General features: G+C 38.1%; 1 protein-coding gene across 1 annotated transcript; it reads right to left on the bottom strand.

Moving 5' to 3' along the window:
- Positions 1–60,609: 60,609 nt before the first annotated feature.
- Positions 60,610–116,417, bottom strand: LURAP1L (leucine rich adaptor protein 1 like). The gene is made up of 2 exons (XM_027549253.1): positions 115,416–116,417; positions 60,610–62,472 (listed from the first exon to the last, which is right to left on the bottom strand). Exons 1-2 carry the CDS (start codon positions 115,719–115,721, stop codon positions 62,098–62,100), a joined length of 681 nt encoding a protein of 226 aa, XP_027405054.1. The 5' UTR covers positions 115,722–116,417; the 3' UTR covers positions 60,610–62,097.
- Between the last annotated feature and the right edge of the window lie 27,762 nt (positions 116,418–144,179).

The raw sequence follows: 144,179 nt of genomic DNA on the forward strand, positions 1-144,179 counted from the left end.
GCTACAGTCCAGGGGGTTGCAAAGAAACAGACATGACTGAGCGACTAATACTTTCACACTTTTGTTATGTTCAGCCTATAATCAAGTAACTTGAGTTTTCTGAGTTTTGGTGTCCTCCTTTGTAAAATGGAGATAATGTCAAGTCACTCCTGAAACTGTTGTTAGGAAAGTCCCTGGCAGAGAAATTTTCCTTTTTTTTATCCTCCTCCCTAAACAAATGTCTAGAAGGATATAGGTCAAAACCTTAATAAATAGGTAACTCTGAAGGTAGTCAAAGTGTGTTTATTGTATATGGTTTTATGTTTCTTTCTGTATATTCTAATTTTCCTACAGTAACTATAAATTATATGTATTATTAGAAATCTTGAAGTTTTTCTGTGTTTTTTTTATTCTTCTTTGATTTGAAAATCCTTTCTGGCCTTATCCAAACCATATACTGATTCCCCACAATTATTTTACACATATTTCTAAAATGTGTAAAAGTTGTTCAATCCCATTCTAATACCAGTTAAAGAGATTTTTTTTTTGTTTTTGTTTTATGATTAAGAGATAAACTCACCTTAACAGTAAAGGACTTGTGGCTCTTTGTTTTGTGTAAAAGGACTCATTTTCATCACTGATGAGGACCATTGACATATTTATTTTTAGCAGCAAGTATATTGCCAAGATGCCTCTATGTCAGCATTTCACTGAGTGATCATATCAGAGAATGTTGAAACAGGTCACATTGAAAAGAATATTGATTTTAGCCCCAGAACTTAGAGCATATTGAAAGTGAACAACAACTGACTGCCACAAGATAACCACTGATATTTCCTTTTGTCTCCCTGACGCTGCTTACTATGTGTATACATATTTTTGTAATTTATAAAACCCTTGTAAGCTGCTTGTTCCATAAAGTTAGTTTTCTTCTGGGCATAGTATTTGTCCAGGTGGTTTTAGCCATCTTATGATCCTACTTTTCCCCCTGAAGTGTCTGGGTTTTTCAAGTTGTTAAAGCTTTTCTTATCCCATTGCTCCTTGCTGTGAACAACTAAGGTACTCAGGCCCCATTTTAGAAGTGAAAAAACATAATTTCACAATAATTCCCAATGAAAAGAAGTAGGAATCAAATCTAGTTTTTTTCATTTCCACTCATGCCAAGCCTAGTGTCCCTCTTTACTAGTGTCCTGACTGCCTCCCAGACCATTCACCATTTTACTACTACTGTGCCAATAATGATCACCCTCACCAGACCAGTGTGACTGACCCAATCATGGAGGCCATGCCCAAATCCTACCCATTCACATACCTAGTCCTTATACTGTGCATTCTAGTAAAGATTCTACTGTGTCTCTTACCCGAAGATGCTGTGAGATGGGTGGTGGCTTTGTTGTTTAGTTGCTCAGTTGTGTCTTACTCTTTGTGACCCCATGGACTGCAGCACACCAGGCTTCCTTGTCCTTCACCATCTCCCAGAGCTTGCTCAAACTCATGTCCATTGAGTCGGTGATACCATCCAACCATCTCATCCTCTGTCATCCCCTTCTTTTCCTGCCTTCAATCTTTCCCAGCATCAGGGTCTTTTCTAATGAGTCAGCTCTTCATATCAGGTGGCTGAGATATTGGAACTTGAGCTTCAGCATTAGTCCTTCCAATGAGTATTCAGGATTGATTCCCTTTAGAATTGACTGGTTTGATTCCTTGCAGTCCAAGGGACTCTCAAGAGTCTTTGCCAACACCACAGGTCCAAAGTATCAATCTTATTCTTATCAATCTTAATCTTATTCTTAATCTTAATCTTATTCAATATCCAGGTTTGATGTAAAAACAGTCACCATACTTAACCTCATTTATACATCATTTTCTGTCTTTGAGGTTCAAATTATACTTGCTTCAGCTGTCAAGAGAGCTGGCGTTATAGGGAAACATCAATGCTGCTGCTGCTGCTGCTGCTGCTGCTGCTGCTGCTGCTGCTAAGTCGCTTCAGTCGTGTCCAACTCTGTGCGACCCCATGGACTGCAGCCTACCCGGCTTCTCTGTCCATGGGATTCTCCAGGCAAGAATGCTGGAGTAAGTTGCCATTTCCTTCTCCAATGCATGAAAGTGGAAAGTGAAAGTGAAGTCACTCAGTCGTGTCTGACTCTTAGCGACCCCATGGACTGAAGCCTACCAGGCTCCTCCATCCATGGGATTTTCCAGGCAACAGTACTGGAGTGGGGTGCCATTGCCTTCTCCCAGGGAAACATCATTACTCCTGCCTAAACTCAACTTGTTATTAGTCTGAATGTAACAGAGGTGGTGAAACTTCCAGAACTGAGAGAACCTCCAGTCTGTGAAAGATCTAGAAGTTTCTCAGATCTCTAGTCTCTATCATGCCAGAAAGGAACCTTGCAAAGAAGGATACAAAGACTGACTTCCTAACTTTTCCTGCTCTTCCTTTTTGCCATTTTGATGCCTGATGAATAGAATGCTTTGGAATTCTGAAAATATTCCCACAATCACATTTTTGTCCATTTCACTTAATTCCAAATAAAATAGAGTGTTTGTATAATAGTTGTCTAGGGTAACTTTTGGGGGCTTCTCTGGTGGCTCGGATGGTAAAGAATCTGCTTGCTATGCAGGAGACTCAGGTTCCATCCCTGGGTTGGGAAGATCCCCTGAAAAAGGGACTGGCTACCCATTCCAGTGTTCTTCCATGGAGAATTCCACGAACAGAGGAGCCTAGTCCATGAGATCAAGAGTCATACATGACTGAGTGACCAACATTCACTTTTTTTTTCCAGGGTAACTTATTTGCAAACAGTTTTATTTTCCATAATTACATTTCTTTAATTTCTACATTATTTCTTTTGGAAACTGGAGTTATACACTTTTTTTTAACATGAAATATATATCTGAAATATATAATGGTATTATTATCAACATACCATTATTGCATCAGATGACAGTAACAGTTTACATTTATTAGACACAAATTTAGCTTCCAGGCCTTTTATCTACAAATTCTAATCCACACAATACCATTTCTTATTTATATTACCCACCACTAAAAAATGAGGAAAGTTTTTTAAAATGTATCAGATGTAAATATTCATTATGGTAAAGGACTTTTACATACAATATTTCATTTGCTTTCACAATGTAGACCACAGTCCATTGGCTAGAAGGTAACCAATGACCCACATAACTGTGGAGGGAGAAAATTACAATCTAGCTGTGTGCCATGCAGAAAAGGAAAATTGATTTATGGATCACATGTCATTGTGACTGCAGCAGTGTTGTACTCTGTGCTAAAGAAATAATTTCAATATATGAGAAGACAGAAAAAGACAGCAATATCTCCCCTTGCCACTTATTTTTTAAAATTAACCTACAAAATTATCATACCAGAATAACTACTGAGAATATTAAGAAAAATTCAAGTCAAATTCACTAATGAACATAAATGCAAAATACCTAACTGAAATGTATATATCATCTTAATATAGGATCCTCAAAGCCTTTCATGTCCTATAATTCAACATTCTTTCAAACACAAACATGATATTCAGTAGTAAGTAAACAACATTCTTCCCTTTAAAATCTGAAAAGGACAAAGATATTTTCTATTACTATTTCTATTCAATATTACACTGGAGGTCTGTGCCAGTTGTATAAGGCAAGATAAATAAAAGGTGTAAAAATCTGAACAGAAGAAACAAAGCTGTCATTTATTGCAGATAATACATAGAATATACAAAAGAATAAAAATCCCCAAAGAGTAAATGGTTAGGAATGAGTATAGTAAGAGTGTAGATAGAAAATTAATGTACAATAATCTGTTGCATTTCAAAAATAGTAGCAAAAAGAGTTAAAATGAGTCTTTTTTAACAAGTGTATCATTTATATTAACATCAAAACCTAACATAACTAGAAATAAATCCAACAACATTGGTCCAAAATCTTTATGGAATGACTTGTAGAACTCTATGGAAATACATTTTTCAAAAAGCAAATACACAGATATATTCATGGCACAGAGGGCTCAATACTGTGTGTCACTTTTTGCTTAATTCGTCCGCAGAGCTAATGCTTTTAAATTTTTTAATTTTTTAATGGAATTTTTCAAAGTAAATGAAAAATTTATATGAAAATGCAAAGGGCCCAAACCATCAAGATACGCTTGAAAAGCAAGCTGGGCACACTTTCCCTATCAGACATGAAGACTTAAAAAGCTCTATTGATGAGAGGAGTGTCTACTGGTGCAGGGATGTAAAAATTGTCAAATGAGTAGAACACTGAATATAGTAAAAATTACATGCAAAAAAGGCATCTTACTGAGAAAGACCTGGACTTTTCAGTATATGAATGTGGAACAATTGATTATACATAGAGGGAAAAATTAAATTGGATCATTACTTTATAAAAAATCCATTCCAGGTGACTCTTAGTTATAAATGTGAACAGCAAGCTTATAAAGATTCTAAAATTCATGTGAAGAATACTTTTATATCCTCAGAATTTCTTAAAACAGACTATAAATTACAAGATTGAAGGCAGAAGCAGAAGGGGATGACAGAGGATGAGAAGGTTGGATGGCATCACCAACTCAATGGACCTGAGTTTGAGCAAGCTCCAGGAAATGGTGAAGGACAAGGGAAGCCTGGCTTGCTGCAGTCCACGGGGTCACAGAGTCAGACATGACTGAGCGACTGAACAACAGCATAAACTATAAATTATAAAAAAGATTAGTACATTTAGTTACATTGGATTTAAGTTCTTTTCGCCAAGAGATACCACATATGGAAATGAAAAATAGAAGTTGTAATTGTTATAACCACGTATAATTGGCTGAGTGAATTACTACAACATTAAAAAAAAAAAAAAAACCTCATACAAAAGGATAATAAACAAACAGCCTTAGAGAAAACTAAGCTAAAGATGTAGTCAGAAAAGCACTCATGGACTTTAAGATAACCTGACAAAAGACGCTCAATTCTGTTAGTATCCGAGGACATGCAAATTAAAACCACTATAGCATACAACTCTTGACCATAAAGCTAGCAACATTTAAATGTATAACAACTGGATCAGATAAAGCATAGCCTTCTGGTTTAGACTAAGGATTTGAGACTTTATTTTGTTAGTAAGAGGATCCTTTGAAGAGCTGAAAATAAAGATGTGATCAGATTAAAGTTCTGGAAAAATTCCTGTCCTGTATGGAGCCTGGAAAAAAATTGTTGACCGTATCAAATATTGGTGAGACTGTGGAACAAGGGGAAATCTCATCCCCTGTGGAGCAGAGAGTCAATTGATAAGACTGATTTGGAAAATAGTTTGACATTTTCCTGCATATTTGAAGATATGCATTTATTCTCATCCTGAATTCCACTCTTGATCCATACTTTAGAGAAATCCTTTTTCATATTTACCTGGAAACTTATACAAAATAATTTAGAGCAACTTTAAATGAAAACAACACAAATGTTCATCTAATATAGATTGGATAAGTAAATCATGATATGTGCACACATGCTCCTCTTGTCCATGGAATTCTTCAAGCAAGAATACTGGAGTGGGTAGCCATTCCATCTCCTGGGGATCTTCCCAACCCAGGGATCAAACATGGGTCTCCTGCATTGTATGCAGATTCTTTACCATCTAAGCCACCAAAGAAGCTTTTATCATATTTTGCTACAAGGAAAATGAACATACTGCAGCTATGCACAACAACATAGAAAAATTATATCAACACAATATTGAGTGAAAGAAATGGATATGGAATTTATGCAATGTGATTCTATTTTAACAAAGTCCCAGTTGGGCCAAGCTAAATAATGTATTGTTTAAATCTGCATGCATAGAAGGAAGGAAAGAAATTAGTTATCACATAGATGGTTATGATTACATCTGTGGGAAGGAAAGGAAATGCATTTGGGAGGGGTACACAGGAAGCTGCTAAGACATTACTAGCAGTATTCTGTTACTTAACTTGGATGATGGCTCTACGGGTGATTGCTTTATTTTTATTCTTCAAAGTATATATCATTGTCTATACTTCATTGTGCATGATATATTTCACAAGAAAAAAAAGGAAGCTTTGTAGGTCTATTTTTGATGGACTGTGTGTGTGAGAATGTTGCTCAGTCGTCTTCAACTCTTAATGACTCCATGGACTATACAGTACATGGAATCCTGTAGGCCAGAATACTGGAGTGGGTAGCCTATCCCTTTTCCAGGGGATCTTCCCAATCCAGGGATCGAACCCAGGTCTTCCACATTCCAGGTAGATTCTTTACCAGCTAAACCACAAGGGAAGCCCTTTGATGGATTATGCCAATGATTTTTTATCTTTCCTGTCTGAACCGCCCCCCGCCATAAAAATATCTCTTATTTAGATCTAGTTTTATTCTCAGTGAAAATTTAAAAATAGGTTTCTTTTGTTGGAATTCATAAGAATGTATCCCACAAAGATCTAATAGCTTAACATTTATCTGCATGTAAAAGAATTATAACATTTAAAATAATGTCTTCTACATCCTGGAAGTGATTAATTTATCTGGAATTTATATTTGATTTGATATTTATAATTTTTTATTGAGTATCATATAGCAAACAATAGTAAAGCAAACCAAAGCTTCTTACATCTGTATAGAAAATTATTTTGTGCAAGGTAATGATATGGTAACAACAAATATTTACGGAGGAAGTAGTTTGTCCATATATGATACTGTTTAATACTCACAGCACAGTAGGAGGGATATACAATTAGTATCCTTATGTTTTAATGTGGAAATACAACGTCAACATTTGTTGGAAATCAAGACAAAGAAATTAAGTGACTTCCCAGGTAAGAAAAGGACAAATACTGTATAATATAATTTACATGAAGAAACTAAAAAAGGCAAACTCAGAGAAGCAGAGAACAAAATAGTGTTTACCAAGGGCTGGTGAGTTGAGGAGGAGTAGTGAGAATGACAGAGAAGGCAATGACACCCGACTCCAGTATTCTTGCCTGGAAAATCCCATGGATGGAGGAGCCTGGTGGGCTGCAGTCCATGGGGTCGCTAAGAGTCAGACACGACTGAGTGACTTCACTTTCACTTTTCACTTTCATGCATTGAAGACAACAGCACCCCACTCCAGTACTCTTGCCTGGAGAATCCCAGGGATGGGGGAGCCTGGTGGGCTGCCGTCTATGGGGTCGCACAGAGTTGGACACGACTGAAGTGACTTAGCAGCAGCAGCAGCAGTGAGAATGAGCTGAAGCTCCAATACTTTGGCCATCTGATGCAAAGAACTGACTCACTGGAAAAGACCCTGATGCTAGGAAAGATTGAAGGCAGGAGGAGAAAGAGACGACAGAGGATGGGATGGTTGGATGGCATCACTGACTCGGTGGACATGAGTTTGAGCAAGCTCTTGGAGTTGATGATGGACAGGGAAGCCTGGTATGCTGCAGTCCATGGGTTCACAAAGAGTCAGACACAACTGAACTGAACTGAAGTGAGAATGAGTGATGTTGGTCAAAGGGTGCAATCCACTTATAAGATTAACAAATTTGAGGGTCTAATGTGTAGCAATGATAGCTAATAATACTGTATCTTATACTTGAAAGTTGCTGAGAGTAGATCTTAAATGACCTCAGAACAAAAAAGAAATGGTAAATATGTGATTGGATGCAAGTGGTAGCTAAGGCTTTAATGATAATCATTTTGTACTTTGTAAGTGTAGCAAGTCAACACATTTGTGCATCTTAAACTTACACAATGTTATGTGCAATAAAACTACCGGGGGGCGGGATAGGGAGTAGAAATTAAGTAAATTTCCTAAATCAGTTGACAACCCAAGTATTTGGAGGTGATATCTAACTCTTAAGCTGTCCTAAACCAGAGCCCATCCTTTTTATTACTACAGGGGCTGCAAACCATTATCTGGGGGCAAAGACTTGTGGTTCGGTTTTTTTCTGTTTCTTTTTTGTCTGGCACAGGGTTAATCATTTTTTAAGAAATGAAATGCTTTTGTGAGAATACTTGCTCATCCCCAAACTTATAGAGCCCACCCTCCTCTTACCTTGGTGATCATATTTCAGTGACACACATCCCCGCCCCCAAACTCCTGCAAATGTTTCTATTTTTGACCAGTTTTCTCCCAACAGCGGAACTTTGTAAGTACTCAGGGAATTAGGTAAAGAAAGCTGCATTTCACAAGTGAGGAAACCAATTCTCAGTGATAATGTGATGGACCAGAGTCAAACAATTAAACAAGTATTTTTTGAAATTGCTTTATTTCTCCATGTAATATACAGGAGGAGGAGGAGTGAGAAGGAGGGATGTTGGGTGTGGGGGGAAAATTAAATAAAATAAATTTCTCAGTCAGAAAATGAAATCTGACACACCCTCCAATGAGAATTAAATTTGTCGGATTTCTTTCTCTGCCTCAGAAAAAAAAAAAAAAAATAAGTGAACTGCTGTCACAGGCATCCTGGCTTTGCTTTCATCTTACTGGACCTTTTGCCTTCTCTGGAAAAAGAAACTTAACACCATTCCACAAGAAAGGATTTTTCCTTCCTAGATTTCCTGATGTGAAATCCATTCCCCTAATGTTTTCCATCGTCTTAAGAGTACGATATGTCTAAATAACATTTGTTCTCCCGCCTCCCAGAAACACAGAAAAAGGAACGGTGACTTTTGTCTTAGTTCATTGAAAATTATGGCTTTATTACTATCAGCTTTTTACCTCAGATAATGAAAATAATATTCCTCTGTCTGTGAAAAACAAGTTATTTTCTGTGTACCTTCAAGATAGAGTGTGGGAGGAGGGATTGAGTGGGAAGGAAAGAGGATTTGGGGGAGAAAAGTAATGGAAAAGAGCAAATTACTGGCATTTCCGAGGATCAAAAAGAGCCTAACATAATTTTAGTTGAAATATCGAGTCATTCTCTGTTTCTCCAACCTGTAGGTCATGATTTCAGCTTTTAAGCTTTATGTAAGACATACAGATATCCAGCGCTGGCACAAAGCTTTGCCTAGCTGCACAAGCATAAAGCGTCTCTGTGCTTAGAACTCTAAGTAGCGCAGCCCTCGGTCAGCATGATCAAAGACCTGCTCTCTATCAGCCTGAGAAAATGCAGGAAAAATTACTGATAGGTCATTTTCCCAGGGGATACATTTGAAAACACTTGGCAAACTTACAAAGAAACTAGCAATAGTGTATGAAGGCAAACACACTATGCAGGTGCCATTGAGTATTTTAATATTAACAGCATCTCTGAGAGAAGATAGCTGAATGACTCCAACTGATTTATCTGCAGTTGATTGCTATGAACCAGGTACTGGATTTCAGTTTGAGCCAGTGACTTAGAATTGTTAATACAGATTTACAGGCTGGTGAAACCAGATATTTCCTTTAAGGGAATGACATTCTCATGCAATTTGATTAACACAACCACCAGAAGTTCATCACAATATGGTAACAATTTTAATAATGGCAACCCGCCAACTTTAGCAGTTGTGGAAGGATTTGGCATCACTGAATTTTCCCAAAGAAACTTTAAACAGAAATGAGCCAAGATCTTTTGAAAAGTGTGTCAAGTCACCATCATCAATAAAGAAGAAAGGAATTTATTAATCTGAGTCACTAGAGTCTTTACTAACATGAATTCATGGTGAGCTGGTTTATGAATGCAAGCTTTATAGGGCACTGTGTTGGGAATACAGATAGATGCCCTGAGCTTTCCTTCCCTTCTCCAAAAATGCACCACTATTCTAAAGTTGATGGATGGCCCCCTTGGTCTCATTGTGATATTTTTATTACATGAGATACAGTGTATTAAACTGTAAGTTTTCAAAATACCCACGAATGTTCTCATTTTGGAATTTGACTTTTTCCTCCCACTCAAACCATATATCTATGCTAGTAAGGATATTTAATGGCTAGTTGTATACTGTTCACTGTATGATTTTTCCATGTTCTTGGAAACAAATTACTTCATGATATTTACTATTGCTGTCAGTACCACACTGAACATTCTTATACTTAACATCGTCTACAAGTGTCAGCATTAATCTCTTCCTCTTGTATATGCACTAAGTCGTGTCCGACTCTTGCGACCCCGTGGACTGTAGCCCGCCAGGCTCCTCTGTCTATGGGATTCTCCAGGCAAGAGTACTGGAGTGGGGTGCCATTTCCTTCTCCAGGGATATGCACAATAGATACAGCCAAACTGTTCTCCAAAGGGTCTATACCAAGTTTTACTTCCACCAGGATAAGAGATACCATTTCTTCACATCGTCTCCAACACCTGGAGTTCCTAGGCTTTTTATAAAGTTTCATAAAAGAGAAGAGGAGGACATTTTCTTTCATTATTTTTTTTATTAATACTTGTGTCCCCCTTCACTACCGGTGAAGTTGAACATCATTTCAGAAGTTTATTGCCCATCTTGATTTCCTCTTCTGTCACATGGCTGTTCACATCCTGTGACCATTTTTCTTATCTATTGCTTGTCTTCTTCAACATGATTAGTCAGAGTTCTGGTTGTGATTCTTTGTCTGTGTATTTAGGTAAATCTTGACCCACCCTGTTGTTTGACTTTTGACTTTGGTTACGGGTCTTTTGAAGTTTGAAATGTGATTTTATTGAGTACATCAGTCTTTAAATTTATGATCACTGTTTTTTGGTTCTTATGGAAGAAATTTCCAAATGCCATTTTTCATATATTATGTTTCCATTTGTATTTGTCTGTCACTCTGCCCACAAATAAAGACAAGTTTTATTTCTGTTCAACTTTTAAAACTCTTCTTTCTTTTTAGTTTTATTGTTTTAATTTAAATTTTAAGGAGAGAGTGGGATGATTTGAGAGAATAGCATTGAACTGTATACTTTTATTTTTTAACTTTTCTATTTAAGGTCTATAAATGATAAAGTAGGAGAGTTCCTATTTTGATTCTGACTTCAGCAGGATATGGTGCATTATGTTAATGGATTTTTAAAAATACTTAAAAATATCATTTTACTTATGTGGTAGTATGTACTTATTCATGATACATTTTTGTGGTTTGTAATAGCACTTATTTAAAAGGTAAATGTGAAATTCAAAAGCTATGAGGACTACTTCCTGAATACCTAAATTTTATTAACCAAATCTCTTACCTCAATATCCCATTTGCTTTCATCATATGATATATCCCAGTTTGCAGTTATTTTGCTTTGCTTGTTTGTCTTGGGTCTGTTTTGTTCTTAGGCTGTTAGCTCCCTGAGGACAGTTTAGCACTTCTAACTTACTCATCTTTGTCTGATTGCCCAGTGAAAACCCAGTGTACAATACAAAGCTCGTGCTTAGTAAACCTGCTTGAGGAGTGAGCACTCTAGGTTAGTCTGTGCTGTGGGACCCATAAACACACAAACGCATGTGCACACACACACACACACACGATGGCAGGCTGCCTTCTCCTTCAATTTTACCACAATCTCTGCAGCCTGTTTTCCTTATCCTGCTGACTTCATTCCCCCAAAGCGATGTCAGTATTCTTCCGTCTGCACGGACTTTACACTATACCAAAAGTCTGAATTAGGCTTTAGTTTCTATATTTTCAGGATACATATTTTTGTCAAGCCACAAAATCTGTACCAGGAATATTCTGAAATCAGGTGCAGTGCGGAGTGATCACAGAGAGGAGACACTTTCGACTTCAGACACAAACTGGCTGGGTCATTTCAGGCAATTTGCTACATGCTTCTCTCACTGGGTACTATCTTCGCTGTGCTGTGGGAATTATAATACCTATCTCATCAGATATTGCCAGCTATGTGCTGATTAAGTGATAAATTCATAGCCAATATTATTCAGAGCTTACTCTGTGCCTGGAATTATTATTAGGACTTTGTCTGTATGGACTCATTTAACCAATGAAATCATGTGAATGTGCTGCCTGCCTGGCTCAGTGTTTGGCACAAAATAAATGATAAATAAAAATGGATTTTTAAAAAATCTCTTAATGGGGAATTAGGCTGGAGCGGAAACTTAATCATAGAGAGGAAACTAGTAGACAGGAAGCTAATGTGTATCAGACACATTAAAAGTAGAATTACAATAGTTTAAATATGAATGACATAGGTGTTGCTTTTCAAGAGCTCCTGGTCTATCTGGTAGTACATGTAGTGGGCTTCATCAAATAAATGATGACAAGATTGTAATTTTTATATAGAGTCTACTGGTATTTATGACTTTTTTTTTACATGTGAGAGGCAAAGAATACTAATTTACAAAATAAATATTTTAAATTACACTATGTTCACTTAGAGACAGCAAGATTAGATGGTTAAAACAGGATATTCTCTTTTAGGTGATTATAAAGTATAAAAGTGCAAACAATAATTTAAGTAAGTTTCCAATTTTCTTTTCCTTTTGGTTGCAAGGACTGGAGTCACTCAGAAAATTGACTCTGTGGGTGGGGCAGCCCTAGAGTGGAGACAATGGAATCACAGAAAAGAAAGGGGGAGGGAGTCCTGAGTTCCTCACCACAGTGAGTCTTTGTTAATTAAGCCTTACATTCCTATCCAAGTCAAACAGTTCCACAGAGTGACTTAAGAATTAGTCAATAAAAGCTCTCTGTCTTGGTCAGTGGTCAGGCTTGCTTAGACTGAAAGAAAATAAAAGAGAAGCATTTCTCCTCAAGCCTTAATTGCTCATAAGCAATGCATGATCGTTTACTCAAAGGCCTGTGGAATTACTAGGGCTGAGCTGGTATCTATAAAGGATGATCCATTGCTTAGAACTGCATTACGTAAGTATAGGCAATACAGCTTTTTTAAACAGTGGATGGACTTCCTTAGTGTATGGCTTGTGAAAAGTGCTTGTCTCTGAGGATTGTGATCCTAAATAGGAGTGATTCAAGCTGTTTCAGACCTCGATGGTTAATAAGTAGTGTCTTTTTCCCACTTTATAGTGATAGCTATCTGATGGCTCAGGTGGTAAAGAATTCACCTGCAAATGCAAGAGATGCAGGTTTGATCCCTTCGAGAAGATTTTCTGGAGAAGGGAACGGCCGCTTACTCCAGTATTCTTGCCTGGAGAATCCCATGACAAGAAGAGCCTGACAGGCTACTGTCCATGGGTTCACAAAGAGTCGGACACGACTGAGTGACTAACATTTTCCCCACTGTATCCTGAATCTATTTCCACATCTATTTTTTATTGACTACAATCAACTTACTCTTTGAAGGGTTAATTTTATCTTGATCCTGTTGGCTTAGAGCTTTTCAAAGTTTAGTGCTATCCTAGAACATATCGTTTGTTTTTGTTTCTTCCTTTCATTCATTCAGCCTGTATTTGTTGAGCATCTGCTGCGTGTCTCTCACAGCCCTCGGGAGTCAGGTACAGTTCTGCGGCTTTTAGGCCTCACATGAGTGGCTTGCCAGGTCGTGCAGCGGTGAGGAATTCACTACCAATGCAGGAGACATGGGTTTGATCCCTGGCTCAGGAAGATCCCTGGAGTAGGAAATGGCAACCCACTCCAGTATTCTTGTCTGCCAAAATTCCATGCATAGAGGAGCCTGGCAGGCTATATTCGAGGAGGTCACGAATAGACATGACTGAGCATTATGCATGTAATTACTACAGTAGCTCTGTGCCTGAAATACTTCCATAATTCCTTCACCCCAGACCTGGCCGACTTCTACATATGCAGAACTCAATTTAAATATTACTTCTTCAGGAAGACTCTCAAATTCCCTTTCTCATCCTAGATTAAGCCTCCAGTATACACATTTTTATAACTCATGTTTTCTTCAAAGCACTGATTACAATGTTAAGGTTATATAAGTTATATAAAGAGGCTACAAAGTTATATAAGGAGGCTCACTAAGCTACAAGCTCTCTTAGGACAAGATTCATGTCCTTTCTGATGTACCATGAGATTCCAGTGTCTCAAAGAGTGCCTGTGATAGACAAAATGCTATCATATGTTTCTACCTGTTAGGAAACTTTCTGTGAGGTAGATTGACTTCAGTTTGGATTTTTGACCCTTTAATGTATCAGCATTATGGTATAACGGCACTTCAATTTCTTGTATACCCGGCCCTCCTCTCTAGACTTCTAAGTCACTGATCCCAATGTCCCACAAATGCCCCAGTCTCATCCTTTGAAGGACAAACCCCTGAACACTCCCCTACCCTGCCATCAACCTTTACACATGCATGTGTACTTGTTCAGCTTCATTGTTTACATTCTTCCTCTTATCATATTTGTACATTTCTTTAGCTCTTTCTCTATGCTTGCAGGTCTAGAGAAATTAAGAGGATGCCCAGATAAGCTTCTTTGAGCACTTAATGACAATAAAACAGCATCAAATATCTTACATGACCCAGTTTCTCCCCATCCCATTCAACCCGACATTGTGCCATTTTCACCAAGTACCTGCCCTGGAAAGCCTGTTTTGCCTTTGAGTTCTTTTCTTTTAACTAGAGTTAAAATAATTTCTATGTTTCTTTATTTCCATTTCAACTTTTCTTCCTTTATACCTCTGCCTCGGAGCCAGCTATATAACTTGCACAAAGGAAAAATTAAGAATTTCAAAATCCGGGAAAAAGGGCATTCAACTACACTGGGAATCTTAATACAGGGCCTTGTGCCCTTGCAAGAAGCTGGCCTAGTCCCTCTCTAGTTTCACCCCCTCCTTTTCCTCAGTCTCATTCTCTCTACCCTCTATTTTCTTCTCTCTGACAGGCACCATCACATGTCTTTTCTTTCCCCAAGAATATTTCCTCCTCCTGGATCGGCCAGATTGGAATCAGTCATTGGAAATTATAAGTGAAACATGACGTCCTGTGGTCCTATCAGATTTTGTGGGCAAAATCAACATTAATGTCACTGAATGCTTGTTATTTTATTTTAAAACTGTATTCTTTGAATGAACTTCCAAGTTATAATGACTTGCCTAACCCCATTTACAGGGTCTAGCTTTATTTTTTAAATAAATCACTGCAGACACTTCTTCCAGGATGGCTACTGTACATTTCTGTTCTCACTTTAAAAATTGGGCAGAGAGGGTGACAGGTACCAGGAAGTCACTTAGGGCGCACCCTCTTCTCTGGTATCTAGTTTCCTTGTTTTGCTCCCTGGCCATCAACTCAAATTGTGCTTTTTGATCCTGACCCCCACATAACACAGTTGGCTTACATGACATCTCACTGTCATGCGTTCTGCAACCAGCACCCACCCCCCAAGAAGTCCATGCACCCAGGGGTCTGGTCTGCTTGGCCTTGGCCCCAGTCCTACATTCTGTGACAACACACAGCCCCTGTTCAATCTCTGCGCTCTATCCTTCTGTACTTCTCATGGTTGAGCACCATCTCTGCTTTGCAATAAACTGAGCTTGTTCATGGTTTTACAGGAAATCCATTCCCGCCCAGCATTCTGGGCTCTAGAGCCATGGCTGGTAGGTAGGGCACGTCATACTCCCTGTCTTTACCCATCCTCCTTCTCATTCATTCTCTTCTTATCTCTGCCCCCTAACATTCCGTATATCCCTCCTCTTTCCTGTAATCAAGAAGAGCATTCCTCCTCTTCTCATGCCAAATAAGAATTGTTTTACTCACCTACTAGCCCCTTGCGCTTTTGTATTCTATCCTCAATCTTCATAAATTTGTCTAAATACAGTCCACTTTCTAAGATAGATTTCTTTTACACATGTTAATATAATCATATGTTTTATCTAGCCATACCTATATTATCTTGTTACTGGAGTTAGCTACTCCTGTATTCCATAACTTGAGAGACCAGGAAGTCTAGACTTTTTTCAAATTTCAAATATTTCCCCCCAGACTTCATTAGCGTTCTCTACTTACACTTTCAGATGCTGTCTAGTTTTTAATTGGAAAATATATTTCTCACGGGACACCTCTGTTAGGCATTGATGGTAGGTTTTCCATGTTGTTGTTTAGTTGCTCCGTCGTGTCTGACTCTTTGGCAACCCCATGAACTGTAGCCTGCCAGGCTCCTCTGTCCATGGGATTTCCCAGGCAAGAATACTGGAGTGGATTGCCATTTTCTTTTCCAAGATTTTCTATAACAGATATGTATCAGAAGAGACCCCAGCCCCCAAATAAGACAGTGATAAACTATTCAGGACTGAAGTGCTTATCTTCCCTTGATCCTTCATTAGCTTCTGACATTTTCCTTGGCATTTGTTTGATTTTGAGTTGCATACTTCTTTCCCATGAAGTATGGTTTACTTTATATCTGTCTTATACCATGACCATGCCCTTAGACGCTTTCTATTACAGAAACCTGCTGATAGTTTGTCCCATAGAACATTTTTTTTTCTGCTTTTGAAGATAACGTATGTTCAATGTATTAAACTTGGAGGCTATAAAATATAAAATAAATAGGCATTTCTAGTCTTGCTGCCAAGAAATAGCAACTGTTAACACTATTTAATATATATTCTTAATATTTTTTCTAGATATTACTTTGTACAAAACAAGTCACTCAGATATATAATTTTGTATTCTATCTTTGTTCATATAACTTTATATCATGATGATTTTTTTTTCATGTGTCTTAACCTAGTTTTCAAGAAATCAGAACCTGGGGCTTTATTTTAGAGTATAATGTAGGGATCAGAACAGGGGAGGGCAAATGAAGTAGAGAAGGATGGGGAAAAGCTAGTATAAAGATGTAATAGTGACTTCCCTGGTGGTCTAATCGTTAAGAATCTGCCTTCCAATGCAGGGGACACAAGTTCAACCCCTGGTCAGAGAACTAAGATCCCACATGCCAAGGGTAACTAAACCTACAGGCTGCAACTAGAAATGCCTGCAGGCTGCAACAAAGACCCAACACAGCCAAAAAAGAAAAAAATGTGATATCAAATTGACTGATAAATGCACCATTTACATGGCCTTGGCGTCCATTCCCACTGTTTCTTAGGGCCACCTGGTGTGGGTCTCAATGTGGCAGCAACCTACAATCTATTTTCCCATTGTGTCATCTCACCTGTGAACCAGGCTCAAGTTCATTTCTTCTCCACTGACTGCAAAAGAAAATCCCCATGTGGCCTTTGATGTGAGTTGGAGCCAAGATATCAGAACAATAGGGGTGACTGACATGAAGTCTGATTACCTGCTACTCTGGTGGAACTCCTGACACCCACTCCCCAAAGTATAATCAAGTGGAACTGCTACCCTGCATTATGGCTCATTTCTGATAACATGAAGTTCAAAATAGGCTGTTCCTAAACCAATTAGTCACTTCCTAAACCACAGTTACTCAGTCTCTTTGAGGGCTTGGGTACCCTGGAAACTGTTTATCAAACAGAGAGTAATTTTTGTCCATGAAGGCATAGTTTTGCTCCATAATACTAGGGGTTTGTGATGTGCATTTTCTGTTGAGATTTTCTAGGGATTCCACAGAGCACCCTATTCCACTATGGACACCTCTGACACCACTATTGAAATAACTGGCCAGAGGGTCCAGGTGACACAGGAGCATACACCTCTGCCTGTATGTATGTCAGATTCCTCTCTTATTCTAAGTGCTAGTCAAGGGTTTCCAAATATAGGGGCTTGAGCAAAGGTATCTTATGTGCTTGTTCCAAAATTCTGAGTGCAAGTGTTTGGCCTCTTTTTTCTTGATGTAAGGTGCAGCTGGAACCACATCCTTTGCCTTAATGGCTCCAGGCCACCAGGTCCAGACAGTGTTAGTCACTCGGTCATGTCTGACTTTTTGTGACCCTATGGCCTGTAGCCCACCAGGCTCCTCTGTCTATGGAATTCTCCAGGCAAGAATCCTTGAGTGGGTAGCCATTCCCTTCTTCAGGAGATCTTCCTGACCCAGGGATCAAACACGGTTCTCCTGTATTACAGGCAGATTCTTTACCATCTTAGCCACCAGGGGAGCCATTAGGTCCAGAAGAACTTCACTAATGTGGCAACAGTGAAGATTTGTGGATCTTGTTTCTACCTCTCTGACATACATGTGTCTTACTAGGGCATTTAGCAAACTTGCTGCTTCTTACTCACAGGATCATATTAGTAGGATATCATCAAATTATTGGACCAGTTTGTTCACTCAGATGTCAAGATGATCAAAGACTCTATAGACTATAATAGGGAGAAAGAGGATAACAGATCTCTGCAGAAAGATATTGAAAGTATACTGCTATCCCCACCATATGAAGCCAAAATGCTTGCTGCCATCTAACAACTTGATATTCCAACTCCAAAATGCTGGCCTAAAAGTCTTCTTTCTAGGATATTCTAAGTCTTACTTGGTTTCTTCAGAAAGCAGATCTTGAGGCAAAGCCTTATGTACTTTTACCTTATTAGAAAGTGCAGCTCCAGGAAATAGGACTAAGGAGAAAAGAAGTGAAACAGGTAGAACCAATATGAAGTTTTCATCTCAGTCCTGTGGAAACATTTTCCAAGAGAGCTTATGAGCTACAGCATGAGTTGTTAGTCATGGGGGAGAAAAGGTAAACAAATTTATGTACTAGCTACTCTCTTCCAGGTCCATAGTCTGCCCATAATCTGCCCCATAGCATGCGAACTCCCTCACATGAGTGTGGGTGTGAGCAGGCTTCCTGGTAAGCCACACCTCATGGTCAACAGGAAAACCTTGCAATAAAAGGCAAGAGGCCCTATATTAGACATGAACCAAATTGTGTTAACTTGAGCTAGTGGGAATCACTTAGAACTTAGGCCAAGTTGATTGCTGCAGCAGAGTTAGAGATTTAATAAAAGGCAAGGCTAATGGGTGAATAGAATCTGGACTATGGCATGAGTAATGTGATACATCATGCTATTGAAGATGCTTTAAAGCTAGTATTTCCATAGATATACAATATACTTCATTTCATTGTTCCACTAATGTGCCCTGATCTGTTGTAATATTCCCTAATTGTTAGATTATTTCCCTTCAATTATTACTATATTCCCAGTAATTTTTTATATGAAAATAGGTATTCATATAGAACATTTTTTTTAATTATTTACAGGCTTTAAACAAAAAATACATAATTCCACACACTGACACTGACTTGGTAGCATGGAAACACTTCAGCCCAAAGTGAAGTAAATTTGTCTGTGATGAATTTATATATAATAAATTCTCATGACATGATTCCAAAATATATGTATGAACTGATATGGAATGATTATAAACATAGGGTAAATTTAAACACTGGTATTACTTTACATGATTTCAATTTAAGGTCAATAACTGGAGAGTTGTATTTTCTTAAAAATCTGAGATAAAATATTCTTTAAGAAGCTACCATGTACCTATGTACAATTGAAGATCAAGTGTTAAAAATCCACTCTTGATGAACACATTAAGCAAAGGATACAACCTCCATCACACATCTGTTCCAAAAACAGCATGTTTCCAAAAGTATACATTTCTTTACAAATAAACATTGCAACATTAATAAATATAGAGAAACCAACAGAATGAGTTCCAAAATATAATCACAGTAATAAAGCTTAGTTTTGAATGACTTAGATCAATAATTGATTCATATTTAACCCAAGCTTGGGGCTTTGGCATTAGGTACCCTTATAAGTGTAATATTTTCTGGTAATTTTGATTTGTGGCTGAAGTAGAAATACCAAAACTGAATTCAAGCTGGACTTTCTCAGTGACATCACTGTGTGATAGAGAAATGGAGGTGCTTCCTCTTTTTCCATTTGATGCCTTTGAAGTCAGTTTTTTTCCTTCCATATTTGTCGAGCCCTTAGTATGTGCCAAGTGCTGAGCTAGACGTTGGAGATACAAAAATAAATAAGACATAACCCTCTGTCACAAAGAATCCTGATCCAGTGCAGAAACAGGGTTACAACGAACGTAGTTGTCTAAGAACCGTTTCTCAACATTTCCCATCTACATAATAATTTGCATATGAGGGAATATAACATATTATTTGCAATTGAAATGGCTGGATAGTCCATAACAGGGATTCTATTAATAGTTCTAAAAAAAAAAAAAAAACCAAAAACAGGTCAGGTAGGAAGATTATATGGCTTTTGTGGCAGAATGTTTTTCAGAGTTAGGGAACATTGGATCCAATATGATCTCCCAGCAGTAATAACACCACATGGAAAGATAAAATGTTATTGTTCAAACCTCTCATTTCACTGAGAGTTAGTTCTCTATGCCAGGATGGAGCTGAGTCAGGTCTCTTCTCTGTGGTCCTGGAGTGAGCTTGTTGGGGTGTGGGGGAAGGAAATTAGCTTCTTCATGGTGAGTATTTAAATATTTCAATGTTGTCCTTAGTGTGAATTTGAAAATCCTGTGAGCTGAAAAATCAGAATCTTACACCTCAGTGGTTACAGTGACATAGTTTGAGAATGAAGGACATGGGTAAATTATAATCTGAATTAGGCAGGTCTCCTAACTTAAGTCTGCACATATTAAACATATTAACTGCCAACACACATATTAAACACTGTTCCTTTTGTGGGCACCTTGATACTGTCTCATGCAACGTAAGTTTTGGTTATAATAATCAAAGAAACATATGAGCTCTCTTCAGTGGCTACTTTTCAAAAAGGAGTCATACTCTCTATTCCAAAATCCTGACAGGGATCTCCTAGGAATTACTGGAGTCTGTGTATTTAGAAAATCACACTGCTCCTTTATTGCACTTCCTTCCCTAAAGTGATTAAAACCATAAAATCTTATAAAATGGGACAGAGTAAAGGGAGAAGCAGCCAAATTGATATTGGTTGTGGGACTTCTCAAAGCAATAAGGCGAGGTTCTCATTGTTTTTCCTCTCTCAATTTCTCCCTCTCTTTCTTTTTCCCTTTCCCCTTATTCTCTCTCTTTAAAGTATTATAGTACTATGACCTTTTTTCCCATTAGTAAAATTTCAGTTCTTTCAGTTTTGTCCAATTGCCATCCACTCCCCATCTGTTACATGATGTTATAAGAAAGAAAATTCTCTGCTGAAAAACATATTGTAATTTTGGAATCATAGCAAAGATGACAACTTTCTTAAATTTATCCTATTGCTCATGACATAAATGTAATCCCATCAAATATATTTGTTTTGCTAAATATGCACCAGCATGTTTCAGCGGTACTTTCAAAACAGCTTTTTCAGTGGGAGTACTTGGCTGTACTGACTACACCACTTCATCTTTCTGCATCTTCTGCCATTGAGCTATAGATTTTCTAAAAGTCGGAACCAAAAGGCCAAGAGGATAATAGTCCTGCTTCCTATTTTCTGTCATGTAGGTCTTATCCATCTCTCTTCTACTAAGTAAATTTGTCTCTGGCTTTCTTTCTCTTAGTTTTGCCTAACTGCCCAAATACCTTCTCGTCTTTTGGACTCAAAAGACACCCTCTGACGTTTCCAATCAGATCATCTGAGACTGATGGGGTGTATGTTCTCTCTCTTGGTTGCTTTGTGAGAATGTTCTGCTGAAAAGCCTTGTGTTTCTCTCTAAGACAGTGGCACCTGTCCAGCACTCGGCCCAGTTTGTCAAGAGGGTCTGACTGAAGCCCTTCATTATCGTCTGTTGGTGAAATAATTTGCCTGAAGGGTAAATGGCTCCTTAATAAGAGGAATGAATAGTGCATTGTTTTTGCCTAATACTTGCAGAGCTTCTTCCTTGTAACTTCCATTCCTGGCCTTTGCTTTAGAGTGTCTACCTGCTTAGCAAGCTTCTGTGTGAGAATTTAGGCAGTGGCCTGAGTAGTGCATTGTGGATGCCAGAGTTACCTGAGGGAACTGAGTCACAGAGTAGATCAGAAAGACTTTTGTGTTTTCTCTAAAAGGAACTAGTTATTACAGAACACTTGTGTTTAGGTTCGTAGGCCTTTTCTCAGACCCTTAACCTCAATTCAAAGTGAGGCCAAAGGTGGTACTATTGGTGCAGACAGATATTTCAAGAAACAAAGGCTAGTTTTGGGTAGGACAGCTTAGAATAGACATATGTAAAGTATTTGACCTTGTTGACAAAACCATTTTATGTATCTATCTAAAGGTTGGATTTCCAGTAGCCACATCTGTTTTCGACTCCCTGTGATAAGGAATGTTTAACACCGTGGTGGGATTGAGGTAACCTCTTTCCCTGTCTTGAAAATTGAGAAGAGACCAAGAAACAATGAATGGATCCTGTGTATGTTGAGAAGTCTAACTTAACTCAGGAACATGGGACATTCATATTTTCCCATGTGTACTTCAAAGTAGGGAGAGCCAATTTTCATAGAGGAATGTACATAAGGGAAGTTGAGAGGATTCCACCAAAGTTCTTGATATCTTTTCTGTCCTGAGAGGACTGTCTGAATTCCTTCTTTTCCCCTCAGCTGGAGCTAGCTTGAGTAACTGCCAATTATTTGCAGTTAAGAGTCTTGAATAATAGTAATGCATAAGTAAATACAGGTAGATTGGTGGGCTGCCGTCTATGGGGTCACACAGAGTCGGACACGACTGAAATGACTTAGCAGCAACAGCAGCTTCTTTATACTCCCAGAAATCAAAATCGACAATTTTGCACAAAAAAAAACAACCAGATGGAAACATTGTATTTTAATAGTATGACACAGGTAAAAACAGAGTAATTGAGAGTTGACAGTTTCCTTGGATGGCACACTGGCTCATGCAACAGGCAAGGAAACAAACATAGAAACAAGACATGTCAAAAAACTCATTTCTAAGCAGGGCAAATCGATAGCAACTTCAATGGGAGTAACTTGGGATAAGTTGGATTGACACAAATATTTACGTAGAAGAAAACATAGTCATGCAGTGTTATTAGAATCATTATTTATGAAAACATGTGTCACTGCAAATCATCGTCTCTGGAGGGATAATTTATAACCAAAGTTATTTTAGTTGCTTTGTACCACCCTGTTTTATAATTGTTTTATTAGGAAGATATTAAATAAAAACAAAATCTCTGAAAACACAGCTCTTCATTTCTTTAAATAAAATATTATTCATTTGGCTAAAATATAAACATCCAAGACTTTAAAAGTGTACTCATGTTTGTTTGTTTTTACTATGGAGACTGCTCATTCTTAAGAGAAAGGAAAATGCTATGTATTGTCATCACAACTAATGAGGGAAGAAATTTATAGGACATGAGAAACTACTCTTGAATTTTTCTCACTTCTTGTCATAAAGTTACACTACCGTGGTATATTTCAAAGATTATTTTTGTTAAATGTCTGGACAAATAGGATTTAATTTCTTCTAAAAATGAAGATAGACTTTAAAAAATTAATCTATACTTGATAATTCCAACATATATTTATTCAGTTTTTCCATCCCTTCTAGAAATAGTGATTTTAATATTTTTAGCATAAAATAGCAAAGAAATAAAGCATTAATTCTTCACATATATAATAGTTGCTTTTCACTCCTATTATTTACTGAACAATGAATATCATTTCTATTTTTTAGGTTGAAAATGGAGATGCAAATCCACCATGGAACTTGTCCACATTTCTTATAGCCAGGCTTTTGGGGAGGATACTAAGCCCACATTACCTGCAGAGCAGCCTAGATAACAGAGCCTTTCAGAGAGATAGGCACACAGACCTTAGAAAGGCAAAGTATACTCAGCACCAGATTCCAGGGGCAGTAAATGTGTCCTGTTAGGCAGATGAAACAGAGGCAGGGAACCTGAATTGTGTAGTTTTAACCTAAAAGACTAGATCACTTTCTGGTTGTGTCTGGAACAGGAACTAAGCAACATATACAGGAACCCAAAGCAGAACTTGAGTGTCAGAGACCAAAATGAACAGGCACTGATGGACCTTGACTTCATGGAGTTGGAAGGGAGACACAGCAAACTGCTCTTGGTCCTGGAAAAGGAGGAAATTGCTGGTTGTTTTCAACCTTACTGGTTCTACATCCCAGTGATTCAGGGTGTTGGGATGATAACTGATTTTACAGATGGAGCACAGGGAAAGCAAAGGGATAATCTAGAGCTGTTAGGTGAGATATCAATACCTGAATCCTATCATTGTAACCAGTTTCTTAGTGTTGAGGGGTTTCTTCTGCTCATAATGTTCTAGCTTAATTCTCTTATTTCTCCTTCATACACTCATCAGTACAGCCAAACTTGTCTATTTCATACCCTACTTCTTTCCATTTGCCCATACAATTTCATATCTTTGGATATTCCTTTCATCTCATCTTTCCCTGTGTCAGTTCTATCTTCAAGTCCCAACTCAGGTTTTATTTTATGCTAATCCTCCAGAGTTGGAAAAAAATTAGTTGTTCATAATTCCTTTAAAATATTATTGTAAAATATATCACACCAGATATAAAAGTACAAAAACGATTAACTTTAAAGAATCATCTATGTAACCACTACCCAAGTGAAGAAACAAGACCCTTTTAACATCTCTTTAAAAGTCCTTTATATGATTCACCTCCATGGTGATGTCCTCTTTGTTCTTCTTTGGAGGTAATCTCTGTCTTGCCTTTGTACTAATCATGCCCTTTTGTTTAAAAAACTTATTTTATTTTACTTGAACTTATACTGCCTATGCACAGTGCTTTAAGTAATGTTTAACTTGATATAATTGCATCTTACTATGCATATTTTGTTCTTCTTTTGGTCAGCATTTATGTTTCATCTGTTTTTACTGCTTGTGGCTAAAGTTCAATTACATTTTTTATAGGATTCCCTTGTCTAAATATTATATAATTTATTTATTCTTTGTACTATTCATCAACATGTGGGCTGTTTCTAGTTTAGGGCTCTTATGAACATTCTTATGTAAGTATCCTGGTGCATGTGTTCTTAAATCATTTAAATTATTTAAATTTATGAATGAATATTTATCCTATATTTTAAAATATCATAAAAATTTCAGTTGTTATATAGTATTCTAGCTCCTGAGCACAATGTATAGAATTGTTACTCCGTTTTAGGCATCTTAGTATCTGTTATAGATAACACTCTAATGAATACTCTATGAATATTGCTGTTGTTCAGTCGCTCAGTCGTGTCCAGCTCTTTGCAACCCCGTGAACTGCAGCATACCTGGTCCCTGTCCTTCACTATCTCCTGGATTTTACTCAAATTCATGTCATTTGAGTCAGTGACACCATCCAACCATCTCATCCTCTGTCGCCTTCTTCTCCTCCTGCCCTCAGTCTTTCCCAGCATCAGGGTCTTTTCCAATGAATCAGGACTGTAGCCCACCAGGCTCCTCTGTCCCTAGAATTCTGTAGGCAAGGATACCGGACTGGGTACTCAATTCCCTTCTCTCAGAAATCTTCCTGACTCAGGGATTGAACCTGAGTCTCCTGAATTGCAGGCAGATTCTTTACCATCTGAATCATCAGGGAAGCCCACTCTGGGAATGTATTTTCTCCCTATATGAGGTTACTTCTATGGCAAACATCTGCTTATTGGAATTGTCAGGTCAAAGGGTATGATTTTTAAAGATTCTTGATTTAATAAAGACAAATGACTTGCCAAGGTTGTAACACACATTTATATTGACAGCTTGTTTTTGGTAAGGAATTGTTTTTGGAAGAGACCAAATATGCTAATTGGTTTTAGGATCAACTGATCTTCATATTGTAACCATCGAGCCATGTATTCTTTCTTACATAAGTTAGGAAAAAGGAAACCTGTTCTTCTTCTTGATTACTAGGAACTAGTTCTCTATCTCTGACTGAAAATTTGGCACACTGTCACCAATATTTTGTCACAGTCAACTTTTTGATGGCAGGTAAGAATATTAGACTGATTAGAAGTAGTAGCCATTTAATAACTCAATCAACTGGGTGAGGAAGAAGTACTCTAGAATAAGATGTGATAATTGTCTATTAAACAATTAAATATCCTTTACTTTGGTAACATCTCCAGACCATAATTTTTGCAAGAGATTGGTACACACACATAAACACACAAGGTGTACATAAAGAGAACAAATGCTTGAAAATTAATGTTAAGGTGGAGTCTTTTCTTGTCCATTTTACCATCTGATTACATCTTTCCCAAATCCATTTGCCAGTTGCTGCATGTTTGTGCTCAGTCATGTTGTCAGACTTTTTGTGACCCCATGGACTGTAGCCTGCTAGGCTCTTCTGTCCATAGAATTTTCTAGACAAGAATACTGAAGTGGGTTGCCATTTCCTATTCCTATTCTTATGCCTATTCCTATTCCAGGGATCTTCCTTACCCAAAGACTGAACCCGCATCTCTCAAGTCTTCTGCAGTTACATCATGAAACATTTGCCACTCTTCTCAGGTTGACTGTGATGGTATTTCCTCAGTGATAGGAACCAGTGGTCAGAAACATGGGAAAATACAAGATGATAAACTGAACTACCTGTTCTCCAAGCTTAAACGATTGCAAGTATCAGGAGTTTGTGTCATTGTGATATTTGTGGAAAGGAGCAATGAGACAATGATTATAAAATAAGGGCCATGTCCTCTGCTAATAAGACAAACTGGTTGAGTTCAGCAGTTCTGCCTTTAAGTGTTCTGTAGGATCCAAACAGGAAGAATCCATTTATCTTACATTTGTGCCTCACAGTAAAAACATGCCTTACTTTCTGTATCAATCTGTAACTCTTTTGGTTGTTATGGCAAAGAGACAGTAGTATAGATATATCAACAGTGTTTAGCAATTTTAGGTTTGATTCACCTTGTTAAAAACTGAAAATGTGGTTTTTGTATATTTTGACCATAACAGCATGCATATGACCTTCTTAAACTCATAAATTAATGTTAAAAACACAGGCTCCCCAGTTTTAGATTTAGTCTTCTTAAAAGGAATTCTTTCTTACAAATGAGACTCAGTATTAATCTGCAGGTCTTCATGTCTCAGGTAAATGGCATGGTTCTTTTTTGTGAAAAATATAGCTCCCTTATTGACATAGGGGCCTTCTGGAGTTCTTAAAGGTAAAGGGTTCATAAGGCTGCAGACAGGGTTTCTAGGTTGTTGTAAAATCAGGAGCCATTATCTTGACACTAATCTTATCCCAGTAGAAGCTATGAATTTGTTTCATTTTTTCCTCTCTTCTTCTGCAAGAAACACCTAGATTCTTTCTGACTTTTAATCGTTTTCTTCCAGAAATTAAAGCTTACCTAAGGACACAAATCAGAGGAATTGTAGGTGCAGCAAGTAAGGATATTACATAGATTTAAAGTCACTTGGTGGGTGAGAAACCTGTAAGAGTCACATGTTAAATATGGATTACCTCTTTGATTACTCAAGTAACTCTCTTTAATGTGTATCTGTGTGCTCAATTACTCAGTTGTGTCTGACTCTTTGTGACCCCATGGACTATAGCCCACTAGGCTCCTCTGTCCATGGGGTTCTCCAGGCAAGAATACTGGAGTGGGTTGCCATTTCCTACTCCAGGGGGTCTTCCTAATCCCAGGATTGAACCTGTGTCTCTTGCATCTCCTGCATTGGCAAGCTGATTCTTTACCACTGTGCTACCTGGGAAGACCCACTCTTTTTAATATTGCCCCTAACCTGTTAGCAGTGGTATTTTTGGCTAAAGATTGCATGAATCCTCTCTCTTCATTACATAAGCCAATCTGAAAATTATATGGACAATAAGATTCTAAAATTGTTTTACTGTTTTATTATAATTTCTCCATTTCAAATCTTTGATGCTTATGAACCCTCGCTAAGCTATAAGACTTTTCATAATCTTGTCCCAGTCAAACTCTGTAACCTTACTTTGCATCATTTGTACCTCATTATATTCAAAAGCAGAGGCATTACTTTGCCCACAGAAGTTCATCTAGTCAAGGCTATGGTTTTTCCTGTGGTCATGTATGGATGTGAGAGTTGGACTGTGAAGAAGGCTGAGCGCCGAAGAATTGATGCTTTTGAACTGTGGTATTGGAGAAAACTCCTGAGAGTCCCTTGGACTGCAAGGAGATCTAACCAGTTCATTCTGAAGGAGATCAGCCCTGGGATTTCTTTGGAAGGAATGATGCTAAAGCTGAAACTCCAGTACTTGGGCCACCTCATGCGAAGAGTTGACTCATTGGAAAAGACTCTGATGCTGGGAGGGATTGGGGGCAGGAGGAGAAGGGGACGACAGAGGATGAGATGGCTGGATGGCATCACGGACTTGATGGACGTGAGTCTGAGTGAACTCCGGGAGTTGGTGATGGACAGGGAGGCCTGGTGTGCTGCGATTCATGGGGTCGCAAAGAGTCGGACACAACTGAGCGACTGAACTGAACTGATGAGACCTAAACATATTGAATGCCTCTCATTTCACTAAAATTGACATTATCCTGCTTAATGTCATTCTTACAAGCCCTATCACCCATTCCTAATCAGACAAGAGTTAATTGCCTTATTCCCCATTTGTAATCATGTGACAATCATTTCAGGGATAGTTTCCCACCTAGATGGTATCCCTAATATCCTTAACCATATTATGTTACCATACAGTTCTTGTGTTTGCTGTTCATATAGCTGTTCATATGGTATTATTGTCACAATATACTTCTCTTCTATTCTTTTCTGCTGTTGCTCAAATATTATGTTAATTTTAAGAGTGTCTGGCATTTCAGAGCAGGTACTGAAAATTATTAAATAAGTAAGAAAGTAAATAAATAAAGTGAGCAGCCACAATAAAGTACATCTCTAACCTCATAATTCAAGATGTAGCTTTAGACAGTTTGAAAGTAAAGAACCAACACATTTGTTTTCCTGTTTTTAATTAAGTAAATGCTAAAATCCAATAGCTAAATAATATTAATTTGATTTGATCTATCTATATAACTATGCTGTAAACATGGGCTGATTCTTTCAAATGTTAAAATGAAAAAGAATAGTCTTGTTTAGGGAGAGTAAAATGAATCATATGTATACTCTTTGAGGGAAACACTAAATCTACTCCTTCCATTCCGGTGAATCAGATTAAGCATAATGTATTCAAGGCCAGAAGTCAGCCAATGAGCTTAAATTTTATTACCATTATGTCATAACATGCATAAAGGAGGTTTTTACATCTTTTTATGAAGGAACACAGGAGGAGACTGGAGTGCAGAATCCAAATTCTGTGATTATTTCCATACCTACACTTAAAACAGATATGAATACAAACATAGATGTTCTGGCATTCATATCATCAAAATACGGAGATATTGCTGTCTTGGAGGCAATTATACTCCTTTTCTTTGATTTAAACTTTCAGTGAAATTTGTTAATTGAAAGTGTTTTGGCAGGGGAATCAAGATGGTGAAGTCAAAAGACCCTGATCTCACTACCTCCCATGGGTACACTCAGGGATAGTTATCTATGAGAAAGACCTGAAAACTAACAGGAAATCTTTTCTGCAGCTAAAGATATAAAGAAGGAACCACAGGGCGATGGATAGGAGTGATGGAGATGTTCTACAGGCAGGATCCACACCTCCAATTTAGTGGCTCACAAACAGTGAGACTATCACAACCACAGAAGTCCTCCCTGAAGAGTGAGGGATCTGAAGCCCACAAGGAGCTCTCAAGCACAGGGCTCTGCACCAGGAAGACAAGCCCTCAGAGAGTCTGTCTGTGAAAATCAGAAGAGCTTACATTCAGGAGAGCCAGAGGGCTGTCAGAGACTCCACTCTGAAAGGATGCATGAAATCTCATCTTCTCTGAGTCCTGCAACTACAGATGTAGTAGTTGGAGAAATGCCTGAGTCAGAACCATTTGCTGATCTTGGAGAGTTCCTCAGAGAGGCAGGAGGTTGCTCGAACTCACCTGGGAAATGGAGTCACTGGCAGCAGTTATTTTTGAGATCTTGTTCTTTCACACTGGCACCAGTGCTGGGAAGCACCATTTCAGAATTCTTTGTCTAGCCTGTGGGTTCCAGGGGCTTGCCTTACCCTCCAGCAGGCTTGCAATAGACACAAAGGGCTGAGCCACACAGCCAGCCACATGGGTAAAATGCTCTGTCTACCAACAGGTCTGCAGCTGTCATGAACCACTAGCTGCAGAGCCAGCCTCTTGGGTAGACTGCCCTGCCCACCACTGGATCTACCCCAGGTGTGTACTGTCTGGAATTAAAACCAGCAATGCCAGGTTTCCTGCTCCGCCTACCAGCAAATCCGTAACAACCACACAAGTTAGGTCCTCCCAGGCTGCTGAGCCAGGGGCCTGCTCACCTATAGATACCTAGTTATTGGCTTTGCCACAATAGAAAGGCATGTACAACTCACTCTGGAGGTACCCCTGGAACATCTAGCTCTGATGGCCAGAGGGGAGCATGCTCATGGATCCTGTACCTAGTAGGATATTCCATAAAGCCACTTCTCCAAGATCAAAACACATAGTGGACCTGCTCAGTACATAGAAATAAAATGGGAAATTAGGCAAATTGAGAATACAGAGAAATATGTTCCAAACAAAGGAATAAGACAAAACACCAGAAAAAGAACTAAATGAAATAGAGATAAGCAGTCTGCCCTGTAAAGAGTTTGAGGTAAGGATGTTCACTGAACTTAAAAGTTGGATGAACACAGTAAGAATTTTAACAGAGTTAAAAAATATAATCAGAGCTGAAGGATACAATAATTATAAATGAAAATATACAGTAGAATGTATCAACAGAAGATGTTGTAGAAGAATGAATTAGTGATCTGGAAGACAGAGTAGTGGAATCACCCAAGATAACAGAAAAAATTTTAAAAACTGAGAGTAGGTTGAGACCTCTGGGACCATGTCAAGTGTACTAACATTGACTTTATAGGGGTCAAGAAAGAGAAAAATGGGCAGAAAACTTTTTTGAAGAAATAATAGCTTAATAATTTCCTAACCTGGGAAGGAAACAGACATCCAGATCAAGGAAACAGATATCCAGATCTAGGAAGCACAGAGAATCCCAAACAAGCTGAACCCAAAGAAGTCTACATCAAAACATCTACATCTACATTACACTGAGAAAGTTTTAAAAAAATCAATATTGAGATAATCTCTTAAACAGCAAGAGAAAAGCAACTAGTTAACATACAGAAGAATTTCCATAAGGCTATCAGCTGACTTTTCAGTGGAAATTTTTCATACCAGAGACAGTAGCACAATATATTCACAATGCTAAGAAAACTTGCCTTCCATGAAGCTCCGCAATGGAAACTCTGCAATTAGGGTGCTGGATTGCTAAATGTAAAAAGCTAGCTTATACTGTGAGGGCAGATTAGGCATACAGTAAACCTTCCTTTAAGACACATATTGTTGAGAATTGGCTTCATCTCTAAAGATGGCTAGCTTTAAGAAAGGCTATAACCCCAAATTTCTTATTAGCAAAACAGATAAATTCAGGGATAGTACTTCTGTTTTTCAGAATACTGACATTGCAGAATACACTTCCTCTGCATATAGTTACTTAAAAATCCATCTCTTTTTAACATCTGAACTATGAGTCAGTTTTATCTGCCTTGCTGCAGTAACCCACTAATGGGGAAGGTGAATCATATAAAATTCATAATATATGGATAATCATGCAGCTAGTAGGATGGATAATTGAAGAGGATATGCTGCTGCTTTAGATGATAATAATGAACTGGATACACAGATGCTGGATCTGTGTCAGTGAGGAGGATTTCCAGCTAGTGGTGCAGGCAATGTTAGAACAGTATTATATCTTGGATGACAGCACAGTGTTATTGTAATGGACAGAGAAGGCTTTCATGCTAAAGTGAACAGATCCCCCTTTCTGGCTCTGTTGCCTACTGGCTATATGACCTTGATTATATATTGATATAGTTTCCCTTGCCCCATAATTTCCTCACCCTAAAATGAGACAATGACATTTAAGTTGTAAACACATGCCACAAAATAAATAAAAAATATATCTCATGTGGTTTCTAATAGTAGTTAGTGTATACTAATGGTAGCATTTTAAAATTATTATTCATATTTTATTTATATACCATGGGAGTATAAAACGGATCCATATCATATAGAGAAAGTGTAGAAAAATGGGATAACAACAATGTGTGTTGTAACAAGTCTGTAGTTACTGACTATATGTCAACTAAATGTCCTCCGAATTTTATGTGTGTGTGATAGATGTATTTCATTCTGTGTATCTACAACCTATTTTTTTAAAAGCTGTGTTTCTTTTCAGAGATAAACCATTTGTAATTATTCATTCACTTACTTTTAATATTAATGCCAAATCTTATTTTAAGGAAAGGTTAGTGAGAAAAAAAAATTACAGCATTCAATTTTTTTTAATCCTTAGCCATTTGTGGAATGGCTGTTTTGTGGGAGAAATGTTTGCTGCCCACTGTTGCTATCAGATCATATCAGATCAGTCACTCAGTCATGTCTGACTCTTTGCGACCCCATGAATCTCAGCACGCCAGGCCTCCCTGTCCATCACCAACTCCCAGAGTTCACCCAGACTCACGTCCATTGAGTCAGTGATGCCATCCAGCCATCTCATCCTCTGTTGTCCCCTTCTCCTCCTTCTTCCCCCAATCCCTCCCAGCATCAGGGTCTTTTCCAATGAATCAACTCTTCGCATGAGGTGGCCAAAGTACTGGAGTTTCAGCTTTAGCATCATTCCTTCCAAAGAAATCCCAGGGCTGATCTCTTTCAGAATGGACTGGTTGGATCTCCTTGCAGTCCAAGGGACTCTCAAGAGTCTTCTCCAACACCACACTTCAAAAGCAGCAATTCTTCAGCACTCAGCCTTCTTCACAGTCCAACTCTCACATCCATACATGACCACAGGAAAAACCATAGCCTTGACTAGATGAACCTTTGTTGGCAAAGTAATGTCTCTGCTTTTGAATATGCTATCTAGGTTGGTCATAACTTTCCTTCCAAGGAGTAAGCGTCTTTTAATTTCATGGCTGCAGTCACCATCTGTAGTGATTTTGGAGCCCCCAAAAATAAAGTCTGACACTATTTCCACTGTTTCCCCATCTATGTCCCATGAAGTGGTGGGACTGGATGCCATGATCTTCGTTTTCTGAATGTTGAGCTTTAAGCCAACTTTTTCATTCTCCACTTTCACTTTCATCAAGAGGGTTTTGAGTTCCTCTTCACTTTCTGCCATAAGGGTGGTGTCATCTGCATATCTGAGGTTACTGATATTCCTCCTGGCAATCTTGATTCCAGCTTGTGTTTCTTCCAGTCCAGCGTTTCTCATGATGTACTCTGCATATAAGTTAAATAAACAGGGTGGCTGTTGCTATAGTAAATCCAAAACTAGCTTGAGAAATCCATACTTACATTATCTCAATAACATTTAGTTTTCTTTTTTAAAAAGAGCAACATTTCTTTCTAATAAATGGTATTTTATCTTCAAGTTCATTATTGACAGGTCCATTGTGTTAGGGTACATTTTTTTCTCTGTGCTGGCTTAAAATATAAACATGTATCATGAAGAACTAAACCTTTTTTACAAAAATTTGCACATTTCCTTGAATATAAATTTCATTCTGTTTTATTGAGGCATAATTGACATGCAACATTATATTAGTTTTAGTTATACAATATAATGGATCACAGCTTTGGGGTTGAGATACAATAGCTGTGTAATCAGGCCTTGCTTACAAATGATACCCCTTAGAAGGAGTGGAGAGAAAGGTAAATACTTGTATTTTTATTATTGTGATTTCTGCCACGTTTTTATAGCACTTACCATACTTTATTATTGTTCTTATGTGACTGTGAAGTATTCAACATCAAATTAAGCCTTTCCCTTCTTAGTTTAACCTCCAGCACAGCACCCGCCTCAGTTAGAGCACAGTTTGTTGAATGAATGGTCTCTTGAAAGATTAGATCTGTTTTCATAAAACTGTTTCTCATCTTCCCAGTTCTTTTGCTTTTCTTCTAAAAGTGTGAGTGTTGACCTGGAATAGATTAGTTGTATATTTTATGTTTTGTCAGAAATCTTAAAATAGGGTAATATTTTCTTTCATAAAATCACACAGAGATCAGCTTCCTACCGTTTCCTTTATTTGTATGTAAACATATTTTTTCTCTTTACAATTTTAAGAAACTCTAGTAAACTCTTGGGATTAAAAGGAGGTTCTCAGTTCTCTTGTGAGAATTTGACTGACTAAAATGGCTGTAAATTTGTAGGTTAAGGAGAAGAAAGAAAGTAATCTACACAGCTGAAAACAGACATTCAGTGCGGTTTTGGAGAAGGAAATGGCAACCCACTCCAGTGTTCTTGCCTGGAGAATCCCAGGGACGGGGGAGCCTGGTGGGCTGCCGTCTCTGGGGTCGCACAGAGTCAGACACGACTGAAACGACTTAGCAGCAGTAGCAGCAGCAGCGGTTTCAATGAAAGCCACTTTAACTCAGAGTTTAATTTTGAAATCAAGCAGAGCCACATGTGAGTACGTACAAATCAAAATGGTAACTGTGCCAGTCTAAGAAGTAAACAGCATTATTATTGCAAAATTATATTATACCAATTCAAACTATAAACTTGTTTTTAAACTAACCAAATAACAACAAAAGGCTTTCTGGAAAATTCCTTGTAAGCGGTATAATTTTATGTTATAATTCTCTATTATGTGTTTGGTCGGAGAAGGCAATGGCACCCCACTCCAGTACTCTTGCCTGGAAAATCCCATGGATGGAGGAGCCTGGTAGGCTGCAGTTCATGGGGTCGCTACGAGTCAGACACGACTGAGCGACTTCACTTTCACTTTTCACTTTCATACATTGGAGAAGGAAATGGCAACCCACTCCAGTGTTCTTGCCTGGAGAATCCCAAGGAATGGCAGAGCCTGGTGGGCTGCCGTCTATGGGGTCTCACAGAGTCGTACACGACTGAAGTGACTTAGCAGCAGCAGCATGTGTTTGGCACTAACTTAAATAATTCAATCATTCTTAGTGAGGACAGAAAAACAATTCTTAGTGATAATAGCTTTTGACTACTGTTTTAAAAATTTTTTCATGGCTAGAGATCAGATATTCTTTTGTGACCATTTTCACGGCATGAAATCAAAATATATAAACCTTACATTTCAATAATAACTTGGTTCTTAGAATTTTGGAATTATCAATGAATCTTGTTTTATAGAACATTAAATTTGAAGTAATTTCAAATGAATCATAAATGAACATCACAAGCACCAAACAATAGTAAATTATTGATAAAAGCTTTCCAGTCAAGCTACTTTCTGTAATTATATTCTTTTTACTCTATTTGCTGCAATTGTTTTTTTCTGAATCTGTTTATCTTTTTTCTAAATTTCAGAGCTGTAACTTTTAAATACACATTTTTTATCATTTTAATTCCTGATTTTTATCCCAATGTTTAAAATTTAAAATGTTTTCTTCTCTAGCCCTCTTATGGTAATTTTTAAAACTAACACTATAATGCACATGGGATTAATTTGGCTTATGTTGTAACTTGTAGCTCTAAAACAAATTTTTGTCTTCAAAGTCCTAACATTTTATCTCAGTGTTACTGATTAAATTAGCTGTTTTTCTATTATTTTCAGATGCTTCTTTTGTAAATATTAAATCTTTATGTACAATTTTTCTATTTCCTTCTGGAAGGTTTTTTTTTTTTTTTTGGTACCAGCAACACACTGTTTTAATTATTATAGGTCCAAAAAAGTTGATTGTCTGGTAGGAAATTTCTTCCTTGCTGAATATATTCTCTCATGTTTTTACCCATTCTTCCCTACTTGATTAGATATTATTCTTTTTTTTAACTTCTGCAGCTGTGTGTATCACCTGCTTATATAGTTCCATAAACACAAATAAACTAGAAAAAATTGCACATTTATAATATCTTTCCATTCTTTCAACTTTTATATTATCTTTCTGGAAAGTTCACCATTTCTTCAGTAGGGCAAATAATTTCTCATTAAAATTATTGTTAATTATTTTATATATTCTTATTGTCAATTATATCTCCTGGTACATTTCTCAAATGACTCTGGTATATAACAAAATCATATATTTTTGAAATTATTGGCTTATTCATTTAATTTATTTATGAATTAAAATTTTATTTGGTACTTTTGGCTTTGCTAATCACAATATTATATAACTTCCTCATTGTTTATTTCTTTGATGACTTTTATATCTGTTTTCACATTTTTTCTCAGTTTTATTGAAATATAACTGACATAAAACACTGTTTAACATGTATAGCTTGACATCCTAATGTCATGAAATGATTATCACAGTAAGTTAAGTGCATATCTATTATCTCATATAGATACAAAGTTAAGGAAATAAAAAAATTTTTTTTCATATAGTGAGAATTTGTAGGATTTACCATGTTTTAATAGCCTTCTGGAGAAGTAAATGGCAACCCACTCCAGTATTCTTCCCTGGAGAGTCTCATGGTCAGAGGAGCCTAGCGGGCTACTACAGTCTATGGGGTTGGAAAGAGTCAGACATGACTGAGCAGCCAACACTTAACATCCTTCATATATAACATACAGCAGTTTTAATTATATTTATCATATTGTATATTATATCCCTGGTACTTACTTATCATATAACTGAAAGTTTGTGACTTTTGACTTCCCTCATCTGATTCCCCCTCACCACCCCCACTGGCCCTGATACCACAAATTTGACCGACCTCTTTTTCTGTGAGTTTGATTTTGAAGTAGAATGACCTACAACACTATGTCAGTTCCTATTACAAAGCACTGTAAATTTTTATTTCTATACATTTCAAAATGTTACTGTGTGTCACCACACAAAGATATAATTACTGACTGTATTCTCCACACTGTACATTTCATAGACATGACTCATTTATTTTGCAACTTGAGTTTGTACCTCTTAATTTCCTACACCAATTTTTCCCCTCCCTCTACTCCCTTACCTTCTGGCAATCACCTATTTGATCTCTGTATCTAGAATGCTGTTTCTGTTTAGTTATGTTTGTTCATTTGTTTGTTTTTTTTTTTTTTTTTTAGATTCCATGTATAAGTAAAATCACACAGTATTTGTCTTTTTCTCACTTATCTCACTTATTTCATAATGCCCTCTAGGTCTGTCCATGTTGTCACAAATGGTAAGATTTCATTTTTTTAATGGCTAATTTTCCATGATATAAATATGTGACATCTTCTTTATCCATTCATTTATTGATTGATGAATAGCACTTGAGTTGCTTCCTTATTTTGGCTATAGTAAACAGTGCTGCAATGAACATAGGATGCACATATCTTTTCTAATTAATTTTTTGTTTACTTTGATTAAATACCCAGGATTTAGAATTGCTCACTATATGATAGTTCTGTTTTTATTTGAGGAAATTCCATATTATTTTCTGTAGTGACTGCACAAATTTACCTTTCCAAAAGTAGTGCAGGAGGGTGCCTTTTTCAACACATCCTTGTCAACAACTGTAATTTGTCATCTTTTTCATAAGTCATTCTGACAAATATGACATAATATCTCATTGTGATTTTAATTTGCATTTCCCTGATGCTTAGGGAATAAGTTGTGGAAAATTCTGAAAGAGATGGGAATACCAGACCACCTGATCTGCCTCTTGAGAAATTTGTATGCAGGTCAGGAAGAAACAGTTAGAACTGGACATGGAACAACAGACTGGTTCCAAATAGGAAAAGGAGTTCGTCAAGGCTGTATATTGTCACCCTGCTTATTTAACTTATATGCAGAGTACATCATGAGAAACGCTGGACTGGAAGAAACACAAACTGGAATCAAGATTGCCAGGAGAAATATCAATAACCTCAGATATGCAGATGACACCACCCTTATGGCAGAAAGTGAAGAGGAACTCAAAAGCCTCTTGATGAAAGTGAAAGTGGAGAGTGAAACAGTTGGCTTAAAGTTCAACATTCAGAAAATGAAGATCATGGCATCCGGTCCCATCACTTCATGGGAAATAGATGGGGAAACAGTGGAAACAGTGTCAGACTTTATTTTTCTGGGCTCCAAAATCACTACAGATGGTGACTGCAGCCATGAAATTAAAAGATGCTTACTCCTTGGAAGGAAAGTTATGACCAACCTAGATAGCATATTCAAAAGCAGAGACATTACTTTGCCAACAAAGGTTTGTCTAGTCAAGGCTATGGTTTTTCCTGTGGTCATGTATGGATGTGAGAGTTGGACTGTGAAGAAAGCTGAGCACCGAAGAATTGATGCTTTTGAACTGTGGTGTTGGAGAAGACTCTTGAGAGTCCCTTGGACTGCAAGGAGATCCAACCAGTCCATTCTGAAGGAGATCAGCCCTGGGATTTCTTTGGAGGGAATGATGCTAAAGCTGAAACTCCAGTACTTTGGCCACCTCATGCGAAGAGTTGATTCATTGGAAAAGACCCTGATGCTGGGAGGGATTGGGGGCAGGAGGAGAAGAGGACGACAGAGGATGAGATGGCTGGATGGCATCACTGACTCGATGGACGTGAGTCTGGGTGAACTCCGGGAGTTGGTGATGGACAGGGAAGCCTGGCGTGCTGTGGTTCATGGGGTCGCAAAGAGTCTGACATGACTGAGCGACTAATCTGATCTGATCTGATCTGATGCCTAGTAATGTTGAATGTTTTTTTATTTGTATGCCTACTGGCTATCTGCATGTCTCCTTTGGGAAAATTTCTCTTTGGATCCTCTTCCATTTTTAAATAGTGTTATTTTTTTATGTTGAGTTGTATACATTTTTTTGTGTATTTTGGATATAAACCCTTTATCAGATATATAGTTTGCAAAAACCTTATCTCATCAGGTGGTGACCACTTGATTTTGCTAATAGTTTTCTTTGCTGTGTGAAAAGCTTTTTAGTTTTATATAGTCCTATTTGTTTATTTTTGCTTTTGTTTCCCTTGCCTGGTGAAATATAGCCAAAATTTTTTACCAAGACAGATGTTAAAGGACTTACTTCCTATGTTTTCTTCAAGAAGTTTTATGGTTTCAGGTCTTAAATTTAAGCCTTTAATCCATTTTGAATGTATTTTAAATTTAAATTTAATATTGATAAAATTTCCCATTGTTTCTTTCTTTGATGTCTTTTATTTCTCATCTCATATTTTTTAGCCATCTATTAAATACAATGCCATCTATTAAAGACATTTAGAAAACTAAGATCATGGCATCTGGTCACATCACTTCATGGGAAATAGAGGGGGAAACAGAGGAAATGGTAACAGACTTTATGTTTTGGGGCTCCAAACTCACTGCAGATGGTGACTGTAGCCATGAAATTAAAAGACACTTACTCCTTGGAAAAAAAGTTATGACCAACCTAAACAGCATATTAAAAAGCAGACACATTACTTTGCCAACAAAGGTCCATCTAGTCAAGCTATGGTTTTTCCAGTAGTCATGTATCAATGTGCTGCTGCTGCTGCTAAGTCGCTTCAATTGTGTCCAACTCTGTGCGACCCCATAGATGGCAGCCCACCAGGCTGCCCCATCCCTGGGTGTGAGAATAGGACTATAAAGAAAGCTGAGTGCCAAAGAATTCAGGCTTTTGCACTGTGCTGTTGGAGAAGACTCTTGAGAATCCCTTGGATGGCAAGGAGATCCAACCAGTCCATCCTAAAGGAAATCAGTCCTGAATATTCATTGGAAGGACTCAAGTTGAAGCTGAAACTCCAGTACTTTGGCCACCTGATGCAAAGAACTGACTCATTGGAAAAGACCCTGATGCTGGAAAGGATTGAAGGCGGAGAAGAAAGGGACAACAGAGGATGAGAAGGTTGGATGGCATCACTGACTCAGTGGGCATGAATTTGAGTAAACTCCAGGAGATGAAGATGGACAGGGAGGCCTGGCATGCTGCAGTCCATGGGGTCGCAAAGAGTCGGACACAACTGAGTGACTGAACTGAAAGACAATTTAAATAATGGTAATATGTTGATGGTATGATTAATTTTTCTGCTGATTTTAATGACTGTGAAATTTTATTTGATAATGCTTACAAATAAACTCAACTAAGTTTCTTCTAGAACTATGTGTTGAATATATACTAAGAATGAATATTATGAAATATGTAACATTAAGGCAGTAAGGAGCTAAGGTTTAGGAGTCTACCATAGAATTACTTACACATATATATATATTCACATACACATATACTTACATCATATTATAGAAAATTCTTAAGTTCCAAAGCTCACAGTACAGTCAGCAAATACTGCAGGTTTGCAGTAAAGTTGACTGTACCTCAAGAAGATATTCAAATATAAATGGATTTGGGTAGATAGAGAACAGGCAGAAGGGAATTCTTGAGCATGGGGAAGGAAGAGCAAAGACATGGATACAGTATTCTCAAGGTATACTCAGAATAGTCAGACCTGTTCAAGGTGAGAGTAGTGGGCATGGCCTATCCATGGTTCATTTATCTCGCTTTAGCTTGTATCACTCATGAGCCACACTTTTGCTGTTCTTTAGAACTGCCCAGTATTTTGGATAGTGGGTGAGAGTTTACTCCTTTTCCCTGTTTGAACCCTAACCTCTTTCCCTGGTGTCCTTTGGCAAGATTAAACACTTTTGGCTTTGTATCTGGATTCACTGTCTAATATGGTGTTTTTGTGATTATCTCCCTGGTCCTTTGACTTTGGTTGTTGAGTATGATTTGTGGCTTTGCAACTGTGTATTTTGGCTTCAATACTGACTTTGATTATGAAGAAAATCTTCATTATTTGGTTTTTCCCTTAGATCTTTATAACAATTCTAGTCATTTTACTCCTCCCATTGGGAAGGAAGAGTACTCTTATTTTGCAGAGCTAACGTGGGCAGATAAAATTGCAGGTGTCAATACTAAGGTAAGGGAATTATTTTGCAACAGAAAGCTCTCAAAGGGAATATGTTACAGTATATAACTATAGAATAACTATGATTAAACGGAAGTTATACATAAAAATGTTTTATAGTTACTTCTTCAAAAAGAATTTAAGTATAATGTGACATACCATAGACTTTCATTCTTAGGAACACAAGCCTCTGCGAAAATATGGAAGTTATTTGCATTACTAAAAGAAAGAATGTATCACAGTATTTATTTAAAAGTGAATTGTTTAACTTAAAATTAAATAGTTCCCCATTACCAAATAACAGTGACCCCAGTAACTAGTAATTCAGATTTCCCTGAAGAACTCTTAAGATACAACCTTATGGTGAAAACTATATATTGTTTATTTTCTGTTCTTCATTCCTGAGCAAAATTTTGACATTGATATTTGAAGGCCTTCAAAGTCTGTGAGTTCATACATATTTCTCATCAAATGTAAGGATCTCAAATTAAAAAAAAAAAAAAAAACATTTCCTGGTGATATTTTCATTTATCCAAAAAGCATTTTAAAAAACTAAATTTGTCTAATTTTGCAAATTTATCAAGAGTCTCAGGGTTTTAACATTTCTTAATTAGTCATTGTAGAACACACTACATGAAATTTTAACCATTTTCATAGATCTGCCCGTCTTTTAGAATTCAGGCATTCTTGCATTGTGCCTGTTATTAATTCAAGAGCAAGCCTCTAATAGTCAATCTGATAACTTTTCATCCTAACTACTGTCAGATATTTAAGCCTTCAGTTCAGTTCAGTCGCTTAGTTGTGTCCGAATCTTTGAGACCCCTTGAATTGCAGCACACCAGGCCTCCCTGTCCATCCCCAACTCCCGGATTTCACTCAAACTCAGGTCCATCGAATCGGTGATGCCATCCAGCCATCTCATCCTCTGTCGTCCCCTTCTCCTCCTGCCCCCAATCCCTCTCAACATCAGAGTCTTTTCCAGTGAGTCAGTTCTTCACATGAGGTGGCCAAAGTATTGGAATTTCAGCTTTAGCATCACTCCTTCCAAAGAAATCCCAGGCCTGATCTCCTTTAGAATGGACTGGTTGGATCACCTTGCAGTCCAAGGGACTGCAACTTCTCCAACACCACAGTTCAAAAGCATCAATTCTTCTGCTCTCAGCTTTCTTCACAGTCCAACTCTCACATCCATACATGACCACAGGAAAAACCATAACCTTGACTAGACGGACTTTGTTGGCAAATAATGTCTCTGCTTTTGAATATGCTATCTAGGTTGGTCATAACTTTCCTTCCAAGGAGTAAGTGTCTTTTAATTTCATGGCTGCAATCACCATCTGCAGTGATTTTGAAGCCCAGAAAAATAAAGTCTGACACTGTTTCCACTTTTTCCCCATCTATCTCTCATGAAGTGGTGGGACCAGATGCCATGATCTTCGTTTTCTGAATGTTGAGCTTTAAGTCAACTTTTTCACTCTCCACTTTCACTTTCATCAGGAGGCTTTTGAGTTCATCTTCACTTTCTGCCATAAGGGTGGTATCATTTGCATATCTGAGGTTATTGAGATTTCTCCGGGCAATCTTGATTCCAGCTTGTGCTTCTTCCAGTTCAGCATTTCTCATGATGCACTCTGCATATAAGTTAAATAAGCAGGGTGACAATATGTAGCCTTGATGTACTCCTTTTCCTGTTTGAAACCAGTCTGTTGTTCCATGTCCAGTTCTAACTGTTGCTTCCTGACCTGCATATAGGTTTCTCAAGAGGCAGGTCAGGTGGTCTGGTATTCCCATCTCTTTCAGAATTTTCCACAGTTTATTGTGATCCACACAATCAAAGGCTTTTGCATAGTCATTTAAGCCTAGATCCACATTAAAGATCCAGATATTTAAGCTAGGGAAAATCCACAAGTATTTTAATGTTCCAAAGTTCTATAGGTAGTAAACATTTGGAAGAAGATACAGTTATGATAGGGTTTCAAAAAATAAATCACTGAATTCCTACTGAATTAAATGTACTCTGTGACAAGTGGTACTTGTGACTATAAGTGATATCACTGGCTATCATTTTGTCATTTATTGTTTTCCAACTGATTGATAGGACGAACCTAGTAGGAAAAGTGGGTCTGATACAGTTATATGTTAAATTTTGTTCATATTTACATTGGCTTTGTTTTTCATTCTATAATAAATCTACTAAAATAATAATGAGTTTTCTGTTACTGTATGTGTTTGGGAGCTAAAACAAAAACTTAAATATAGATATTCCTTTTCCATTTTTTTAAACATAGTTCCACATGAAATTTGAGACAGCAAATTAGCAGTGTTTCAGAAAATATTAATGTCTAAAGAATTCTCTATGTAGGTGATTGGTTTCCAAAAGGTTAATTTGAAAAAAACTAGAATCTGAATTCAGCATTTTCTTGTCATTCTGAAGACTTGACTATTGCTCTAAAGCACGTACTGTAAAAACAAAAGCTTGTTTGGCTTAAAAAAGACTTATTAGCAGTATTATCGTGACCCTGAGGGCAAAAGAAAAACAACTGTGTTCAGTTTGTCTAATTCAGTGCTGGCATTGAGTGTTAACAGTCCTAAAATGCAAGTTGTACTTTTAATGCCTTTTCTTGCAGGAGTTTTACAAGTGCCATAGGAAATAAGAATGTGAGAAGCTCAAAATATTCTGAATTCAGGAATGGTTTATATAAACAGCTCAAAGTCAGCAAAAGGGTTTCCAGAAACTCTTGTCAGATTTCTGCTTACAACTTATTGGACAAAGTTTTGTCCCACAACCATAGCTAGCTCCAGGACAGCTATTTAACTTCTGTTGGGAAGAGGGAGTTTATCAACACAGAATTTATTTGCAAATAATATTGGATCATACAGCAGTCTATGTATCTATACTATATGCCCCACAATGGGCCATCCTTAATTTCTTCCTTCTTCAATTTAAACAGATTCTTTTACTTAAGTAGTTATTATAATAGTAGTAACATAATTTATCAAGCATTTCTTGGTACTCAGTCATAGTTCAAGCACTTTCCAAACAATTCTGGGGAAGGCTGTATTAAGCCCATTTTACAGATGATAAAACTGAGGCACAAAGAAATAAAGTTAGTTATTTCAAAGCTAATATATCTAGTAATTGGTAGAAGGAAATACTTGGAAACCAGTGTCTTTATACTTTTGTCCCACCCCTTAATTGTAGGTTAATGACTATGCTATTTCATTTCTTCAATGTCTTTCTTTTCCCTTTTTGTATTATGTTATTAATATTTTAAGTAGAATTCATTACTTTTGTTTGTTTTGCCTAAAAAAAAAAAAAACTTAAGCCATTTATTCTTTGCAGCAAGAACATTTTCTAAAGATTGGATCTAAGATCCGATCATTTTCTAAATCATAATTCAGAAAGAATTGTCCACATTGTTTGTCATATGTTACAAGCTGCCCAAGAATGCTTCATTTAGCATATCTGCAAAATGATAGATTATTCTCCATGCCCTCTAACAGCCCTTCAAGATCCATCATCATATAATCTCTGATTTTTAAAAATATCAGATCTTTGAGGGTCCAGCAGAGTATGTGACCTCAGTTCATTTTTTATGAGGGACATAATTGTCAGATGGTTTGAGAGATGCATCCCTAGTAAGTTTGCAAAGAATCATCAATAAAAAAAGACAAAAATAATGCTTTGAGGTGAGGGCCAAGTGACAAGGAACTGGAATGCATCAGTTATAAAGGAGTAGGAGGTCTTCTGACTTCTCACATATATCCCTTTCCATAGGAGGGAAAAAAATGCAGAGTTAATAGCTAAAATGGTATTTGATTTATAGGTGGATTTGGCTGATGTAAAAATAATTATAAATCACTCTGAGAATAATCTAAAAACATCAAGAATGCAACATATCCCTATTGGTACATGATCCCTTATTAGTAAAGAATGAAATAATGCAGGCTCTGATAATTCTTTCTCCCACGTTGGACAAACAGGCAGGATATTAATGACCTGAAAGAATGCCAATGTGAGGCAATGTTTGAAATTTAACTAGCGCTCATAAATACAGGTAGATGTCATATGATCCTAGCACTGGCTCTGGTTTGGTTTGACCAGGCCTTCGATGAAGCATGCTATACAATAATCCAGAGTAATAGGTGAGAAGCTTTGAAAGAGTGTTGTTTAACATTTATGGGAATGCTCTACTAAACATTTAAACAATGGTAACTCTGGTTACATAGAAACAGTTTGAGATGTACCAGTCAACAAAATCCAAGCAGAAACTGTATCCTGTGCAAGGAATTAAAACCCTGTGCAAATCAATTCTAATTCCTTCTCTCTTCTTCCTTCATACCACTATTATATTTCCATACTTACTCAGAGATATCCTTCTTCTTTGCAAAACTAGATTTAAGTCTTCCAGACTTAAACAGATAATGGACTGTAATAAATGATAATGGATAAAGCATGATAATGAGCTGTAATAAAAATGTTAGCTATAAATATAACTGTATGCAGACAAGTCTTATTTTGGTACATCTCAGGCCAAGAAAAGATATTTTGAGTTAAGCATAATATTTTTTTTGCTATACTCTGCATGCTGTAAGTTTTGGAGTCTGTAATGCTTAAATTAGAATCTTCGATCTGACCATTATTATTTGAATCAACTTGAGTAATTTATTTAAAGATTTATTCGGGTTGAAAATAGCATGGGTTTGCTATTGTACCCATGGTCATTAGACAACTCTCAGCAGAAGAACATTCTCGATTCCATGAGATGCAGTTTCTGGTATTTAGTATCTGGTAGTAATCATGGAAATAGATATTCTCATTCTCTTTTATTTTTATTCTGATTCTGTTTAATAAATCCATCCCCTTGGAACCGGTAACAAATGGATGCTATATTAGCAAGAAGCCTATTGACAAACTCTGCTGCTGCTGCTGCTGCTGCTGCTAAGTCGTTTCAGTCGTGTCTGACTCTGTGCGACCCCAGAGACAGCAGCCCACCAGGCTCCCCCGTCCCTGGGATTCTCCAGGAAAGAACACTGGAGTGGGTTGCCATTTCCTTCTCCAAACTCTAAGCCACCAATTTATTAGCATTATCTTGAGTTTTATTGAAAAATTATCCAATTAAACACAATTTAAAGGTGGAAAGATTTATGCAGAAATAGTTGAATTATACTATGTCTCTCTCAGTAATGAGAAAACAAATAATAAATCAGCATCCCTAAGATATGCTTTTAATATTTACCAAGGACATATTTTACAGATTTTGCATTAAATCAGCAATACCACTTTCCATTTTAGACCATACTTCTTAGTCACCAACTATGAAAGTGAAAGTGGAGAGTGAAACAGTTGGCTTAAAGCTCAACATTCAGAAAACGAAGATCATGGCATCTGGTCCCACCACTTCATGGGAAATAGATGGGGAAACAGTGGAAACAGTGTCAGACTTTATTTTTCTGGGCTCCAAAATCACTGCAGGTGGTGACTGCAGCCATGAAATTAAAAGACGCTTACTCCTTGGAAGGAAAGTTATGACCAACCTAGACAGCATATTCAAAAGCAGAGACATTACTTTTCCAACAAAGGTTTGTCTAGTCAAGGCTATGGTTTTTCCTGTGGTCATGTATGAATGTGAGAGTTGGACTGTGAAGAAGGCTGAGCACCAAAGAATTGATGCTTTTGAACTGTGGTGTTGGAGAAGACTCTTGAGAGTCCCTTGGACTGCAAGGAGATCCAACCAATCCATTCTGAAAATCAGCCCTGGGATTTCTTTGGAAGGAATGATGCTAAAGCTGAAACTCCAGTACTTTGGCCACCTCGTGAGAAGAGTTGACTCATTGGAAAAGACTCTGATGCTGGGAGGGATTGGGGGCAGGAGGAGAAGGGGACGACAGAGGATGAGATGGCTGGATGGCATCACTGACTCGATGGACGGGTGAGTGAACTCCGGGAGTTGGTGATGGACAGGAAGGCCTGGCTTGCTGTGATTCATGGGGTCGCAAAGAGTCAGACACGACTGAGCGACTGATCTGATCTGATCATACTGTATTGTAACTGTCTTCATTCCTCTTTAGATTATAAGCTCTTATATAAGCAAGACAAATAACTTAAAATATTTTAGAAGCTTTTAAAATTTGGGGTCTGTGGTTCAGGTGGTATTTAAAATATGAAGAAATGGAGGCAATGTTATTGGCTACAAATGCATTTTACTGAAATAATAGTACTGTTGTATTATCCATTTTGACAGTATAGAAAATGTGTTTGAAGCTCAACAACTCTTCAAACAAATGGTCATCAAATGATAAACACAAGATGAAGGATATCTCTGAATATTTCATAAGAATCACTGAGGAAATAAGAAAATGAAAATTATATTGTTGAAATTAAAAACCTGGTTTTAAAAGGTGGCTTATCTCTTGATTAACCAGTGTGCTAGGAAGGAGACCATAGAGTACACAGCTGACTTGTTCATGTAATATGGTTCAAGTCACCCTCCTAAGTGTCCTAAGTGCTTCTTAGAAAGATATAACTTTAAGAACATTTTCCCAGAATGGAGGTTATTACTGGTATCACTTCACCTGTTAGGAGCCCAGGCATATTTATATTTGTCATGTTTATTCATGAAATTAGAAGGAATAGGAATTTGGTCCTAAATGAATTATCTTAAAACATGATTTGTGAAAATTGTGGGTACCTAGCTGCATCCTGGAGAAGGCAATGGCACCCCACTCCAGTACTCTTGCCTGGAGAATCCCATGGACGGAGGAACCTGGTAGGCTGCAGTCCATGGGGTCGCTAAGAGTCGGACAAGGCTGAGTGACTTCACTTTCACTTTTTACTTTTCATGCATTGGAGAAGGAAATGGCAACCCACTCCAGTGTTCTTGCCTGGAGAATCCCAGGGACGGGGGAGCCTCGTGGGCTGCCTTCTAGGGGTTCGCACAGAGTCGGACACGACTGAAGCGACTTAGCAGCAGCAGCAGCAGCTGCATCCTATTGTATCCTCTATTATAATACAGCCCAGAACTCTTTCTTGTTGAGTATCTATCATCTTCTTTTGTAATAATAATAAATTAAAAAAAAAAAAGCACAGAACTACACAGAGAAAGACACTTGGGTAGAGGTGCTATGTAAGGTAGTATTCATATCAGTCACTCAGTCGTGTCCGACTCTTTGCAAACTAGGTAACATAATCACAGGTTTTTAAAAATGGGGAGGTAGATATCTTTGGGGGCTCATTACACTTCATAACAAATTCTGCTCTCTGGACCTCACAGTGTATAACCATCTCACATGTAAATGCATTCACTCCATTTCAACATTCCCAAATGTCTCAACTCAACACAGCATCTCATCACCTCAAATGTCCCACATTTATTGAGCTAAATCATCTAAATCAGGTATGTGTGTGGCTTGGGTATAACCCATTCCCAAAACACAATTCTTCACTATATTCAAACCTGTGAAACTCAAGAAATAGATTATATGCTCCCAAAATACAGTGGTGGGGCATTTATAGAATAGCAGTGAATTTGATATCTCTATTGCTTTCAGTCCAAGCTAACAAAGGATTTGTTGGTATAAGATTATCAAGAATGTTATGAGTCTCCTGTGTATGTCACAGAAATTCATTCCATTAGATAAGAAGCCCTTCCACAGTCCTTTCTTGGAAAATTCCATCTCTATTTTTGGCTTTCGCTCACATAGTTCAGAGAATCCATTAGTCGGTCACATGTCTGATCTCTTCAAAGAGACATCACTGTGCTTGAATGAATACTCAGAACTTTGTATTTTTTTAAAGCATTAGAAAAAGGTTGTCCAGACACAATCTTGGTTTTCCCTCCAGAACATTCTTTCTCAACAGTGACTCTCCTAACAGTAGTGTCTTTTGCAATCTAGACAGCTAAGAACTATTTCATCAAGTCCTGACTTCCTTTTGACTCAACTCTTTCCTCTTCCTTATCTTTTTCCTCTTGCATTTTACTATAAGAAGCAGTAAGAAACCAAGCCATATCTTCAACATCTTCAACACTTTCCTGGGTTCAGAAAAAATATCCAAGTTCATCACTTAAAAGTTCTGCTTTCCATGTAACTGTAGGACATAGTTCTGCTAAACTTTCCGCCTCCGTATAACCAGAATTTTCTTTCTGCCAATTTCTGGTAATGTTTCCCATTTCCTTTTGAGCCTTTACCAACAATGCTTTTACATTCCTTTCAAGAGACAGCTTATGATAACTAAGTATTCTATAAGAAATACAGCTTTTCTCTACTTTTCTTCTCACTTCCAAGTCTTTACTAGCAGAGTCATTAAAATCCATATTTTTACCAACAGTCTTTTCAGAGCAATCTGGGCTTTTTCTATCATGCTCCTCAAAATTCATCCAGTATCTATCCAAAGCCACTTCCACATTTTTAGATACTTCTTTCATCAGCATCTCACTTTTTGTTACAAAAGTCTTAATAGTTTCCTATTGCTACTTTAACAAATTACTACAAACTTTGTGACTTTAGTGACTTAAAACAACACTAATTTATTGTTTTATAATTATGGAGGTCAGAAGACCAAAATACATCTTACTGGGCTAAAATCAAGATGTCAGTAGAGTTCTAGGTGGTATTTATTCCTTTGTCTTTTGAAGCTTCTGGAAGCTTTGTCTATGTGGATAATCCAGGGACATCTTCCCATCTCAAGATTCTTACCTTAGTCACATTTGTGAAGTTTCTTTTTTCCATGTAAGGCATTCACAGGTTCCAGGGATTAGGACATGACATCTTTGGGTGGTGGGAGTGAGTATTATTATTTGCCTCTTGGGGAATTTGTATGCAGGTCAGGAAGCAACAGTTAGAACTGGACATGGAACAACAGACTGGTTCCAAATAGGAAAAGGAGTATGTCAAGGCTGTATATTGTCACCCTGCTTATTTAACTTATATGCAGAGTACATCATGAGAAATGCTGGGCTGGAAGAAACACAAGCTGGAATCAAGATTGCAGGGAGAAATATCAATAACCTCAGATATGCAAATGACATCACCCTTATGCAGAAAGTGAAGAGGAACTCAAAAGCCTCTTGATGAAAGTGAAAGTGGAGAGTGAAAAAGTTGGCTTAAAGCTCAACATTCAGAAAACGAAAATCATGGCATCCGGTCCTATCACTTCATGGGAAATAGATGGGGAAACAGTGGAAACAATGTCAGGCTTTATTTTTCTGGGCTCCAAAATCACTACAGATGGTGACTGCAGCCATGAAATTAGAAGACGCTTACTCCTTGGAAGGAAAGTTATGACCAACCTAGACAGCATATTCAAAAGCAGAGACATTACTTTGCCAACAAAGGTTCATCTAGTCAAGGCTATGGTTTTTCCTGTGGTCATGTATGAATGTGAGAGTTGGACTGTAAAGAAGGCTGAGCGCTGAAGAATTGATGCTTTTGAACTGAGGCGTTGGAGAAGATTCCTGAGAGTCCCTTGGACTGCAAGGAGATCCAACCAGTCCATTCTGAAGGAGATCAGCCCTGCGATTTCTTTGGAAGGAATGATGCTGAAGCTGAAACTCCAGTACTTTGGCCACCTCATGTGAAGAGTTGACTCATTGGAAAAGACTCTGATGCTGGGAAGGATTGGGGGCAGGAAGAAAAGAGGACGCCAGAGGATGAGATGGCTGGATGGCATCACTGGCTCGATGGACACAAGTCTGGGTGAACTCCGGGAGTTGGTGATGGATAGGGAGGCCTGGCGTGCTGCAATTCATGGGGTCACAAAGATTCGGACACGACTGAGCGACTGAAATGAACTGAACTGAACTGAACCATGAAAACATACTACACAAGAGTTTCTTGAGATCAGGGTTTGTACCTTCCTTTTTCCATCACAAATCCCTAGAATAGTCATTGCCTGTTACCTAGGAGGCACTCAGGAAATTAATAATTGTTTCAGTAAAAATAAAAATGTATTTGGTATCTATTGTAAGACACAGATTTTCTAGCTGATGGGAGATACAGTGGTAGAGGAAACATAGTTTTTGTTTTCCTAGAACTTATATTCCTGTGTGAGAAAGCACAAAATATACACACAAAATAGGTATCAGATGATAATATGAAGAAAAATAAACCAAGGTAAGAACAAAATGATCTAGGTGTGCTTTGTAAGAAATCCCTTGCCATTTGATTGGAGATTGGAAAGAACTGTGTAATCAAGACTTATGAACATTTCAGAAAAAGGATATAAGAAGTGCAAAGATTCTAAGGTAGGAACTTGTGTAGATTTTGAAATTTTTAAAGAATTGTACAGATGTAAATAAGGCTTACAATGAGAGAGGGTGGAGAATGGTATAAGGTGAGTTCAGACACTAGAAAGGTGAAAGACTGCATAGGATTTTGTAGTTTATGGTAAAGAGTTGACTTATATGCATATATGAAGTATAAAAACACTACAGCATTGGAATTCAGTTCAGTCGCTCAGTCGTGTCCAACTCCTTATGACCCCATGAATTGCAGCACGCCAGGCCTCCCTCTCCATCACCAACTCCTGGAGTTTACTCAAACTCGTGTCCATTGAGTCAGTAATGCCATCCAACCATCTCATTTTCTGTCGTCCCCTTCTCCTCCCACCTTCAATCTTTCCCAGCATCAGGGTCTTTTCCAATGAGTCAGTTCTTCACATCAGGTGGCCAAAGTATTGGAGTTTCAGCTTTAGCATCAGTCCTTCCAATGAATATTCAGGACTGATTTCCTTTAGGATGGACTGGTTGGATCTCCATGCTGTCCAAGGGACTCTCAAGAGTCTTCTCCAACACCACAGTTCAAAAGAAAGGCTGGCAAAAATCCAGCTTGTTTCTTAATAGATTACTCTTGTTGCTGTGATGAAAATTAACTGTGGGGAGGTAAAGGTAGAAGCAATAAGACAAGACAGGGCTATTTAAATAATCCCAGGGATAAGTGACACTGACTTCATTAGAGTCATAACAGGGGTAAGGGACACAGATGTAAGGAACAAACATATGAACACCAGGGTGGGGAAGAAGGGGTGCAATAAATTGGGAGATTGGCATTGACATATTTACACTACTATGTATAAACTAGATAATCAATGAGAACCTACTCTATACCATAGAGAACTCTATTCAGTGGTCTGTGGTGACCTAAATGGGAAGGAAATCCATAAAAAGAAAGGGATTTGTAGTTGTTTAGATGCTAAGTCATGTCCAACTCTTTGTGACTCCATGGACTTTAGCCTGCCAGGCTCCTCAGTTCATATAATTTCTGAGGCAAGAATACTGAAGTGGATTGCCATTTTCTTATCCAAGGGATGTTTCTGACCCAGGGATAAAACCCATGTCTACTTCTTGGGAGGTCTTCACCACTGAGCAACCTGGAAATTCTACCTAAAATGAAGGGATGTATACATATAGCTGATTAACTTTGCTGTACAACAGAAACTAACACAACATTGTAAAATAACAGTACTCACTAAAAATTTTTAAAAGTCTATAGCTCGTTCTGGATATATTTCTAAGGTGGTTCTTTTATGATTTACATGACAGATTGCATGTGGTAGACGTGGTGTGAGAGAAAGAGAGCACTTTAAGAAATGACTTCAAGGATCTGGGCTGAGCATTTGGTAAATAGAGAAAGCATTTACTGAACTGGAGATTACAGAACAAGAGCACAATTTCAACGTTGGTTGTGTTTTGACTGAGATTTTTTATCAGAGATCAAGTAGAGATGCTGTGGTATCAGATGGATGTGGGAGACTGAAGTTCAGAAGGGAGACTCAGGCTAGAGATAGACTTGGAGGAATCTCAGCATGTAGATGACATTTAAAGCTATAAAACTGGATGAAATCCCCATGGGAACAATTTCAGAAAATGTTGCCAGAACTATGCCAAGAGACACTCTTGTGTGTGGAGGTCAGGAGGATGAAGAAAATCTAGCAACAGAGTATTCCAACAAGCGGGCAGCAGCAATGAGGGAATGCGTGAGATAGGGGTGTGCTGGATGTCAAACGAAGACAGTCTTCAAGAAAGGAGCGATCAAATTGGTCAGTTATTGCTGAGATGTCAATGATAGGAGAACCTCAAAATAACCATTCATTTTGGCATCACGGAAGCAATGGTGTTTTGATGGACTCAGGAAGAATACATATTGACGACATTAATGGTGGAGTCCCAAGTACCTTTACAATTCACTCAGCAACAAAGAATCATATTGCATTTCTTGTTGTTGTTTAGTTGCTAAGTCATGTCTGACTCTTTAGCAACCCCATTGACTGTAGCCCACCAGGCTTCTTGGTCCATGGAATTCTCTAGCCAAGAATACTGGAGTGGGTTGCCATTTCCTTCTTCAGGATATCCTCCTAACTCAGGCATCAAACCCAAGTCTCCTGCCTTGGCAGGCAGATTCTTTACCACTGAGCCATCAGGAAAGCCCACATTGCATTTCTAATGGTTGGTAAATACCTAGAACTAATTGATGCTGTGTATGCAGTTTGGGGCTGACATAGTATAAATACTGGAGTTTCTTTGAAATTAAGACTTCTAAGTTGATTATCTTGAGTTTCTTTATTTGCAGAACTCCAAATATGTACTAGCTTTAAATTGCCTAAATTCCTTACCTCCAATTGTATTCTTCCCAGTATAAGACAGACAAATCCATAAAATGTAGAGGCTACTGTAACTGAGGAAAATTCCATTTTTCTGGGAGAACACAACTCAATGCAGGCAGAATAGTTTGAAGGCACTTTAACTTTTTACCCCATTTCTTCATGGTGCTGACAGAGATCAAGTATCAAGTGTTCCAGCTCATACATTGGTTATGGGAATTATTTATTTGAAAATGCATCCATTCTCTTGAGACCAATGAATATGTCAATAATTAGTGTTTAGCTTCATATTCCCCTCTTCTTAGTAAAATCAACTATCAAAACATTGTTGGCTTATGTGTGACTCCATGTCTAAATCATAGACTGTATATTTGGTATCTTCTACAAAAAATAGGAATTACAGTGAAATACATAAAACAATGAAACTTATATAGCCAAAACACTTTCAAGTTTTCTGCCAGTGTTCATTATAGATTCCTTAAAATAAGATGCATAAATGAAAACTGTTTTACACATTTAATTCATATTGTATTCAGGCTTTTTCATTTCCTTTCTATAGAGATGAAATTTATAGAGGGCCTGGGATGGAGATAGCAGGAGAACATGATTGGAAAATGGAGCATGTGAAAGAAATTGGTCAGATTGAATTTACAATGTGAAACAGTGATCTGAGGACAGAACTCATCTTTCCTGTGCCTGGCTTATTCTAGACAAATCTCAGGTTTTGAAGAGGTTAGAATTTAGCCTTGATGCCTCTTATAGTTTTGCTGTCTCATTTCCCTCTTGTTGAACATGTTCTTGCAGTGCTGTAGACATATAGTTACAAATGTCATTACTCTGTGTTTGAAATTCATTAACTTAGTTCTATCTACTAGATCATAATGCATGATCTTGGATTTTAATCTGGTAAAAAACTCTGTGCTAAAAGTTGCTTGGTTTAATTCCACATTAAAACCAAACAAAATAGCCAACCCACCAGCCTTTACTAAAAGTTTAAAATGAAAGCAAGTAGAAAGGGGTAAAAAAATGGTGAATAGCTGGCACATGGCCAACTCCCTGCTTCACCTATAAACACAACACTGACTATGGACATGTGATTTCAGGAATGGACTCAAAAACCTCAGGATTTGAGCATGTATGTCCTACTAATTTAGAAGAAAAATGATAGGTCACTTTTTGTCACGGGTTAAGTTTGCTTTCTCATTTCCACTTTATTATTTAACTTCCATAGGTACCAAGTTTTTTTGTTTTTTGTTTTCTTTTTTTGAATGTTGAGTTTTTTTTTTCTAATTTTTTTAAAATTAATTTTATTTTATTTTTAAAATTTACATAATTGTATTAGTTTTGCCAAATATCAAAATGAATCCACCACAGGTATACATGTGTTCCCCATCCTGAACCCTCCTCCCTCCTCCCTCCCCATACCATCCCTCTGGGTCATCCCAGTGCACTAGCCCCAAGCATCCAGTATTGTGCATCAAACCTGGACTGGCATCTCATTTCATACATGATATTTTACATGTTTCAATGTCATTCTCCCAAATCTTCCCACCCTCTCCCTCTCCCACAGAGTCCATAAGACTGTTCTATACATCAGTGTCTCTTTTGCTGTCTCGTACACAGGGTTATTGTTACCGTCTTTCTAAATTCCATATATATGCGTTAGTATACTGTATTGGTGTTTTTCCTTCTGGCTTACTTCACTCTGTATAATAGGCTCCAGTTTCATCCACCTCATTAGAACTGATTCAAATGTCTTCTTTTTAATGGCTGAGTAATACTCCATTGTGTATATGTACCACAGCTTTCTTATCCATTCATCTGCTGATGGGCATCTAGGTTGCTTCCATGTCCTGGCTATTATAAACAGTGCTGCGATGAACATTGGGGTACATGTGTCTCTTTCCCTTCTGGTTTCCTCAGTGTGTATGCCCAGCAGTGGGATTGCTGGATCATAAGGCAGTTCTATTTCCAGTTTTTTAAGGAATCTCCACACTGTTCTCCATAGTGGCTGTACTAGTTTGCATTCCCACCAACAGTGTAAGAGAGTTCCCTTTTCTCCACACCCTCTCCAGCATTTATTATTTGTAGACTTTTGGATCGCAGCCATTCTGACTGGTGTGAAATGGTACCTCATAGTGGTTTTGATTTGCATTTCTCTGATAATGAGTGATGTTGAGCATCTTTTCATGTGTTTGTTAGCCATCTGTATGTCTTCTTTGGAGAAATGTCTATTTAGTTCTTTGGCCCATTTTTTGGTTGGATCATTTATTTTTCCGGAGTTGAGCTATAGGAGTTGCTTGTATATTTTTGAGATTAGTTGTTTGTCAGTTGCTTCATTTGCTGTTATTTTCTCCCATTCTGAAGGCTGTCTTTTCACCTTGCTAATAGTTTCCTTTGATGTGCAGAAGCTTTTAAGGTTAATTAGGTCCCATTTGTTTATTTTTGCTTTTATTTCCAATATTCTGGGAGGTGGGTCATAGAGGATCCTGCTGTGATGTATGTCAGAGAGTGTTTTGCCTATGTTCTCCTCTAGGAGTTTTATAGTTTCTGGTCTTACATTTAGATCTTTAATCCATTTTGAGTTTATTTTTGTGTATGGTGTTAGAAAGTGTTCTAGTTTCATTCTTTTACAAGTGGTTGACCAGATTTCCCAGCACCACTTGTTAAAGATTGTCTTTAATCCATTGTATATTCTTGCCTCCTTTGTCAAAGATAAGGTGTCCATATGTGCGTGGATTTATCTCTGGGCTTTCTATTTTGTTCCATTGATCTATATTTCTGTCTTTGTGCCAGTACCATACTGTCTTGATAACTGTGGCTTTGTAGTAGAGTCTGAAGTCAGGTGGGTTGATTCCTCCAGTTCCATTCTTCTTTCTCAGGATCGCTTTGGCTATTCGAGGTTTTTTGTATTTCCATACAAACTGTGAAATTATTTGTTCTAGCTCTGTGAAGAATACTGTTGGTAGCTTGATAGGGATTGCATTGAATCTATAAATTGCTTTGGGTAGTATACTCATTTTCACTATATTGATTCTTCCAATCCATGAACATGGTATATTTCTCCATCTATTAGTGTCCTCTTTGATTTCTTTCACCAGTGTTTTATAGTTTTCTATATATAGGTCTTTAGTTTCTTTAGGTAGATATATTCCCAAGTATTTTATTCTTTCTGTTGCAATGGTGAATGGAATTGTTTCCTTAATTTCTCTTTCTGTTTTCTCATTATTAATGTATAGGAATGCAAGGGATTTCTGTGTGTTGATTTTATATCCTGCAACTTTACTATAGTCATTGATTACTTCTAGTAATTTTCTGGTGGGGCCTTTAGGGTTTTCTATGTAGAGGATCATGTCATCTGCAAATAGTGAGAGTTTTACTTCTTCTTTTCCAATTTGGATTCCTTTTATTTATTTTTCTGCTCTGATTGCTGTGGCCAAAACTTCCAAAACTATGTTGAATAGTAATGGTGAAAGTGGGCAGCCTTGTCTTGTTCCTGACTTTAGAGGAAATGTTTTCAATTTTTCACCATTGAGGATAATGTTTGCTGTGGGTTTGTCATATATAGCTTTTATTATGTTGAGGTATGTTCCTTCTATTCCTGCTTTCTGGAGAGTTTTTATCATAAATGGGTGTTGAATTTTGTCAAAGGCTTTCTCTGCATCTATTGGGATAATCATATGGTTTTTATTTTTCAATTTGTTAATGTGGTGTATTACATTGATTGATTTGCGGATATTGAAGAATCCTTGTATCCCTGGGATAAAGCCCACTTGGTCATGGTGTATGATCTTTTTAATGTGTTGTTGGATTCTGATTGCTAGAATTTTGTTAAGGATTTTTGCATCTATGTTCATCAGTGATATTGGCCTGTAGTTTTCTTTTTGACTGCTTTCTCTCCCTTTGGACTCTCCTTTTTCTCCACCAGGTCGCTTGTGTCTCCTCCCTAACCCCTCTCTACCCAACTCTGTGAATTTCTGTGTGTTCCAGACGGTGGACAACACTTAGGGAACTGATTACTGGCTGGATCTGTCTCCCTCCTTTTCATTCCCCCCTTTTATCCTTCTGGCCACCTCTGTCTCCTTCCTCCTTCTTCTCTTCTCTGTATAACTCCGTGAACATGTCTGAGTGGTCCAGTTGTGGAGTGCACATAAGGAAGTGACTACTGCTACCCCACTCTCTCCACTATTGATTCCACCTCATCTCATTTGGGTCACCTCTAACTCCCTCCTCCCACTTCTCTTCTCCATGTAACGCTGTGAACCTCTCTAAGTGACCCTCACAGTAGAGAAACTTTTCATCTTTAACGTAGATGTTTTATCAATGGTGCTGTATAGAAGGAGAAGTTTTGAAACTACTGTAAAAATAAGACTGATAACTGGAAGCAGGAGGCTTAAGTCCAAACCCTGACTCCAGGGAACTCCTGACTCCAAGGAACATTAATTGACAGGAGCTCATCAAACGCCTCCATACCGACACTGAAACCAAGTACCACACAAGGGCCAACGAGTTCCAGGGCAAGACATACCAAGCAAATTCTCCATCAACAAAGGAACACAGCCCTGAGCTTCAAAATACAAGCTGCCCAAAGTCACCCCAATACCATAGACATCTCATAACTCATTACTAGACATTTCATTGCACTCCAGAGAGAAGAAATACAGCTCCACCCACCAGAACACCGACACAAGCTTCCCTAACCAGGAAACCTTGACAAGCCACCTGTACAAACCCACACACAGCGAGGAAAAGCCACAATAAAGAGAACTCCACAAACTGCCAGAATACAGAAAGGACACCCCAAACTCAGGAATTTAAACAAGATGAAGAGACAGAGGAATACCCAGCAGATAAAGGAACAGGATAAATGCCCACCAAGCCAAACAAAAGAGGAAGAGATAGGGAATCTACCTGATAAAGAATTCCGAATAATGACAGTGAAATTGATCCAAAATCTTGAAATTAAAATGGAATCACAGATAAATAGCCTGGAGACAAGGATTGAGAAGATGCAAGAAAGGTTTAATAAGGACCTAGAAGAAATAAAAAAGAGTCAATATATAATGAATAATGCAATAAATGAAATTAAAAACACTCTGGAGGCAACAAATAGTAGAATAACAGAGGCAGAAGATAGGATTAGTGAATTAGAAGATAGAATGGTAGAAATAAATGAATCAGAGAGGATAAAAGAAAAACGAATTAAAAGAAATGAGGACAATCTCAGAGACCTCCAGGACAGTATTAAACGCTACAACATTCGAATCATAGGGGTTCCAGAAGAAGACAAAAAGAAAGACCATGAGAAAATACTTGAGGAGATAATAGTTGAAAACTTCCCTAAAATGGGGAAGGAAATAATCACCCAAGTCCAAGAAACCCAGAGAGTCCCAAACAGGATAAACCCAAGGCGAAACACCCCAAGACACATATTAATCAAATTAACAAAGATCAAACACAAAGAACAAATATTAAAAGCAGCAAGGGAAAAACAACAAATAACACACAAGGGAATTCCCATAAGGATAACAGCTGATCTTTCAATAGAAACTCTTCAAGCCAGGAAGGAATGGCAAGACATACTTAAAATGATGAAAGAAAATAACCTACAGCCCAGATTATTGTACCCAGCAAGGATCTCATTCAAGTATGAAGGAGAAATCAAAAGCTTCTCAGACAAGCAAAAGCTGAGAGAATTCTGCACCACCAAACCAGCTCTCCAACAAATACTAAAGGATATTCTCTAGACAGGAAACACAAAAACGGTGTATAAACTCAAACCCAAAACAATAAAGTAAATGGCAACGGGATCATACTTATCAGTAATTACCTTAAACCTAAATGGGTTGAATGCCCCAACCAAAAGACAAAGACTGGCTGAATGGATACAAAAACAAGACCCCTACATATGTTGTCTACAGGAGACCCACCTCAAAACAGGGGACACATACAGACTGAAAGTGAAGGGCTGGAAAAAGATTTTCCATGCAAATAGGGACCAAAAGAAAGCAGGAGTAGCAATACTCACATCAGATAGAATAGACTTTAAAACAAAGGCTGTGAAAAGAGACAAAGAAGGTCACTACATAATGATCAAAGGATCAATCCAAGAAGAAGATATAACAATTATAAATATATATGCACCCAACACAGGAGCACCGCAGTATGTAAGGCAAATGCTAACAAGTATGAAAGGAGAAATTAACAATAACACAATAATAGTGGGAGACTTTAATACCCCACTCACACCTATGGATAGATCAACTAAACAGAAAATTAACAAGGAAACACAAACTTTAAATGATACAATAGACCAGTTAGACCTAATTGATATTTATAGGACATTTCATCCCAAAACAATGAATTTCACCTTTTTCTCAAGCGCACATGGAACCTTCTCCAGGATAGATCACATCCTGGGCCATAAAGCTAGCCTTGGTAAATTCAAAAAAATAGAAATCATTCCAAGCATCTTTTCTGACCACAATGCAGTAAGATTAGATCTCAATTACAGGAGAAAAACTATTAAAAATTCCAACATATGGAGGCTGAACAACACGCTGCTGAATAACCAACAAATCACAGAAGAAATCAAAAAAGAAATCAAAATTTGCATAGAAACGAATGAAAATGAAAACACAACAACCCCAAACCTGTGGGACACGGTAAAAGCAGTGCTAAGGGGAAAGTTCATAGCAATACAGGCACACCTCAAGAAACAAGAAAAAAGTCAAATAAATAACCTAACTCTACACCTAAAGCAACTAGAAAAGGAAGAAATGAAGAACCCCAGGGTTAGTAGAAGAAAAGAAATCTTAAAAATTAGAGCAGAAATAAATGCAAAAGAAACAAAAGAGACCATAGCAAAAATCAACAAAGCCAAAAGCTGGTTCTTTGAAAGGATAAATAAAATTGACAAACCATTAGCCAGACTAACCAAGAAACAAAGGGAGAAAAATCAAATCAGTAAAATTAGAAACGAAAATGGAGAGATCACAACAGACAACACAGAAATACAAAGGATCATAAGAGACTACTATCAACAATTATATGCCAATAAAATGGACAACGAGGAAGAAATGGACAAATTCTTAGAAAAGTACAACTTTCCAAAACTCGACCAGGAAGAAATAGAAAACCTTAACAGACCATCACAAGCACGGAAATTCAAACTGTAATCAAAAATCTTCCAGCACACAAAAGCCCAGGTCCAGATGGCTTCACAGCTGAATTCTACCAAAAATTTAGAGAAGAGCTAACACCTATCCTGCTCAAACTCTTCCAGAAAATTGCAGAGGAAGGTAAACTTCCAAACTCATTCTATGAGGCCACCATCACCCTAATACCTAAACCTGACAAAGATCCCACAAAAAAAGAAAACTACAGGTACCAAGTTTTATTACCAAGTTTTATTTTTAGAATTAGACAGACTTAAGTTTAAATTCCAATTTTGACAATTACTGGGAGATCTGACCCAGTTACCTGCCTTCTTTGTGTTTCATTTTCCTCAAACACAGAAGGGAGACAATCCTGACATCTTGAGATTGTTGTTGATCAGGATTTTATCTACGATTTATGAAAAAAGGACCAGTGTGAAATATAGACCCCGTAGATCTTAATTGGAAATTGAATAATATATAACTTGGAAATAATAAATTTGACTGTGTGTAATATGTATAATAACAAAGGAAATTTGGGGGAAATTATTTCTGGAGTATGGCCATTTTTCAGTTACGAGTAGAGTTTTTGGTTCACATTGTCAAGTGTTTAGTGCAGACACATGTATCATTACAGAGAACAGTTTGAAATGTATCATTACAGAGAACAGTTTGAAATCTCAATTAGATTTACTCACGAGGAATCATCAAGATAAAGGAAATGTAGAAGATTAATATCACATTGAAATTTTCACTACATGAATGATATTTCAGACATCATTCCATAAAACAAAGAAATTATTTATTCTTCTCAGAATGAAAGGATCTATTAGGTTTTGTAAGTAAATAGTGATACTACTTCCGACTTCATTCATCCATCATACATCCATTGTATGAATCTATGTTTTTATATATCCTATAATTGTAAAGTGCTTATAGTAAACATCAACAAAATCTCAGAATACAATAAATCTAGGACACCTTAACCTCTAATCACCTTTTTACTTAATTTCAATTATTCTTTGAAATTTGGGAGAATCATATATTTAATTACACAAATTTGTCTACAGCTTGAGTTAGAATCACTGGTGACAAAATGATCATCTACAGTATGAACACAAACTTGAATTGAATAGATTGCATAGAGTTGGGGCTTCCTAATGGTTGTCATGAGCAATGTGTGGTTAGCGGTATTATTGATTTCACACTAGGAACTTGTGGCCTCAAAATAATGCCTAGCTTAGTCCCAAGCATGTTGTCCAACCAATATAAAAACAGTAATAAACCACAGTGTTTTCTGGAAAACAAACCTTTGAATCATTTAAGAATACAGACAACAAAATCAGCTATTATGAGATTTTGGTTTATTGTAAAATTTAGCGAAGTTTATCTTGTAATCCCTGACCCCTTGCTCTGAAAACAAAAGCAAAGATATAATTATTGCTTATTCTTTTCCCCCTACTTTATTTGTGCCACTGTGAAAGAAGGGAGAAAAATCATCATAATAAATAGAGAGACTTAAGAGAGAAAGAGAAATCAGTCCAGACGAGAAATACTAGGAGCAACAGAAACACCATCAAGCCATTCAAAATAAGCTTCCTTTTAAAAGGTTGTCGTACTAAAAAAAAAAAAAAAAAAAATTCACACCAAAAATATAGCAGCGGAGAAGGAGGATAAATACAAGTTAATTGCACACCAATCCCATGCATAAAACTGGGGCATTAGCCAAAGCAGTAGTATTCAGAATCCAACTTGGGACGCTTGTACAGTGCGTGTGAGTCCCCTACGACTGAACTGTCACTGAACTGGTCCAAGTCTGAGGGGGTGTGATGGCCTGGGACGTCATCCGCCAAAGTGTCCAGGTAGCTCCCCACGGAGATGCCGTCGAGCCCGTCACTGCCATCGTGGAGGCTGTTGCAGCTGCCGTGTAAGGAGGTGCTCTGACTCTCCAGTAAGCTGCACAGGCTGCCACTCAGACTGCTGCCTCGGCTGGTGATGGTGGCTTTCTCTTCAATCATCCACTTGATGGACTCGATGCTCTCATTGATGAGGAGCAACTGGCGCATGAGCTTCCCGTCTGTGGCTCTGAGGTTAACCTGTGGAGGGCAGGGAGAGAGGAGAGACCTGCCAGTTAGTCTGTGTTCTTGAAAGACCCCAGAGTCATTTAAATTCTGTCTCCTGCAGTCCATCATTTTACATTCAGAGAATAAAATACAAATTTACTTGAGCGCAGGATCTTTTTGAAAACTGCTGACAAAGGCTAGGAGTCAAAGAACTCACTTCCTTCCAGCCTTAACAGGCTCTGAAAGGGACTATGAACTCTCACTGCATCTCTGACCTTCACCAAGCTGCCTGGAAATAGCCTATTGAATGACAGATTCTGTCAAGAGACTTGTGCTCTCTATGGCCAGATTGTTTGTTGTTGTTGTTTTAGTTGCTTGGTTGTGTCTGACTCTTTTGTGACCCCATGGACTGTAGTCCTCTATCCATGTGATTTCCCAGGCAAGAATACTGGAGTGGCTTGCCATTTCCTTCTCCAGGGGATCTTCCTGACCCAGGGATTGAACCTGTGTCTCCTGCATTGGCAGAATTCTTTACCACTGAGCCACCAGGGAAGCTCAGATTTAATAGTTTATCCTTGTTAATTGAGAATATGTGTGTGGATATTGAGAGAAGGGGGGATAGGAATCTGTAGAAATTAAGGAATCATCATCATCATTGTAGCAGCTCCTATTTTTGAGAGATTAGGTGACAAACACCATTAATAAAAGCTCAACACGCATTACATTGGGTTGGCCAAAAAGTTCATTCAGGTTTTTCGATGTTATAGAAATGACCAAGTGAACATTTGGTCAACTCAATAATAACCCTGTGCCTTAAGTATTATTATTTCTATCCTTCTTTTATAGTTGAAGAAACTGAAATCTGCAAATAAAAAATTAAGAGTACAGAAAATGTCTGTACCTTTTATGACTATACTGACAAATATGTAGTGCTGAAAAATGCTTTCATGTTTAACAGGAACCAAATTGTTTCAATATTCCCTGAATCCAAGAGGCTGATAAATGAGGCTGATCTACTTTACACAATGAAGTGTACAAGTATTTTCTGTATATTTCATTATTTCCTTCAGATGTGTCAAGAGCAGCTCCAATCAAAACTGGGATATGAGACTCTGGGACAGTTCCCTTAAATGACTTCTAGGTATGTAGTCTTTCTGATGGTTTTAAATTACTTCAGAGAAATCTGTCTTAGTTACAAAGCAGAATTTCTCTGTAGGCCCTACAGTTCAACAGGAATATCTGTTAACATGAAGATTGTTTCTGAAGGAAGTAGGGGGAGAGCGCTGCAAGATAGCCCTTGTTCTGGTTGGAATTGAAGAGATAAGGCTCCTACAGAGATTCCAGCGGACTGGACTGTGAGGCAAGGACAGATTTAGCCACCAGAGGTCCTAGTCACATTCATCAGGGTTTAAATGAAATTCCAATTTTTTTTCGCCTGAGGTCTTTTAACCCAGGAGACTGGGACTTGCTTATTCTCTCTTGAACACCCAGGATAATTCAGATTTATGGGTTTCTAGAATTATCCAAGGCACTCTGTTGTGAGTGACTCAAGTCAGAAGAGAGAAAGAAGCTTATATATGCATTTATATTGTAAATGTATTTCTAGGAAACAATCCATCTCTGAAGGAGAACTTTGGATTGAGTGAATGTGACAGACAGCTATTAAGAGAGATGAAATTTTTAGGATGACTTCAGAGATTTAAGATTGCAGGTAAATTCCATGTGTATATGTACAAAAATGCTTACGTATGTATGTATAAAATATGAAGTATAATTTAAAAACCGTTAATCTACCTAGGATATTAAATAAAGTGACTTAGGAGACTACCTTATCTTCTCTGAGAAATGTACCAAAAATTCTTAGGCAGTCAGCAAGGAAAATCAATTTTCTCTGAGACATCCATGAACAGAACTTAGTAAGTCTTGAGATGGTTTTCTATTTGTGGTGTTGTCTCAGTGACCTTACTTTAAGGTTGTGTGGGGGAAGGAGGTTTTGTGGCAATTTTTTATATTTGAATTTACCCCCACACCCTATGAGTCATCAAAATACTGTTCAAATTACAAGTAATACAACAAATATTTACAAATGACCAACAATTTGCCTAGAACATCCACAGAGGAGCCAGGAAAATCAATAGAAGTCAAAGTCTTGCAAAATTGTTCAGTTAAGCATCTGTAGCCGATAAAACATGCTGTGCCCATTGTAGGAACAGTGCAATGGAAGTGTGGCCATTTCCCAACAGCTCCCCAGATGAACCACAGCTGCATTTGTTCACATCCCCACCCTGTCCTGTCAGAATGTTCCTGTGCATGCCCAGATCTGGACATATTCCCTGTTACTCCCTTCACTTGAAATACTGTTTTCCCCTCCAAATCCTCCCCATTCTTGAAGTCCTAATTCTTCCATGAAGTATCTCTTCTGCTGGCCTGTTTACCCTCTACTGTGTAGTTTGTATCTGACAGTCTACCTTAATTTTGTACACTTTTGTTGCTACCTATTATTGTGTCTTTTAGCTGTTTCTTCAGCTAAGCTTTCAGTTCCTTAAAAAAGCTGTGTCTTATGTTTTGTCCATCTCTTATGGTCTGTTTTAAGGATGGACTGATTTTGCGGAGGGGAAATAGTCGTAATTTTAGGATCTGAGAAAGTTCAGCTCTTAAGACAATAATGCACATTCCCAGCAACTGTGTCACTGGAGGGTTAAAACATACTTATACTCTTTTCCCAGCAGTTTTTGTCTGAGCTACACAGTGGCTGCATCACATAAGAAGTGTTCAGTTTTGTTGAGCAATATGAATGAGAGGGGAGTAGACTCTGAAGTAACAAAAGCTTCCTTTGACCATGAAATGATTTATTTAAATAAAAAAATTCTTTTCTTCTGAAAGCAAACATTCACAGGCCATTGAACCACTGTAGGGGAAAATATGACGAAAGCAAGTCACTAAGAACGTGTTGGTCAGGCTGATAATGATTACACACTTAACTGCATCTAACCCTGTGTCCTCCAGGGAGAGAGTAAACAGCTTCCCACCGTGGGAGCGAGCCCTGGGCCATTCGGTTCACACGGCTCTCTGCCTGTTACCTGGCACTCCACCTAATAGTGCTTTCTCCTGGAATTAAGGTACAGTTATGTTACTCCTGGTGAACCTTCAAAGTAGGAACGATCCACCACCAGGACTAAATCACCATGTGGCTTCTGTCTCCAGCAGCTGCCCTGCCTTTCCTCACTGTTATGCACATCAGTCCTTAGGAAGTCTGCCCATCCATTCAGAAGACAGCAGTCTTGCCCAGTGGGCGGGAACCTGTGTGGTTTTCCCACTTGAGGTCTTACAAGATCCCAGGATGTTTCTCTGAGGACAGTGGTGGTTGGGAGGACTTCCTCATGGTCTGAGTTTAAGTGACCCCTCCTTGGAGAGCCCCTTGCTGATCAATCATAGTATCTAATTCCTGTGCTTAGTTGTACACAGCATTTCTACATTTTTATGTTCCCTTCATAATACTTATGACTAATGGAAATCATCCTACTTATTACTTGTTTACTTTTTATTTTCTGTCTCCCATATGAGCATGTAAGCCATCACAGAGGGCAGGGGACTTGGTCTGTCCTGTTCACCACTGTACCCAAGACCTCTAAGAGTGCTTAACGCATAGTGGATGTACAAGTCTTATTTGTCCAAGGCCTGAATGATTGCCATAAGATGAACCATCTGTCAAGAATGCCCCTCCCTGGAGTTTTGCTATAAGTCAGTAATACCATAGGGCTTCTCTAGTGGCTTAGATGGTTAAGAATCTGCCTGCAATATGCGAGACCCAGGTTCAATCCCTGGGTTGGGAAGATCCCCTGGAGAAGGGAATGGCAACCGACTCCAGGGTTCTTGCCTGAAGAACCGGCAAGAGTCGGACACAAATGACTGACTAACACTTGCTAGTGATACAGTGCTTGAGGGGAAAGAATAAGGTAGCAAGAAAGAGCTCTTCAGTATTAAAGCATTCCAAGCACGGAATCCCACTCCCACCAACTCACAGAGTTCAAACACTGAGTAACTAGGGCAAGGTTATTCCCAGCTTAAATGTACAGGTTACAAGAGAGTATCTCTGAAAGGAAGTGGACTTCACGACGTAAATCACACTCCAAGCATTATTCTGTGTGTTCGGAGGTGATAACTCGTACTAATACAACAACACTGTTCTGTAAACACTTGGTGAAAGAAATTAAACAAAGGGAACAAACAAATAGGATGCTACCAAAAAAAGATTTTTTTGTAAGGTTTGCATTAATTGATCCAAAGAGATGTCAATGTCCTTTCCTCTTTTCCTCTTCACTTGTCACCTCTGGCCCTTAGTATTGCAGTACAGCCCATCTTCGTACTTAATAAGCCTCTTGTGCCTCAAAATTGTAGCAAAATAGGTCTCTCAACTCTAGACAGAATGAAGACTGAAATTCATGTCAATTATGATCAATGAACTGGTCTATAGAAGAACTTAATGGGGGGTCTTGAAAAGCAAATATTCTTAATAATAAACTTTTCCAGATCTATGTTTTTGTCCAATCTATCATTTTACTACTACAAAAATACAAAGGTTATGAATTGTCTCACTGGAATCCAAGAAAGAGTATGGTCATGCTTTCACTTCATCACGAAGTTGCCAAATAAATTGACTTCTTTGGTGGTGGTGTGTAAGGAACCCAGGACAGAGCTCTGGCCTGTCATTGTCACAGTCTACCTTTGGGCAAGGTGACTTGGCATATACAATCTTCTTATACAAGAAGAAGAATCCTGGGGATTAATTTTGAGCTCTGGTGAACCCCTGGACTCAATAGACATAGTAAAGTAGTCTATGAACAAAGTCTAATTTCTGCCCAATATTGAAAATGTAATTCAGTAGAGAAATCCACACATCACTTTTCTCTGCTCTCTGTATTGAGGTTTCATTGAAATTGTTATAAGAAGATTCTGTAGATCAGATCATCTCAGGATTTCCCTTCATTCTAACATAGTCTCTGATTGTCATTCCTGTGGCCATTTGATTACTAAATTGTTTCTGCTATGAGAGAATCATTCAAGCTATACAGGAGACAGAGCAATTAATTTACTGCTCCATCTCTGGCAAATTACTTTGCTAGTAAAAGCTCATGGCTAGAGTTTGAGCTCTATGTGAATTTTAATCACCTTATCAGAAATTCTGTGGCGATAGTAATTTTAGCTCTTGCCATTTGGGTTTCACTAAAAGTAATATTTGTGTTCTGTGCCAAGATAAACATACATACCATATTTAATGGGTCTATATATTAACTGAAATGTGCACATGAGCTGCTGAATATATCTGCCAAATAGGGACATTGCTCATTCCTTCTTGTCATCCTGCAGGCTTGCATAGCACCAGTGTTCATATCTCGCACAAAGCTCCCCTGTACCATTCTTATCTTTTTATTTATGGGAATTGACTAATCAGATAAAAGCAGGCCATCTCCCAGTTATGCAACCTACTGTAAAATCCACAGTATCCACGACCCAAATCCCAAATGTCCAGCAAGCTGTTATAGGAAGACTATTTTGCAAGCAAGTTAGTGATCATGAATATGAAGGAAGGAGAATAAATTAGATTTACCTTTTAATGTGATGTCCTAATCCTAGTGTCTAAGGTGAAAAAAAAAATCAGCATTTTTTTTTTCAAATTTGTAATTGGCGGAAGGCCTTTTTTCTAGCTGTATTTATTTCTAAATATCTAAAAAAAAAAAATCAAAAGCATCTAATGTACTAAATTAAAGGGCTGTTGTAAAGATACTTAGAATATTATTTCTCTAATAGTTTATGCCAGTTTATCTGCATGTTCCCTTTGTATAACCTCCTCTTGTCTAAATGTACTCCCTCCTCAAATTTGCCACATCCTCTGAAGAATACAGATTTCTTGTCTACTCATCCTTAAAATTTCTAGCAGTTTTATTAATAGCTGTATTTCTAAAGCACTCCTGTTTTGTCCAGAGGACCCTTAAGGATGGCACCATCTTACTGCAGTCTGAGAAGACACAGTACAATACTTGCATCCAATGCTTTGGGTTTAGAATGCGTTAGGAGAAGAGCATGTAGCATTTGCAAGTCAGAGCTAGTCTGCCAAAGTTTTCCTCTGCTTTCGTAGCCAGTTCAAAATTTACAACAGAATTTGTTTTGAATTGGGCAACAGAGGATTCCATTTTTCTATCAGTCAGCTTTGTCTTCCTCCATTAGAATTGTTTTTATGTGGAAATGAACAATAACTAAAACAGTTCACTGTTTTCCCAAAACCTCATAGAGGGGTAATTTCCCCAAAGACTAAATTACATACATAAAAACACTATCATCAGCACAGCTGACCAATTGATATTGTTTTGATAAATTACATAGCTGCATCTGGTTTATTTGAAAGGGGCACATGTGACTCTCCTGAATCTTGAACATAAATTCCTGCCATCAGGCCTGCTCATGAGATCTGTATAGTGTCTGCTGGTGAGTCCTCTGATTACCAAAGGAAGACAGAGAACTCTACAGCCTTATTCGGTCAGGTTTTTTTTTTTTTTTTTTTTCGGTCAGGTTTTAGCTCCAGTTGATACTTAGATGCCTGTGATGAAAACTCCTTTACCATAACCTAATACAGTGAAAATTTCTTTCTTGAGAGATTTCAATATGTATATGCAAAGTATAATTCTGGCTAATGTATAAGACTATAAATCACCTGAGCTGAAATTCATTTGGAATGATGTCACTGAAACATGGACTCCCCATATTTGTAATAGAAGAGCTCCCACACAGAACACAGACCAGAAGAGTTTCTGCTAACCTATAATAAATGTTCTTTCTGCATGTTCATTTTTCTAATTTAGAATTTAAAGTGCGATTTTTACACGGAAGGCTCGGATTTGGTAATGTGCCCCCCCGTGATTTGTAGTGGCTGTGTCTCCAATGGGAGGGAAGCAGGAGGCGGGGTGCTGTGCTGGGAAATGTTGAACGGTTGGCTGCCTGGAAAGCTACACACACACAAACATGCACACATGCACATAATAGAAACTGTGCTGATACAAATAATACTAAAATATTTATATAAAATTATATATAATTTATATAGAATGTTTTATAAAATAAAATATACAGTACCTTTTATTGTCAATTTCATGTACTGTAACTGATTCTCAGAAACTCCTTTTGTTTATTTTTGTTGAATTATTATACAGACAGCAACTTCTAGTTTCAGTCCAACCATAATTGAACAAATAGAATTGATCCCAGTCCACTAACTCTTTTCTAAATAATTTTTCTTCCTTAAGTCTGATATGTGATCTGTTGTTTAACCATTTTCCACCCTAGTGCAAATTATATTCATTAAACTGAAATCTGTTTCAGCCTCAGCATGAATTAACATCTGAGCTTTATGGATTTGTCAGTGATGGGAGCAATTTGGCTAAGTTAGATATGTTTTTGACTGCATACAGAGTATTTCCCAGTAATTTTTTTGTGCTATGGATAATGTAATAGCTAAGGACATGACACAGTTTTAAGTCAAATCTGTAGTATCAACATTTTCCCCATTGGATCATTTTCCCCTTAAGATCTTGTCATAAGATAATCAACAAAGTTAAGTCAAGTTCTGATTTATGAAGTTTTACAGTTTCTATGCTGTAAATACTCCTACAATGGCCAGTGTCAAGCTGCCAACATGATGTCACTAAGCATACAGTCAGTATGGAATGGAATTTTATCTTTTCCCCTAAGTAGAATTTGAGGGAGATGTAAAATATTTATACCAAAGTTATTAGTGGTCTTTTATGGAAAGGTTTCAAATACTGAATACAGATTATTCTTTTAAGCATCATTGAGATATATAATCTATTTGGAAAGGGAATAATCAAGATACTTAGACCCACTTAGTATTTACATTTCTATATTATAATTTTTCATGGATTTATTTCTAAAATATGCTGTGCACTTCTCCATCTCTGTAAATAGAACAAAGTAGTAGAACCAGACAGAATCAAGTAGTAGTAAGAGGCCACCACCATGAACAGAGTATTTCTAGTTCAGAGTTATTCAACAATGCACTTAGGGGTTATTGAGGTAATCGCTTGTTAGTCCTTTGTTCATATGGTCCCTTCTTATAAAAGTGCTCAATTTTCTCTTTCAGTAACTACTAGATATTGATATTAGATCTGTTTGCCACAGTTCTTATGCCGTTTTTTCTTCCTGAGTCCCTCAATTTTTTCTAATCTGCTATCTGCAGCACAGCAGTACTTCAGTAATACTTCAGTAACTATAATTTTCCTATTTGTTGAGTATGAGAGAACTGAGTTGCAAGGAAAATTAACCTTTGCAATTCTTAGAAAGTGACTTTAAGCAGTGAGTAAAATTAGGTGAAGAAGCAGCCTCTGCAAAGCATAAAGCACGTAGGCCTTGCTCCCTGGAGCAGTGCTTCTTGACATACACATTACCTTGGAGTCTTGTTAAAATTCAGATTCTCTCCACTAATTCTGTGATCCTGCATTTCAAACAAGTTCTCAGCAGATGCCAGTAGAGATAGGCAGCCTCTAAGATGCCTCCAAATAAAACCCCCTCTTTCCTGATATCTACATCCCGGCCTGAGTGTAGACTGGACCTTTCGACTGGTTTCTTAGGAATACAATATGGCAAAAATGATGGGATGTCAGTTCTGAGAAAAGATTACAAAAAGACTGTTTTCTGTCGTGGGTACGTTCTTTTACTTGCTGAGAGGAGAGGAATCTGCCAGGCTGTGAGGTGTACTATTGTGAGATTTCCATGATAAGGAACTGATATCTCTGGACAATAGTTAGCAAGGGGCTAGGCACCGAAGAATTGATGCTTTTGAACTGTGGTGTTGGAGAAGACTCTTGAGAGTCCCTTGGACTGCAAGAAAATCCAACCAGTTCATTTTAAAGGAGATCAGCCCTGGGATTTCTTTGGAAGGAAGGATGCTAAAGCGGAAACTCCAGTACTTTGGCCACCTCATGCAAAGAGTTGATTCACTGGAAAAGGCTCTGATGCTGGGAGGGATTGGGGGCAGGAGGAGAAGGGGACAACAGAGGATGAGATGGCTGGATGGCATCACCGACTCGATGGATGTGAGTTTGAGTGAACTCGGGGAGTTGGTGATGGACAGGGAGGCCTGGCATGTTGTGATTCATGGGGTCGCAAAGAGTCGGACATGACTGAGTGACTGAACTGAACTGAACAGAGGCCTTCCCACTACTACTTCCTATGTGAGTGAGCATGAAGCAGTGAGGGGGCTGTGAAATGACTGTAGCTCCATCTGATGTGCTAATTGCAGACTTTGAAGAGACTCAAGCCAGAAACACTCAGTTTACCTGTGCCAGACTTCTGACTCACAGAAACTGAGATAACACATTTGTTGTTTGCCTTGCTAAATTTTGGAGTATTTGTTACACAGAATGGATAAACATACATCAATGCCATTGGTATATGGGCTACACCGTGAGTAGCAAGGACTTATATATCTTTTCTATTTGTGGATAATTTGGGGTAGTAGATGCTGGACCACCATGTCTGTGGAATGCTACTCTATTGGCATATTGTTTTATAGCTTGAGAAAAGTAAAAAATAGAGTAAATAGTGAAATATACATTGATGGAGACAAGAAATGTTAGAAGTCATGGTCTTCTTTGAGGGGCCATCTGCATCACCCACAGGACAAATGCATGGTTTATTATCCTGAGGCTAAATGACAAATGATATCTCTGATATTTAGTGACACAGATAATGCTTTAAATAGAGATCAATTATAAATAATACTCCTATAATTTGAGGGCCATAAACAGTAGGGTGTACAATGATAAGATAATAAACTTAGATGTTAACATTCAGATAGCTTAAGAACTTAGAATACACTAAGACTAGTGACATCTTTGAGTTTTCAATACTGACAAATTGACTAAATTTTAACCCTGCTTTTCAGAATTCATTTAATTTGAAGAATTCACTTTAATGTGTCCTCACTAGCGGAAAGGAAGGAGGAGATAAGGAAAACAACAAATGTGTTTATTGTCTCCCATGAACCAGACTTTGTGTTTCACATATTAACCGATTTTTTTTAGAAAGGGCTTCAGAAAATGCACTGGTCATAACAAACACCCTCTTCCAACAACACAAGAGAAGACTCTATACATGGACATCACCAGATGGTCAACACCAAAATCAGATTGATTATATTCTTTGCAGCCAAAGATGGAGAAACTCTATACAGTCAGCAAAAACAAGACCAGGAGCTGACTGTGGCTCAGATCATAAACTCCTTATTGCCAAATTCAGACTTAAATTGAAGAAAGTAGGGAAAACCACTAGACCATTCAGGTATGACCTAAATCAAATCCCTTATGATTATACAGTGGAAGTGAGAAATAGATTTAAGGGCCTAGACCTGATAGATAAGAGTGCCTGATGAACTATGGAATGAGGTTCGTGACATTGTACAGGACACAGGGATCAAAACCATCCCCATGGAAAAGAAATGCAAAACAGCAAAATGGCTGTCTGGGGAGGCCTTACAAATAGCTGTGAAAAGAAGAGAAGTGAAAAGCAAAGGAGAAAAGGAAAGATACAAACATCTGAATGCAGAGTTCCAAAGAATAGCAAGAAGAGATAAGAAAGCCTTCTTCAGCGATCGATGCAAAGAAATAGAGAAAAGCAACAGAATGGGAAAGACTAGGGATCTCTTCCAGAAAATCAGAGATACCAAAGGAACATTTCATGCAAAGATGGGCTCGATAAAGGACAGAAATGGTATGGACCTAACAGAAGCAGAAGATATTAAGAAGAGATAGCAAGAATACACAGAAGAACTGTACAAAAAAGATCTTCACGACCCAGATAATCACAATGGTGTGAGCACTGACCTAGAGCCAGACATCCTGGAATGTGAAGTCAAGTGGGCCTTAGAAAGCATCACTACGAACAAAGCTATTGGAGGTGATGGAATTCCAGTTGAGCTCTTCCAAATCCTAAAAGATGATGCTGTGAAAGTGCTGCACTCTATATGACAGCAAATTTGGAAAACTCAGCAGTGGCCACAGGACTGGAAAAGGTCAGTTTTCATTCCAATCCCAAAAAAAGGCAATGCCAAAGAATGCTCAAACTACCGCACAATTGCACTCATCTCACATGCTAGTAAAGTAATGCTCACAATTCTCCAAGCCAGGCTTCAGCAATATGTGAACCATGAACTTCCTGATGTTCAAGCTGGTTTTAGAAAAGGCAGAGGAACCAGAGATCAAATTGCCAACATCTGCTGGATCATGGAAAAAAGCAAGAGAGTTCCAGAAAAACATCTATTTCTGCTTTATTGACTATGCCAAAGCCTTTGACTGTGTGGATCACAATAAACTGTGGAAAATTCTCAAAGAGATGGGAATACCAGAACACCCGATCTGCCTCTTAAGAAATTTGTATGCAGGTCAGGAAGCAACAGTTAGAACTGGACATGGAACAACAGACTGGTTCCAAATAGGAAAAGGAGTTCGTCAAGGCTGTATATTGTCACCATGTTTATTTAACTTATATGCAGAGTACATCATGAGAGACGCTGGACTGGAAGAAACACAAGCTGGAATCAAGATTGCCGGGAGAAATATCAATAACCTCAGATATGCAGATGACACCACCCTTATGGCAGAAAGTGAAGAGGAACTCAAAAGCCTCTTGATGAAAGTGAAGTGGAGAGTAAAAAAGTTGGCTTAAAACTCAACATTCAGAAAACGAAGATCATGGCATCCGGTCCCATCACTTCATGGGAAATAGATGGGGAAACAGTGGAAACAGTGTCAGACTTTATTTTTCTGGGCTCCAAAATCACTACAGATGGTGACTGCAGCCATGAAATTAAAAGATGCTTACTCCTTGGAAGGAAAGTTATGACCAACCTAGACAGCATATTCAAAAGCAGAGACATTACTTTGCCAACAAAGGTTCATCTAGTCAAGGCTATGGTTTTTCCTGTGGTCATGTATGAATGTGAGAGTTGGACTGTGAAGAAGGCTGAGTGCCGAAGAATTGATGCTTTTGAACTGTGGTGTTGGAGAAGACTCTTGAGAGTCTCTTGGACTGCAAGGAGAGCCAACCAGTTCATTCTGAAGGAGATCAGCCCTGGGATTTTTTTGGAAAGAATGATACTAAAGCTGAAACTCTGTTACTTTGGCCACCTCATGCGAAGGGTTGACTCATTGGAAAAGACTCTGATGCTGGGAGGGATTGGGGGCAGGAGGAGAAGGGGACGACAGAGGATGAGATGGCTGGATGGCATCACTGACTCGATGGACGTGAGTCTGAGTGAACTCTGGGAGTTGGTGGTGGACAGGGAGGCCTGGTGTGCTGCGATTCATGGGGTCGCAAAGAGTCGGGCACGACTGAGCGACTGATCTGATCTGTAGAATGGTCCTTGTGCATAGGGAATATAACTGAGACACAAACCTTTTGTTAGAACCATTCATTTTTTAGCTAATGTTGATAATTTTATAATATTTGGAATGCTTCCTTTTATGATGAAGATTAGTTTTATTTTTCATATGATGCCTAAACACCAACTAAATATTGACATTTGGGAAAATGTGAGTGGGGCTCTCCAGATGACATGAGTTGCAGTGCAGCAGTGATCTCACTCTATAAAGTGTGGCCAGTGAGAAACAACTCACTGAAAATACACTGACTTTCTTATTTAGTTATTTTGTCTGATTAAAAAAATCTGTAGGAATATTAATAAACATATCTTCCATTTATTAGTTGCTTCCTATATATCATGTCTTAAATATTAACTTATATATTTAATGTCATTATCATAATAAATCTGTAAAGCTGATTATGATTCTCATTGTGGTTCCAGTCTGACATATAAAGAGGTTGAAAGTTATCACTGTTTCCCCAAAGAGAAAAAAATGGAATAAACTGAAGATCAACAACTCTTCTTACATCCACCAGAGACTTAAGGTCACAGGGTAAACTGCTGCCCCCAGGAGACAAAGAAGTGGATACAGAGAATCTTTGCTTACCAAGAACAGATGCCCAGAAGCAGAAGCCCCCCCGCTGGAGTTAGTAGGAAGACTTAAAACTAAAGTTGAAGAATTGCTGGAGATTCATTGTAGACTAGTTACTAGCATTGTAACTAGTTTTTAAGTTAAAAACTCCACGTTAAAAATTTCAGGGGAAGCCCCACAGTTTCATGAGTTTTACCTCCAGCAGCCCCACGAGGTTCCAACTTTCCTTGATGCTCTGTTAGGGGCAGGAGCAAAGTAAAGTATGCCCAAAGCTCTCTGTTCTCTTTCTCAAGGCCTGCTGTCAAGGAAAACTATTTACCAGAGCCTCACTGACTGGGGTTTTATCAAAGCCTAACCAACCTTTTTTGTTGTTGTTTAGTTGCTAAGTCATATCCAATTCTTTTGCGACTTCATGGACTGTAGCCTGCCAGGCTTCTCTGTCCATGGGATTTCCCAGGCAAGAACACAAGAGTGGCTTGCCATTTCCTTCTCCAGGGGATCTTCCTGACCCAGGGATCAAACCCTCACCTCCTGCATCTCCTGCATTGGCAGGTGAATTCTTTACTGAGTCACCAGAGAACCAACTAGGGGTAAAGAGAAATGCCCATCTCAGGCTCACAAAAAGACTGAGACCTGACCATGGACTCTAGACTGCCTCTCCTCCCTACACCGTACACCATATCAATAGGGCTCCTGAAAATAACAGGGACTGCAGCTGAACATCCCACAGGCCTCAGACTCTATTTAAGGAGTCTCTAGGAAAACCCAAAGGCAAAAAAAAAAAAAAAAAAGAGAGGAAATATTAGTCTCTGACACCTACAGCTAACAGTAAACACAATTTAACTCCTATTCAGATAAATATAAAACCTCACATCTCAGGTCTCTCTCAGTTCCTTTTATATCATACACAGCTTGCAACAAAAAATTACAGGACATTCTGAAAAAGCAAAAATTCTGAAGAGACAAGTAATGCCTCAGAACCAGACTCAGATATGGCACAGATTTTGATATTATTAGACTGGGAATTTTAAGTAACTATGTGGAAAATTCTGAAAGAGATGGGAATACCAGACCACCTGTTCTGCCTCTTGAGAAACCTGTATGCAGGTCAGGAAGCAACAGTTAGAACTGGACATGGAACAACAGACTGGTTCCAAATAGGAAAAGGAGTTCGTCAAGGCTGTATATTGTCACCCTGTTTATTTAACTTATATGCAGAGTACATCATGAGAAACGCTGGACTGGAAGAAACACAAGCTGGAATCAAGATTGCGGGGAGAAATATCAATAACCTCAGATATGCAGATGACACCACCCTTATGGCAGAAAGTGAAGAGGAACTAAAAAGCCTCTTGATTAAGGTGAAAGTGGAGAGTGAAAAAGTTGGCTTAAAGCTCAGCATTCAGAAAACGAAGATCATGACATCCAGTCCTATCATTTCATGGGGAATAGATGGGGAAACAGTGGAAAGAGTGTCAGACTTTACTTTTCTGGGCTCCAAAATCATTACAGATGGTGACTGCAGCCATGAAATTAAAAGACGCTTACTCCTTGGAAGGAAAGTTATGACCAACCTAGACAGCATATTCAAAAGCAGAGACATTACTTTGCCAACAAAGGTTCGTCTAGTCAAGGCTATGGTTTTTCCTGTGGTCATGTATGGATGTGAGAGTTGGACTGTGAAGAAGGCTGAGCACTGAAGAATTGATGCTTTTGAACTGTGGCGTTGGAGAAGACTTTTGAGAGTCCCTCGGACTGCAAGGAGAGCCAACCAGTCCATTCTGAAGGAGATCAGCCCTGGGATTTCTTTGGAAGGAATGATGCTAAAGCTGAAACTCCAGTACTTTGGCTACCTCATGCGAAGCGTTGACTCATTGGAAAAGACTCTGATGCTGGGAGCGATTGGGGGCAGGAGGAGAAGGGGACGACAGAGGATGAGATGGCTGGATGGCATAACCGACTTGATGGACGTGAGTCTGAGTGAACTCTGGGAGTTGGTGATGGACAGGGAGGCCTGGCGTGCTGTGATTCATGGGGTCGCAAAGAGTCGGACACGACTGAGCAACTGATCTGATGATTAATTTGATAAGGAATCTAATATAGAAAGTAGACAACATGCAAGAATAGGTGTGTCATGTGAGCAGAGAGATAACATTTGTACAAACAATCAAAAGGAAATGCTGTAAGTCAGAAACACTGCAGTATAAATGATGAATGCTTGTGATGAATATATCAGTAGACTGGACACAGCTAAGGAAAGGATCCATGAGCTCAAAGAGTTTAAAAATCTCTTCAACAATGTGTTGAAGCATAGCCTAAGAGGCTTACCAAAGCATAATTTAATTACCAATGGACAGATACGCTTGTATGACCTGTAATTTACTACTAATTTGGCTCAGACTTATGAAGTTGTAAGTTGACGTGTAGATTTGTGTTTTGAAGACCTGAAAGTGATTTTGGCCCAGTGGAAAGAAAAACATCTCAAAGTTATGGTTTTATTGTCCTGTTTGATGTTAAATGGCTTTGTCTCTAAACAGATTATTTCATATGTCTTTCTTGAGAAATTACCTAAACTCTAATTCTCTTTTGGGCCAGCTGTATCATCTTGCTGCTTTTTTCATTAAATAAGCTAAATAAATCTTCGGCAAGTGCTCCCTCTATGTTTATATGAGAACCATGTTTTCAACTACTTAAAAATTACACTTTGATAGGGTTGGACATTGCCATCAAAATACATAGTATGCCTGCCTGCTGGAACTGGTGAGACAGTTCCAAAGAAGTGGCCTCTGGAGTGAAATCTGACTCTCCATTTTCTTCTGATTTGGTGCCTTTTATTCTGGTTTCCTTGCTTCATTATTATTGTTTTGGATCCTTGGCTAATAGTTACCAGTTTTGGTTAACTCAATGTTAGGTAATGTCCATTTTCTCAACTGGGTACTGAACCCTCCTGTATTAAAAAAAAAAAAAAAAAAGTAGTAGTATGCAAAACCAGCCAATTCCAGGAACTCGTGCAAGGTCCCATAATCTATAAATGATTTCCTGTTTGGGGTAGATCTAATTGGCAATCTGGTTTCATGATGTACTCACTTGGGATCTCTATAGGATGATGGGAATCTATTCTCTGTTGGGTGAGAGATGACACAGAGTTTGGTCAGTTGGTCTATATTGTTTGTCTTTTGTTGTGCTCAAATCCATGTAGAAAATATTATTTCCACTGACTAGGAGAAAAACACTTTGAGAATGTGTGTTTTGTGTTTTCTAGTGTCCTGTGCCTAGGGTGGTAGAACTGAAGTTTTAAGTCCTGTTGGTGGCTGTGTATTTGAGAAAAACCTTTTACTGCTCATAGATAAGAAAATGAAATATTTCCCTACTTATAGAATAAATTAAGTTATAGTGTCTTAGGAAAAAAGAGAATTTTCTCATTAGAGATACTAATAAATACTTGGAAAATTTAATATTCTCAGAATTTCAAGAATGTAAGTTGAACGTTAATATTTTAATGTACTGACATTTTTAAGGGAAAAACAAATCCCTCACAATGTTAGCTTAGAAACATCAAAGTGAATCTTTAGACATGAATTGGTTTGGTAAATTTAGGTTATAAATAACTAAATGTCTTTTCCTTGCTTTTTTTCAATATGGAGACTAAACATATAATTTAAGTTTTCTTGTTTAAGATTTGGATTTATTTTCTAATGAAGAGATAAGTTAATGCTAACTTCCTGAATTCCTTTAACTGGTTTACTGTTGAAATAAGCTAAGGTTAATGTATTCAACTATATTGTCTTGGGCTCCAAAATCAATGAGGACAGTGACTGCAACCATGAAATTAAAAGGTGCTTGCTCCTTGGAAGAATAGCTGTGACAAACCTAGATAGTATACTAAAAAGCAGAGCATCATTTTGCTGACAAAGGTCCATATAGTCAAAGCTATGGGTTTTCCAGTGGTCATATATGGATGTGAGAGATGGACCATAAAGAAGGCTGAGCGCTGAAGGATTGAGGCTTTGGAACTGTGGTTCTGGAGAAGTCTCTTGAGAGTCACTTGGACAGAAAGGATATCAAATCAGTCAATCCTAAAGGAAATCAATCCTGACTATTCATTGGAAGGGCTGATTCTGAAGCTGAAGCTCCAATACTTTGTCCCCTGATGCAAAGAGCTGACTCACTGAAAAAGACCTTGATGCTGGGAAAAACTGAGGGCAAGACGAGGAGGGGGTGACAGAGGATGAGATGGTTGGATGGCATCACCGACTTGATGGATATGAGTTTGAGCAAACTCAGGGAGATAGTGCTGGACAGAGAAGCCTGGTGCACTACAATCCATGTGGTTACAAAGAGTCGGAAACAACTTAGCAACTGAACAAAAACAATATTAAGTTATAATTCTTAATCTTTTTTATTCAACGGTAATTGTGTTATGTTCTGTCAGTTCAAACATAATTTGGAGGATATTAATTGTAGAATTTAAACTAATATAAATCAAGTTAATAAATGAAAATTTATGGCTATAAATAATTTCTAAGGAAAATAGAATTTTCAGATGTGTCACCAGTTAGTTGTTATGTATATCATTGCTTTTTATTTAAATAGTAACAGAGTGGCTGAATCTTTGGGTCATTTTAATAAACATATTTTTGCATCCACAAAAGTGTTAAAGGTGTACACTTGGCTATGAAGATCTTATAAAGTAGTTGTGTAAGCTTTGCTGGTCTCCTTAATAGCTTGTATATGATAGTGGTTACTCTCCAGTTTTTCTCTGAAATGTTAGTAAGTTTGATTAAAACTTATGGCTTATCTAGGTGATTCAGACTAGACTAGAAATAATCATGGCAAAGAACTATAACTAAAATATGCCAGGACATGGAAGCAACCTAGATGTCCATCAGCAGATGAATGGATAAGAAAGCTGTGGTACATATACACAATGGAGTATTATTCAGCCATTAAAAAGAATACATGTGAATCAGTTCTAATGAGGTGGATGGAACTGGAGCCTATTATACAGAGTGAAGTAAGCCAGAAAGAAAAACACCAATACAGTATACTAATGCATATATATGGAATTTAGAAAGATGGTAATGATAACCCTGTATGCAAGACAGCAAAAGAGACACAGATGTATAGAACAGTCTTTTGGACTCTATGGGAGAGGGAATGGGGGGATGATTTGGGAGAATGGCATTAAAACATGTATAATATCATATAAGAAACGAATCGCCAGTCCAGGTTCAATGCAGGATACAGGATGCTTGGAGCTGGTACACTGGGATGATCCAGAGGGATGGTATGGGGAGGGAGGGGAGGGGGGTTCAGGATTGGGAACACGTGTATACCCGTGGTGGATTCATGTTGATGTATGGCAAAACAAATACAATATTGTAAAGTAAAGAAAATAATTAATAAATAAAAATTAAAAAATAAATAAATAATACATTCATAAGTAAAAAAAAAAAAAAAAGAAGAAGAATATTTTTGTTCTCAGTAAAAGTGGTTTGTTCCAGAATGTGAAAGGAAATAGTAAAGAATAGAGCTTGAACTGAAATTGAAAACTGACTATACCAAAAAACCCCAAATTATTTGCTTTTAAATATCATATCTACAAAGGCTTCCCTGGTGGTTCAGATGGTAAAGAATCTGCCTGCAATGCAGGAGACCCAGGTTTGGTCCCTGAGTCGGGAAGATCCCCTGGAGAAGGAAATGGCTAGCACTCCAGTATTCTTGCCTGGAGAATTCCCAGGGACAGAGGAGCCTGGCTGGCATATATAGTCTATGGGGTTGCAAAGAGTCAGAAATGACTGAGTGAATAACACACAAAGAATTATTTGGGAAAAAAGCAATGTAATGTATAAAAATATTGGTAAAATTTGCTCAGTTTTGATGGCTTTATTAGGAGATAAAATTTTTTAATCTTTAAAGATTTAGATCTTTATTAAAAGAAAAACAGGTTTAAAATAATGAATAGCAACAAATGTCACTGACTGTTAAACAGTTTAGTTATCAAAGACATTTAGTCAATATGTTAGGCAACAATTTTTTAAAGGAGTTTATGGATAAAATACTACATTACCAATGCAAAGCTCAAAGTTGCTTTTTTGCCTTCTTCTGTTGGAATGAAAAATTGGTGTAGAATTTAGTTTACTCTTAGTAAGATATAGTAAAAGGTTATTCTTCCGTTATCTGCCCAGATAGTAGAGATGCCTTATCTAACCTGAAAATTTTCTATTCTTTGGGCTGATTTTGGCTTGTCCTTGAAAAAAAAACAAGTTACTTAAAGAATTACTTAAAATTGTGTCATGTTCTTAATGCCAAACAATGACCATTCATTATTTCCAAGCACATAATGCCAGTGTTTTAATCAAACAACTAAATATAGGCTAATAATACTTTAACCCTTTTGATTTTACCTTCCCAAGATAAGACCCTAAATTCAGGGGGAAATTTTTTGAATATCTTTTACGCCCAAGCTGTTCTTTATGGTCTTTGCAAAGGTCCCCATTTGCTAGACAGTGGGCACAGCAAATGACTGAACAAGCGTGTGTTCCAATAAAAGTATTTACAAAAACATGTGAACTGGATTTAGGCAGTGGCTGCCAGGGTCCTAGTCTTACAGGTATTAAAACAAACAAACAAACAAAAAAAAACACATCCTGATGAATTTAACTCAATATATTTTTTTTCAGGGACTTATTTGACCTCTGCGCCTCTATTCTTCCTTTATCCACCTTTTCCATCCTTATAGTTTCCCCTCATTAAAGGGCTAAAGACACCTAAGCATATGCTTGCCTTAGGTTTGTATGAGTCATTCACTACCCCCCAACACCGCCTTTTTTTTTTTGGAATAATGTGCTTTGGTAGACTCAAACAGAGCCACTGCCAGAAACCTACTTAGAAAAGACACAAATGCAGATGGGCCCAGGAAAGTATATGCAACACAGATGATGTATGTGAAGGAACCGAAAAATGTGACTTTGCTGTGACAAAAGTTTCTGTTAAGTATGCGTCACTAAGTCTAACTCCTTTTTATCTTTAATCACTTTTAATCTCCAATTTATTCCATAAAAAGTTGCCTTTATTGTATAAAAGAACTTGCATACTCTGAATTTAATACTTCAAGTAAGACTCCATAAGCTTTGTTTCTTCTGGGTGGGTCAAGGTGATTTCCAGGAGGAAGGAATGGATTAGCTCTTCATTTTGGTTGGCTTCCTCTCTCCGATTATCTGTGATTCAGCATATATCTAGTATTGTGATGATCCAGTCAGTGCTCTTCATTTTACTGAGTGCTTTAGATTTTCCACAAATAGCTTAATGATATCTCTGTCCCCAAAGATCATCGGTAACTAAATTTATATGCTTCTATCTTTAGTGTTTTAGAAACTCAAATGTTTAAACTGCCTCTTTGCATGATATGATTTTGAAAAATTATTGTGTTTGCTTTATTTTAAATGAAATTTTTTAGCTCTTTAACATTGCCTCAAACGCTATATTCATTTTCCCAATTTAGTACTCTCCTAGAATTTTACTCTAATTAGATGATTTCACCTGGATGTATAAGAATTTGTTCTTCTTTGAAGAGTGATGTAGTTTGTCATGTTTATATCTACAATGATCTATTTCTGGAAGAAATAACATACTATGCTTTTAAAACAGAGGTGATGGCTGAGTTGTTACTTATTGATACTCAAGATGTCCTGTGATTCAATTACCCATTGATGGTGGAGTTCAGTGAGGATAGCAAGAAAACCTAGAACTTTGAGTCTAGTCTTGCTTCCATTAGTAACTTGTAACAAGTCCCCTAATCTTCCCATGCCTCCATTTCCCCATTAGATTCCTTTCAGCCCTAAATTGTCTTGATTCTCAAATGTAACATGTTAATAGTAAATGACCAGTATACACTTTGCAAAGGAAATTGGAAGTTCCATTTGTCCAATAGAACACTGTCGGGATGATCCCAGAGTTTGATTCTAGTAGATGACTGCATCAGTAGAAAGAGTTTATGCAGGAACGAGGGGATCTTTTAAGATAGAGAATTTTTCAAGACATGGCAGCAACAAATTTAGTGGTAACAATCGAATATAGAGGCAAATGACAAGGAAGTAGTAAGCAGGGTGTCCTCCAGTGCAGTGGGTCTATCCTGTCCATTCATCCTAGTTTCTTACTGGAATTATTAGTACATGCCAAATCTACAAAGGTATGTTGAATGAAAAAATGAGTGAGAATGGAAAAAACAGGTCCATATGTATATGGTAAGAGTCGGACAGGACTGAGTGACTTCACTTTCACTTCTCACTTTCATGCATTGGAGAAGGAAATGGCAACCCACTCCAGTGTTCTTGCCTGGAGAATCCCATGGACGGAGAAGCCTGGTAGGCTGCAGTCCATGGGGTCGCACAGAGTCGGACACGACTGAAGCGACTTAGTAGTAGTAGTAGTAATGTAGCAGAGAATAAGTATGTATTAATTTTCTTTGGGAAAAGAGAATGTATTTCAGTTGCCTAATGAAAAACAAGATGGATTTGGATAGAGAGATGGGTACGGGTGGCCAGTCAGGAAGGACATTATAATTTGAGCCCATAATGAGGAAAATAGGCAAAGGTCTAGAAATGTATAAGTTCACTTCCTGCTCAGGCAGTGGAAAGCCAACTAGAGGACCTGAAGATCAAGAATGTGGTTGGAGGTGGGAATGTAGTTTGAAAGCATATCATGAAGAGAGTCTGGAGTGCTGGGCAAGGATAAGATGCTGTGACAATCCATGCCTTAGAAGAGTTCACCACATTCTCTTAAACAGAAGCTCTCAATCAGAGTCTCGCCACACTGCTGTGCTGTGGGTTACTAAATCTAGCTGCCCTCAGGAGAGCTTCAGAGGGCTTCATTAGTATCTCACGCCTATTTTTAGTACGGGCAAAATTTTACTAGTTGCAGCAACAAAAGATATTACAGAAAATAATTTGGCCATGTAGGGACATTAGCTAGGACTGGAGCTTAAACTGACACCAGAAAGCTTTACTGTGTGCATCTTTTTCTTCTTGTTCAGTTGCTCAATCATGTCCAATTTCTTGTGACCCCATGGGCTGCAGCATGCCAGGCTTCCCTTATCCTTCACCATCTCCCAGATCTTGTTCAAACTCATGTCCATTGAGTCAGTGATGCCATCCAACCATCTCATCCTCTGCCGTCCCCTTTTCCTCCTGCCTTTAATCTTTCCTAGAATCAGGGTCTATTCTAATGAGTTGGCTCTTTGCATCACATAGCCAAAATATTGGAGTTTCAACTTAAGTATCAGTCCTTCCAATGAATATTCAGGGCTGACTTCATTTAGGATTGACTGGTTTGATCTCAATACAGTCCAAGAGACTCTCAAGAGTCTTCTTCAACACATTTGAAAGCATTAATTCTTTGGTGCTCACCCTTCTTTATGGTCCAACTCTCACATCCAGGCATGACTACTGGAAAAACCATAGCTTTGCCTATACAGACCCTTGTTGGCAAAGTAATGTCTCTGCTTTTTAATATGCTGTCTGCTAAGTCACTTCAGTCATGTCTGACTCTGTGCAACCCCATAGACAGCAGCCCACCAGGCTCCCCCGTCCCTGGGATTCTCCAGGCAAGAACACTGGAGTGGGTTGCCATTTCCTTCTCCAGTGCATGAAAGTGAAAAGTGAAAGTGAAGTCGCTCAGTCGTGTCCGACTCTTAGCGACCCCATGGACTGCAGCCTACCAGGCTCTTCCCTCCATGAGATTTTCCAGGCAAGAGTACTGGAGTGGGTTGCCATTGCCTTCTCTGAATACGCTGTCTAGGTTGGTCATAGCTTTTCTTCCAAGGAGCACACATCTTTTAATTTCATGGCTACAGTCACCATCTGCATTGATTTTGGAGCCCTCCAAAATAAAGTCTGTCACTGTTTCCATTGTTTCCCTATCTATTTGCCAAGAAGTGATGGGATCAGAGGCCATGGTCTTCATTTTTGAACACTGAGTTTTTTTTTTTTAATTTTATTTTATTTTTAAACTTTACAATATTGTATTAGTTTTGCCAAATATCAAAATGAATCCGCCACAGGTATACCCACGTTCCCCATCCTGAACCCTCCTCCCTCCTCCCTCCCCTACCCTCCCTCTTGGTCGTCCTAGTGCACCAGCCCCAAGCATCCAGTACCATGCATCGAACCTGGACTGGTGACTCGTTTCATACGATATTATACATGTTTCAATGCTATTCTCCCAAATCTCCCCACCCTCTCCCTCTCCCACAGAGTCCATAAGACTGATCTATACATCGGTGTCTCTTTTGCTATCTCGTACACAGGGTTATTATTACCATCTTTCTAAATTCCATATATATGTGTTAGTACACTGTATTGGTGTTTTTCCTTCTGGCTTACTTCACTCTGTATAATAGGCTCCAGTTTCATCCATCTCATTAGAACTGATTCAAATGTATTCTTCTTAATGTCTGAGTAATATTCCATTGTGTATATGTACCACAGCTTTCTTATCCATTCATCTGCTGATGGGCATCTAGGTTGCTTCCATGTCCTAGCTATTATAAACAGTGCTGCGATGAACATTGGGGTACACGTGTCTCTTTCCCTTCTGGTTTCCTCAGTGTGTATGCCCAGCAGTGGGATTGCTGGATCATAAGGCAGTTCTATTTGCAGTTTTTTAAGGAATCTCCACACTGTCCCCCATAGTGGCTGTACTAGTTTGCATTCCCACCAACAGTGTAAGAGAGTTCCCTTTTCTCCACACCCTCTCCAGCATTTATTGCTTGTAGACTTTTGGATCGCAGCCATTCTGACTGGCGTGAAATGGTACCTCATAGTGGTTTTGATTTGCATTTCTCTGATAATGAGTGATGTTGAGCATCTTTTCATGTGTTTGTTAGCCATCTGTATGTCTTCTTTGGAGAAATGTCTATTTAGTTCTTTGGCCCATTTTTTGATTGGGTCATTTATTTTTCTGGAGTTGAGCTGTAGGAGTTGCTTGTATATTTTTGAGATTAGTTGTTTGTCCATTGCTTCATTTGCTATTATTTTCTCCCATTCTGAAGGCTACCTTTTCACCTTGCTAATAGTTTCCTTTGTTGTGCAGAAGCTTTTAAGTTTAATTAGGTCCCATTTGTTTATTTTTGCTTTTATTTCCAATATTCTGGGAGGTGGGTCATAGAGGATCCTGCTGTGATGTATGTCAGAGAGTGTTTTGCCTATGTTCTCCTCTAGGAGTTTTATAGTTTCTGGTCTTACGTTTAGATCTTTAATCCATTTTGAGTTTATTTTTGTGTATGGTGTTAGAAAGTGTTCTAGTTTCATTCTTTTACAAGTGGTTGACCAGATTTCCCAGCACCACTTGTTAAAGAGATTGTCTTTAATCCATTGTATATTCTTGCCTCCTTTGTCAAAGATAAGCTGTCCATATGTGCGTGGATTTATCTCTGGGCTTTCTATTTTGTTCCATTGATCTATATTTCTGTCTTTGTGCCAGTACCATACTGTCTTGATAACTGTGGCTTTGTAATAGAGCCTGAAGTCAGGTAGGTTGATTCCTCCAGTTCCATTCTTCTTTCTCAAGATAGCTTTGGCTATTCGAGGTTTTTTGTATTTCCATACAAATTGTGAAATTATTTGTTCTAGCTCTGTGAAGAATACCGTTGGTAGCTTGATAGGGATTGCATTGAATCTATAAATTGCTTTGGGTAGTATACTCATTTTCACTATATTGATTCTTCCAATCCATGAGCATGGTATATTTCTCCATCTATTAGTGTCCTCTTTGATTTCTTTCACCAGTGAACACTGAGTTTTAAGCCAGCTTTTTCTCTCTCTTCTTTCACCTTCATCAAGAGGCTCTTTAGTTCCTCTTCACTTTCTGCCATAAGGGTGATTGTCATCTGCATACCTGAGGTTATTGATATTTCTCCTGGCAATCTTGATTCCAGCTTGAGCTTCATCCAGCCTGGCATTTTATATGATGTACTCTGTACAGAAGTTAAATAAGAAGGGTGACAATATACAGTCTTGATGTACTCCTTTCCCGATTTTGAACCAGTCCCTTGTTCCATGTCCGGTTCTAGCTATTGCTTCTTGACCTGCATACAGGTTTCTCGGGAGCCAGGTGAGGTGGTCTGGTATTCTCACCTCTTTAAGAACTTTCCACAGTTTGTTGTGATCCACACAGTCAAAGGTTTTAGCATAGTCGATGAAGCAGATGTTTTTAGTGGAACTCTCTTGCTTTTTCAATGATCCAGCAGATATTGACAATTTCATTTCTGGTTCCTCTGCCTTTTCTAAATCCAGCTTGAACATCTGGATGTTCATGGTTCATATAATGTTGAAACCTAGCTTGGAGAATTTTGAGCATTACTTTGCTACCGTGTGAGATAAGTACAGTTGTACAGTAGTTTGAACAATATTTGGCATTGCCTTTCTTTGGAATTGGAATGAAAACTGACCTTTTCCAGTCCTGTCACAATTGTTGAGTTTTCCAAATTTGCTGGCATACTGAGTCCAGCACTTTCACAGCATCATCTTTCAGGATTTGAAATAGCTCAGCTGGAATTCCATCACCTTCACTAGCTTTGTTCATAGTGATGCTTCCTAGGTCCCATTTGACTTTGCACTTCAGGATATCTGGCTGTACATGAGTGATCACGCCATCATGGTTATCTGGGTCATTAAGATCTTTTTTGTATAGTTCTGTGTATTCTTGCCACCTCTTCTTAATATCTTCTGCTTCTGTTTGGTAGATACCATCTGTCCTTTACTGCACCTATCTGCATGAAATGTTCCTTGGGTGTCTCTAATTTTTTCTTGACGAGATCTCTAGTCTTTCTGATACTATTGTTTTCCTATATTTCTTTGTATTGTTCACTTCAGTTCAGTTCAGTTCAGTTGCTCAGTTGTGTCCGACTCTTTGCCACCCTATGAACTGCAGCATGCCAGGCCTCCCTGTCCATCACCAACTCCCGGAGTTCACTCAGACTCACGTCCATCGAGTCAGCGATGTCATCCAGCCATCTCATCCTCTGTCGTCCTCTTCTCCTCCTGCCCCCAATCCCTCCCAGCATCAGAGTCTTTTCCAATGAGTCAACTCTTCGCATGAGGTGGCCAAACTACTGGAGTTTCAGCTTTAGCATCATTACTTTCAAAGAACACCCAGGACTGATCTCCTTTAGAATGGAGTGGTTAGATCTCCTTGCCGTCCAAGGGACTCTCAAGAGTCTTCACCTCCAACACCACAGCTCAAAAGCATCAATTCTTCGGCGCTCAGCCTTCTTCACACTCCAACTCTCACATCCATACATGACCACAGGAAAAACCATAGCCTTGACTAGATGGACCTTTGTTGGCAAATAATATTTCTGCTTTTGAATATGCCATCTAGGTTGGTCATAACTTTCCTTCCAAGGAGTAAGCGCCTTTTAATTTCATGGCTGCAATCACCATCTGCAGTGATTTTGGAGCCCCCAAAAATAAAGTCTGACACTGTTTCCACTGTTTCCCCATCTATTTCCCATGAAGTGATGGGACCAGATGCCATGATCTTCGTTTTCTGAATGTTGAGCTTTAAGCCAACTTTTTCACTCTCCACTTTCACTTTCATCAAGAGGCTTTTGAGTTCCTCTTCACTTTCTGCCATAAGGGTGGTGTCATCTGCATATCCAAGATTATTGATATTTCTTCCGGCAATCTTGATTCCAGCTTGTGCTTCTTCCAGTCCAGCATTTCTCATGATGTACTCTGCATATAAGTTAAATAAGCAGGGTGACAATATAAAGCCTTGACATACTCCTTTTCCTATTTGGAACCAGTCTGTATTCCATGTTCAGTTCTAACTGTTGCTTCATGACCTGCATATAGGTTTCTCAAGAGGCAGGTCAGGTGGTCTGGTATTCCCATCTCTTTCAGAATTTTCCAGTTTATTGGGATCCACACAGTCAAAGGCTTTGGCATAGTCAGTAAAGCAGAAATAGATGTTTTTCTGGAACGCTCTTGCTTTGTTCACTTAGGAGGGCTTTTTATGTATTCTTTGGAACTCTGCATTCAGATAGGTATATCTTTCCTTTTCTCCTTTGCCTTTCACCTCTTTTTTCTCAGCTATTTGTAAGGCCTCTTCAGACAACTGTTTTGCCAATTTGCATTTCATTTTCTTTTTCAGGATGGATGCAAACTCTTTCTAGGACTAATTTGCCAAACTAAATAACCTACTATTTCATGCTCCTGAATGAAAAATGATAGATTCATGTTTGGGAGGAACTGGGCTGAGCATTAAAAAAATAAATAAATAAAAGTCTGTTTGTACATGTGAAGCAAGGCTGTTTTCTGTTTTTCAATCAGAAGCAAAAATGTGGGTGAAGTGACAGAGAAAGGCCCAGAGGTCTTGACTCCAAATTCTTATTCTGATCTCTGATTTCCTCCCTGTAAACCCAGTCTTACTGTTCTTAAAATTCTCATAAGAAATATGCATTTCCTCTTGAGTTTTGACTTGTTCTCCCTATTTAAGGACATATTTAAATTTCTCTGAAGTCTATGTTTATGCTGCCTTTTTTTGTGTGACTACAAAGGAAGTTTGTTACATGCCTTTCAAATGCAATAACATTGTTTCTAACTTAATTACTAAACAAACTATGTTTTAAATGCTAAACAAACTTTATGTTTTAAATGAGTGCATTTAAAGTGTTCTCAAGAAACAAGCAAGTTTTCCTTTTGAAATTACATCCTTAACAGCAGTTTAATGAAGTTAATACAGTAAATATTTCTTAAAAGGAGTGATGATTGAGAATTTCTATTTCCCTTTAGAAGAAGAAATGTCTGATACTCCATCCTATAAACAAGGATATAGATTCCTCAGATATACAGTGACACCTGGTTCATTTCATTGTGAGCCAATTTCTTGACAGCTTTAGCTATCTTTTATATATTTAACCACTTTCAAAATAATATCCTGAGGCTACCTCAGAGACTCTGCTAGCTAGTAGAGTTGTTAGATGTTCTTGGAAAAAAGATGCTGTGTGGAATAGCAATGTGATTATCATAATTAAGAAATCACATTCTCAGCTTATGCAACTCATTGGGGAAATTTTTCGTACCAAGGGTTAGAATTTGATCCTTATCTCTATGTATTAATAAAAGACCTAAATAGACTCAGTTGCTTTTACACCTTAATTTTATGATTAGTCCAAATTAAGAGGTATCAGTTTCTGTTTGAGCTTCTCAAGAGAGAGTGCTGTTCAGAAATAATTTCTTTTTCAATGTGAAAATTACAAAGATACCAGACGTTTAAATGATCTTAACAGATTCTTGCTCATACACTGGCAATACCATTTTACAGAAAGACTTTGCCTCTTTCCTCCAAATAAACTAAGAGAAGTAGACATTTTTGCTTTATTTTGTCTTTTCCTTTTTGACTTAGTATATTTGGGCATTTCTTTTCTTTATGAAGTTCCAGTCTCAAACAGGTAGGAAAATGGTATCCCAGGCAGTTTGGTATCCCGGAAAGAACCAGAGTTTGGATCTTGAAACTTCAGGTATAAAATCCATTTATTCCATTAATTAGCTCTTAGGTTTTGTCAGTGAGACATGATATTTAATATTTTCTCTGCACCAAAATTTTAATCCATAAAATGGTATATGTTACCCAATAGATTACTGTATTAGTATGGCTGGAAGAACTGCATGAAATAATATATACACATAACATAGAGCCTGGCCCAATGGTGCTCAACAAAGTGTAATTAACTCCTGAAGTTTGCAGCAGTAAACGCCTACTTGGAAAAGAAAAAAAGTCTCAAATCAACAACCTGATGTAATATACCTCAAGGAAACTATAGAAAGAACGAACTAAATTGAAACCTAGCAACATGAAGAAAATTAAAAAAAAAAAAAATAGAACAGAAATAAATAGAAAAGAGAATAGGAAAAATGATTTTAAAAAAAGAAATCAATGAAGCTAAGAGTTCCTCTTTTAAAAGATTAAAAAAATTGACAAACCCTTAGCTAGACTAAGAAAAAGGGAAAGAAAACTTAAATAAGAAAAATTAGAAATAAAAGAGGAGACATGAAAACTGAAGCCACAAAAACAAAAGATTTTAAGAGACTACTATAAACAATTATACACCAACAAATTGGATACCTAGTTGAAATGGCTACATTTCTAGAAAACCTACCAAGACCGAATCATAAATAAATAAGACAACCTAAAAAGACCTATTCATGACAGGCTACCTCTAAGAAAAAGGAACTTTGGTATACTGAATATTTCAAGCTGAAGGAGTTTGAGAAGATACCAGAAGCAGGAAGGTCACTCTGACCACCTTTCCACATTCTTCTCCTGAAACACATGCTAAAACTCTCAGGTGAGAAGTACCTTCCCTTTCTTCAGAGGAAAGACGCATCCCTGTCTTTAAAAACCAAGGGTATGCTAAAAAGAATCTGAACAAATAGGCCTTGTTAGATTTCCTCCAGTTCACTATACTGAGCGCATACTCTTCAGCCTATGCTATTTCTCCATGAGTGTCCATTCTTCAGCAAACCTAACAGAAAATAGTCAGTTTTAATCTTTTCTTCAGATGTTAATTTCCTTATGCAGACTCCTGTGTTATATAAACTTTATATTAAATAAATTTGCATGCTTTCCTCCTGTTAATTTGTCTTTGTCAGTTTAATTTTCAGAGCCAGTTAGGGCACCTAAGAGGGTCAGGAAATTTTTTTCTTTCTTATAAATTAGTAGGAAAGTTGGATTATCAGTCAAAAACCTCCTTACAAAGAAAAGACCAGAACCAGCAGGAAATTTTTTTCTTTCTTATAAATTAGTAGGAAAGTTGGATTATCAGTCAAAAACCTCCTTACAAAGAAAAGACCAGAACCAGACAGCGTCACTGGAGAATTCTACCAAACATTTAAAGAATTAAGTACAATCCTTCTCAAACTCTTCCAAAAAACTTAAAAAGAAGGAAGTACTTCCTTAGTCCTTTTATGAGGCAGCATTACCTTGATAGCAAAATCAAAGACACTATATAATATGAAAACTATAGCCCTAATAGCCCTGATTAACACTGATGCAAAAATCCGCAACAAAATGCTAGCAAATAGAATTAAAATACAAATTAAAAGGGCCTATGACCAAGTAGGATTTATTCCTGGAATGCAAAGATGATTCAAACATAGGAAAATCAATTAAATATACCACAGTAGCAGACTGAAGGACAAAAGCCACATGATCATCTCAACTGATGCAGAAAAAGCATTTGACAAAATTTGACATCCTGAATTGTTTCTAAAAAGTCTACCACATTTAAGGATGCTGAAATTCAAGGTAATTTAGCAGGTCAATGAAACTGACTGAATTTGTTTCCAATAAAAATCTGGTTGTTCCCTTGCTCAAAAAGATTATACTATGGTTTCAGGATAGAAAATCTGCACGATACACGTGAGTTAAGTCATTTTTATTTTAATTTTTAAAGTCATTGATATTTCAATCAAAATATCTAATATCATTGATACCTATAATACTTCAGAATTACATGTACACAATGAAAAATTAAATGCATTGATGAACGCATGCATGATTAATTCCATGCAACCAAAAAGTATATACCTTAAAGACAGGAATAAGACTCTCAGATTGCTAGTGGTAAAAGAAACCACAGTTAATAATTAAATCAGGCTACCACATTCTATGAGACCTGTATGTCAACTTAAGATTGATGACTTGCCCCACACTGTATCACCACTTAGTGGCAGAAATAGTAGTAACCTATCTTCTAGTTTCAATTCATTAATAGTTCCACAACACTAAAAAGTTGAGGTATGTTAAATTATGGTCTGGTCTGTAGTATTAGCCTTTAACAGACCATCCATACCTTTTGATAATAGTTTAGGATTGGATAAAAATGAATCATTTTTTTTTAAAGAAATATACTTGGATTAAACAGGCACTGATTTGAATAAGGATTCATGAGCTATTCGATACTATTATATTTGATGTTATATTTCTTTGATCTAAATTTAACATGTATTTTAGAATCAAGAATCCCATCTCACATTTTGCTGTTGAAAAATTGGAGTCATGGAAGTACTATAATTACCTAAAACTTACACACCTATTCAAAAAGGTAACTGAGAATAAAAATATATTGTTGATTTCTATTCTTATCCTTGCATATTCTGTTCCACCTGAAAAATCACTGAGGTCAAATTAAATGGTTTGCAAATAGCAGTTCTCTTACAATAGAAAAACTAGCATAAATTCAATGTTAATTCATCACTTCTAGCTTTGAAAGATCACAAATGAGGGTGATAAAAACAGATGCCTGGCATATGGCAACAGATGGGTCACCACATTTAAAAAGAGCTACTGGGAACAGGATGGTTCACTTTACTTAATTCTTATCACATAAGGTGAAAAGGATGGAAATGAAAACAGTCAAGGCAATGCAGGCATAATTGGCTCCAATTTTCCTATAGTTTTAAAATGTGTTTTTAAAATACAGGACTTAGTTTGCCCCTGTTTTACATCATAGTGTTGTCCATAACCATGTAGAAAAATCAATAATAGAAAGTCAAACAAATATGGATAGAAACCTACAATACCTATTGGCAAAAAATAAGTCTGCTAGTGGCAAGATTTATTGAACAGATGGCACATGATGAATTCATCAGGACATGTCTAGACACCCAGATTCATAATAATATGAAGTGTTACTATTTTTACTCAGATGATGCCTTATCCTAATATTACACTGAAAATTTCATCTATGAAGCAATTACAGTTTTATAATTATATATGCCCTTTTTAATAAATTTGAAATAAGAATGATGCCTATGATAAAACTTATTAATACCTATAAACCAGTACAGAGATACCCTAAGATGTGATGCTTGCCTAATACATTAGCCTCTAAACTACTGTTCATTTTCAAGAAATAGTCAATAATCTATTTGGATTTGATTCTATAAATACAACTATAAATTCAGGTGATAAAAAAGAAACAAAATATTTGCATTCACACATGTTATATTGGCTTCCCTGGTAGCTCAGACAGTAGTCTGCCGGCAATGCAGAAGACTCCGGTTTGATCCCTGGGTTGGGAAGATCAGCTGGAGAAGGAAATGGCAACCCATTCCAGTATTCTTGCATGGGGAATCCCATGGATGGAGGAGCCTGGTAGTACATGGAGTTGCAAAGAGTCGGACACGACTGAGCAACGTTACTTTCACTTTTCATGTTATACTACATAAGAGCTGGATTTTATATAAGTGTGTGCCAAAGAATTAGCACAGATGATGCCAAATCATTTCTTTTCCTTTGGGTGTCAATCTTCTTAATAAAGCTCTCTATTAATATCTATTGATACCTGTCTATTAAAGAAAATACATAATTTCAATTGAAATAAAATCCTTGAAGAATTTTCTGAAGTTAAAAGTCAAAGTTCAGTTCAGTTCAGTTGCTCAGTTGTGTCTGACTCTTTGCAACCCCATGAATCGCAGCACGCCAGGCCTCCCTGTCCACCACCAACTCCCAGGGTTCACTCAGACTCACGTCCATTGAGTCAGTGATGCCATCCAGCCATCTCATCCTTTGTCATCCTCTTCTCCTCCTGCCCCCAATCCCTCCCAGCATCAGAGTCTTTTCCAATGAGTCAACTCTTCGCCATGAGGTGGCCAAAGTACTGGAGTTTCAGCTTTAGCATCATTCCTTCCAAAGAAATCCCAGGACTGATCTCCTTCCGAATGGACTGGCTGGATCTCCTTGCAGTCCAAGGGACTCTCAAGAGTCTTCTCCAACACCACAGTTCAAAAGCATCAATTCTTCGGCACTCAGCTTTCTTCACTGTCCAACTCTCACATCCATACATGACCACAGGAAAAACCATAGCCTTGACTAGACGGACCTTTGTTGGCAAAGTAATGTCTCTGCTTTTAAATATGCTATTTAAGTTGGTCATAACTTTTCTTCCAAGGAGTAAGCATCTTTTAATTTCATGGCTGCAGTCACCATCTGCAGTGATTTTGGAGCCCAAAAAAATAAAGTCTGACACTGTTTCCATTGTTTCCCCATCTATTTCCCATGAAGTGATAGGACCAGATGCCATGATCTTCGTTTTCTGAATGTTGAGCTTTAAGCCAACTTTTTCACTCTCCTCTTTCACTTTCATCAAGTCAAAAGCTTATCCTATTATTGATGTTGTCCTTGTTTAGTTGCTAAGTCTATCTGGCTCTTTTGCAACCCCATGGACTGTTTGTAGTCCACCAACCTCCTCTGTCCATGTGATTTCCCAAGCAAGAACATGGGACTGGGTTGCCATTTCCTTCTCAAGGGGATCTTCCTGAACCAGGGATAGAACCTGAGTCTCCTGGATTGGCAAGTGGATTCTTTACTGCTGAGCCATCAGGAAAGCCCCATTCTATATTGTTGTTGTTGAGTCGCTAAGTCATGTCCAACTCTTTGTGATGCCATGAACAGCAGCACGCCAGCCTTCCCTGTCCTTCAGAGCAGCCCTATCCCATATTGTGCTGGTGGTGGTTTAGTCGCTAAGTCATGTTGATTCTTGAGACCCCATGAACTATAGCCTGCCAGGCTCCTCTGTCCATGTGATTCTCCAGGCAAGAATACTGGAGTTGGTTGCCATTTCCTTCTCCAGGGGAATCTTCCGGACCCAGGGATTGAACCTGGGTCTCCTGCATTGCAAGTAGATTCTTTACCAACTGAGCTATGAGGGAAGTCCCTATCCCATATTTTAATACAGAATAAAAGCAAAACTACTATAATGTAAGTTCAGACTTACAGTCAAATATCACTAGAATTTATAAAATTTATAAAATTATATAATTTTATATATAAAATTTATAAATTATTAAAAAATAATAATTTTTTATTTAATTTATTTTTAATAAATTTTTAATAAATTATTAATTTATTAAAAATAAATTATTTTTAAAAATAATAAAAAATTTATAAAAATTTATAAAATCCATTTCCTGCCTCCTCCCTGCTCAAAGAATGACACATTATCCTGATTTTTTTTTCCCCTCTCTTTGGCTTATGCCTATTCTATTTTAATTAAAAATGTATAAATAAAAAAAAATAGAATTTATAATTATTGTCTAGAAGTTAAAATTTTGTTGGATGCAATTTAAAACATAACCAATTGTTGTGCCTAGGTTCCTCTAAAACTAGGGAAATTTTTTTTTCTCTTTTCCTATTCTCCATCTTCTGATTCAGAGATGTTATTCTTGCAATCAGCTAAAACTTGACATTGGTCCCACCTAACAGTCTGTATATATGGCTTCTCTAAACTTATCAGAGTGATTCCCATTACCGTTCTTCAGTAATAGCATCTTTCTAGGCTGGTTATACAATGTCAGAATTCACTGCTCAGATAAAGAGCAGCTGGAGCTTATGTACTGAATTCTGGGAAATAAGCATAGGTACCATAAGTAAAGCCCTGTGACCAATGTCAGAAATAGGAGAAATCCTGGTAGCAGTGCTTTTTAAAGGTAGTGGAGGTTTTATTTTGATAAAAGTATTCAGAGTTTGAATTTTTGTTATATTGTTTATATAATCCCACTTAGAAATTTTAATAAGTTTTAATAAGTTTAATAAGTTTTAATAAGTTTAGAATAACTTCCAAAGTGACAACAAAGAATTCCAACAATAACCATATTGCATACAAAATAATGGCTAGTTTTTAGTAAAGCACTAGTTCATGATGTGTGTGTGTGTGTGTGTGTGTATTTCACCTAATTTTCACAAAAACTTTGATGGATATCATCATCTTCAAATTGCAACTCAAAGAGGATCTATAACTTGCCAGCTTCATACAACTGGAAACTGATGGAGCTGGGATTCAGTCTGAGATCTATAACGTGTGGTCACGCAGATGCTTACCTGCTCTTTTCCCCTCTGCAAGAGATCAGAGTATTCTTGCACCCTTTAAAGAAAAACAAACTACTCAAATATTCAGTCCGACAAAAGAAAAAAGGAATGAAAAGTTGGAAAACCTTGTTGCAAGAGGAATGACAATTATTCTGCCTGCCTAGGAATTATTAAGGAAATATTACATCATTACAACAAAAATATAAGAAACAAGTTAACTATCCAGTATTAGGGAAATGCAGACAAAACTGAGTATTTTTCAGGCAATAAAAATTAAGTTTAGGAAAATCATATAGGAAAAGGCTTATAATACAATGTCCAGCTACAAAAAGTAAAATATAAGGTGTAACTTCAACAATGGAAAGGAAAAATTACAGGAGAAAAATACTTTAAGACAAAAATGTTACACTAGTGGCCTCAGGGTAATGTAATCATTTTTGGTCCCTCCATCTTTTCCTTGTATTTTATGTACTTTCTAAAATATGTATCAGGAATGTATATTACATTTTAATCATAAAACTACTTTAATTTCAAAATAAATCAGTCAGAATTATATAATTAGTTCATAGATAAATGTCATTTGGATAATTAAAACATAATTTTTTTGCTTAGAAAATATCAACATACTAATAAAGGCAACTTAAATTTATTGAGGGCATATATTATAATCATATAATCTGTAGTTATGAAATTATACCTAGTAGGAAGAAACCAAAAATTTTTGACATATTTATATTTTGAATAAGTATAATCTTTTCTCTTTCCTCGTTCCAAAAATATTTTTGTCATTTTGTTATTCCGGTGCATACTTTCATTGCTCAGTAATAAACAGCATGCTTTCTTGTTTATGAGTATTTCAAAAAGACAGCATACTTTAAGGATCCTGTAATATAAAACACATGGAAACCATTTAGTTCTCAAGAAGAGAACTTAAGAGAAAAATAATATATTAAAAAATATAACACAGCTTTTGTTACATGGTCTTTAGTGAAAAAAGTGAAAGTGTTAGTTGCTTGGTTGTGGCCAACTCTTTGTGACCCCCATGGACTATATACAGTCCACAGGGCTCCTCTGCCCATGAAATTCTCTAGGCAAGAATACTGGAGTGGGTAGCTACTCTTTGTCCTTCGTGCCAGTCAAATCATATTCAAACTTCTTAGATTAGTATTTTCTATTTATTTGGGTAATTTTACCTTTCCAATATTCTTTTCATTGACTCCAGCATAATCTTCTCATCCACCTCAATCATTCTCATTACAGTTGAACAGGCAGTCAGTGCTTTATACTATCCTAAATTTGCTCAAGCTGTTATTTCTACTGACAGTTACTCTCCTAATTACTTTCTAGACAGATTTATTCATTTATTCCTCCAATACTGAGCTCTTAAACTTTGCTGAATTCTAGAAATGAAATAACTGAATGAGATTCTGGCTTTGAGAGAACTTATAGTCTTATGAGGGATATAAAAAAAAATACAGTATTATCCATGATATGACTGGAAGGTTAAAAAATCAGAGTTAACAGGAAGTGGGAAGGATAAGGATGGGAGAGAAAAAAGATGCAGACAAAAGGAATGGCATGTACAAATGTCGAGACAAGAGTATACACAGCACATTGAAGAAGTTGAGGTGGGTGAAAAGTGTGTATGCATAGTATAAATAGTTAGATATAATTTGTTTCCAATAAAAATTACATTTTATTATGGATCAGAACCTTTTGGCTTTAGACCAGAATTTTCAATAATGTGGAGGTTAAATATTGCTATTGTTTTAGTAACAACCTCATGCCTTATCTGATTGATTTGCAAGTAACCTGAAATTCTTGTCTCAAATTCATTTGTATTTTTCCTGGCGTTTATATGGTAGTGGGATAAAGATGATGTTTAGAATGTGTTTTATTTACTTGATCTCTATTCTAGAAAACATTTCTAGAAGCAGTGATGGGGAATAGTGTCCAGGGTGGACATTTACATAGTTAAATGATTTGCAATTGAGAGTTTCCATCTGTCTTTAAGGGCCAACAAAGAGTGAGGATTTGGAAAGATGTATATTTACTATAGATATTGGAACAACCAAAATTTCTGGCTTCAGCAAAGTTAATTTCATGTATAAGGGAGAGAAAATAGATTCACACACTTGGAAATGAGTCTAACAAGAATCAACTTGACATTCTTAGTATATACTTATTTTATTTGTTCTCAGAGGAGTTAGTGTCCTTGAGTAGCACAGAATTCTGCTTACAAAAAGGCCCTGGGTTTCACGTAGATAAATTTTTCAAGTTATTTGATCCTATTGACAAAAAATCGACTCAAAGATGTAAAAAAAGCTCTAAAAAGGAACAGTGTATCTCTCCTTAAGGAATACTGGGTGAAATCCAAACAGAATCAGTTTGTCTTAAGACTGAAAGCAAACAAACATAACACAACACTTGATATTAAGAAATTACTGAGAATCCCATAATGATATCTGGACTTTGGGAATTGACACACAAATGGAAATGCATCTTCTCTGTTTATGTTGGCTATTCCACAGCGTCCGGAACAGCCAGTCTGGAAAGTGGGAAGTCTGGCCTTGTCTCAATCTACTGTAAATCACTCTGTCTCTGTATCTCCATTTCCGACTCAGCAATGTGAGCGTTTGATAGCGCTCCTAGGAAACTTAATTAGTGGTTCATGGTTTTAAGTAAAAGTGTTACCGACTCCTAACAGTAATCATTTAACCCATTTGCTTGTTAATGCCAATAAGGTAAGACAGTTGTGCTGGGATTATTTAAAAGTATACAACACAGAAAGTAGTATCCTTTTGTGAGTTTAGCCTTGTTTTTTAATTTATTGACTGCTAATCACAATATTCTGATCTCACTTTGTTTATTAATTAAATCAAAATGTTTGGGCAATTCCATTTTGAGCTGGCACCACCCTTCAAAGCCTGTTGATTTTCCTTGTCTATTGCCAAGTAAAGTTATGGCTCACTAAAAAAGATTGCTTTGTATTGTGACTGGAAGGAATACTGTTTAAAGAAATTCTTTCACTGTCTTCTTAAATTCCCTTTAAAGCTATAGTATATGTTAATATTGGAGAAGGAAATGGCAGCCCACTCCAGTATTCCTGCCTGGAAAATCCCATGAACAGAGGAGCTTGACATACTACAGTCCATGGGATCACAAAAGAGATGGACACAATCTAACGACTAAACAACAATACTACATTAATACAATACATGACAACCATTAAGGTCTCTTGATCTTAAAAATTCCTCCAAAATTCCTAATCTCATCATGCCTGAAAATGCAGGAGACCAGGGTTTGATCCCTGGGTCAGGGACATCCTCTGGAGAAAGGAAGAACTACTCACTCCAGCATTCTTGCCTGGAGAATTCTATGGACAGAGGAGTCTGGTGGGCTATAGTCCTTGGGGTCACAAAGAGTCGAACACAACTAAGTGACTACCACTTTTTATCATGTATGAATCCAGATGATATTTCAACTGCAACAGAATAGAAGTAGTCAGCTGCTTCACTGAATAAGTTTCCCATCTTCTGTGAAATTGGTGTTTTTTAATCCTACTTTTAAATGTAAGTGATAACTTGGTTGGAAAGGAGGGCCATTAAATTTACTGCCAGTGAGCAACTGAACAAGTTCAAAAAATGCTTACCAGGACCCACAGGATATTCATCAGACTCCACTTTGAAGTACAGATCAAGGCAATGGACAATACTATGCTGATAAAAATCAACCCAAATAATAACCCAAAGAAATTATACCAATACAGACATCTAAGAAAATAGTTTCATTATGCATAAGCATACTGATATGGAAAATTCAAATGTCATTTCCCTCTGGTACCAGATTATCTCGAAGCGGGACACATGATGGTAGACATGGCAGTTTAATTTCTGTATAATTTCATAGGCTGAAGGATGGTGGTTAGAGGGAGGGAACTGGACAGAGTGGAAGAAATTTCAAAATCCATGTCTAAGTCCTTATGTAAGTTTGATCCACATGAAAACTTGTGGGTTCATCATCATGGGTCCAGTGTCTACCAAAATAATCCTTGTCATATTCTAGTTCATTTTTTCCCACTGACAAAAATACACATATAAAGAAAACTATAAATCTCAACTCTTCGTTATCCTGACTTTCTTCTCACATATTTATTCTGGTTTTTCCAAACTAACTTTTAAAAACTTCCAAATAAGGAATAATTGGAACAAGTATTACTTTATAAAGCAAACAGAAATTTTAAAACTGAAGTAGTAAACTCAAAATTAACAAGCAGAATATAAAAGTTAAAATTCTCTTTCATCAAGCTTGTCAGAGCCGTAGTTCTTGGCAAACTCTGAACATAGCCAGATTAAAGGAAAAACAAGCGGGTATTTTTCAAGACTTACTTCAATATATGGATTTTACTATTAAATATAATCCCCAAAAGGAGTTTGTCTGAATTTTAAATGCTAAATTTAACATAACACGATGATGGTCATAGCAAAGCTTGATTTATTACTTCTTTAGCCAAGTGAGTATAATATCAGGCAGAAGGCTATTATTATTAGCCACATTTACTAGGCAGATACTATATTCTAATAAATGAATGCTATAAACATTGTAAAATAGCATATGCTATATTCATTGTCTAATTGTTGTAACCTCATAACCCCATGACTGAGAAAAGAAGATAGCATATGTGAAAATGCCTTGTAAACTATGGTGTACAGGGCAAAATAACAACTCAAAGGAGAAATATTTTCTTAGACAAAAAAAGTGCTAAAAGATTATTTCCTTTTCCGGCATAGTCTTCTCTGCTCTTCCTCACTTCTAGCTTCCAGCGTCCTTGCCCCTCTACAGCTTAAATATCAGTAGTAGAAAGTGTCTAACATGCCAAATGTATTTACTGAATACCACCTAGGGTCCAAAATCTTCCAGTTGCCCTTTCATTTTTTCATATGGAGCCCAAACTCTGACTGACAAGATGATTTTGTAAGAACAGGGTTTCTGGCATTAAGTCAATAGGAAGGTAGGAAACTGAGAGCATATTCTTCCAATTGCCCCAAATACACTTCAGATAGACACACTTGTAAAATTTAACTGAGTACTGGCCTGAGGTATGCTTCTTATTGATGTGAGGTGGCCACCTGTAGTGCTCTGTTGAAAAATATTCTTAGGACGGGTCTAAATTCAGCAGGAAAAAGTGGTGTAAGTCATTAATTATGAATATACTGTATATAGGAGGGAGGAAGGACAATATTTATAACTTCTTGTGCTGAAACTTTCACTGAAGTATCTAGAGGGAAACTTTTAAGTTGAAAAATATTTAAGGAAAAGTGTGTTTTCATATGTGTATGTGGATATGTGTGTAGGATGGAGAGAAGGAGGAAGGGGAGGGGGAAAGAATGAAAAGGTAAAGGTAACACATGGGAGAGCCTGGGAGGTGGTATAGCATGATTTCAGTACTGTTTTTGTAGCTTTAACGTTAAAGTCCAAAATTATTTTAAAATACAGTTTTAAAAAAATTCCCCACATATTTGTAAATTTTTCCTGTTGGTAATATAAACAAGAAGTAGGAAGATTAAAAGCAGCAAAAGACCATGCAGTGCAGCTTCTTGGAAGGGGATAAAACCAATGCTTTTGGGAAAGTGAGTAGTATTTAAAAGTTCACATAGGGACAAAAACAATTCTGAAGGAAACCCATGCAGCTGCTAGTTTAGTAGTGATACTAACATATCTGATAGCCATTTTTCATCTTTGAAATCTAGTTACAAATTAAAAACAGAAACCTTGGTTGATTCTCTGAAACAGTCTCCAGTTCTAGAATCTTATAATAAATATGGAAGAAACCTAACTTTTCTCATTCTGTCAATCTAATTTACCCATCTGGACATTGCTGATGATGTTCACTGCGAGTTTGCAGACTGCCTTAAACACCTCAGACACAGGGTTCCCAAGTCTGTACTGAGGATGTGCCAAGGAGAGGCAGAGAAGTATGCCCAAGAAATCAGTGCTCTCTGAGTACCAAGGTAGACTGCAAAATAAATGATCATTTTCAACCAAAACCACATAAACTGGGTCATATATCAATATGTATTGCGCATAATATTATAAATGATGTCTCTCTTTCTTATAAGTTCCTTTTTTTTTTTTTTTAACTCTGGGACTTCAGAACCTCATTCCAGAATAGGCAAAGAACATGGCAGAAACTAAAATGTGCATTTCTTTGTGCACCTAATGGAGATGAAAAACATCCTTTCATTCCTATGTGGCCAGTATCCCTCAGAGTAACAGATTCTGAAACTGACCATATGTGAGAATAGAATAGGTCCTGAAACCAAGAAAAATTCTTCTGTATCACTTCACAGAGGAAAAAAGGGTTCTTTTCTTTTCCTTCCTCCTTTTCTTCAATGTCCTTCCCGCACTTCCTCTCTCTTCTCCCCACCCTCCCTCCTGTTTCTCTCTCTTAAGTCAAATGTCACAGTAACAGATAATAGGAAGAAAAACGTCTGTCTTTCTTAACCAAAAACTTAAGTTCCAGTGACTGGGCGTGGCTGGTGGGAAGCAGTGGAGGGATTGGGGTTCTATGTTCGAGTCCCAAAAGGCAGTGTTGTTAATGCCTTCCAAAACCAAAAATTAGAACCAGGAGTAAGATGTATTTTGATTTACATGTTAAACAAATGCTGAGTCCCTAAATGATTGCTTGGGCATTAGGGAAATACAAGCAGTGCTTAGTCACAGCTTCTGCCCTCAGGATTATTATAGAGAGGGAGAAAAAGACAGTAGTTTTCTTAACCAAACTGAAATATACAGCCAAAATTTGGCCCAAATACAAAGTGACAAATGAAGTCATGTACGTATAGATGGGGAAACAGGGGAAACAGTGGCTGACTTTATTTTGGGGCTCCAAAATCACTGCGGATGGTGATTGCAGCCATGAAATTAAAAGACGCTTACTCCTTGGAAGGAAAATTATGACCAACCTAGACAGCATATTAAAAAGCACAGACATCACTTTGTCAACAAAGGTCCATCTAGTCAAGGCTATGGTTTTTCCAGTAGTCATGTAAGGATGTGAGAGTTGGACTATAATGAAAGCTGAGAGCAGAAGAGTTGATGTTTTTGAACTGTGGTGTTGGAAAAGACTCTTTAGAGTCCCTTGGACTGCAAGAAGATCCAACTAGTCCATCCTAAAGAAGATCAGTCCTGGGTGTTCATTGGTAGGACTAATGTTGAAGCTGAAACTTCAATACTTTGGCCACCTGACGCAAAGAGCTGCCTCATTTGAAAAGACCCTGATGCTGGGAAAGATTGAGGGCGGGAGGAGAAGGGGATGACAGGATGAGATGGTTGGATCAAGTCACCGACTCAATGGACATGAGTTTGAGTAAACTCCGGGAGTTGGTGATGGACAGGGAGGCCTGGCGTGCTGTGGTTCACGGGGTCTCAAAGAGTTGGACACGACTGAGCAACTGAACTGAACAAAGGATTTTATCAGAGTTTCACCTTATGGAACTCTTTAGCTCCAGAGATTTATAAATATATCTTAAACAATCATGTGCTTTTTCTGCAGAAAAATTGTGTCAATGAACAATATTTAAAATACCATTAAATCATTAAGTTTTATAGTGTGGTTATAAAATCACTGATTTAAGTGATGAAACTGGTGGCCTTCTAGCAATACTATTTTATCATCACCTTGTAAGATGGTAAGTGGCTTCCCTGGTGGCTCAGCTGGTAAAGAATCCGTCTGCAATGCGGGAGACCCGGCTTCGATCCCTGGGTCAGGAAGATCCCTTGGAGAAGGAAATGGCAACCCACTCCAGGACTCCTGCCTGGAAAATCCCATGGATGGAGGAGCCTGGTCGGCTACAGTCCATGGGGTTGCAGAGTCGGATGCGACTGAATGACTTCACCTTCCTTTCCTTTCCTTTGTAAGATGGTAAGAGGCTAGAGTATGGTTTCAGATGCTTATCCATGAAATCCTATAAAGGGCTTTGTCTGTTTATAATCAGTTACTTTTTGTCCTTTTCTGCATTCTGAGCAGTGACTGCTTTTCTCACTAAAATCCTATGTAAAATCTACCAGAGTCAATATTTTCTACCCACCTATTTCTGGCATGAGGCATGAGCTCTTAGGAGGAAACTGTGGAATGCGTGGTAAATGTTCTCAAAGTAGTCGTCCAGTCCGTTACCTTCCTTGTGGTGGACTTGTCCACGATTACCATCAGCCATTTCAACTAAGATCCTAAGGACTCATTGATTTGTAATTCACCTTACTCAATAGAAAGGACTTGTCACTGTTGAAATGATCATTTCCTACTTGGGCAATAATAATTTCAGATGTTGCTTTTGGGAAAGTATGTTCCAGGCCTATTTGCTGCTGCTGCTGCTGCTAAGTCGCTTCAGTCGTGTCCGACTCTGTGCGACCCCATAGACGGCAGCCCACCAGGCTCCCCCATCCCTGGGATTCTCCAGGCAAGAACACTGGAGTGGGTTGCCATTTCCTTCTCCAATGCATGAAAGAGAAAAGTGAAAGTGAAGTCACTCAGTTGTGTCTGACTCTTAGCAACCCCATGGACTACAGCCCACCAGGCTCCTCCGTCCATGGATTTTCCAGGCAAGAGCACTGGAGTGGGGTGCCATTGCTAGCAACTGGGATCTAGTTCATGCAGGACAAGAAGTTATTTGTGTGTGTGCATACTAAGCTGCTTCAGTCATGTCTGACTCTTTGTGACCTCATGGACTGTAGCCCTCCAGGCTTGTCTGTTCATGGGATTTTCCAGGCAAGAATACTGGAGTGGGTTGCCATGGCCTCCTCCAGAGGATCTTCCTGACCCAGGGATTGAACCTGCATCTCTTATGTCTCCTGCCTTGGCAGGCGGTTTCTTTACCACTCGTGCTACCTGGGAAGCCCTTTAATACCTCACTCTTCTGATTTTTTGCTTTGCAGTCTTCCAACTGTCCATAAGACGTGCCTTCAGGGAGAGGGCAAATTGGTCAGTAATATAGTCCCACTTTTATACATCACTTTCATGTAAGAATCAGTTTGAAGAATATTAGTTATTTCTTCAAATAAAGAATCCAGTGTTGTGATTATGTCTGACCTCTGCGAGTAGAATCTATTTTGTCCTCATGAGCCTTCCAAAGTCTGAAAAATCTAAGATGGTTTTGAGACATGACCACAGAGGGCACTTTAGTTTTAAGGATGGCCATTCTGGTTCCTCCATGCGGCATGAATCATCTTGTGCCATGTTAGCATTCTGACCCAACTTTAAAAAGTTTTGTTCATATTATTATTAAAAAAAACTCAACACGGAGATTATGTTAAATAGCAAGTGACTGATGAGAAGTACATTCCAATTTGAAGACTTGGTTACTTTCTTCAAAGGAGTGATGAAGTGGTCTGATTAAGTCAGATTTCCATGGGTGGAATTTGATTCTAAAAGAACTACTGAATATTGGGATAATTGTTTATTATTAAAAGCAAACTAATGGCTTTTTCATTTTAATGAGTGACTAGTTGAGATTCATATAAGTGAATTGACAGAATAAGATACAAATTGACTAGATAAACATTTCTTAAACTCTTATCAGTAATCTGTTTATATTACCTAACACCCCACAGGTCTTACCTCACAAGTGGGTTAGGAGTGAGAACAAAATGGCACAATTCATGAAACCTATGTACAGTTCCAACTGGTACATTGTACTAATCCAATAAATGCCAGGTGACATAATAAAATATTATTGTGTAAAACAAGAAACATGAAATCCACACATGTTAAATTCTGTAAGTGTATATATGCCTATATATGCAGGCAAAGACATAGAGGAAACACCCAAGAGGATTCACACCAAATTGCCAGCAGTAGTTTCCCTTGGGGTCAGGAATAACAGGGAAGATGTGTTAAAGGTAGGTGAAAAGGGACTTTTGTTTTCCTTTATATAATATTTCTGAAAGTTTTATAATAAGAAAGCATATATTTAAGTTCAAAAGGAAAAAATAATATTTTAAAGGGATACCTAAATATCCACTGGTAGTTGTGTGATGAAATTATTCTAAAAATGTCCATTCACAATAAATGCACACTTCATGGTGCTGAGATATAGCGCTGTTTGGGAATAATTTGGATCCAGCAGATACCCAGTGGTTCTTGTTTGAATGAATGGCTGGGAAACCACTTATGGTGACCTAGTCAAATTATTAACCCCTGTGAGCCATAGCTTCCTTATCTGTAAAATTAATATAATAAATATTGAGCACAGTATTTATCCCCTTTTTTCAAAGGAGAGTTACTTGAGTTTTATTTTAAAGACTGAGACTTTTGAAATGTATGTTTGAAAATATAATTTTTCCTTATGAAATTCTGTAACTAGTTTACATTGAGCACAGTTTGGATCAAGGTGTTTTGAGCACACATCTGTAAAGTCCTGGCAGGTGTAAGGATTTCTCATTTCTACTACTTTCTAGTGAGTTATCTAAGAGCCAAGCTTAATTTCAGAGAATGTCTCAGGGAACTAAAATGCTACCAGTGTTAAGTTTTTAAAACTCCAAGTCATGAACACAATCAAGCTCCAGTATTGAACTCCGAAGTTAAGGCAGGGCATTAATTCACCAGCAGCTTTTGTAGAAAAGTATTTATGGGGATGTTGGTGATGGTAGCAAAAAGAGAGGGTACAACTGCTGGAAACAAGCTGATTTTAAACATGTTCATCCAAATCTTGGTTGTTTCTAGACAGATGTCTTTAGTTCTTATTCCTCCTTGGAGGGCTTATGTTAAATAACCACACAGTTTAACTCATTTTGTAAATTCTAGAAGACAATCACACATGTACATTTAAACCTGAGTGTCAACACGGGCACCAGGGTTCTCTAAAGGGTGAAATGTAGCAACACGGGTTTAAAGCTCAGACTCTGACCCCAACCTAGCTTATCCCCACTCTCTCAGTAGTTTTGAGCATTAACAGCAAGCCTCAATGCTTTATCTATAAAAATATTTGTGAATAATATATTTAGTTATGATTATTATAAGAATGGGATAGTACATATAACTGTTAAAACTTACACAGTGCCTTCTACATAGAAAAGACTCACGATAAGTAACCAAATACTAGTCTCGATTCCTCAGATTTCCTAAAGAAATTAAGTTCTACAATTCTTTATGCTACTATATTTTGCTTGCATTAAAGCTGGGGAAAGGCTTCGCAGGTTTCTTCTTTGCTTTTTATGGAAAGGCAGTCTCTGTGGAAGATCTGATGATGAGAAGTGCTATGATGGTCAGTCTGATAGAAGAGGTGCCCACACTATCATCAGTCCCATCAAGGACTCTCTGTGTACGATCAACAGAACAGCCATGTAATTGACAGAACACATATTACTGTCATCATTCTTACTGCTCTAGGATGCATCAATAATAGCTGATTTCTTTTTTATATTATTTCATTGGATTCTTACAATGCCTTATGAGAGATGCTTTAATCACTATGTTAACAGAAAGCAGAGTCCTAGAGTAGTTCTATAACTTGCAGATGCCACATAGCAGTGAGTGAAAGAGCCAAGATTAGAATGAGGGTTGCTGAGAACGGGACAGGCCCTCCCACCAGGGAAGATGGACTAAAAGTCTCTGCAAGAACAGGGTTCAGGGCCTTGGCAGGCTGGTGGGCCCAGTGGTTTGTCTGCACCCTGACTTGCTCTAGGCTTGACTGGAAATCCCAGCTTGTCCGATTCCAAAGTTTACGAAGGTTCCACCGAACCAGAGTTTCACCACTTGAGTAGTGACTGAACAAGCTTTAAAAGACAATCAAAAAGGAATGTTCTTCAAAGAACTGCCCCCGCGCCCCCCTGCAAAAAAATAACAACTTGTCAGGGATCCCAGAGATTCCAGCCATGAATCACAGTTTCAGAAGTAGTATCTTCAAAAACTAAAGTCTTATGTGAGAAAGTGTTTTAATTATGATTCATTACCATAAAATAGAAGGTAAACTGAATGTTTTTATGCTACCAAGGAAGTAAACATAATCTTTTATGAGAAGTTAAAAAATCCTCATAAAGTTTGTGGTCTCTCAAGACTGAAGCAGTATGGTTGTACAACTTGAATGAAAGGTAATTCTTTCCATCTGATGTACATTCCTGGGGACAGGGCAGGGCTCATCAGTTCTTTGATAGGTTACTTTTTTTTAACTTGTGCATACATCCTCTGAATTCTATGTGTTTCTAGCAAAGAAAAACTACTACCTTTGCCTACACTGCTGTCAGTTTTAAGCCACTGTGTAAGGAAACACATACCAACATAATTTATTAGATTAAGTATAATAACATTCCATGTGCAAAATAACAGAAGAAGCTACTGTTTAGGAATCAGATTTTCTCATCTCTTTGATGTCTTTATCACTAATATTTAGCCCTTAATTTGCATGGCTATCAGCACTTTTAATTCCTTGTACAAGACACGTTTGCCACGAGAAATCTCCTGAGCTTTATCTTTTAATCTCAGCAGTTATGTCCGATTTCCACTATGGCTTGCTGACATATTGGTTTGTAATCTTTCTCTGGCAAAATTATATCCCTGTTTTATCTTTTCAGCTGTCTTGTGAACTCATCAAGGAAAATGCCTTCCATGTTATGACTTCTCAAGTTTATACCCAAGAGTTTTACATAAAGTTTTGTCCAACTGAAAGAAAAAAAAAAAAACACTACATGATAAAACAGTAACAATACTACTGAAACAGTATTATGGAACAAATGATAGAAATCTCCTAGCCTAATTTGAAACATGTCCAAAGCAATTGTGAAATTAATTTAATGAAATTATGATCACTTTTTGAGGAAATATAAAGTAACTTTATTTTTTATTACAAAATAGACAAACCATTTGTTATGAGAAGGGGCATGGAAAAGATAAGAGAAAGTATTGATAAAAACCAAATACAATTCTATCCTTTTCAAAAATTTTCAATTTATGTTCCAGTATTATTATGTGCCTTGTATTTATGTGTGTTTGTATCTAACTCTGGGTATTATCTAGAAAACATTATTAAAGCGAGAGTTGAAGAAAGGTAGGGTATTTGAATGATTTAATAGTAAGACAAATAACTAACTTGAAATTGTTTATCCCTCACTATTACACAGCTGCAACAGTAGTTGCTAAAATATGGGATGAAGAAACAATATTTTCAGATTAGTCGTTCTTAATGGCGCAGCATTTACCATTCCAGCATGACAGAATTGACTAAAATTCCAAAAATCTGGGATGTGGCATAGATAGATAGTATATACTTCATTCAGTATACTTTGTTGTTCTGAACAGCAATTATCTAGGAAAGCAAACTTGGGTGGGTCCATTAGATCCCTTCTAACTCCAGACTCTGATTCTTGAGTGGTTACCATTATAATCTTATACATTCCAAAATTTTTCCAGAGTAAATCAACGCACATAACGTTCAGTCTTAAACTAGAGGTATGGTACAGATGTTATTGAGATAACACTAAAATCCCTGGAACATCTTGTTAAAGAAAACTGCAGTATAAAATTTACCGCTAACTGGTAAACACAGATTTTGACAGAGATTATTTACATTTATTAGAAAAATATTTCAGATATTATGTGACATTCTAAAACTTAGAACAGTATTTGACAAGCAATATTTAAAGTCTTATTCTTAAGAAAGCTTTGCAAGTGGAGTCTGCATAGATAGTAGAATGAAAAGTCCAAATACAGGACAGAGCCTGCAAAGACTGACTTTTTAAAGTAAGCATTTTGTACTAAATCCCCAATGTCTCAAGGCAGGCCTGGTACAGTGTTGGCAGTTAATAAATATTTGTTGGTTATTGAATGAACCAATATCTGAAACTACCCAGGACATGACATCATGATGATTTCTTTTTGTTGGTCCTTTAAGTACTGTAAGGGTTGTGACTTATCATAGATTTATAAAAATTATTCTGTATTTTGAAGATAATTTATTGGGATGCAGACTAGAATGGGGGAAAAGCATAGTACATGGAGTCAGATGATATGCATTCAAATTGTGATTCTGTTTACTAATTAGCTATGTGACCCTAGCCTGTTTTCTCAACCACCTCTAAGCCACAATGATCTCATTCCCAAAATGTGAAGACACTTTTTTCTCAGTTATGACCTGAGGCTCAAATAATATGACAGATAGTAAAACACTCTGTGAAACTGAAGAGCAGTGAAAAACTACTACTGGGCAGACTTTGCACAAGACATCAGACATCTACTTCCAATTTTGTTGTAAATTTCCTATATGTATTCCTGCATTTGCTTATTGTATTGTCAAATTTCCTTATCTCTAAATTGAAAAATATTTTACCCATTGGGAAAATGTGCTCCCTCTCAAAAATATCCTGATTGTTACTTTGAATTTGCCCTACTGTATCAAATATATGGGCTTCCCTGGTGGCTCAGTGGTAAAGAATCCACCTGCAAATGCAAGAGACATGGGTTCCATCCCTGCGTCGGGAAGATCCCCTGGAGAAGGAAATGGCAACCCACTCTGGTATTCTTGCCTAGGAGATCCCATGGACAGAGGAACCTGGTGGGCTACAGTCTATAGGGCCACAGAAGAGTCAGACATGACTTAGCCACTAAAACAAAAACAGCAGCAATCAAATATATGCCTGAAAATTTTCTTTTCCAATATTTTCCTTCCGACACTCTTCCTTCCCACATGAACATGTGCTATTCATGTTTCTAACAAGAGTATCAAGGTTAAGAAGTTTGGCCACAAAAATAGCTCCTCCCCACTTCAATCTCTTTCATCTTCCTTCCTTTACACCTGAGTCTCACAGAGCTCTAAGAGCTTTGATTGTAATATTTACAGATAAGAGTTAAGGTAATGATTCACAAAACCATAAAAGGAGATGAGAGAGAGACAATGAGAAAACCAGGTGCGTGTCAAGAACTTAAAGTGTTGAGATTCTATCTTAGAAAAGTCTATGGTGCCTTTTGTCAATGGTTAGCACATACATTTTAATAGGAAAAGAAGGAAGTCTTAATTCCTGCAAGTGTCCAGAAAGTATTGTACAAGGCTAAGGTGTTTCATAGGAAGGGGTTCTGGGGGCAGGAGCCAAGCCTGATAATTCCAGATCATCCAGAAGAAAAATCTGTGAACACAAAGTAATGAGCATAAAATGTGGGTCAGGCATAAGTCCAAACAGGCTGACTCAGTGCTCACAAGAGAGGGCAGAAAAGAACATACAACTCACAGAGGCCTCACCCCAACTTCTCTCCAGGAGGATGCTAGAAGGAGACAGAAAGAACAGAAAGGAACTACATCTGTTCCACATTTATAACAAAAGGGCCAAGTCTACATAAAAACAAATATGTTGCTTTGCAATTGTGCTGAAGCTGGAGGTTTTAGCACCCACAAGAGTTACATACAATGGGGGAAAATTATCTCATTGGCAGGGAATATACCTGTTTTTGATTCCTTCCCTCTAAACTCCCATGGCCAGTGTCAGTGTTATCATTTGCTCAGTGGAGACCTTTATTAGAGGACAAAGTTGAAGATAAAAACATCTGATCTGGCATAAATTCTCCCAGAGGCATAGATAGCTATGCTTCATATAGGAAATATAGTCAATTTAATAATCTGCCCCTGCTGTTGTTGCTGTTTCTGTTTGTTATTTTTTAATGTATTTACTTATATAACATAGTCATCATATATAGCCAGATCTGGCTTGGGAAAACAGATTTTTATGAAGCAGCCATGAAATTAAAAGACGCTTTCTCCTTGGAAGGAAAGTTATGACCAACCTAGATAGTATATTCAAAAGCAGAGACATTACTTTGCCAACAAAGGTTTGTCTAGTCAAGGCTATGGTTTTTCCTGTGGTCATGTATGAATGTGAGAGTTGGACTGTGAAGAAGTCTGAGCGCCGAAGAATTGATGCTTTTGAACTGTGGTGTTGGAGAAGACTCTTGACAGTCCCTTGGACTGCAAGGAGATCCAACCAGTCCATTCTAAAGGAGATCAGCCCTGGGATTTCTTTGGAAGGAATGATGCTAAAGCTGAAACTCCAGTACTTTGGCCACCTCATGCAAAGAGCTGACTCATTGGAAAAGACTCTGATGCTGGGAGGGATTGGGGGCAGGAAGAGAAGGGGACGACAGAGGATGAGATGGCTGGATGGCATCACTGACTCGATGGACGTGAGTCTGAGTGAACTCCGGGAGTTGGTGATGGACAGGGAGGCTTGGCATGCTGCGATTCATGGGGTCGCAGAGAGTCCAACACGACTGAGCGACTGATCTGATCTGATCTGGTAACATTTTCATGGAGAAAAATAAATAAGGCTAGAAAATACCTTTCATTGAAAAATAACAATTTTCTAAAAATCTTACAAAATTCTTCAGTACACTTGGCTTGATATACTATTAATATAAATAATTAATGGTGAGTGCAAGAGATTTGAGAGCCCTAAATGGCAACCCACTCCAGTGTTCTTGCCTGGAGAATCCCAGGGATGGGGGAGCCCGGTGGGCTGCCGTCTACAGGGTCTGCACAGTCAGACACAATTAAAGTGACTTAGCAGCAGCAGGAGCAGCAAATAGGCTCCTTGAACTTTTATGTTGTGTATTTTGAGCACCTGATTAGTTACCAGATATAGTAAATGTGCTTACTGAATAATTATTGAGTAATATGTATAACCTGTGGTGTGTGTATATATTTAGTGAAACATAGTAAGAGTGAATAGAGTAATGATATCTTTGCATTACATATATATACATGCATACATAGAACTATGTATGTATGAATCTCTACATGTTTGCTTTCCACATCTGGTGCATTCTAGTTGGGAAGAAAATGGATACTTGAGGCATAAAAAGTAAAGTTCTTAAGTAGACCAGTTTAAGAGATCTTAAAAGCGGTTTTTGGAGCCCTTGTGTTGACAGTGTGGTAAAAATTCTGAACGTAGGACATGATCTCTGAAGAATGGCTTTTTGTACAAATATGTTTGCCAAGATTACTTTATGCTTTGGAATTTATTCCCTCCCAGAGTTCCAACTGCAAAAAGAGAGGAGCTAGGGTAACACTACGGGTTACTTCTTTTTCATGCAAAGCCCCTATAGATAGGATGTATGTAGAAGTGGCTGAGGCTTCTGTTGTTACTTTCCTCCTTTCCAAGCTGGTGGGAAATGCGGTTTTGTTGTGTGGTCATCTTAAAAGGATTTGGGAAGGAATCATTTCCTCCAACCAGTTCATTGTAAAAAATAAACCAAGGTCCAGAGAGGTTAAGTAATTTGCCCGAGTTCACAGCAAGTAAATAAAGTGTCTCTCTCTAAGTACATCCGGAATAACAAGTATTCTAGGACCCCTGTTAGCCCCATTGTCCTATTCTTAGGCTAACGTTTGCAAACAGCACAGAAAACAATTGCAGATTGAGGACTGGGGGCGGGGGGAAGGGTAGGAAGTGGTTATTAGCAAATCCCTGGGCCTGGGGATCACCTGCTCTTTCGGATCAACCGTGAAACAAGCTATTCATAAGGACATCGAGGACGACTGAGCCATTGTTTTCAGAACCAGCAGTGGAGAATCAGCTCCACGGTGGCTTTGGGGGGGGTTGCACCAAAGGGCGGGAGCAGTAGTGGTGTAAAAGGAGTGAGCCAGGAAGAAGGGCTGCAGGGACCCCGCCGCGCCACCTTTCGGCAAACCAGGAAGTGTTTTTGCAATAAGCGCAATGGACCGACCCACGTTTCGAAACGAAAGTGTGAACGGCAGACAGCAGGCCCCAGTTGGGTGCAGTAACTGCAGACCCTCGGGTGGGTTTATGCCTGGGAGGCTGTGGACCGGCAGCTGAATGGTCAGAGCCGGTAGCAGCGAGTTGGCTTCAGAAAGTACACAGAGCAGGGCAGGCTTTCCCGTCTTAGCGAACTGCGACTGAGCAAAGTCTCCGGTAAACAAGCTTCCTGCAGCTACATCCATATGCGCGCCCGCTGCGCGCCCCTCTCACCAGTGTTTCCGATGCACCCAGCCCTCTGCTCGGCCGCCCCAGTTGCCCTCTCTCCCCTGCCCCACCTCCCGGGTCTTGCTTCCCAGGTTCCCACTCCCACAGCCGGCGCACCACACTCACCATCTCTTGCCTGAGGAGGTGAATCTTGGTTTCCAGCCTCTCCAGGGTGCTACTGGAGTGGCTGGGTCGTGGGGAGCCAGAGGTTGGGGAGGATGAAGAGGAGGACGACAAGGAGAGAGGGAAACTGCAGCAGCTGCTGCTGCTGCTGCAACCGCTGCCGCTGCCCCCGCTCCCCCCTCCGGGGTCTCTGTCCCTCTCCGGGGGAACCGGCTCCTCCCCACGGAGCGAGCGCACTAGGCTCTCGGGCACTTTGCGTCCCAGCTTCAGCTCGATGTCTCTGAGGTCGGGCAGCGGGCCGTCTTCCATGACTTTTCAAGAACGATGAAAATGGTAATAAAATACTACGGATGAGAGTCAGCAGCGGCCTCCAAGGCTGCCTGGAGATCGACACACCCCTCCCAAGCCCGGGTGTCTATCCTCCGTGGTTCAAACGCACTGTCCACTCCATAGCCGCCTGCGCGCAGTTTAAGTCCTGAAATCCACACAGGACGCGGCGGGTCGCAGCCGCAGTTCCCGGGGCGCTGTGACTCGCCCAGCACTTATAAGATTATAAAGCCCTCTTCATCCTCTTCCTTTTTGGCCACCCCACTGCAAAGTTGAGTTAATTGATATTGCAGAGAGGGGGAAATTCCGAGTGCTAGAGACCAAAAGACAAGAGAGGGAAATGTCTGTTTCAGCTCAATGGGGGAAAAATTCACGTTATAAAACTGTCCATTCACATCCCAGCGCCATTCACCAACTGCCCATCTGGTACCATGCGACACAAAATAATGATGTGGCCACACTCCAGGGTTGTTTCATTTCCCAGCCATATGTCTTCAAGCTTTTGGTATATCCTGGATTATCAGAAATAATTTCTGATCCATGAGAGAGGAGGTCTGACGTGTGCACAGACACATTAAAAAAAAAAAAAAAGTTTGCTTAACAGGAGTTTAACGGCTTTCTCAAGGCTGCAGAAATCCCCTTCTTCCCATTTAGGCTGTTAGATCCAAGTCATTGTGTTCCCCCAAGCCTCAGAAACTTTAAACTCTGCTGGCAGGTGGACCAAACCAGGGCCAACCCTTGTACCGTAAAGCATAGGCAAGAAGAGCAACAGAAAATTTCCCACCCCTGCTGCTCCCTGTAGTTTCAACGTCCTGTTTTAGTTGAAAGCACTTTGATTAGACTTAAAGGTTCAGTTTTTCAAAATTGCCGGGTAACTACAACTTCTAGAACTGGTAACAAATACTAGAGGCAGAAAAATGTCTTTAACTGTAGTATTCCCCCTCCCTCATCTTCCTATATGGCAAAAATTTTGCTTCAGAGAAGCCTTTCCTAATAATTTTGTACTAATGTAAGGTGTAATAATTCCACCAAAAGTTCATTGAGAGTGTGCAACCAAAGTTAATTGTCTTATCAAACGTTACGCTATGGCAGCACAAGCAGATGTGAAAAATTAAATAGCCAGAATAACCTATATGATTACTGAGTGGTAGATTTTAAAAGGGGAAAGTTGCTGATATACTTTTACCTTAATTATGGAGGAAGAATATTGAATCTAACTAGTAAAAAGTTGTCTTTGGTAATTTATCTTTTTTTTTTTTTCCCCAGCTATTTAAAAGAAACCCAAAGCATGCCATCTATGGATCTGAGACACTTCTACCAAATAAGTTATTATGAACTCTGTGGATTATAGTCTTGATTTAACATTGAATTTGTATTAAGAATCTTCAAGCAGAGGGTACTGTTTTTCAGTCTGCTAAACTAATATTTGGGATTCCATTAGGATTTTTCAAAATAGGGACCCCTCTCTTTCTGGGATAAATAAGTACTTGTGTTCTTGGTCTTTCCCAGAGACATCGCTCAGGTTTTACACTTATGAGAACATGGGCAGGTACATCTCAGAGTATGTTTTTAAGCAGAGCCATATCCAAGAAGCCTAAGGATAGAAAATAGGCCTTCTGAGTAAAGTATTTCATATCGGGGAGAAAGTTGCTAAAGTTCTCTTGTCAGCATGTCAGAAATTATAGGTTATTTCTTCTCTTAAAAAGAAAAAAAAAAAAAGCTGTAAATTAAGTGACCCAATCAAAGGGGAAGAAAACTAAATCTCAACTCACTGATAAAACTTCATGCTTTGTCCTAAATTTGGAAAACCACAAGTTCATTGGGTAGGAATTATAATGAAGGGGTTTTTTACTTAAAAAAAATTTTTTTTTTTTGTCATAAAGCCCTTACAAAGTTCAGCATAGGGCTGGTTGTGAAAAGGAGCATATAAACACAGTATCTAACTTGAACTTGGTCCATAAAAATAGTTTATTTTAAAATTATCATCGATGTAACTGTATAAAAGAGGAACACCTCTTTGCTGTGAGTCACAGACAGTAAAATGTGTGTTTGGTACTGAAGGTAATTAAAAAATAGAAAATGTTTTTTTTCTGTTTTAGATTTCTGCAGAGAAAGCATCTCCAAAAGAAAAAATATGATCTATATGTAAATTAATACTTTGTGCCAGTGCAATATAAAACAAACAAAAACTTTTTAGGAAAAGTTTAATTATGTTACACCTTTAAAATTTCTCAACTTAATGCCTAATGACATTTTAGTTTAAAATAGAGATGTTTTGAATGCCAAAATGATCATTTTCAAAACATGTTAGAATCACAGTAGTCTTAGTAGGCTACCAATAGATTGTATGAACCCTGTCACTACTGTTTTATTTGGTTTGATCTGAGGACATTCCTTACCCAAAATGTTCAAAAATAAGGGTCTTTTTTACTTTTGGGTCTTGAGAATATTTTGTTTTCAAGATTTTTCTATGATGAAAAAACATGTGTGAGAGCTTTAACTAATTGTTGTTAGCCCTATATCACACACTGATTTGGGGGATTAGTTGACAAGAACTGCAGTACTGGGTCTAGGATGCCGGCTGAGGAGGAAGTAGGGTCATCAACAAGAAGAGGGCACATGGTGAGTAAAGCGGAAAAAAAATGGGAAGGAAAAACTCTTCAGAGCAATTTTCTTTTTTTTCTGTATTTCACTAAGCCCTCAGTCTTAGCAGTGCTGACTTCCTACTCCTGCTTTTCTCATCCATCTCCAACCACCTCTTATTTCCATAATTGATTGCATCTTCCAGCAACAACCTAAATTCAGGATGTTTCCCCAAGGCCTAATATATTGAAAAGTAAAATCCTAAAAGTTAAAGTTAGGGTTACTGTATTATTTGTAATATAATTTTCTGGACCCAGACTACTTTATTATATACATCCTTTATCTGACTGCATTATATATGAACTGTATTTGCCTTTTGTCCGTTTAAATGCCTAAGGAATCTAGGACTTCCCTGGTGGTTCAGATGGTAAAGAATCCACCTGCAATGCAGGAGACCTGAGTTTGATCCCTGGGTAGGGAAGATCCCCTGGAGAAGGGAATGGCAAAACACTTGGTATTCTGGCCTGAAGAATTTCATGGACAGAGGAGTCTGGTAGGCTACCGTCCATGGAGTTGCAAAGAGTCAGACACGACTGAGCGACTAGCTAGGAGACTAAGAATGGTCATTAAACTATGGGGAACTTTAAGAGACTGGGTTTCTTCCCCAGTTGGATTCTGTTCACAGAGAAAGAAAGAGAGCCTCTTATATATTATCATTTTAAAAAATCCAGTATCTAATGAAGTGGGAACATTGTTGAACTCAGATGACAAATTTTAAAACAATGCCTCAGTCACAAAAACAGAGTGATGTGATCTAAGCTTCACACATTCCACCCTTAGAACACTTCCTGGTATGAGACAGTGTTTAGAGCAAAAGTACACTCTCTAAGACTGTGTATGTTGTGAGTAATGTCACTCTTTAATCTGCTGCTGGCCTTGTGGTGAAAGGGAAAAAAAATTTAAAAAGTCCTTCTACCTTCTCTCTGTCACTGACTGGAAGTTTTCAGCTTTCCCAGCTCTGCTGGCACAGAGTTCAAGGATTAGGACAAAGTCTCTAACCTGAGATTCCACTCCCCACAGTTCAGAGGAATATCAAGCAGTCAACAGCCTCAGGTTACCTTTAATAATTTTAGGAAATATCTGTTATATTTAATGGGTGTGGGGTTCTTTAAATCTTTATTTTAAATGTGTAGAGGTGGTGTTCCTCTTTGTTGTTGTTGTTCAGCTGATTATGTGTTTAACAAGGAAGTTGTCATAGCAAAACTGAAGACTGTTGATCTTATAGTGGAATTACATATCTGCTAAAGCTGCAAAGATTTTTCCCTGCCTGTTTATTGTCATTCAATTTGTGTATAATTTTGTAGCTGAGTTGGATCTGTTTAACTAAGTAAAATCATCTGGTTTGTTACCAACTTGAACAACTTATACATGTGTATGCTCTATATATCCATCTAATATATTTCTGAAATATCTCTTCCCAAGAAGCACAGATCCTTTAAATAGTACTCTGATTGGAATCTAATTAATATTTATAACCAGAGCTAAACACTATCCTGAGAGGTTCACTAGACAATACTAAAAGTAGGTCACCAGCATTTAAGTCTGTCTTATCCCCTCTTCATAATCCCTGTCAAATCTCTCTGCCTTCATTGTTTGTAATAGAGTCTTTTATTTCCTTTTACTTGATGTCCTAAACTCTGAATTTCTACCGCTCTTTTCTTCTATAGCCATCCCAGTTTGAATGGACTTAAAGGTTGTTTCAGTGGAGTGCCGCTAAATGTTTACAATTAGCTGTTTGAAAATATAGAAATAGCTGACTTGTAGCTTTTGACAGTTTTCATGGCGTAAATATTTCCACCACAGCTGATTTCAAGCTTCCAGTGTGAGTTGGAAAAAAATGGGCCGTAGTACATTTTTTTCCCTACTGTTTCCACCGAACAGATAAATTGACATAAATAGCGTCAAGAGCACGGATTGTAGTAAAGTGTAGTCAAATAATTAGGAAGTGATGAGTTTTGACATTCATTACCTTTGTCTTAGTATAATTCACCTAATTTTAAGCTTATACAATGTAATTTTAAAAATTATGGCTGTGTTATCAATTGGCTTACAAAATTCCAATTGGTTGCTATAAACTGGTATGGGCTGGCTCCAGTATACCTGTGTCTCATAAAATCTTGGGGGATGATCATTAATTATAGTTAAGAGATAAAAACTAAAACAAGAGAAAGCAGTGAAGCTTTAAATCTAAGGGCTTGGAAAAGTGGTAATGGGGAAGTGAGTCCTGAAGTTGGAGCCAAAAGTTTAGAGGACTCATAAAACTCTGTTGGTTTCCTGGAGCTGCTTAACAACACAGACGGAGTGGCTTGAAACAAAATTGTCTTACAGTTCTGAGAATAAGAAGTCCAAAATCAAGGCTGACAGAGCCATAATGCCTCTGGAGAGTTTGGGAAATGATCCTTCCTCGCCTCTTTCAGCTTCTGGTAGCCCTGCACATTCCTTGGATAGCATAACTCCAATCTCTGCCTCAGTCATCACGTGGGTATCCTCCTTCTGTGTCTGTATCTCAATTTCTCTCTGCTTGTAGGAGGTCAGTCATTTGGGGTCAAGGACCCATCCTACTCAAGTATATCTTCACTTAGCAAATTAAAACGGTAACAACTGTATCCCCAAATAAAGTCACATTCTGAGGGATGATTCTTCCAACTCCCAGAGATACTGAAGGACAGGGGAGCCTGGTGTGCTGCAGTCCATGGGGTTACAAAGAGTTGAACATGACTACGTGACTAAACAATAGCAACGGGGGTGTGATAGGGCTAGTATTTCAACATAGCTTTTCCAGCGACACAGTTCAACCCATAACACTGTGAAATAATGTCTGGTCTTACAGATTTGCTTCAGGCATGAGGCTGTGAATCATATGAAAGAACTGGAAGTTTATTTTTATTTGGTAGTTTTTTATATTTGGTAGTGATGTATAGAGGTCACCTTAAAGGTGGAAAGCCACAGAAAGGAAATAGTTAAAGGACTCTTTCCCTTCTATTAATAATCACTTATGAGTTAGATAATAACAGCTATTAGCTTTTATAGACTAGGAAACTTTGATCACTGAAACATCCTGATCTTGAAATGGCATAGTCTTTGACATAATTCATACAATCCACTTTTGATATCTTTCATCCAATACCTTGACAATTTCTGAAATTGAATTTGAGGTGGGCTCTAATAGTGTATGCTGCTGCTGCTAAGTCAATTCAGTCGTGTCCGACTCCGTGCAACCCCACAGATGGCAGCCCACCAGGCTCCCCCGTCCCTTGGATTCTCCAGGCAAGAACACTGGAGTGGGTTGCCATTGCCTTATAACACTAAAACATAAAGAGGGCACTAGTGGTAAAGAACCCACTTGCCAATGCATGAGACTTAAGATACGTGGGTTAGATCCCTGGGTCAGGAAGATCTCCTGGAGAATGAATTGGCAACCCATCCAGGACTCTTGCCTGAAGAATCCCAAGGACAGAAGAGTCTGGTAGGCTACATTTCTTCGAGTTGCAAAGGGTTAGACACAACTAAGCAACTTAGCACCAGCAAAACATAAAAGGACTAAATAAATATCATCTTTCTATGTCCTAGCTTAGAGGCAAACTTATAAATTTGATTTGAAAATGATTTGATAAATTTTATTTGAAATATTGGTTTTATAGAACACGGAAGATAAGCTTATCGAACTAGAACCTCAATCACGGTAGAAAAAAGCAATGGTGAATGCTCACAGAGAGGAGAATGTCCAGAAAGTTTACAGAGAGCTATGCTTTTACACAAAGATTTCAACCTGTAGATGTGGCTTATGCCATAGAATTTGAAACTGGATGCACGGCTTCAGGGTCAGTGCCCATTTCTGGCAATGTCCTATGAATATCTCAATTCCTATCTGTATTTTAGGCTTCTCAGATCAGATCAGATCAGATCAGTCGCTCAGTCGTGTCTGACTCTTTGCGACCCCATGAATCGCAGCACGCCAGGCCTCCCTGTCCATCACCAACTCCCGGAGTTCACTCAGACTCATGTCCATCGAGTCAGTGATGCCATCCAGCCATCTCATCCTCTGTCATCCCCTTCTCCTCCTGCCCCCAATCCCTCCCAGCATCAGAGTCTTTTCCAAGGAGTCAACTCTTCGCATGAGGTGGCCAAAGTACTGGAGTTTCAGCTTTAGCATCATTCCTTCCAAAGAAATCCCAGGGCTGATCTTCAGAATGGACTGGTTGGATCTCCTTGCAGTCCAAGGGACTCTCAAGAGTCTTCTCCAACACCACAGTTCAAAAGCATCAATTCTTCGGTGCTCAGCCTTCTTCACAGTCCAACTCTCACATCCATACATGACCACAGGAAAAACCATAGCCTTGACTAGACGGACCTTTGTTGGCAAAGTAATGTCTGCTTTTGAATATGCTATCTACGTTGGTCATAACTTTCCTTCCAAGAAGTAAGCGTCTTTTAATTTCATGGCTGCAGTCACCATCTATAGTGATTTTGGAGCCCAGAAAAATAAAGTCGGACACTGTTTCCACTGTTTCCCCATCTATTTCTCATGAAGTGGTGGGACCGGATGCCATGATCTTCGTTTTCTGAATGTTGAGCTTTAAACCAACTTTTTCACTCTCCACTTTCACTTTCATCAAGAGGTTTTTGAATTCCTCTTCACTTTCTGCCATAAGGGTGGTGTCATCTGCATATCTGAGGTTATTGATATTTCTCCCAGCAATCTTGATTCCAGCTTGTGCTTCTTCCAGTCCAGTGTTTTTCATGATGTACTCTGCATAGAAGTTAAATAAACAGGGTGACAATATACAGCCTTGATGAACTCTTTTTTCTATTTGGAACCAGTCAGTTGTTCCATGTCCAGTTCTAACTGTTGCTTCCTGACCTGCATATAGGTTTCTTAACAGGCAGGTCAGGTGGTCTGGTATTCCCATCTCTTTCAGAATTTCCCACAGTTTATTGTGATCCACAGAGTCAAAGGCTTTGGCATAGTCAATAAAGCAGAATTAGATGTTTTCCTGGAACTCTCTTGCTTTTTCCATGATCCAGTGGATGTTGGCAATTTGATCTCTGGTTCCTCTGCCTTTTCTAAAACCAGCTTGAACATCAGGAAGTTCACGGTTCACATATTGCTGAAGCCTGGCTTGGAGAATTTTGAGCATTACTTTACTAGCGTGTGAGATGAGTGCAATTGTGCGGTAGTTTGAGCATTCTTTGGCATTGCCTTTATTTAGGATTGGAATGAAAACTGACCTTTTCCAGTCCTGTGGCCACTGCTGAGTTTTCCAAATTTGCTGGCATACTGAGTGCAGCATTTTAGTTTCTCCTTATTCTTAGGGTTATAAGTACAGATGGAAAAGCAAAAATGCCTTTCAAAAGCATGGGAGGAAGAGAATGAGGAAAACAAGTTTTATGCATTTTTTTAATTTCAAAAAGATCATAAAGATTCTATATAAACACACACATAGGGTTAGTTAGTATTATTTGGTAGTGAAAACTCAAGAACTTCTCATAGTAGATTTATAGATCTTAGTCTTAGGACTTAAGAGCATTACTCAACAGTTGAAATGAAAACCTTGCTGCATGGAGAGTCAGAGAGAGAGAGAATGTGATTTTCTTTCAGAAGTCTGTATGATTCAATGAGAATACTTATATGACCATAATAAGACATATTGAGCATATGCGTCTTTATAAAAGATAAATACTGTAATTACATCTTTAAATATTAAGGCTGAAAGTTACTGGTTATAACACCCATTTAATAAATCAAGCAAGAACCTTTTTGGAGTTTTAAAAAGCACTTTTAAATCAGAGCAGCACAAATCACAGTGAAAAAGTGGAGAATGTATCTGTTCTATATGTCTGCATCTACAGCAGAAACTAACACAACATTGTAAAGCAACTATATCCCAACAAAAAAGTAATTAACAATAATTTAAAAATAAAGAGGAAACTCTGAAGAAAAACTGGCTAAAGGAATAAGTGTTATATGTTAGACATTATTTTGTGAGATTCTTTACATGTTTTGTATCATTTAATCCTCAAACCAACCCAGAGAAGCAAATGTTATTAACCCTGATCTCGTAAGATTCATTTGAGGCTACAAGAGGTGAAACCACTCACCTAATGTTCTAAGAGCATAAGTGGGAAAGCTGGGATTTGCCCTCAGCTCTACTGACTCCCAGGGTTTCCCTGGTGGCTCAGCTGGTAAGGAATCCGCCTGCAATGTGAGAGACATGAGTTTGATCCCTGGGTTGGCAGAATCCCCTGGAAAAGGAAACAGCTACCCACTCTGTCCTGTAGAACTCCATGGACTGTTCCATGGAGTCACAGAGCCAGACAGGACTGAGCAACTTTCACTTTCATCAGTTCAGTTCAGTCCCTCAGTCGTGTTCGACTCTTTGCGACCCCATGAATCGCAGCATGCCAGGCCTCCCTGTAAATCACCAACTCCCGGAGTTCACTCAGACTCACATCCATCGAGTCGGTGATGCCATCCAGCCATCTCATCCTCTGTCGTCCCCTTCTCCTCCTGCCCCCAACCCCTCCCAGCATCAGAATCTTTTCCAATGAGTCAACTCTTCGAATGAGGTGGCCAAAGTACTGGAGTTTCAGCTTTAGCATCATTCCTTCCAAAGAAATCCCAGGGCTGATCTCCTTCCGAATGGACTGGTTGGATCTCCTTGCAGTCCCAGGGACTCAAGTCTTCTCCAACACCACAGTTCAAAAGCATCAATTCTTTGGTGCTCAGCCTTCTTCACAGTCCAACTCTCACATCCATACATGACCACTGGAAAAACCATAGCCTTGACTAGATGGACCTTTGTTGGCAAAGTCATGTCTCTGCTTTTGAATATGCTATCTAGGTTGGTCATAACTTTCCTTCAGAGGAGTAAGCATCTCTTAATTTCATGGCTACAATCACCATCTGTATTTGACTTTGGAGCCCCCAAAAATAAAGTCTGACACTGTTTCCAGTGTTTCCCCATCTATTTCCCATGAAGTGATGGGACCAGATGCCATGATCTTCGTTTTCTGAATGTTGAGCTTTAAGCAACTTATTCACTGTCCTCTTTCACTTTCATCAAGAGGCTTTTTAGTTCCTCTTCTCTTTCTGCCATAAGGGTGGTGTCATCTGCATATCTGAGGTTATTGATATTTCTTATGGCAATCTTGATTCCAGCTTGTGCTTCTTCCAAGCTTGTGCTTCTTCCAGCCCAGCATTTCTGACTCCCAAACTCCTATTGCTTCCATGTTTTATATTTTGAAGATAGGCATTAGCCGTCTTTCAGTATGGGTTCCACTGCTACCCATATATTTTTAAGAAACCAACATTGAATTAGTGCTTCCTATGTTCTTAGAAAAACTCATATTCCAAATGAGATAGAGTTAAAAAGTAAAACAGATTAGAAAAAATAAAAGTGCATTCATGGGAGATTCATTTACAGTGCATCATTAGGGAGCATTAGGGTGTTCTGGAATGCTGTTCCCATTCTCTGCCTTTGATTTCAAATGAATTATTACTCCCTCCTCTAGCATGGAGCTGGAGTTTGAGGCTGAATCTGGCACTTCATGGAGTGCCAGATTTGAATAGATGTGGGAATTAATTATTTGGTTCACAAAGTGATGGCCTATAAGAAATGATAGACATGGGCAAGCAGAGAGGTCATAAAAACGTGCTGTCTGAAAGCTTGTGCAATAGTCAGTGCTGGGCAGAAAGGTTTACGACCTTTTGTCCAGGGAGTCTGCTCTTTTCCAGTGTGATGTGACAACCGCTTAGGGCAATGCAAATTCACAGGGGTTAGAAAAAGCCCAAGGCCCCCAGCCATTCCAGAAGATGAAAGGCAACTGAGGTGGCCTGGCTCAATCTCTTCTTTTTGCACTCATTTTATACCCAACCCACGTGGTGTAGCTGGTTTTGCAGTAGCTGATCCTGCTTTCCAAAAGCTTTGGCTTATTGCCTGAGGTTATACTTTGGTACTTCAAACATGCCCTGGTTTGATTTAAGAACATTGCTCAATTCTATGTAAATTTCAGTATGCTGTACCAGAAACACTTCAAATTTGAATTGAGTTTGCATCAGTGCTGGTCCTTAGGAGTCAGTGGAAATGATGTGATCCTAAATATCTGAGGTACTATAGGCCAAGATGTGGTCTCAGAAAGAGAGAAGGAGGGAAAGAAAAAAAGGGGGGAAAAAAGGATGGGTAGTGGAAACTGGGGGAGAGGAATAGCGTTTCTGACAGGTGCACACCTCGCAATTCCACGCAGACAGTGAAGATCGCTCTTGTAACAGCAACCAGTTTCATCTGACAGCTGTGGAGAAATGGGGAGCAGAAACACCTTTCATTCTCATCCTCTCAGTTTTGGTTTTGTGCTACAAATGATTTAAGGAGATAATAGGATTCTGAAAAGACAAATTTTGAGTAGGATTATTGCCTGATATAACCTGGAATGCCATAGTTAAAAGCAGACTACGTGTGACATAAAATAATGGGTTCTCTATGTTTTTAGTAAATGATCTAGCAAAGTTATCTTCCCACAGCACTAGCACTGAACTTTATTATTTTCTCTTTCACATTCCCATTCAAATATGTTAACTAGAAAGGAATTCATCTATGAATGTTCAGGAACCCTTTAGCCTGGTTTGTTTGTGCCATGTTGGGTAGCAAATAACTTGGTAGGGGTACTTGAGAGATGGGATAATATTATGGGAAGGGTCCAAAGCCATAAATGGAGTATAGGGACTTGGTTTGAAGTCCTGTGTCTGGAGGAGAGATAGATGAGTGTCTGGGTACATGTATCTGGATATACATGAGGAAAAGAGAGTTGAGAGGAGATGGGTCATCAGATACAAGTGCCGATGCTACAGTTTCCCTGTGGTCATCCATGAATGTACATGCCTTACATGTTAAAGTCTCTTGGCCATCAAATCTGTAATTCTGTTTATATGAATGATTTCTTAACTTACAAGAAAACTGCATGTTTTATCTTAGTAAACTTGTATCACTTATTCATCTTCATTTCCTTAGCATAATATGAGCATTGTAAATTGAATTATTTTTGGTTCTTGTGTGAGATCCATAATATATAGTGATCCATAATATATAGTTATACCATAGAGTTTATTCATTTCTTCAACATGCCGTCAACTCCAGACAGACTCCTAGGCATTTGGGTCAGAGATTCACTGAAAAAGAATGGCTTAGTTGACATATAACCTGGCATTACATCATTCTGAATTGTGTATGAATAGGGATTATAAAAAAACATTTGCTAGTTGGCCAGAATGTAGCCTCCCTTTTATAGAAGTTAAGTTTCCTGGTGTAATGTAATATCTTCGCTTTGTATTATGGTACCTTTCCTAATTATATGTGTACTTCGTTTAAAAGAGTGTAGAAGGGCCAAACCATATTTGACTAAGAAGGCTTCAGTGCACATTATTTGAACAAGCATGTTTATGTAGCTATAGAAATATGAAAAAGAACAGAAAATAATTAGATGAAACTATATTCTTTTAATCAATTCCCACTTGTACAACACTAAGATTTTTTCCTCCCTTATGTTTCTGCTCTCCAACTAAGCTTTCCTTTGCCATTAATTTTTTTTTACAGTTTCGTTCATAATTTTATTGTGTTCTACTTCTATTTCAATGACAAAGGAATGATATTTGGAAATGTCAACTATGACTCCTTCTGAAATCCAAAAGAGAGGGGATATATGTATATGTATGGATGATTCACCTTACTGTACAGTAGAAACTAACACAACATTATAAAGCAAATACACTTCAGTGAAATTAATTTGTTAAAATATGTAAATAAATAAGACTCCCTCCCTTGTTCCCTTTCCCCACAGCTCTTTTCAGTTCTTCCCTGTCACTTTTTCTCCATTCTTCCTCATTTTTATCTCATTTCTCCTTTCCCTATCCTGGTTGCTAGCACTTCTCTCTCTCCCTCTTGCTCTCCTTTCTTCCATTTTCTCTCTTTAATCCTTAGATTTAAAGACTGAAAACAGTTAGTGGTGTCTCATGCTGATTCAGGCTGATCTAACACTGTTTCCTTTTAATAATGTTCGTTAGTGTTTACTGAGTACTTGCTTATATTTCATCTTATCTTCACAACTCTAGGAGGTGGGTGTTCTTACGGTGCCCATGTTACAATGTGTGGCTTAGTTAACTTCAGCTGTTTTCCTGTGGCCACACAGCTAGGAGCTGTGTTTTATCTCAAGATAAATGCTCTTCTGATTCCAGAGTCCATGCACTTAACTTAATCATTATTGAATGCTTTCCCTTTTCATCAAAGGCCTGTGATCAGGTCCCTTGCTTCTATTTGATGCTATCTCCTTGTAGACTGGTGTAACTCGGCTGTGTACCCCTGTCACTCATAACTACTTTCTCCCTCTTCTACCCTCCCAATGTACCTGTCCTTGTGTTTGCTGAAGCTTGTAGAACAAATCAGTTAAATGAGTTGGGGTGTCTTGTTCTTACTTTATAGTTAGGAAAATAGGGGTAGGCGCTTGGTTGGCAAGGGAAAATTAAGTCTATCCTAGGATATGGGGGTTTTTTTTTTTTAGAAAATTACTCCTATGTTCACTGCAGTTTTATCTTCCATCTCTTTGAAAGTAGATATGGGTGAGGAACAACCTCTGTAAGACCCTAGAAAGAGCAGATAAACCACGTCTATGTGAATCAGGCAAAAATGTATACCTCTGCCTTAGATCCTGAATTTATAACTTACATAAGATTTGACAATAACCAAGAAATCGAACTAGCACGATCTATTTTATCCTAACAGCATTGTAATTATAACAGGAATTTATGTGCTTTTAAAAATATTTTAGGAAACTTAAATACCCAGAAATGTTAAATGACCTAATGAAAACAATAATTCAACAAGTATCTTCTTCATGCTCTGCACAGAGCCAGAGTCTTTGCTTATTTTATCTCAACTATGATGTTCTTTCTACTACTTCATGCTACATAAAATCAGCATGTCTCAAATTTGTCATATTCTTCAAGCTAGCTATTTCTGTACATCCTTATTTTAATTTGTGCTGTGTTGTACTCAGTCGCTCAGTTGTGTCCAATTCCTTGTGACCCCATAGACTGTAGCCCGCTAGGCTTCTCTGGTCCATGGGGATTCTCCAGACAAGAACACTAGAGTGGGTTGCCATGCTCCTCCAGGGGATCTTCCCAACCCAAGGATCAAACCCAGGTCTCCCATATTGCAGGCAGATTCTTTACTGTCTGAGCCACCAGGGAAGCCCATTGTACCACAGTTTGTGAACTCAATCTCTTTCGTCGTTTACAAGTTTGAGAATATTTACTATGCCTTTATCTCTTTTACTCTTATATTCAGTTAATCATCAAACCCTGCTGATATTTTTTAATAAAAAGATTTTCTATTTTGGTGACTCTGCTGTAGTTTCAGGTTCATCACCCCATGATTACATTATCACAATTGGATCTAAATGGATTTGCCACCTTTAATGTTTCCTCTCATCTACTTTGCATGCTGCTGTTTCTAAGTAGTTTTCCTAAAAAGGCTTTTCATCATCTTAAGAACCTGTAATGGCTCCATTGCCTCTGGTCCCGGTCCTAAATTATTCATTCTAACTTTCACAGTATGACCTCTACAACATGAAAAATATCTTACCTATTCAACACAATGCCACATGTCCTCACAAAGAAAATTGCCTGTTCCAGCTGGAATGCCTTCCACATAGTTTCACACACATGTACACACTCACACACTGCCAGTTTAAACCACTTTGCCTTTTCTGATAATGTCCTTCTTGTCTAGGATTTCCTACCTTTTTTCATGAGTCCATTCTTTGGTAAACAGACTTATTTTTCTCTTCTTCCAGTTCTTCTCCCCTTCTTACTTTCCTTCCTTTGTCAAGCATTACCATTTCTATGTCAGGAACCACACTAGGATGAAAATAAAGGACATGTGTGAAAAAGACCTAATCCTTGTGCTTAAGAAACTCAAGATCAAGTGAATCCAATGTGTTTGTAACATAACCTCATTCATACAAGTGTTGTTCCTATGGTGGCTCCATTCTGTGAATTTATACTTCTCACTAGCAATTATCATTGTTTTCATAGTAATCAGGAGAAAGAATCAGGAGTACATCCAGTGTGCAAAACAAAGTATCTGGCTTTGAAGATATAATAAAATATTGCATGTGGTTTTTGATCAAGAGACTTAAGATCTAGTGGAGAAATCAGGTTGTATATTAATAAATTCACAGATATATATAATAATTGACAAAAGTTCATTAAAGTGTGGCTCAAATAAAAGTGATCAAGGAAGGAATCTATGAATCAGAAAATTTGGGAAAGATTTCCCAAAGTAAATGGAGCTTTAGTTGTTTTGGGGGGAAAATATGACTAACAATAGTCACGAGATGGGGGCAACATGTTTCATACCATTTGATTCTATTAATATATTATCTTCTAGTGCATATTGATTCTTTTATGTCTGGAAATTCTTTCTCCCTAACTACCTGATAGGCTTCTCCAGGAGACCATGTGTTTTCATATGTTTATTTTTGTCTCCTAGAGCATCTAGATTCGATGTGGGCAATAAAAGACCATCCGTTGATTGTGTATAAGCTTTAAATTATATAGGCCATAGTTATTCATTGTTTGACAACTCACCCAAGTTGTATAATTTTTATTTTATAGCTGTAAAACCCATACATAAAAGGATTAAACAATCTATCCAGTAGTAGAAAAATCCTCAATGTGACCTGGGATCAAAACAGCCACATCTTCCCATTTTCCACTAAAATTCTTAGGAGTTATCTATGAGAGTAGATTATTATTTGCTTTTAAAATGCATCTATTGACCTTCAAAAGTGTTCACTGAATTTTTTTTTTTACTTTCTCTTATGTACACACATACCTAATGGAGACTGATGACAATAAACACTATTGTTAGTTGTACTATTTGTCCTTATTAAATATTTCTTAGACAAAGATGTTCCCAAAACATTATTTCCTGAGCCATGCTCATGAATGCAGTACAAGATATGCTGCTGCTACTGCTAAGTCACTTCAGTCGTGTCGGACTCTGTGCGACCCCATAGATGGAAGCCCACCAGGCTCCCCCGTCTCTGGGATTCTCCAGGCAAGAACACCAGAGTGGGTTGCCATTTCCTTCTCCAATGCATGAAAGGGAAAAGTGAAAGGGAAGTTGCTCAGTAGTGTCCAACTCTTAGCGACCCCATGGACTGCAGCCCACCAGGCTCCTCCGTCCATGGGATTTTCCAGGCAAGAGTACTGGAGTGGGGTGCCTTTGCCTTCTCCGGTACAAGACATAGAACAGTCCAAATTAGGAAGAATCAAATAGTGCTTCAGAGTAACTATTTTAATCTAGGATTTTCTATTTTCAGACTGTGGGTTTGATGCAAATTGATTTACCCCTCTAAATTCAACTTTTATTGTTCATAAAATAAACCTGATAATACTTAAAGCACAGAATTCTTTGGATGGTTAAATTAATTTTATCTAACAATCTTGTTTTAAAAAGATGACTTCTTATTTCATATCAGAATATTTTTCTCCGTGGAAGAAAAGATGATAGTGCTTAAAACTCACATGGTCTGAAATTAAGAATTATGTGGTAATTTTAAAAAGGTTGGCCAGTCCAGACGTAGCTACTGTAGTTTCTCCATAGCCTATGAGAGACTGAGAAGATCTCTGGGTTCTCTTTGAGTGTGTCTTCTGAAGTGGTTCAGACTTGAGCACGACTCACGTGTTGTGGCCTTATTTATGTGTGCTTTATGGCTGCACTTTGCTGGGGCAGCTGTGAAGAGATACCCCACGCCCAAGGTAAGAGAAACCCAAGTAAGACAGTAGGTGTTGTAAGAGGGCATCAGAGGGCAAACACACTGAAACCATACTCACAGAAAACTAGTCAATCTAGTCATACTAGGACCACAGCCTTGTCTAACTCAACAAAACTAAGCCATGCCCGTGGGGCAACCCAAGATGGGCGGGTCATGGTGGAGAGATCTGACAGAATGTGGTCCACTGGAGAAGGGAATGGCAAACCACTTCAGTATTCTTGCCTTGAGAACCCCATGAACAGTATGAAAAGGCAAAATGATAGGATACTGAAAGAGAAACTCCCCAGGAGAGTAGGTGCCCAATATGCTACTGGAGATTAGCGGAGAAATAACCCCAGAAAGAATGAAGGGATGGAGCCAAAGCGAAAACAATACCCAGCTGTGGATGTGACTGGTGAAAGAAGCAAGGTCCAATGCTGTAAAGAGCAATATTGCATAGGAACCTGGAATGTCAGGTCCATGAATCAAGGCAAATTGGAAGTGGTCAAACAGGAGATGGCAAGAGTGAATGTCGACATTCTAGGAATCAGCGAACTGAAATGGACTGGAATGGGTGAATTTAAATCAGATGACCATTATATCTACTACTGTGGGCAAGAATCCCTCAGAAGAAATGGAGTGGCCATCATGGTCAACAAAAGAGTCCAAAATGCAGTACTTGGATGCAATCTCAAAAACGACAGAATGATCTCTGTTCATTTCCAAGGCAAACCATTCAATATCACAGTAATCCAAGTATATGCTCCAACCAGTAACGCTGAAGAAGCTGAAGTTGAACAGTTCTATGAAGACCTACAAGACCTTTTAGAACTAACACCCAAAAAAGATGTCCTTTTCATTATAGGGGACTGGAATGCAAAAGTAGGAAGTCAAGAAACACCTGGAGTAACAGGCAAATTTGGCCTTGGAATGCGGAATGGAGCAGGGCAAAGACTGATAGAGTTTTGCCAAGAAAATACACTGGTCATAACAAACACCCTCTTCCAACAACACAAGAGAAGACTCTATACATGGAAATCATCAGATGGTCAACACTGAAATCAGATTGATTATATTCTTTGCAGCCAAAGATGGAGAAGGTCTATACAGTCAGCAAAAACAAGAGCAGGAGCTGACTGTGGCTCAGATCATGAACTCCTTATTGCCAAATTCAGACTTAAATTGAAGAAAGTAGGGAAAACCACTAGACCATTCAGGTATGACCTAAATCAAATCCCTTATGACTATAGAGTGGAAGTGAGAAATAGATTTAAGGGCCTAGATCTGATAGATAGAGTGCCTGATGAACTATGGAATGAGGTTCGTGACATTGTACAGGAGACAGGGATCAAGACCATCCCCATGGAAAAGAAATGCAAAAAAGCAAAATGGCTGTCTGGGGAGGCCTTACAAATAGCTGTGAAAAGAAGAGAAGCGAAAAGCAAAGGAGAAAAGGAAAGATATAAACATCTGAATGCAGAGTTCCAAAGAATAGCAAGAAGAGATAAGAAAGCCTTCTTCAGCAATCAATGCAAACAAATAGAGGAAAACAACAGAATGGGAAAGACTAGGGATCTCTTCAAGAAAATCAGAGATACCAAAGGAACATTTCATGCAAAGATGAGCTCGATAAAGGACAGAAATGGTATGGACCTAACAGAAGCAGAAGATATTAAGAAGAGATAGCAAGAATACACAGAAGAACTGTACAAAAAAGATCTTCACGACCCAGATAATCACAATGGTGTGATCACTGACCTAGAGCCAGACATCCTGGAATGTGAAGTCAAGTGGGGGCCAGTGCGTTATTTGCCTGCCTGTTTGACCTGATGCACTGGCATCTGAGAGAAATGAATCTCAGGAGAGTATTTATTTGGGTTACCATAGCAACAGAAAGGGGAGGGTGCAAAAAAAAAAAAAAAAAAAAGAAAGCATCACTATGAACAAAGCTAGTGGAGGTGATGGAATTCCAGTTGAGCTATTTCAAATCCTGAAAGACGATGCTGTGAAAGTGCTGCACTCAATATGACAGCAAATTTGGAAAACTCAGCAGTGGCCACAGGACTGGAAAAGGTCAGTTTTCATTCCAATCCCAAAGAAAGGCAATGCCAAAGAATGCTCAAATACTGCACAATTGGACTCATCTCACACGCTAGTAAAGTAATGCTCACAATTCTCCAAGCCAGGCTTCAGCAATATGTGAACCGTGAACTTCCTGATGTTCAAGCTGGTTTTAGAAAAGGCAGAGGAACCAGAGATCAAATTGACAACATCTGCTGGATCATGCAAAAAGCAAGAGAGTTCCAGAAAAACATCTATTTCTGCTTTATTAACTATGCCAAAGCCTTTGACTGTGTGGATCACAATAAACTGTGGAAAATTCTCAAAGAGATGGGAATACCCGACCACCTGATCTGCCTCTTGAGAAATTTGTATGCAGGTCAGGAAGCAACAGTTAGAACTGGACATGGAACAACAGACTGGTTCCAAATAGGAAAAGGAGTACATCAAGGCTGTATATTGTCACCCTGTTTATTTAACTTCTATGCAGAGTACATCATGAGAAACGCTGGACTGGAAGAAACACAAGGTGGAATCAAGATTGCCGGGAGAAATATCAATAACCTCAGATATGCAGATGACACCACCCTTATGGCAGAAAGTGAAGAGGAACTCAAAACCCTCCTGATGAAAGTAAAAGTGGAGTGAAAAAGTTGGCTTAAAGCTCAACATTCAGAAAACGATCATGGCATCTGGTCCCACCACTTCATGGGAAATAGATGGGGAAACAGTGGAAACAGTGTCAGACTTTATTTTTGGGGGCTCCAAAATCACTACAGATGGTGACTGCAGCCATGAAATTAAGAGACGCTTACTCCTTGGAAGGAAAGTTATGACCAACGTAGATAGCATATTCAAAAGCAGAGACATTATTTTGCCAACAAAGTTTCGTCTAGTCATGGCTATGGTTTTTCCTGTGGTCATGTATGGATGTGAGAATTGGACTGTGAAGAAGGCTGAGCACCGAAGAATTGATGCTTTTGAACTGTTGTATTGGAGAAGACTCTTGAGAGTCCATTGGACTGCAAGGAGATACAACCAATCCATTCTGAAGGAGATCAGCCCTGGGATTTCTTTGGAAGGACTGATGCTAAAGCTGAAACTCCCGTACTTTGGCCACCTGATGTGAAGAGCTGACTCATTGGAAAAGACTCTGATGCTGGGAGGGATTGGGGGCAGGAGGAGAAGGGGATGACAGAGCATGAGATGGCTGGATGGCATCACTGGCTCAATGGACGTGAGTCTGAGTGAACTCCGGGAGTTGGTGATGGACAGGGAGGCCTGGCGTACTGCGATTCATGGGGTCGCAGAGTCGGACACAACTGAACTACTGATGTGATCTGAGAAGCACACAGACAGAGAAGGTAATGGCAACCCACTCCAGTACTCTTTCCTGGAAAATCCCATGGACGGAGGGGCCTGGTAGGCTGCAGTCCATGGAGTCGCTAAGAGTCAGACACGACTGAGTGACTTCACTTTCACCTTTCACTTTCATGCACTGGAGAAGGAAATGGCAACCCACTCCAGTGTTCTTGCCTGGAGAGTTCCAGGGACGGGGGAGCCTGGTGGGCTGCCGTCTATGGGGCTGCACAGAGTTGGACATAACTGAAGTGACTTAGCAGCAGTAGCAGCAGAAGCACACAGAATGAGTGAAATTTCTAAGATCTACAGAGCTGTTAATATGATAGAAAGTACTGGAGCAAACACTCAAAATGGAAAGCAGCTGTCCCAAATGTTCCCAGAAACCATGACATGTACTCTGTCGTCATAGTAATCCAGCCATTGTGTTTTAATTTTCCTCACAGAAAACACCATCTACTGTGCTATGGCTTTCCATCTGTGTGTGTGTGTGTGTGTGGGTGACAGAGAGAGGTGATAATGCACTGAGTATTGTGTTTCTGCCGCTGTTTCTGATATGTTGCATCAGAGAGATTTTTGTGTCATCATTGCTATGAAGAGAAGTTGAATAAAAGAAGAGTAAATGTGAAGGTTTTCTACTTTATATTTTAGTCACACATTTTTTTTTTGTTTAAGGTCATATAAAGAGTATTTGAGAGGTGAAAAAATGATATGAAAATTTAAAAAAACTTGTATTTTGGAAAATGGATATATGGGTGTGATTTTATTTTCCTTTCCACGTTGGTCGTTGCTGTAAATACCTACTGTTAATTTTATCTAATATTCATTTTCTTTACTAAAAAAATAGAGTGTTGACCTACATAGAAGTAAGAAAAAAGTTGTTGTCCAAGCCTCTATTCACAGAGAAAGACTAGTTCCTGAAGAAATAAAACATATGGAGATGTATGTAAAATTAATGTCCTATTAGTCTCCACTCAGAAAGAAAGCTGGTACAGGAAGGTTGTCTGCTCCCAGAATTTGGGTCAAATAATATTGCTTTCTCTATGTAGGGCAGGAAGAGTGTCCAAATAGATGCTTATTGAATTTTAACATGGCATAAATCTGAATTAGCTTGCAAAAGGTTTTGAGAAAATCAAGGCTCTCTTAGCTTTGATTGCTGTACACATGGGCACACATGTAACCTTTAAAGACTTCTATTTTAATGACTTGTCAGCCATGAGACTATTCCTTACATAATTACTACTATGTTTGGAAGATTTACTGGGTGCCGTGTATTTCCATCTTATGTCAGTTAGTCTTCAAATAACTATTACAATCCCACTTAACAAATGAGGATAGCACATTCCATAAAGTAACTTACTCAAGGTATCTGGAATCCACCGTGTTCTGTTTGACTCCAAAACCATCTCAAATGTAATACCAACATTCCCCCCAAATTCCTCTATTATGGGTAGGTCATTATGGGTTAAGGGATAAGGTTGATTATATATATTTGCTTATGTCTTTTTTCTGCTTATTTAATATAGTACCTTGTGAGCTTAGGTCACAATTACTTTTTACTACTCCATAGAATGGGAATCCTTAATGGCTCAGTGGTAAAGAATCTGCCTCAATGCGGGAGACATGGGTTTGATCCCTGGGTTGGGAAGATCCCTTGGAAAAGGAAATGGCAACCCACTCCAGTATTCTTGCCTGGGGAATCCCATGGACAGAGGAGCCTGGTGGGCTACAGTCCATAGGTTTACATAGTCGGACCCAACTTAGTGACTCTCCATAGAGTCCAACCAAGTCCGACTCTCCATGGAGTTGGACCACCTCTCCATAGAGTATAAAATAAAACAAAAGCATGAAGGACTTCCCTGCTGGTCCAGTGGCTAAGAATCTGTGCTGTCACTCCAGGGGGCATGGATTTGACCCATGGTCAAATGGTCAGGCAACTACAATCCCACATGCCACGTGGCATTGCCTAAAAAAAACAAAAGCATGAAAACTGTGTCTGTACATTTGGTCCTAGTGGTTAAAAACCTGCCTGCCAACGTAGGAGACATCAGAGACGAGGATTTGATCCTTGGGTCGGGAAGATCCCCTGGAGAAGGGCATAGCAACCCACTCTCGTATTCTTGCCTGGAGAATCCCATGAACAGAGGAGCCTGGTGGGCTACAGTCCATAGGGTTGCACAGAGTTGGGCACAACTGAAGAGACTTACCACACACGCATACGTGTGTATGGAGGCAGGAAGCAGAGTAAGAGACAAAAAATATTCCCCAAATTATCCTTTGTTAAGAATTGATGCTTTTGAACTGTGGTGTTGGAGAAGACTCTTGAGAGTCCCATGGACTGCAAGGAGATCCAACCAGTCCATTCTGAAGGAGATCAGTCCTGGGTGTTCTTTGAAAGGACTGATGCTAAAGCTGAAACTCCAGTACTTTGGCCACCTCATGCGAAGAGTTGACTCATTGGAAAAGACTCTGATGCTGGGAGGGATTGGGGGCAGGAGGAAAAGGGGATGACAGAGGATGAAATGGCTGGATGGCATCACTGACTCGATGGATGTGGGTCTGGGTGAACTCCAGGAGTTGGTGATGGACAGGGAGGCCTGGCGTGGTGCAATTCATGGGGTTGCAAAGAGTTGGACATGACTGAGCGACTGAACTGAATCCTTATTTTGGAATTTTTAAAAAGTGGTGTTTCTAACCAAAGAAGCTTCAGATCAGTGTAGAGAGAAATGCCTAATTCAGTGGAAGGTAGTGGAATTGAAGACATTACTAAATCAACCGTGTACCCCTCACAGGAACAGGAAAAACAATTCAACAAATTGTTTCAATAAGAATCAATTTTAATTTAATTTATGGTGGAAATTATATACTACAGAGTTTTTCATGACTTTGGGGATTTATAAAACCTGCAGAATATATCCCTATGAAATGCCAAGAATCTACCAGAATGTTCCCCACAGTGTGCTATGCAGTACACTGGCTCACAATGTTAATGAATGTCATGTGAAGAGAAGAGTTTGGTAGTCTAATCAGTTTAGGAAAAGTTTGACCAAAAATGTTAGATTTTTAAAGTCTAAGTAGAAATATATAACACACATATGTTGTCAACTATAATATATAGCTATTTGTGAGTGAACTAGATCTTTTCTCTGTACTTATAAGCCTATTAATATGACTGAAGAATATGAAGTACTTTGCAAATCATTGCAGATCTTTATTATAACCACATATAGCTTGTGAAGTTGTTTGTTTTGCATTCAGTTTAAGTAGGAGAATCAAGAGATGAATTTTAAGGGAAGTTACTACATTTCTGTCACTCATTTCTACATCTGATCTCATAAGTATTTTGAAATTTAGAATATTGCCGACGATGAATTGTAAAAATTATCCTTCTCATAAACTCATACAGACACCTCCCCTCTCCAGTCAAACTAAACAAAATACGCATCTCATTTTTAACCCTTTGTACTAGCAGAAGGATTTTTAAAAATTAGGGTCATCTCTGCCTCACACTAACCTGCTATTTCAGGTGTCAGCATGCTAGAAAATGCAAAATTAAGTGAGTAACATGTCTTGACAAGCTCATTTAAAATGTAAATACTCTCTGAAGGAGTATGACTTGAGCAGTTCAGTATGATTTCATTTATCTAATAATTTCTCATCTTATACAAGAGGGCAGACAAGCCTGGGAATTTTGGCCAGTTAACTAGCTTAAGCTAAGTGCTGAGGGGACAAAAAGAATTACAAGCAGAGACAGAGTGCCGCAGGCAACTCAAGACACCTCTCCTATTTAAACATTTGGTTTAGGACTAGTTCTGGTATTCAGATGATGGGTTCTCCAGTGTTAATATGCACCAAGACCAATATAATCCACTGCTTGTGAAAAGAAGAGAGGCTGTTGAAGTGAACGTTGATGTGCTTTATCCCTCATGCATTTGATCTGAGAAAGTAAGATTAAGGCATAGTCAGACAATAGTCACTAGTGCCAGGGGATAGAAGATAGATATATAATAAGTCACTGGGCCAGGGAGACTATATTCTGGTGGACATTTCCATACAGAGAGAGAGAGAGAAAAGAAGGAAAGTTGAGTAAGGGAACACTGAATAAATCCTTACGAGGCATTTAGGGTGGAATTGAGTGAAAGACCATGAAACATGGATAGAAAAGTTTGAGTGACTTTATCTCACAGCTTCAAAAACTTAAGTTGAATGAAGAGCATGAATGATTACTAATTTGATAAAATAATTTTTTTTTATATGTGCAAGTTAGTTGGGTGGAGACAACCTGTGAAAATGATCCCATAAAATGCATTTGAATTCTTGGGTTCATCCCTGAGCCAGGAATGGATATGATGCTAAAGAATGTGTTAAATGCTTTGAGAATTGAACTGTGGGATAGACACAGCCCAGGTCCCAAATTGGCCACTGGGTGGGGGACTCACGGGGAAGTTGTAAATGGCCAGCAAAGACTTTGGATAATTAATTGATATTGGAACCACAGTCCATAGAATGTGAATCAGAGTATGTGAAGAGTCTAACTAGCCTTCTAAAACAACACCAGGAAAAAAACCACTACAGTGGGACTTCCCTGATGGTCCAGTGGCTAAGACTCCATGCTCCTATTGCAGGGGGCTGGGTTCAATCTTTAGTCAGGGAACTGAATCCCACATGCCACAACTAAGAGTTCTCATGCTGCAGCTAAGGCCTGGTGTAGCGAAGTCAGTCAGTCAGTTAGTCAGTTCAGTGGTTCAGTCATGTCTGACTCTTTGAGACCCCATGGAATGCAGCATGCCAGGCCCACTGTCCATTGCTAACTCTCAGAATTTACTCAAACTCAGGTCCATTGAGTCAGTGATACCATCCGCCATCTCATCCTCTGTCGTCCCCTTCTCTCCCTGCGTTCAATCTTTCTCAGCATCAGGGTCTTTGCAAATGAGCCAGTTCTTTGCCTCAGGTGGCCAAAGTATTGGAGTTTCAGCTTCAGCATCAGTCTTTGCGATGAGTATTCAGGACTGATTTCCTTTAGGATGGACTGGTTAGATCTCCTTGCAGTCCAAAGGACTCTCAAGAGTCTTCTCCAACACCACAGTTCAAAAACATTAATTCTTTGGTGCTCAGCTTTCTTTATAGTCCAACTCTCACATCCATTCATGACTACTGGAAAAACCATGGCTTTGATTAGAGGGACATTTGTTGGCAAAGTAATGTCTTTGCTTTTTAATATGCTATCTAGGTTGGTCATAACTTTTTTTCTAAGGAGCAAGCATCTTTTAATTTCATGGCTGCAGTCACCATCTGCAGTGATTTTGGAGCCGCCCCAAAATAAAGTATTTCACTGTTTCCACTGTTTCCCCATCTATTTGCCATGAAAGGATGGGACCAGATGCCATGATCTTAGTTTTCTGAATGTTGAGCTTTAAGCCAACTTTTTCACTCTCCTCTTTCACTTTCACCAAGAGGCTCTTTAGTTCTTCTTCACTTTCTGCCATAAAGGTGGTGTCATCTCCATATCTGAGGTTATTGATATTTCTCCTGGAAATCTTGATTCCAGCTTGTGCTTCATCCAGCCCAGTGTTTCTCATGATGTACTCTGCATATAAGTTAAATAAACAGGGTGACAATATGCAGCCTTGAAATATATTCCTTTCCCTATTTGGAACCAGTCTGTTGTTCCATGTCCAGTTCTAATTGGTGCTTCCTGACTTGCATACAGATTTCTCAGGAGGCAGGTCAGGTGGTCTGGTTTTCCCATCTCTTTAAGAATTTTCCACAGTTTGTTGTGGTCCACACAATCAAAGGCTTTGGCATAGTCCATAAAACAGAAGTAGATATTCTGGAACTCTCTTGCTTTTTCGATGATCTAACAAATGTTGGCAATTTGATCTCTGGTTCCTCTGTCTTCTCTAAATCCAGCTTGAACATCTGGAAGTTCATGTTCATGTACTGTTGCAGCCTGGCTTGGAGAAATTTGAGCATTACTTTATCAGCCTGTGAGATGAGTGCAATTGTGCAGTAGTTTGAGCATTCTTTGGCATTGCCTTTCTTTGGGATTGGAATGAAAACTGAGTTTTTCCAGTCCTATGGCCACTACTGAGTTTTCCAAATTTGCTGGCATATTGAGTACAGCACTTTCACAGCATCATCTTTTAGGATTTGAAATAGCTCAACTGGAATTCCATCACCTCCAATAGCTTTGTTCGTAGTGATGCTTCCTAAGTCCCACTTGACTTCCAATTCCAGAATGTCTGGCTCTAGGCTGGTGATAACAGCATCATGGTTATCTGGGTCCTGAAGATCTTTTTTGTATAGTTCTTCTGTGAATTCTTGCCTCCTTTTCTTAATATCTTCTGCTTCTGTTAGGTCCATACCATTTCTGTCCTTTATTGAGCCCATCTTTGCATGAAATATTCCCTTGGTATCTCTGCTTTTCTTGAAGAGATCTCTAGTCTTTCCCATTCTATTGTTTTCCTCTATTTGTTTGCATTGATCACTGAGGAAGGCTTATCTCTTCTTGCTATTCTTTGGAACTCTGCATTCAAATGGGTATATCTTTCCTTTTCTCTTTGCCTTTCCCTTCTCTTCTATTCACAGCTATTTGTAAGGCCTCCTCAGACAACCAATTTTCCTTTTTGCATTTCTTTTTCTTAGAGATGGTCTTGATCCCTGCCTCCTATATAGTGTCTCGAACCTCCATCCATAGTTCTTCAGGTACTCGTTTATCAGATTTAATCCCTTGAATCTAGTTGTCACTTCCACTGTATAATCATAAGAGATTTGATTTAGGTCATATCTGAATAGTCTAGTGGTTTTCCCTACTTTCTTCAATTTCAGTCTGAATTTGGCAATAAGGATCCTGTTCATGATGTGAGCCACAGTCAGCTCTCGGTCTTGTTTTTGCTGACTGTATTTTTTTTTTTAATATTTATTATTTGGTGTAGCCAAATAATATATATTAAAAAAAGATAAAATGACTACAACAATTCAACATTTCCCATATGATTTAAGTAAACTGTGTTAAACATAAAAGGATGAAGAAAGATACAATTCAAACACTAATCAAAATATAGCTAGAAGGTACCTTTTGAAACTTGTCTCCTATATTTGTTGAAACAAGGTAACATTAAGTTATCAAGTATAAAGAACTCAACATCACCATCAGTCAGTTGGGTCTACCTGATATTCATGGGACACCCTATCCAACTACAGTAGAATATACATTCTTTTTGGGTGTCCAAGAAACATTCATCAATATATTAACAGACCAAATCATACATCATAAAAAAAATACTTAACAAATGTAAAAGAAGTGAATTCATACAAAGTACATTGTCTGAAAACAATTTAATTAAATTAGAAATCAATAACAGAAAGATAGCTGGAAAATCCTCAAATAAAAACATTATTCTTTATAATCCATGAAGTCAAAGATGAAGCCTTGAGGAAAATTGAAAGATATTATTTTGATCTGGATGAAAATATAAGTACAATATATGAAAGTGTATGGAATGAAGCTTAACAGTGCTCCAAAGGAAATTTGTAGCATTAAATACTTGTATTGGAAAAGAAGAAAAGTCTCAAATCAACAATTTAAGTTTTCATCTTAGGAAACTGGAAAATGAAGAGGAATATTAACCCAAAGAAATCAGAAAGAATCAAAAGGTAGGTCAGAGATACACAGAAAACAGAACAAAATAGTAAAAAAAATAAATAGATAGGAAATTGTATATTAGAATCAATAAAATTGATATATCTATAACTGAAATTACCAAAAAGACAGAATTATCATTTTTAGCAATGAAAGAGAATAGACATTTTTTTTTACAGACATTGAAATATAAATAAGCAAATACCAAGAACAGTTCTATGCACATACATTTAATAATGTAGATGAAGTGGGTCAATTCCTTGAAAGCTATAAAATATTAAAATTCAACAAAGAAGTAGGTAACATGAATACAGCTATGTCTATTAGAGAAATCGAATTTGTAGTTTAAAAATTTCCAGAGATCTCCAATTCCAGATGGTTTCAATGGTGAATTCTGCCAAACATTTGAAGAAGGAATCACACCAATTCTACACAGTATCTTCCAAGAAATTAAAGAAGAGAGATGATTTCCAAACTCATTTTATGAGGGCAGGATTTCCCGGATGCCAAAACACAGTACAAGAAAAGAAAACTAGAGACCAATTTTCCTCATGAACATAGCCACAAAAATCCTCAACAGAATATTAGCAATTCAGAGTCTAGCCACATATGAAAAGAACAATATATAATAGCAGAGTAAGATTTGTCCTGGGACGGAATGCTAGTTCAACATTTGAAAAACAATTTATGTAACCCATCATATTAACAGACTAAAATGTTAAAACACATGTTTTTAGCTATTCATGCAGAAACAACATTTGACAAAACATAATAAGTATCCATGAAAAGACCTCTGAGCAAACTAAGAAGAAAATGGGAACTTTTAGGGTGATAAAGGACATCTACCAAAAAATCTTTTTGCTAATGTCATACCGTGACTTATACCTCACACTATATAAAATTAACCCAAGATGGTTTATAGATTT

This window comes from Bos indicus x Bos taurus, chromosome 8 (assembly GCF_003369695.1).
Source record: "Bos indicus x Bos taurus breed Angus x Brahman F1 hybrid chromosome 8, Bos_hybrid_MaternalHap_v2.0, whole genome shotgun sequence".
Taxonomy (NCBI): domain Eukaryota; kingdom Metazoa; phylum Chordata; class Mammalia; order Artiodactyla; family Bovidae; genus Bos; species Bos indicus x Bos taurus.

Excerpts from the sequence above, each read along its gene's own strand:
- LURAP1L (XM_027549253.1), bottom strand. The coding sequence starts at position 115,721 with ATGGAAGACGGCCCGCTGCCCGACCTCAGAGACATCGAGCTGAAGCTG. Across the intron at positions 62,473-115,415 it reads ACCTCCTCAGGCAAGAGATG|GTTAACCTCAGAGCCACAGA; the intron begins GTGAGTGTGGTG and ends TGCCCTCCACAG.